The sequence below is a fragment of the Astatotilapia calliptera genome, chromosome 6 (assembly GCF_964374335.1).
Source record: "Astatotilapia calliptera chromosome 6, fAstCal68.1, whole genome shotgun sequence".
NCBI classification, from domain to species: domain Eukaryota; kingdom Metazoa; phylum Chordata; class Actinopteri; order Cichliformes; family Cichlidae; genus Astatotilapia; species Astatotilapia calliptera.
The window spans coordinates 4,154,363-4,296,311 of NC_137427.1; the positions used below are offsets into that span (position 1 = coordinate 4,154,363).

Here is a 141,949-nt window from a genome sequence, read left to right on the forward strand (position 1 = left end):
ATTAAGTCCCCGTCTCTGTGTTATACTTCCTGTTTTACTTTGACGGTCCCTTGTCTTATGTCAGTGTTTCTACTTTTGCTTTACCCATCCCATGTCTCATCATGTTTGATTACTCCCAGCTCTGCTCTTCTCCTGTGTCTCATTCACTCGGTGTCCCTCAGTGTGTTTAAGACCTGTGTTTTCCTTGCTCTGTGTCACGTCGTACCCTCGTCATGCTGTGTGTGGTTCCCTCCGTGCTCCCTGTGATCCGCGTCCCTAGTCTCTCGTTCCAGGTTTCCTAGTGTTTAGTATCAGTTTCCAGTTTGTAGTTTGGGTTTGTTTTTTGTGTGTTTGTTTTTATGGAGTTTTTTGCACTGCAATAAAGCAGCCTCTTTGAGTGTTTTTTCCTATGTCTGAGTGTCTTGCGTTTGGGTCCTACATCCTGCCTGCCACACAGCCGTATGACATCTTCCATGTGTTGTAGGATTTTTTTTCTGCCTTTTTTGCTTTATAGTACCTACCCACCACATAATAGCAGAATGGCAAAGTTAATGACAAGTGCAATGGCTGCTCGAACATGCTCCTGAAAAGTGTCTTCAAACATACATTAATTACTAAATAATAATCAGTGAAGAGCATTTTAAAAACGCAGCTTTACATAAAAAGTATTCTGTTACGTTTGATCATCAGGTCTGGTGGACGGTCTCTTGCTGTAGAGTAATTAAGTGTCTTATCCTATATGTAATGCTAAAACAGATGCAGTGTGCGAATACTGATACTGTTTACTTTAATTTCATATTTTGCCATGATCTTTGGTCAGGATGCTGGTCCTGTGGGAGTTTTGATTATCATTGAGAATGAAAAAGGTATTGCTTTAAAAATCAAAGTAAATATTTTAAAGAAAATGTTTGCCTTTGTATTATGTTGGGCAGTAGTACCTGTTTGCAGCAGTTGTTACAGAGACGTGGAAAGAACATTCAATCGTCGTGTTTTTGTGCGAAGAAATGACAAAGACGTTGTACCTGATTCATAGATGAGAATTTCTACACAGCAGACGCCGGTTGCTAAAACTAAAGTTTCAGTTTTGCGTTTGTGAAACTTGATTTTGTCTGTTAGGAGGGCATCTGCTTGCAGTATGACTCACAGAGGATCTGCTGCCATAAACAGGAAGGCTCAAACCACACACGGTTGTGTTGAATACTCCTTCCAGAGCATTGCAGATGCGAGGTGTCGCTCTCAAAGACTGTTTTAAGAAAAAAGAAAAAGCTGGTATGAGCTGAGACTCTAGAATAAAAGTTTTTTCAGTCACTGTGACAGTTACTACATTGAGACACAGAAAGTGTGGTACATATATCACAGTTATGTAGTAGTTGTGAACATCAGTGCAGGTTCATCTGTGGAGGTTTTGGCCAGTAATTTTTAAAAATCCAGACTTTGAATCAGTTTTATAAATGTTCAGCACATTTTAGTGGCTTGAAATAATAGTGGCCTTGAATTCAGTGGCACATGCAGAACTGTTTCTGTTATTTTCTCTAGTGAAAAGATTTTGAATGTAAAAAAGTGGACAAAAAAGATCTACTGGTAAGTTTCTCCTGTTGTTGCAGGGCAACTTGCTCAAAAGGGAAAATGCATGTGCAAGGTTTTGCTCTTTCTGTTTAACCCTCTCAGGATCAAATTAAACTTTTTGTTGCTAATGCACAACCAAGTCCTGTAGTGATACTTCTGAGTAAAGAAAAAAACTATAAAATATGTATGTGGGGTAATCAGGTTGTTAGTTTTTAACTGTTGCAAATCGGCAACGCCTGCCTTGAGAGGGTTAAAGGCCTTTAAGATGACAGTGTTTATTCAGATTATTAGAGTCTCTCTTCAGCACCATACACTCACATTTTCATTTGAATTAGTTTGCCCAACGAAAAAAGTAATAAAAGTATAGATGAGATTCACTCCCAATAAATAAATCTTCTTCAAGACCTTACACTTTTTCATTAAATAATCTGATTTAGTGTAACATCACTTAATCAGGTCAACAGCTATCCAGGCTAAAATATTTTGCTCTGCCTCGTGTGAGAATTCAGGCACATTAGAAAAAGCCAATAAAAGGCTCAGTCATCATTTTATAGTTTCAATACTACATTCTGATAAACGCAGTTCTTCTTTTTCTATTAATAAACTCTAACAACAAACTACAAACGAAAGCCTGAAAAAATTCAGTACTGAAAACCATTTCCCTTATTTATGAATTCTGCTTATTCGTATTAAAATGTTAATTTTTTTTAAAAATGACTCAGCTTTGATATCATTACGCCACATTAATGGAAAATTAAGCACACAAAAGGGATGAAATTAGTGACTGCACTAATATATTCTGTTTTCTATCCTCAGATCAATGCAGAATAAACAGTCAGTAGCCCAATTTGTCTGCTTCATATGTCTCATCCTCGAGTTCCCTGTTTGATGGAGATCTGACAGCAGTGTGTGAAACTCCCATTTCTTGACCTTCACATAGATATGGACAGATGACATTCTCATTTTTTTTCTCAAAGACCTTGCTGTGTCCATATATATAAGCTGAGAAATACAATTATGTTAAAAAAAAAAAGACATCATTAACTAATGCCTGGAAAACAGCAAGGGCATTGGTGAATCCAAAAGGCAAATAAAAAACAAGTATTACAAGTAAACAAGTATAAAAAAAAACAACAAGAAACTTCATACAAGTTATTTCCAGTGAGGTGTATATGAACCTGCACAGCCACTATTTTTTCGAGAGTTTTGGCTCGGAAGGGCAAATTTGAAATTAGCCTGAAATTATTTAAAACGGTACGGTCTGAACCATTCTTTTTCAAAACTGGAGTTATTATTGCAGTTTTAAGAGAGGATAGAACAGAACCAGAGATAAGAGAGGAGTGTGCGATATTAACTATCAACGAGCCAAGAGAGGGGAGGGAAAGTTCAACAAGATTAGTGGGTCAAGTTTACACGATGACAGCTGAATTATTGTAGGAAGTTCAAAACTGTTAGAGAGGAAGACAGCTGAGTAGGAGAAAAAACAATTGACCATATCATGAGTTGGCCAAGTTCAGAAGAATACCAGGGGACAGAGCGAGAGAAGGAAACAGTTTGAGTTTTCTATATCTGTATCCAAAAATATCCAGATATTTTACCAAAATCATGTGGTTTAAGGATTTAGTCGGTCTTACACCCGAGATAACACCCTCAGTTCACATGTCAGTGCATATATGACATGGGAAATTGTCTTTATTCATTTGCAGATACAAAGGTGGTTTGTGCATCTGTTTATCTTACAAACATTATTTCACTTTTACTAAGATACAGAATTTCTTTTAAAAAGAAAAAAAAAGTCATAATTCATGTTCACATGGATACAGATCTTAGGATATATTCCAATGGAAATTAACAGTGTAAAGGCAAGACATTTAAAACACGGAAAAGCAAACTAAAAGTACAAATATGCAAACAACAGTAGACTAAAAATATTAGGGAAATTAAAGGAACATGTTGTTTTCCACCCTTTAATATCTACATTTCATTTACATTTTCTACATTTAAAATTGGTGTCTTACTTTGCCAACATCATCCACAATTTCTAAATATCTGATGTAATCTCAGATTTAAACTCCCAAATTTATGAAGTTTATTGTCAATCCAGCTGCAAACTTTTTATTATCAACACTTTTGTCTACCTAACTTTCATGTCTGTAACGAACTAAAGATCTTCTCACTCACATTAACTCATTTAGTGAGATCAGAATCAATTATTCAAAATTTTAATTACTCTACAAAAATCAACATATTAAACACAGTCAGATATAATACAAGGTGAAGTGCTTTTTGAATAAATACCTGTGCAGAAGGCAGCAGAGCCTTTTCATATAGGTGGTAACTATTAAAAATATTACAGTGTATCAAAATGTAAATAATGTGCATTAATGGGGAATACATGGTAGGCTATTGACATTAGCAGAGAAGGAATTATTAAGCGTGTTAAATAAGTTGTGTTAAACAGTCACATGAACAACAATTATTAAACCTTGGGTTTCTGCATGAACTATGGATTGCTACAGGTATGACTCTTTAGTCACATCTCAACAGAATATTAAACAGAAGTGCTTGCCTCTTGTGTCTGGCATGAACAGCCTCCTTCATGGAGGTGTCTACAAACTCGCTGATGTTTTCCTGTGCTGTGACCATTGAACATTTGTAGAAAGCCAATCCATCTGATGCTTATTCAGCTTCATGTCTGGTGTCATTGATTTTTCCCTGATGTAGCTGAACCCACAATTATTGCATGAGATGTAAAAACCTAATTCAGAAACAGTAAGAGTACTGTAAAAAGTAGAAATAGAATGCACTGATTTGTAAATCTCATAAACCTATATGCTGCATGGCATGATTCTGGCATCAGTGTATGAGCTCAGGAACCCTAACAGAAATCACTGTGAAATGCAGGTTAAAGCTCTCTCATCCAAAGATTAAACCATACGTGAACATAATCCATAAATGCCACCGAGTTAAGGCAATGCACTGAGGCAAAGTGCGAAATTCTTCTGTAGCCAGGCAAATCAAAATTTGAACTGTTTTACACTGTGGTTTATGTGTTGCAACTCATGAAGAATAATAAGAGAATTAAAAAATATGGGGGGGTCATCTGGGACACAGACCCAGATCATACCCCTAAATCACGTTTTCTACTTGTGTCCAGTCTGAACTATGCTAAACTGTCACTAAGACTAACAAATGTTCCATATATTCCAAATCCTCCTTGACTTTATGCGTTAATGGTAACAGTAGCTTCATCCTTTTTCTCCTCAGCAGCACCATCATCATGAACCTTATTTTCCTCAGAAGGTTGATCAGATTTGTTATCAGTGCCTGACTGCTTGATCTGTTCATCATCGGGGGGAGAGGAGATGAGAGGTGATTTTTCCTGCGTTTGATTATCATTGGAAGATTTCTCAGATTTCTTATCAGTCCCTACAGTTGAAGCAGGGATTGGTATTACAACAGTGTCATCCTCAAGATCATCTTCTCCAAACTTTTTCCTCTTGAAGCAACCGAGCTTGTGACAGACACAAAGAGAATCATTAGACCAAATAGCAATTTGGTGATCTCAGTGCAGTTATGGAGATTCAGACAACTTGATATAAAGATAACAGTCTTCAGGCTGAGTATAAACTCTCACCTTAAACAGGATGATTGTGATTATGATCAGAAGTAAGAGTCCCAAACCGGCTCCAGTTAAAATGATCAGCATTTTATTTGGGAGGATAAAGAAATCAACCCGAACTTCAGTCTGTTGGCAGAGAAAACACAAGATTTCAAAGTAGTGCCTTACCATTTTTAACATCACTCTAGTAAATAGTTTGAATAATTATAATAATTATTCATGTAAAGACTGAAGGTACCTTTTTTGTTGGAAATTTGAATGGTGTCAAATGGTCTTTATTCTGTGGGTAATAGATATAATAAATTAGGTTTACTGGAAAAGCAATGACAGAAATATGCTGTGGTCAAAATCAAACATACCTCTGGATCGTTCAGCACATACCGAGCGTCGTCATAGCCAACATGTACAGAACTTACAAAGTTAATCTTTCTGCTGTCTCCAGTGTATTTTTTCAGAAAAGCAACATTCTGTAAAGTAAGAGCAGATTAATTAATCTTAAGTAATTTATTATTTTTATATATGTGTAATGTGTATTCTGTGTGTATTTAGTACATACGGCTGCCTGTTGTGCGGCTTCTTTAAAGTGGACTTTTCCCGATAGTGTAAACTCAGCAGATGCATAGTTCTTCAAATTGAAAGTGTTGCAGACGATGGCCACGCACTTATTTTTTGGTAAGCAGTTCTGTTCCACAACCCCAAGAAAATGTTTTAAATGAGACGTATTATTCTTTTCATTACTTCTTCATCTGTCATAAATACACTGCAGTAATTGTGGATACTAATATGATGTTTTAAATTACATCAGTACAGTTGGAAGTATTCTCTAAACACTCAGTTTGATGTCCCTGATAGTTGCTTTATCGAATATTGTCAATACAGAAGAACCAGCTGTTCAAACCTTCTGTTTTTGAGGGGCAGCCAATCCGAAGAAAGTTGGGTTAAGGGAAAGAAAATTAGATAAAGCTTCTTGTTTTAAATGGAGGATGAATTGAGAGGTTGTTGCAAAGTCATTTATAAGATAAGGATTACTTTGAACTGTGCGTCATGTAAAGTTAGTCTAATAGAGTCCAAGCACGAATAAATAAAAGCATTAGCACAACAGCTTCCTTTTAAGGTATTAATAATTTTACAAGACCTCAATATTTTATTAAATCTCTTGTACTTACCTTAAATTTGTGGTTAGTAGCGGCTGTGCACTGTGTTTTGTTCTTAAAGAGAAAAAGTATGGTAAGCTTTAAGGTTCTATATTTTCATATGGAGCAGCAGTGTTCAGACACAAAATTACCTCCTTGACAAAGATTTGATAGCTTTTCATTTCAAAGCTATGCTCCAGTTGAGTTGGGAATTCCAGGGTGATGGTTGCAGGAAACTCCTTAAAACCAGTGTTATCTATCTGTAAATTGTCATAGACAAAATGGTCATTTTAAATAAATACATGTGGAAATATTCAGTTTTCTGATGAGAATCAGATGAAAATACTGATAACAGCCTTGTATCAGTCAGTTACAACCAGTTAGTTTAGTTTAGCAAGAACATGATCGATAATTTTGATTGATCAGCTGAAAACTGAAATCAATACGGGAAAGCCATCAACTCCTCTAATGGCCACTTGAGGCTTGGTCTAAACCACAGACAGTATAAAAGGTGGACGTAGGTTCTGGGTCTGAAAAGTGAAGCCAACAAAGTTCCTTAAACTTGCATTATTTTGAATGGCCTCCAGGGGGCGATACACAGGGTTATGAAAATACTTCTGGCTCTATAGAACCAGTCTATGGAAGAACGGGCCTGAACTCTGGAAACAAATTATTGATAGGCTAACATCTGATTTTGTGTCACCCTGACTAAATGAAGATCAATATGGTTTTAAAACTGCATCTTGACAATTAAAGTATTCAATGAGATCATTGATCACCAGTTGAGTTGGATAGTTTCTTGTTACAGAGTCGTCATGTGTCTTACCCCAGCGGTGCCCGACCCCGGGCCACGGACTGGTACCGGTCCATGAGTCATTTGGTACAGGGCCCCGAGAGTTGAAGCTCGGGTGTGAAATGTATGGTTTTCAGTGTTTTTATCATTAACTCTGTTTCCCTGGGTCTTTCCCCGTGTTGTAGTTGTACACACAACTACAACACGGGAAAAGTAAGATCTTATTTTGAAAGAAATATTTACGCGTTACCATGGTGACCAGAGAGCATTACGGGGCAGAGAGGAGGACGCTAAAGCTACACAATTACACAGAGTTAACGATTATTATTATATTTACGAAATACCGAGTTTTTGTCTTGGTCGTGTCAGTCTATTTTGTTGTATTTATCCGCGACACCTTAAAGACCGGTCCGTGAAAATATTGTTGGACATTAAACCGGTCCGTGGCGCAAAAAAGGTTGTGGACCGCTGTCTTACCCTGTATGTAATGTTCATTTCTTTAGGTGCAGTCTCATCTGAGGTGAAGTTCAGATAGGTAGTGCTGTCTTGGTTCCTGAAAAGATGATCGCAGCATGCCACTGAACAATTATACAACTACTGACTTGTAGAAATAGATTAAACATAAGGATACACATAATATTTTATGTGAATAGTGATACTTACACTGTTAAAATCATTTTAATTTCAAATTGCACTGGGATGCTTTCGGTGAGGGTGCTGGTCCTGTTTGAGTCTTGATTATCACTGAGCGTGAAAAAGACATTTCTAGTAAATATCAAAATAAATATTTTAGAGAAATGTTTATGCAGTAGATTGTTGTACCTTTTTGCTTCAATTATCATGGACATCTTGTCATTCCACTCATAATTATGCATGACATGGAAGGAAGATTGAAACGTTGCCTTTTTGTGGGAAGAAATGAAAAAGATGTTAGGCCTGATTCACAGATGAAGAGAAAAGATGTAAGGAGGAGAAGCTGGAAGCTAAGACTGAAGTTTCAGAGACTTGGTCATTTGTGAAACTTCACTTCTGTCTGTTAGGATGGTATCTGGATGTTTTATGACTCACGTAGGATCTACTGCGATACACAGGCTGGCTCACACCACATATGGTTTTGTTGCGTTCTTCTTGATCCCGGCAGTCGTGCGTTGTTGGTCTTGATGACTGTTTTAAGAAAAGAAAATGGTTGGTATGAGCTGAGACTCTAAAATAAAAGTTTTTACACCTACTGTGACATTTCCTTTGATACACTGCAGGTAACACTAAGTTTAAACTTTTGAAGGTTAAGCTATACTGCATAGTGTAGTGGAGGTCACCGAGGCATTGTATAACCTGACCATCATCACACACACACATATATATATATATACACATATATATATCCTAACCCTAACCCCGTCATGCATATATATGATGTTTAGTCCATCTTAGTAGTTTGAGACAGTTCAGTTAAATGTGCAGAGCTGTCAGCTTTCAGGAAGTTTCTATAATTACATATGAAAATTAATATTTTAATATGAATATTTGTGATATTTTGTCAGCATTTTTCAAAGAACTGTCTAGAGGAAAGATTTTAAGGATGTGGGTATGAAGGGACATTTTAAGATTCTGCCTTTCTCTGTGATAAGCTGACTAGGCTTAACGAAAGGTTGCATAATGTCATCTTTGTCTTTATGGCAGGGCAAATAATTATTTGATTACCTGCTGCATTTATGTTTGAAGAACCATAAAATAACCATGGATTAGCCCAAACCTACACCGGAGCAGCTTGTTAATGATCTGAAGAACAGCATGTGTAAAACACTGTGCCGTAATGAACTAAAATCTTAAAATTTTGAAACACTTGCTTTGATGTTGTCCTAAATTCACACACAGGGGAAGGATGCAACTGAACATCACTTTAACCTGACAAGAGCAGGTGAGAAGAAATATCGTGCTATGCTTCACGGTGGACTGACTTTGCATTTCTAAGAACTAAATGAGTATAATATGCTTAAAAAATACTTATAAAAAAGACATTATATTCAACCTGTCGCAATCTGTTCATGTCTGTAAGCGATATCAAATACTGCCAATCTCAAAATGTTCTAGAAGTCCGTGATGACAAAAATAACGTATTCATCAGTAAAACACAGTAAACTTGCCAACATGTCTCCAAAAACCGTCTGCTCATAACCTTGTTGATGCTGAGCTCTGTTTTGATGTGCAAATGAAAATAGATTGCATGCATTTAGTTTCTCCTGCATTTTATTACACAGTGGTCACTATACGAGGATCAGTCAGTGATCACTTCACTGAGCTGAACATGCACCATCAATGAAGGGAACAACTGATCCTCTTAAAATGGGTTTGTATAGATGTATGCATTGAGTGGCTCCAGTAAGGTTATCTGCTTTTTTCATTTTAAAAAAAAGCAGTTTTCCACCAAAGTATTATTTTATTCTTATGGTTTTCATTCATTTGTAATTAGACCCAACAGATATGAGTAACCTTTCATTTAATTTCCCTTTTCCCAGCAAAAACATTGGTTAAGATTGTGAGTTTTAGGATTTTAAGACATAAGCAGAAAGAAGAGGAAATGCATTACTGGACAACCACAGGAAGGAAGTTAAGGCAACTTATCAGATTTTGTGCAACACAGCACAGAAATGCACATAAAATCGAGTTCCCTGCAACCTGTAAACTCTATTGTGTATAACCAGGTTGTCCTATAAGCTTTGTGAAAAGCCTTCAGTTAATCCAAAATACTGCAGTGAGATTACTGAAAGGACTAGAAAGACAGCGCCTATTTCTCCCATACGGCTCTCTGTTAAATGTAGAATTTAAACTCCTCTTCATCATATGCAAGGTCTTGTATGCGATGAGTGTTAATCCATTTTGAGACATAATTTTACAGTTTAATATTCATTTCCACCGCTTGTATCCTCAATCTCGTTCTATCACTCACTACCCACAGCTCGTGACCATAGGTTTTTCTGAAAAGTGGCATTTCAGAAATACTGTGTTTCTGAAAAATACAGTAGTTCTCATCATTGCTACACTAACAACATTCAAATTTATTGTCAACTGACTGATGATCTGTCATTGTCACTGCACTCCTTGTTGGCTTGCCTGAGAGAGGTCAAAGATTGGCTGTCGGATAATTCTCTCATTTTAAATGAGAAAACAAAATGAAATTATGGTGTTCAATAGCCATGTTCCTCGAGACCAGCTTGTTGCCTCTTGCTAACTCTCACTCTCTCCCGGGTGTCTATTTGGATATCTCCTCCATCTGTAGTTAAATCTGGCTTCTTTCAATTTCGCTAGATTTCTAAAGCTAAGCATTATATACCACACAGGAACCTCGAAAAAGGTATCCATGCTTTTGTGACCTCTGGGTTAGACTGTTGCAATTCTCTTTACTGTGGTCTCCAATAGGGATGGGTATCGAAAACCGGTTCTTGTTGAGAGCCGGTTCCCACTGTTTCAATTCCTTGGAATTGTTTGCCATTTTTGCAAACGATTCCCTTATCGATTCCAGTCGCCCCGAATGAGGTCACCACGTCGCGGAACGTCATTTATCTGGCAGGAAACACGGCGCCTAAGCGGCTTAAACGCTCAAAAGTTTGGTTATACTTTACGAGAACGGATGACAACAGGGCAACTTGCAATACTTGCAAAGTAGATGTTTCATTTAACGGAGGAAACACTACGAATATGCAAAAGCATTTGCTCACAAAACACACGATGACCTTAAATGAATGTCGTGTTTTTAATTCGCTCCGGACTCGTGAATCTCAACCCAGCAGCAGCGGTAACGTTTGCACGTCCTCTCCCGTTAATGCGGCAGGTAAATAATCAACTAACAGTGCATATTATGTTAGCGCGATCTGCCTTATTACAAACCTGCCATTACTGTGCATTGAGGTGACCATGATGAGACAGAGTCTGGCTCAGATGCTGGCAGTTCTCACTGCAGTCTACCGGTAGCGTCTCCTTTCAGGCCAGGATAGACGAATGTCACCGAGCAGTGACTGAGTTTGTGGTCAAAGGCTTGCACCCGTTTGCCACAGCAGATGATTTTCGGTAAGTGAATGTGTTTAATTGTAGGCAGGGACATTACTGAATATTCTTGTGTAATTGCTACAGAATAATTTATGTTATACTTTGTTATTGCTACAGAAGAATATTTATTTTATTATTTTACATTTTTTTTCCTGGGGACCCTGTGACGCCCCATTGAAGAGCTGTAGGCTGGATCTCTTAAGATCTCACTGTTGGGTTTGTAAGGCCATGTTACTCCTAAGTTTCTATCTTGTTCAAAGAGAAGATATAAAACAAAGTTCTAAGCTAATCGACCTTAGTGTTCTCCTTTTTAAAAAAGAATCGATAAAGAATCGAATCGTTAAACAGAATCGAAAATGGAATCGGAATCGTGAAAATCTTATCAATACCCATCCCTAGTCTCCAATCTGTCTCTCTTCATAGGCTACAGCTTGTTCAGAATGCTGTGGCTCGCCTTCTTACTGGAGCTAAAAAAATTTGATCCTATCACTCCCGTTCTTGTTGATTTACATTGGTTACTTATCAAATATCATTAAAAATTTTGCTACTCACTTTAAAACTCTGAATAATTTTGCACCCAGTTGTCTCACTGAACTTCTCAATCTGTACACTCCTTGTCGTGCGTGATGGCCCAAACTAAGTTTAGGCTGAAAACTAGAGATGGCACGATACCACTTTTTTATGTCCGATACCGATACCGATATCATAAATTTGGATATCTGCCGATACCGATATGAATCCGATATAGTGTTTTTTAATCAACAAAACTGTTTTTTAAAATATCTTGCTGCATTTTGCAAGTCTGCAAGTTCATACTCAAGTTTAAAACAACAACTACACTAAAGCTATTCTGTTATACCTGTATACAAAAAAAATATTTCATAGTTCAGCAATACTGATCAATCTAATAAACTTAGACCTACACCATCCTCCCTATTCTGGTATTTTAAAGAGTACTTAGCGTAAATATTAAGCAACCTAACTAATAGGGTTCCAACTCCCAGCAACAACAAAAATAAATTAAAGCTGCAAGCAGCGTTATGAGGGCCCTCGCACCCCCGGCACGTCGAGCCACTGCCAACACCTCAAACTGGCACGTCCGATGTGATGTCACATTGATGGATTTCATGCTTTTAATCACCAGCTAACATTTCATCTTATTCAACCAGGATTATAGTCATGCCACTAGGTGGCGCTCTAACCATTATTGACAAATAGCATAACAAACATTTCCAAGCTCGAGTCTCATCACACCTGCGACCTTTGGGAGAGATTGGACATTGTGTTTTTTAGTGACAGCAGATTACTGCTTTTTGCGAGTGATTGAAACTCTACGTGCCGCCATGACCACCCCGTTTCCCTGAACGGAAAAAGCTTCGCAATTTAACATCACAAAGGTCTTTAGATTCCACACACTGAAGAATGCTTCAAGATGATGAAATCCCTTGGAGGAGTTCGTCAAAGTATGAGGCCTGAAAAGGGGGGAAAATGTCATCAAAATTACACATTAATTTTAAAATGGCTGACTTCCTGTTGGATTTGGGATATTGCTCCAAGAGACTTTTTTGTACACCTTGATATCTTACACAAGCTTACCAAGTGTCAGACTCATAGATGAAACACAGAGCAGGGGCTGATGTTTTGAAATATTGTAGGGGGCGCTGTGGAGCCATTTTGCGCTATTCAAGGAAAATGGTTACATAACAACAATGCCTTCATCCATTTGGAGGTGTGTGCCAAATTTCAAGCCTCTATAAACTTTCCAAGCCCCTCAAAAGCCACTTCATCTTTCATGATGAACCGCGTTGCCACCAGGGTGCGCCGTTCAGTTTAAAGTCACAATTTTTGCACTGAAGCATCACGAGGGACTGATGGTGATATTCACCGCTTTTGAGGTGGCCACGATCAACCTGTGAAAATCAGTACAACAAAGTTAAAGCCATGACATTTCCTGTTGCCACTAGGTGGCGCTGTCCGTATTTCCGACAATGGGCATATCAATCTGTTCAGGGCGGGTCTGACATTGTGCCTGTAAAGTCTGGTACTGATCAGACTGGATTTCATTGAGTTATACTAATTTGTTTCTTCATGGCGTGACATCAAAGTTCGCCATGCTGCTGGGGTCACACCCTTTCGTGAAAAGTCACAGTTTTCACTGTAACCCAAGACCAACTCCTTAAGGCTTTCCTGGAGAAATTTGAGGCTGCAGATGTCACCCATCACAATACTGTACCCCAAAGTGTAAAACATGACATTTCCTGTTCCCACTAGGTGGCGCTATCCTTGATGTCAAATATGGCAGTTGAAATATGTTCAGGGGTGGAGCCTTATCATATGTGTGCTCTTTGGTCCAGATCGGAACATGTATGACAGAATGAGAGGCAATAAGATTTTCATGGCGAGTCATCAAAATTCGCCATGGCGCCACGGCCTCATAGTATTGTGAAAACTCAAAAGCTCCGCAATTTAACATGGCACAAGGGTGTAGTTGACACTGTCCAAATTTGAAGCTTATAGGACCAAATCCCAAGGAGGAGTTCGTTAAAGTTCGAGGCATGGAAATGGCAAAATTAGAGCCAAAATGTCACCTTCTCTTCCAAATGGCGGACTTCCTGTTGGGTTTGCGTCAATGGGCCCACAGACTTTTTTGTTCGTCTTGGCATGATACACATGTGTGCCAAATTTCATACATGTAGCTCAAACGATGTGGTCGTAGGGCTGCATTATACAAGGCATAGGTGGCGCTGTAGAGCCATTTCCCAGTGCTCATATGTAAAACCATTAAAATACAAAATTTTTCACCAGACCTGGCATGAGTGCAAAATTTCATGAGTTTTTGAGCATATTTAGGCCCTCAAAAAGGCCCTTGTTTGGGGTGAATAATAATAATAATAATAATTAAAGCTGCAAGCAGCGTTATGAGGGCCCTCGCACCCCCGGCGCGTCGAGCCACGCCCAACACCTGAAACCAGCACGTCCAATGTGATGTCACATTGATGGAATTCATGCATTTAACCACCAGCTAACATTTCATCTCATTGAACCATGATTATAGTCGTCCCACTAGGTGGCGCTCTAACTATTACTGACAAATGGCATAACAAACATTTCCGAGCTCGAGTCTCATCACACCTGCGACGTTTGGGAGAGATTGGATATTGTGTTTTTGAGTGACAGCAGATTACTGCTTTTTGGTGAGTGATTGAAACTCTAAGTGCCGCCATGACCACCCCGTTTCCCTGAACGTAAAAAGCTTCGCAATTTAACATCACAAAGGTCTTTAGATTCCACAAACTTCAGATCGGTCCAATCTGATGAAATCCCTTGGAGGAGTTCGTCAAAGTATGAAGCCTGAAAAGAGGGGAAAATGTCGCCAAAATTACACATGAATTTTAAAATGGCTGACTTCCTGTTGGATTTGGGATATTGCTCCAAGAGACTTTTTTGTACATCTTAATATCTTCCATGAGCTTTCCAAGTTTCAGACTCATAGATAAAACACAGAGCAGGGGCTGATATTTTGAAACTTTGTAGGGGGCGCTGTGGAGCAATTTCGCGCTATTCAATGAAAATGATCATATGACAACAAAGCCTTCATCAATTTGGGGGTGTGTGCCAAATTTAAAGCCTCTATAAACTTTCCAAGCCCCTCAAAAGCCACTTCATCTTTCATGTTGAACCGCGTTGCCACCAGGGTGCGCCGTTCAGTGTAAAGTCACAATTTTTGCACTGAAGCATCACGAGGGACTGATGGTGATATTCACCGCTTTTGAGGTGGCCACGATGAACCTGTGAAAATCAGTACAACAAAATTAAAGCCATGACATTTCCTGTGGCCACTAGGTGGCGCTGTCCGTATTTCCGACAATGGGCACGTCAATCTGTTCAGGGCGGGTCTGACATCATGCCTGTAAAGTCTGGTACTGATCAGACTGGATTTCATTGAGTTATACTAATTTGTTTCTTCATGGCGTGACATCAAAGTTCGCCATGCTGCTGGGGTCACACCCTTTTGCGAAAAGTCACAGTTTTCACTGTAACCCAAGACCAACTCCTTAAGGCTTTCCTGGAGAAATTTGAGGCTGCAGGTGTCACCCATCACTATACTGTACCCCAAAGTGTAAAACATGACATTTCCTGTTCCCACTAGGTGGCGCTGTCCCTGGTGTCAAATATGGCAGTTGAAATATGTTTAGGGGTGGAGCCTTATCATATGTGTTCACTTTGGTCAAGGTCAGAAAATGTATGACAAAATGAGAGGCAATAAGATTTTCATGGCGAGTCATCGAAATTCGCCATGGCGCCACGGCCTCATAGTATTGTGAAAACTCAAAAGCTCCGCAATTTAACATGGCACAAGGGTGTAGTTGACACTGTCCAAATTTGAAGGTTATGAAATGAAACCCCAAGGAGGAGTTCGCAAAAGTTCGAGGCATGGAAATGGCAAAATTAGAGCCAAAATGTCACCTTCTCTTCCAAATGGCGGACTTCCTGTTGGGTTTGCGTCAATGGGCCCACTGACTTTTTTGTTCGTCTTGGCATGATACACATGTGTGCCAAATTTCATACATGTAGCTCAAACCATGTGGTCGTAGGGCTGCATTTAACAAGGCATAGGTGGCGCTCTAGAGCCATTTCCCAGTGCTCATATGTAAAACCATTAAAATACAAAATTTTTCACCAGACCTGGCATGTGTGCGAAATTTCATGAGTTTTTGAGCATGTTTAGGCCCTCAAAAAGGACCTTGTTTCGCCTGAATAATAATAATAATAATAATAATAATAATAATTAAAGCTGCAAGCAGCGTTATGAGGGCCCTCGCACCCCCGGCACGTCGAGCCACTGCCAACACCTAAAACCAGCACGTCCGATCTGATGTCACATTGATGGAATTCATGCATTTAACCACCAGCTAACATTTCAACTCATTCATTCATGATTAGCTAGTCGTTCCACTAGGTGGCACTCTAACCATTATGTACAAATGGCATAACAAACATTTCCGAACTCGAGTCTCATTATGCCTGCGACCTTTGGGTAAGATTGGACATTGTGTTTTTGAGTAACAGCAGATTACTGCGTTTTGGCGAGTGATTGAGAGTCTACGTGCCGCCATAACCACCCCGTTTCCCTGAACGTAAAAAGCTTCGCAATTTAACAACACAAAGGTCTTTGGATTCCACACACTGAAGAATAGTGCAATCTGATGAAATCCCTTGGAGGAGTTCGTCAAAGAACGATGCCTGAAAAGAGGGGAAAATGTTGCCAAAATTGCACATTAATTTTAAAATGGCTGACTTCCTGTTGGATTTGGGATATTGCTCCAAGAGACTTTTTTGTACATCTTGATATCTCCTATAAGCTTACCAGGTTTCAGACTCATAGATGAAACACAGAGCTGGGGCTGTGGTTTTGAAATTTCGTAGGGGGCGCTGTGGAGCCATTTCGCGCTATTCAATGAAAATGATCACATGACAACAAAGCCTTCATCCATTTGGAGGTGTGTGCCAAATTTCAAGCCTCTATATACTTTCCAAGCCCCTCAAAAGCCACTTCATCTTTCATGATGAACCGCGTTGCCACCAGGGTGCGCCGTTCAGTTTAAAGTCACAATTTTTGCACTGAAGCATCACGAGGGACTGATGGGGATATTCACCGCTTTTGAGGTGGCCACGATGAACCTGTGAAAATCAGTACAACAAAATTAAAGCCATGACATTTCCTGTTGCCACTAGGTGGCGCTGTCCGTATTTCCGACAATGGGCACATCAATCTGTTCAGGGCGGGTCTGACATCATGCCTGTAAAGTCTGGTACTGATCAGACTGGATTTCATTGAGTTATACTAATTTGTTTCTTCATGGCGTGACATCAAAGTTCGCCATGCTGCTGGGGTCACACCCTTTCGCGAAAACTCACAGTTTTCACTGTAACCCAAGACCAACTCCTTAAGGCTTTCCTGGAGAAATTTGAGGCTGCAGATGTCACCCATCACTATACTGTACCCCAAAGTGTAAAACATGACATTTCCTGTTCCCACCAGGTGGCGCTGTCCTTGATGTCAAATATGGCAGTTGAAATATGTTCAGGGGTGGAGCCTTATCATATGTGTTCACTTTGGTCAAGGTCAGAAAATGTATGACAAAATGAGAGGCAATAAGATTTTGATGGCGAGTCATCGAAATTCGCCATGGCGCCACGGCCTCATAGTATTGTGAAAACTCAAAAGCTCCGCAATTTAACATGGCACAAGGGTGTAGTTGACACTGTCCAAATTTGAAGGTTATGAAATGAAACCCCAAGGAGGAGTTCGCAAAAGTTCGAGGCATGGAAATGGCAAAATTAGAGCCAAAATGTCACCTTCTCTTCCAAATGGCGGACTTCCTGTTGGGTTTGCGTCAATGGGCCCACAGACATTTTTGTTCGTCTTGGCATGATACACATGTGTGCCAAATTTCATACATGTAGCTCAAACGATGTGGTCGTAGGGCTGCATTTAACAAGGCATAGGTGGCGCTGTAGAGCCATTTCCCAGTGCTCATATGTAAAACCATTAAAATACAAAATTTTTCACCAGACCTGGGATGTGTGCAAAATTTCATGAGTTTTTGAGCATGTTTAGGCCCTCAAAAAGGCCCTTGTTTCGCCTGAATAATAATAATAATAATAATAATTAAAGCTGCAAGCAGCGTTATGAGGGCCCTCGCACCCCCGGCACGTCGAGCCACTGCCAACACCTCAAACCGGCACGTCCGATGTGATGTCACATTGATGGATTTCATGCTTTTAATCACCAGCTAACATTTCATCTTATTCAACCAGGATTATAGTCATGCCACTAGGTGGCGCTCTAACCATTATTGACAAATAGCATAACAAACATTTCCAAGCTCGAGTCTCATCACACCTGCGACCTTTGGGAGAGATTGGACATTGTGTTTTTTAGTGACAGCAGATTACTGCTTTTTGCGAGTGATTGAAACTCTACGTGCCGCCATGACCACCCCGTTTCCCTGAACGGAAAAAGCTTCGCAATTTAACATCACAAAGGTCTTTAGATTCTACACACTGAAGAATGCTTCAATATGATGAAATCCCTTGGAGGAGTTCGTCAAAGTATGAGGCCTGAAAAGGGGGGAAAATGTCATCAAATTTACACATTAATTTTAAAATGGCTGACTTCCTGTTGGATTTGGGATATTGCTCCAAGAGACTTTTTTGTACATCTTGATATCTTACACAAGCTTACCAAGTGTCAGACTCATAGATGAAACACAGAGCAGGGGCTGATGTTTTGAAATATTGTAGGGGGCGCTGTGGAGCCATTTTGCGCTATTCAAGGAAAATGGTTACATAACAACAATGCCTTCATCCATTTGGAGGTGTGTGCCAAATTTCAAGCCTCTATAAACTTTCCAAGCCCCTCAAAAGCCACTTCATCTTTCATGATGAACCGCGTTGCCACCAGGGTGCGCCGTTCAGTTTAAAGTCACAATTTTTGCACTGAAGCATCACGAGGGACTGATGGTGATATTCACCGCTTTTGAGGTGGCCACGATCAACCTGTGAAAATTAGTACAACAAAGTTAAAGCCATGACATTTCCTGTTGCCACTAGGTGGCGCTGTCCGTATTTCCGACAATGGGCATATCAATCTGTTCAGGGCGGGTCTGACATCATGCCTGTAAAGTCTGGTACTGATCAGACTGGATTTCATTGAGTTATACTAATTTGTTTCTTCATGGCGTGACATCAAAGTTCGCCATGCTGCTGGGGTCACACCCTTTCACGAAAAGTCACAGTTTTCACTGGAACCCAAGACCAACTCCTTAAGACTTTCCTGGAGAAATTTGAGGCTGCAGATGTCACCCATCACTATACTGTACCCCAAAGTGTAAAACATGACATTTCCTGTTCCCACTAGGTGGCGCTGTCCTTGATGTCAAATATGGCAGTTGAAATATGTTCAGGGCTGGAGCCTTATCATATGTGTGCTCTTTGGTCCAGATCGGAACATGTATGACAGAATGAGAGGCAATAAGATTTTCATGGCGAGTCATCAAAATTCGCCATGGCGCCACGGCCTCATACTATTGTGAAAACTCAAAAGCTCCGCAATTTAACATGGCACAAGGGTGTAGTTGACACTGTCCAAATTTGAAGCTTATAGGACCAAATCCCAAGGAGGAGTTCGTTAAAGTTCGAGGCATGGAAATGGCAAAATTAGAGCCAAAATGTCACCTTCTCTTCCAAATGGCGGACTTCCTGTTGGGTTTGCGTCAATGGGCCCACAGACTTTTTTGTTCGTCTTGGCATGATACACATGTGTACCAAATTTCATACATGTAGCTCAAACGATGTGGTCGTAGGGCTGCATTTAACAAGGCATAGGTGGCGCTGTCGAGCCATTTCCCAGTGCTCATATGTAAAACCATTAAAATACAAAATTTTTCACCAAACCTGGCATGTGTGCAAAATTTCATGAGTTTTTGAGCATGTTTAGGCCCTCAAAAAGGCCCTTGTTTGGGGTGAATAATAATAATAATAATAATAATAATAATTAAAGCTGCAAGCAGCGTTATGAGGGCCCTCGCACCCCATCGCGTCGAGCCACGCCCAACACCTACAACCAGCACCTCCGATCTGATGTCACATTGATGGAATTCATGCATTTAACCACCAGCTAACATTTCATCTCATTCAACCATCATTATAGTCGTCCCACTAGGTGGCGCTCTAACCATTACTGACAAATGGCATAACAAACACTTCCAAGCTCGAGTCTCATCACACCTGAGACGTTTGGGAGAGATTGGACATTGTGTTTTTGAGTGACAGCAGATTACTGCTTTTTGGCGAGTGATTCAAACTCTAAGTGCCGCCATAACCACCCCGTTTCCCTGGACGTAAAAAGCTTCGCAATTTAACATCACAAAGGTCTTTAGATTCCACACACTGGAGAATGGTTCAATATGATGAAATCCCTTGGAGGAGTTCGTCAAAGTATGAAGCCTGAAAAGAGGAGAAAATGTCGCCAAAATTGCACATTAATTTTAAAATGGCTGACTTCCTGTTGGATTTTGGATATTGCTCCAAGAGACTTTTTTGTACATCTTGATATCTCCTATAAGCCTACCAGGTTTCAGATTCATACATAAAACACAGAGCTGGGGCTGTGGTTTTGAAATTTTGTAGGGGGCGCTGTGGAGCCATTTTGGGATATTCAATGAAAATGATCACATAACAACAAAGCCTTCGTCACATTGGAGGTGTGTGCCAAATTTCAAGCCTCTATAAACTTGCCAAGACCCTCAAAAGCCACTTCATCTTTCATCGTGAACAGCGTTGCCACCAGGGTGCGGCGTTCAGTTTAAAGTCACAATTTTTGCACTGAAGCATCACAAGGGACTGATGGTGATATTCACCGCTTTTGAGGTGGCCACGATGAACCTGTGAAAATCAGTACAACAAAATTAAAGCCATGACATTTCCTGTTCCCACTAGGTGGCGCTGTCCGTATTCCCGACAATGGGCACATCAATCTGTTCAGGGCGGGTCTGACATCATGCCTGTAAAGTCTGGTACTGATCAGACTGGATTTCATTGAGTTATACTAATTTGTTTCTTCATGGTGTGACATCAAAGTTCGCCATGCCGCTGGGGTCACACCCTTTTGCGAAAAGTCACAGTTTTCACTGTAACCCAAGACCAACTCCTTAAGGCTTTCCTGGAGAAATTTGAGGCTGCAGATGTCACCCATCACAATACTGTACCCCAAAGTGTAAAACATGACATTTCCTGTTCCCACTAGGTGGCGCTGTCCTTGATGTCAAATATGGCAGTTGAAATATGTTCAGGGGTGGAGCCTTATCATATGTGTGCTCTTTGGTCCAGATCGGAACATGTATGACAGAATGAGAGGCAATAAGATTTTCATGGCGAGTCATCGAAATTCGCCATGGCGCCACGGCCTCATAGTATTGTGAAAACTCAAAAGCTCCGCAATTTAATATGGCACAAGGGTGTAGTTGACACTGTCCAAATTTGAAGTTTATAGGACCAAATCCCAAGGAGGAGTTCGTTAAAGTACAAGGCATGGAAACGGTAAAATCAGACCCAAAATGTCACCTTCTCTTCCAAATGGCGGACTTCCTGTTGGGTTTGCGTCAATGGGCCCACAGACTTTTTTGTACGTCTTGGCATGATACACATGTGTGCCAAATTTCATACGTGTAGCTCAAACGATGTGGTCGTAGGGCTGCATTTAACAAGGCATAGGTGGCGCTGTAGAGCCATTTCCCAGTGCTCATAAGTAAAACCATTAAAATACAAAATTTTTCACCAGACCTGGCATGTGTGCAAAATTTCATGAGTTTTTGAGCATGTTTAGGCCCTCAAAAAGGCCCTTGTTTGGGGTGAATAATAATAATAATAATAATAATAATAATAATAATAATAATAATAATTAAAGCTGCAAGCAGCGTTATGAGGGCCCTCGCACCCCCGGCGTGTTGAGCCATGCCCAACACCTGAAACCAGCACGTCCGATCTGATGTCACATTGATGGAATTCATGCATTTAACCACCAGCTAACATTTCAACTCATTCATTCATGATTAGTTAGTCGTTCCACTAGGTGGCGCTCTAACCATTATGTACAAATGGCATAACAAACACTTCCGAGCTCGAGTCTAATCACACCTGAGACGTTTGGGAGAGATTGGACATTGTGTTTTTGAGTGACAGCAGATTACTGCTTTTTGGTGAGTGATTGAAACTCTAAGTGCCGCCATGACCACCCCGTTTCCCTGGACGTAAAAAGCTTCGCAATTTAACAACACAAAGGTCTTTGGATTCGACACACTGAAGAATAGTTCAATCTGATGAAATCCCTTGGAGGAGTTCGTGAAAGTATGAGGCCTGAAAAGAGGAGAAAATGTCGCCAAAATTACACATTAATTTTAAAACGACTGACTTCCTGTTGGATTTGGGATATTGCTCCAAGAGACTTTTTTGTAGATCTTGATATCTCCTATAAGCTTACCAAGTTTCAGACTCATAGATAAAACACAGAGCAGGGGCTGATATTTTGGAATATTGTAGGGGGCGCCGTGGAGCCATTTTGCGCTATTCAAGGAAAATGGTCACATGACAACAAAGCCTTGATCCCTTTGGAGGTGTGTGCTAAATTTAAAGCCTCTATAAACTTTCCAAGCCCCTCAAAAGCCACTTCATCTTTCATGGTGGACGGCGTTGCCACCAGGGTGCGCCGTTCAGTTTAAAGTCACAATTTTGGCACTGAAGCATCACGAGGGACTGATGGTGATATTCACCGCTTTTGAGGTGGCCAAGATGAACCTGTGAAAATCAGTACAACAAAATTAAAGCCATGACATTTCCTGTTGCCACTAGGTGGCGCTGTCCGTATTCCCGACAATGGGCACATCAATCTGTTCAGGGCGGGTCTGACATCATGCCTGTAAAGTCTGGTACTGATCAGACTGGATTTCATTGAGTTATACTAATTTGTTTCTTCATGGCGTGACATCAAAGTTCGCCATGCCGCTGGGGTCACACCCTTTTGCGAAAAGTCACAGTTTTCACTGTAACCCAAGACCAACTCCTTAAGGCTTTCCTGGAGAAATTTGAGGCTGCAGATGTCACCCATCACTATACTGTACCCCAAAGTGTAAAACATGACATTTCCTGTTCCCACTAGGTGGCGCTGTCCCTGATGTAAAATATGGCAGTTGTAATATGTTCAGGGGTGGAGCCTTATCATATGTGTTCACTTTGGTCAAGGTCAGAAAATGTATGACAGAATGAGAGGCAATAAGATTTTCATGGCGAGTCATCGAAATTCGCCGTGGCGCCACGGCCTCATAGTATTGTGAAAACTCAAAAGCTCCGCAATTTAACATGGCATAAGGGTGTAGTTGGCACTGACCAAATATGAAGGTTATGAAATCAAACCCCAAGGAGGAGTTCGTTAAAGTTCGAGGCATGGAAACGGTAAAATCAGAGCCAAAATGTCACATTCAATCCAAAATGGCGGACTTCCTGTTGGGTTTAGGACATTGCCATAATAGACTTTTTTGTTCGACTCTGAACGTTATATAGGTGTACCGACTTTCAAACATGTAGGTGATACCCATACTGGGGGCTCGCGTTTTTCATTTTTCTAGGTGGCGCTACTGAGCTAATTTTCCCTGGCCATGTTTGAGAACATTAAAATACGTAAATTTTCACCAGACCTGACGCGTGTGCAAAATTTCATGAGTTTTCGAGCATGTTTAGGTCCTCAAAAGGCCGATTCATTTGCCGAAATAATAATAATAATAATAATAATAATAATAATAATAATAATAAACAGAGCAATTACAATAGGGCCTTCGCACTGTCAGTGCTCGGGCCCTAATAATAATAATAATAATAATAATAATAATAATAATAATAATAATAATAAGAAACGGAGCAGATACAATAGGGCCTTCGCACTCTCGGTGCTCGGGCCCTAATAATAATAATAATAATTAAAGCTGCAAGCAGCGTTATGAGGGCCCTCGCACCCCCGGCACGTCGAGCCACTGCCAACACCTCAAACCGGCACGTCCGATGTGATGTCACATTGATGGATTTCATGCTTTTAATCACCAGCTAACATTTCATCTTATTCAACCAGGATTATAGTCATGCCACTAGGTGGCGCTCTAACCATTATTGACAAATAGCATAACAAACATTTCCAAGCTCGAGTCTCATCACACCTGCGACCTTTGGGAGAGATTGGACATTGTGTTTTTTAGTGACAGCAGATTACTGCTTTTTGCGAGTGATTGAAACTCTACGTGCCGCCATGACCACCCCGTTTCCCTGAACGGAAAAAGCTTCGCAATTTAACATCACAAAGGTCTTTAGATTCTACACACTGAAGAATGCTTCAATATGATGAAATCCCTTGGAGGAGTTCGTCAAAGTATGAAGCCTGAAAAGAGGGGAAAATGTCATCAAAATTACACATTAATTTTAAAATGGCTGACTTCCTGTTGGATTTGGGATATTGCTCCAAGAGACTTTTTTGTACATCTTGATATCTTACACAAGCTTACCAAGTGTCAGACTCATAGATGAAACACAGAGCAGGGGCTGATGTTTTGAAATATTGTAGGGGGCGCTGTGGAGCCATTTTGCGCTATTCAAGGAAAATGGTTACATAACAACAATGCTTTCATCCATTTGGAGGTGTGTGCCAAATTTCAAGCCTCTATAAACTTTCCAAGCCCCTCAAAAGCCACTTCATCTTTCATGATGAACTGCGTTGCCACCAGGGTGCGCCGTTCAGTTTAAAGTCACAATTTTTGCACTGAAGCATCACGAGGGACTGATGGTGATATTCACCGCTTTTGAGGTGGCCACGATGAACCTGTGAAAATCAGTACAACAAAATTAAAGCCATGACATTTCCTGTGGCCACTAGGTGGCGCTGTCCGTATTTCCGACAATGGGCACATCAATCTGTTCAGGGCGGGTCTGACATCATGCCTGTAAAGTCTGGTACTGATCAGACTGGATTTCATTGAGTTATACTAATTTGTTTCTTCATGGCGTGACATCAAAGTTCGCCATGCTGCTGGGGTCACACCCTTTCGTGAAAAGTCACAGTTTTCACTGTAACCCAAGACCAACTCCTTAAGGCTTTCCTGGAGAAATTTGAGGCTGCAGATGTCACCCATCACAATACTGTACCCCAAAGTGTAAAACATGACATTTCCTGTTCCCACTAGGTGGCGCTGTCCCTGGTGTCAAATATGGCAGTTGAAATATGTTCAGGGGTGGAGCCTTATCATATGTGTTCACTTTGGTCAAGGTCAGAAAATGTATGACAAAATGAGAGGCAATAAGATTTTCATGGCGAGTCATCGAAATTCGCCATGGCGCCACGGCCTCACCGTATTGTGAAAACTCAAAAGCTCCGCAATTTAACATGGCACAAGGGTGTAGTTGACACTGACCAAATATGAAGGTTATGAAATCAAACCCCAAGGAGGAGTTCGCAAAAGTTCGAGGCATGGAAATGGCAAAATTAGAGCCAAAATGTCACCTTCTCTTCCAAATGGCGGACTTCCTGTTGGGTTTGCGTCAATGGGCCCACTGACTTTTTTGTTCGTCTTGGCATGATACACATGTGTGCCAAATTTCATACATGTAGTTCAAACGATGTGGTCGTAGGGCTGCATTTAACAAGGCATAGGTGGCGCTGTAGAGCCATTTCCCAGTGCTCATATGTAAAACCATTAAAATACAAAATTTTTCACCAGACCTGGCATGTGTGCAAAATTTCATGAGTTTTTGAGCATGTTTAGGCCCTCAAAAAGGCCCTTGTTTGGGGTGAATAATAATAATAATAATAATAATAATAATAATAATAATAATAATAAACAGAGCAATTACAATAGGGCCTTCGCACTATCAGTGCTCGGGCCCTAATTAAAGCTGCAAGCAGCGTTATGAGGGCCCTCGCACCCCCGGCACGTCGAGCCACTGCCAACACCTCAAACCGGCACGTCCGATGTGATGTCACATTGATGGATTTCATGCTTTTAATCACCAGCTAACATTTTATCTTATTCAACCAGGATTATAGTCATGCCACTAGGTGGCGCTCTAACCATTATTGACAAATAGCATAACAAACATTTCCAAGCTCGAGTCTCATCACACCTGCGACCTTTGGGAGAGATTGGACATTGTGTTTTTTAGTGACAGCAGATTACTGCTTTTTGCGAGTGATTGAAACTCTACGTGCCGCCATGACCACCCCGTTTCCCTGAACGGAAAAAGCTTCGCAATTTAACATCACAAAGGTCTTTAGATTCTACACCCTGAAGAATGCTTCAATATGATGAAATCCCTTGGAGGAGTTCGTCAAAGTATGAGGCCTGAAAAGGGGGGAAAATGTCATCAAAATTACACATTAATTTTAAAATGGCTGACTTCCTGTTGGATTTGGGATATTGCTCCAAGAGACTTTTTTGTACATCTTGATATCTTACACAAGCTTACCAAGTGTCAGACTCATAGATGAAACACAGAGCAGGGGCTGATGTTTTGAAATATTGTAGGGGGCGCTGTGGAGCCATTTCGCGCTATTCAATGAAAATGATCACATGCCAACAAAGCGTTCATCCATTTGGAGGTGTGTGCCAAATTTCAAGCCTCTATAAACTTTCCAAGCCCCTCAAAAGCCACTTCATCTTTCATGGTGAACCGCGTTACCACCAGGGTGCGCCGTTCAGTTTAAAGTCACAATGTTTGCACTGAAGCATCACGAGGGACTGATGTTGATATTCACCGCTTTTGAGGTGGCCACGATGAACCTGTGAAAATCAGTACAACAAAATTAAAGCCATGACATTTCCTGTTGCCACTAGGTGGCGCTGTCCGTATTTCCGACAATGGGCACATCAATCTGTTCAGGGCGGGTCTGACATCATGCCTGTAAAGTCTGGTACTGATCAGACTGGATTTCATTGAGTTATACTAATTTGTTTCTTCATGGCGTGACATCAAAGTTCGCCATGGTGCTGGGGTCACACCCTTTCGTGAAAAGTCACAGTTTTCACTGTAACCCAAGACCAACTCCTTAAGGCTTTCCTGGAGAAATTTGAGGCTGCAGATGTCACCCATCACAATACTGTACCCCAAAGTGTAAAACATGACATTTCCTGTTCCCACTAGGTGGCGCTGTACCTGGTGTCAAATATGGCAGTTGAAATATGTTCAGGGGTGGAGCCTTATCATATGTGTTCACTTTGGTCAAGGTCAGAAAATGTATGACAAAATGAGAGGCAATAAGATTTTCATGGCGAGTCATCGAAATTCGCCATGGCGCCACGGCCTCATAGTATTGTGAAAACTCAAAAGCTCCGCAATTTAACATGGCACAAGGGTGTAGTTGACACTGACCAAATATGAAGGTTATGAAATCAAACCCCAAGGAGGAGTTCGCAAAAGTTCGAGGCATGGAAATGGCAAAATTAGAGCCAAAATGTCACCTTCTCTTCCAAATGGCGGACTTCCTGTTGGGTTTGCGTCAATGGGCCCACAGACTTTTTTGTTCGTCTTGGCATGATACATATGTGTGCCAAATTTCATACATGTAGCTCAAACGATGTGGTCGTAGGGCTGCATTTAACAAGGCATAGGTGGCGCTCTAGAGCCATTTCCCAGTGCTCATATGTAAAACCATTAAAATACAAAATTTTTCACCAGACCTGGCATGTGTGCAAAATTTCATGAGTTTTTGAGCATGTTTAGGCCCTCAAAAAGGCCCTTGTTTCGCCTGAATAATAATAATAATAATAATTAAAGCTGCAAGCAGCGTTATGAGGGCCCTCGCACCCCCGGCACGTCGAGCCACTGCCAACACCTCAAACAGGAACGTCCGATGTGATGTCACATTGATGGATTTCATGCTTTTAATCACCAGCTAACATTTCATCTTATTCAACCAGGATTATAGTCATGCCACTAGGTGGCGCTCTAACCATTATTGACAAATAGCATAACAAACATTTCCAAGCTCGAGTCTCATCACACCTGCGACCTTTGGGAGAGATTGGACATTGTGTTTTTTAGTGACAGCAGATTACTGCTTTTTGCGAGTGATTGAAACTCTACGTGCCGCCATGACCACCCCGTTTCCCTGAACGGAAAAAGCTTCGCAATTTAACATCACAAAGGTCTTTGGATTCTACACACTGAAGAATGCTTCAATATGATGAAATCCCTTGGAGGAGTTCGTCAAAGTATGAGGCCTGAAAAGGGGGGAAAATGTCATCAAAATTACACATTAATTTTAAAATGGCTGACTTCCTGTTGGATTTGGGATATTGCTCCAAGAGACTTTTTTGTACATCTTGAGATCTTACACAAGCTTACCAAGTGTCAGACTCATAGATGAAACACAGAGCAGGGGCTGATGTTTTGAAATATTGTAGGGGGCGCTGTGGAGCCATTTTGCGCTATTCAAGGAAAATGGTTACATAACAACAATGCCTTCATCCATTTGGAGGTGTGTGCCAAATTTAAAGCCTCTATAAACTTTCCAAGCCCCTCAAAAGCCACTTCATCTTTCATGATGAACCGCGTTGCCACCAGGGTGCGCCGTTCAGTTTAAAGTCACAATTTTTGCACTGAAGCATCACGAGGGACTGATGGTGATATTCACCGCTTTTGAGGTGGCCACGATCAACCTGTGAAAATCAGTACAACAAAGTTAAAGCCATGACATTTCCTGTTGCCACTAGGTGGCGCTGTCCGTATTCCCGACAATGGGCACATCAATCTGTTCAGGGCGGGTCTGACATCATGCCTGTAAAGTCTGGTACTGATCAGACTGGATTTCATTGAGTTATACTAATTTCTTTCTTCATGGCGTGACATCAAAGTTCGCCATGCTGCTGGGGTCACACCCTTTCGCGAAAACTCACAGTTTTCACTGTAACCCAAGACCAACTCCTTAAGGCTTTCCTGGAGAAATTTGAGGCTGCAGATGTCACCCATCACTATACTGTACCCCAAAGTGTAAAACATGACATTTCCTGTTCCCACTAGGTGGCGCTGTCCTTGAGGTCAAATATGGCAGTTGAAATATGTTCAGGGGTGGAGCCTTATCATATGTGTTCACTTTGGTCAAGGTCAGAAAATGTATGACAAAATGAGAGGCAATAAGATTTTCATGGCGAGTCATCGAAATTCGCCATGGCGCCACGGCCTCATAGTATTGTGAAAACTCAAAAGCTCCGCAATTTAACATGGCACAAGGGTGTAGTTGACACTGTCCAAATTTGAAGGTTATGAAATGAAACCCCAAGGAGGAGTTCGCAAAAGTTCGAGGCATGGAAATGGCAAAATTAGAGCCAAAATGTCACCTTCTCTTCCAAATGGCGGACTTCCTGTTGGGTTTGCGTCAATGGGCCCACAGACTTTTTTGTTCGTCTTGGCATGATACACATGTGTGCCAAATTTCATACATGTAGCTCAAACCATGTGGTCGTAGGGCTGCATTTAACAAGGCATAGGTGGCGCTCTAGAGCCATTTCCCAGTGCTAATATGTAAAACCATTAAAATACAAAATTTTTCACCAGACCTGGCATGTGTGCAAAATTTCATGAGTTTTTGAGCATGTTTAGGCCCTCAAAAAGGCCCTTGTTTGGGGTGAATAATAATAATAATAATAATAATAATAATAATAAGAAACGGAGCAGATACAATAGGGCCTTCGCACTCTCGGTGCTCGGGCCCTAATTAAAGCTGCAAGCAGCGTTATGAGGGCCCTCGCACCCCCGGCGTGTCGAGCCACGCCCAACACCTAAAACCAGCACGTCCGATCTGATGTCACATTGATGGAATTCATGCATTTAACCACCAGCTAACATTTCAACTCATTCATTCATGATTAGTTAGTCGTTCCACTAGGTGGCGCTCTAACCATTATGTACAAATGGCATAACAAACACTTCCGAGCTCGAGTCTAATCACACCTGAGACGTTTGGGAGAGATTGGACATTGTGTTTTTGAGTGACAGCAGATTACTGCTTTTTGGCGAGTGATTCAAACTCTAAGTGCCGCCATAACCACCCCGTTTCCCTGGACGTAAAAAGCTTCGCAATTTAACATCACAAAGGTCTTTAGATTCCACACACTGGAGAATGGTTCAATATGATGAAATCCCTTGGAGGAGTTCGTCAAAGTATGAAGCCTGAAAAGAGGGGAAAATGTCGCCAAAATTGCACATTAATTTTAAAATGGCTGACTTCCTGTTGGATTTGGGATATTGCTCCAAGAGACTTTTTTGTACATCTTGATATCTCCTATAAGCCTACCAGGTTTCAGATTCATACATAAACCACAGAGCAGGGGCTGATATTTTGAAATATTGTAGGGGGCGCTGTGGAGCCATTTTGCGCTATTCAATGAAAATGATGACATGACAACAAAGTCTTCATCACATTGGAGGTGTGTGCCAAATTTCAAGCCTCTATAAACTTTCCAAGCCCCTCAAAAGCCACTTCATCTTTCATGGTGGACCGCGTTGCCACCAGGGTGCGCCGTTCAGTTTAAAGTCACAATTTCTGCACTGAAGCATCATGAGGGACTGATGGTGATATTCACCGCTTTTGAGGTGGCCACGATGAACCTGTGAAAATCAGTACAACAAAATTAAAGCCATGACATTTCCTGTTGCCACTAGGTGGCGCTGTCCGTATTTCCGACAATGGGCACATCAATCTGTTCAGGGCGGGTCTGACATCATGCCTGTAAAGTCTGGTACTGATCAGACTGGATTTCATTGAGTTATACTAATTTGTTTCTTCATGGCGTGACATCAAAGTTCGCCATGCTGCTGGGGTCACACCCTTTGGCGAAAAGTCACAGTTTTCACTGTAACCCAAGACCAACTCCTTAAGGCTTTCCTGGAGAAATTTGAGGCTGCAGATGTCACCCTTCACTATACTGTACCCCAAAGTGTAAAACATGACATGTCCTGTTCCCACTCGGTGGCGCTGTCCTTGATGTCAAATATGGCAGTTGAAATATGTTCAGGGGTGGAGCCTTATCATATGTGTGCTCTTTGGTCCAGATCGGAACATGTATGACAGAATGAGAGGCAATAAGATTTTCATGGCGAGTCATCGAAATTCGCCATGGCGCCACGGCCTCATAGTATTGTGAAAACTCAAAAGCTCCGCAATTTAACATGGCACAAGGGTGTAGTTGACACTGTCCAAATTTGAAGCTTATACGACCAAATCCCAAGGAGGAGTTCGTTAAAGTACAAGGCATGGAAACGGTAAAATCAGAGCCAAAATGTCACCTTCACGTCCAAATGGCGGACTTCCTGTTGGGTTTGCGTCAATGGGCCCACTGACTTTTTTGTTCGTCTTGGCATGATACATATGTGTGCCAAATTTCATACATGTAGCTCAAACGATGTGGTCGTAGGGCTGCATTTAACAAGGCACAGGTGGCGCTGTAGAGCCATTTCGCAGTGCTCATATGTAAAACCATTAAAATACAAAATTTTTCACCAAACCTGGCATGTGTGCAAAATTTCATGAGTTTTTGAGCATGTTTAGGCCCTCAAAAAGGCCCTTGTTTCGCCTGAATAATAATAATAATAATAATAATAATAATAATAATAATAATAATAAGAAACGGAGCAGATACAATAGGGCCTTCGCACTCTCGGTGCTCGGGCCCTAATAATAATAATAATAAGAAACGGAGCAGATACAATAGGGCCTTCGCACTCTCGGTGCTCGGGCCCTAATAATAATAATAATAATAATAATAAGAAACGGAGCAGATACAATAGGGCCTTCGCACTCTCAGTGCTCGGGCCCTAATAAGAAACGGAGCAGATACAATAGGGCCTTCGCACTCTCGGTGCTCGGGCCCTAATAATAATAAGAAACGGAGCAGATACAATAGGGCCTTCGCACTCTCGGTGCTCGGGCCCTAATAAATAAAAAATAGGGAACCACCCCTCACGCTCCACCTCATGATGCTTAATCAACGTAATCAACCTTAATTTGATGCAGTGTGAAAAAAAATGCACAGAAATCAATTATTTTTCAAGAAATATTAAATAGATTCAACATCTTTCTTCAACAAAATTGCAGACTGCACAGATGGTACCTTCCCAAATGAAAATGTACTATAGCTTACTAGGGTATATATATTAGACTTAATAGTCACTATATACAGTAATTGACTTCTATTCATTTTACATCAAATTAAAACTTTGGGTGTCAGATAATTATTTATTAAAAGCTAGACATTTTAAATGAGAATAAGAAAGAAAAGTATGTCTTTGTGCCCCCTTTTCCCTGTTAATGCCCTATCGGCCCCCCTGGCTAAACTTTGCTAGATCCGCCCCTGCACAGTTACCAGCCGTCAGCTACGTAGGAAAAGATCCTGGAGTAGAAAGAAATATTAAATAAATTGTAACAACAGCTGATCAAGCTTAAACGTGCTGCTGTTGTCCAGCCGCTGGTTAGCTCTTTCTGGCGCAAAGTGGACCAAAAACAAACAAGAGAGACTCACGACAGAAAAGCCGATCAGCTGATCATTAGCAGTTTCACGATTGAAGTAGCAGCCGGAGAGCGAGAGGCAGTCGCTCGTTAAGCTTAACGTGGGAATGCTTTACAAACATTAAGAGATGGACTTACACACGTGCTTTACTTTTCTCGGGGATAACTTTGTCGGAGATGAAATGCCGGGTTGCTAGCGAAGCTCCACATGCTATCCAGACCACTGACAGGTCCTGCATGCCACAGCTGCTCTATCACGTGATGCATACTGCTCCGACGTTTTTAAACGTGCTATTTAAATAAAACTGTATTGTCTTGTAATGTATCTTTATAGTTACCTTTATAAGAGTCATCCTAGAGAAGGAGAGGCCTGGAGGATAGAACATTATAAGGCTGGTGTTGTATGAGTCATCACCATCATTTTTCAAATGTATAGTCACATTGAAGTAGTTATTTTCTGTCACCAATAATGTCGGAGTCCTGAGAGAGACAAACAACACCTAATATTAAACATATGACATTAATCGTATTATATCTGAGTCGTGTTTGTAGATATACATACTTGAATTTGAATTTGACATCCAGTTCAGCGATACAAGTGTCATTTTTTCTACATTGTTTCTCAAAAGGAACCTGCGAAAAATAAAACTTGTGTTTAATTGATGCCAGAAAAAAGATTTCCTTCCTAACACACTAAACTGAGGTGGTGAATGTGGTAAACATTGTACAGTGTTAAATTGACACTAGAGAGTTTCTATATAGGTTCACTCTTTCCGGTATTAAATGAACACTGACAGTGTTATATTTTAACAGGAGCCTAACACTAAGCAGTACTGATTTTCTAACACTGGAATATCCCTAACATTTTAGGTTATTTTCCAGTGTTTGAAAATGCTCAGTGTTAGTCGTTGTTAATCTTTAAACCTGACTAGGCTACTGATAACACTGTCAAAGTGTTCATTTAACACTCAAAATAGTGGATGTGTAGATGCAGCTTTGTCAATTTTGTGAATATTGATGTTGTATGTAGAACGTACCTCAACAGCAGACTGCTTTTTGCTGTCCATGTTCAGGGTGATGTTAGCAGTCTCACTGTCAGCTTGAGAAAAGTTTAATTTGATGCTGATCGGTGACAACGTGTCGATCACACATTTCTGTAAAGCAAAAGCAACAAGAGAGGAGCAATAAACACGAGGTTTGCTTTTGATCAGATTGAGAATATGTGCAAATATTATGAATTCAGCTTCATACGTGCATGTAGATGGAGAAGTTTAAGCAAGTCATTTCATCTTTCAGCTCATAGGTGGAGGTAAGACTCCTGGTTTTCGTATCAGTTTGAGTGAAGAAACCTCGATGTTTTTGTCTCATTGGGTCCACGGCGAACATGTATGTGATGTTCAGTCCAGAGCTCACATTCCCTGTAAACCCGCAGAGCAGGATTACAATAATGCATTCACAGGGTGCAGTCAGCAGCTGTTAAATGGTTTACTGAATGAGGCTCCTACCTTGTTTGCTCTTTGTTGCTTCTACCATTTCAAAACAGGCTGTTAAGGTAAGCATAAGTAAATTTCCTTCTGCACCCTGACAGTCAAGTTTCTCTGTGCTTATCTCCTTAGGGTGGAAAGATAGGTGAGCCATCACATTAAAGACGGGCTTGGAGCTGAAAGACATTTAAGAACAGTAATAAGAAAGTAGTAATGATGCCCTCTTTCAATACTAAGGTTTTATATATCAGGACATAATACAGTATAGCAACATTAGTTCTTTATTTTATATACAAAACCAAATCTGAAAAATTTGGGACACTTTATAAAATGTAACAACAGAATGCATCCAGAAATCCATATTTTATTCACAACAGAACATAAAAAATATCAAATGTTTAAAATGAGAAAGTGGTCGAGTTTCTCACAGGTAATGATGGGCAGAAATTCACCAATTTGCAAAAAACTGCATCTACACATTATGGAGCAATTTGCGGCAACAACAACAACTTAAACTTTGTGTTTTCCCCCCAAATTAAAACTCAAAGCACAAGAGTTGTGCAAAGGGAGCTGTAACCCTAACACTAAGCACACTAACCCTACCTTAAGACAACAGCAGCGCCCTGTGATCCGATCACAATATCTGGGAGGCCATCCTCTTTGATGCCGACGCCCCCATCGATGGCCTGTCCAAAGAATCTTATCCCAGGTGTTATTTTGTCTCCTGTGATTCTCTGAAATAAGAGATTTCAATACTGAAAAAGTGTTTTCGCACATATTTGTATGGCAGAGAAAAACGGTGTATTTACATTAAAATTTAACAAAGGTCTTATAAGAAATGCTACTCTTTGTGATGTAGATTTCACATGACATTTTGCCCATTCTCCTCCATCCTCTCTATTCTAATTTAATTGTATTTATACAGCACCAAATGACAACAACAGTCGCCTCGATGCTCTTTATCTAAGCCTTTTCCACTCACAGACAGTTGGCTGTTTTTGTGTTTTGCTTGTTTTGTTTTTTTAAATTCCAGAGATCAACAGTTTCACAAATATCAGCAATCATTCCAAAGTCAAAATCTATGAGCTCAAGTTGTTTGTTTCCTATTCTGATGTTTCATGTGAAGGTTAATTGAAGCCCTTGGCTTGTATTTTCAGGATTTTATCAGCTGGAATATGTTCACATGATTAGTTAGTATCATTAATAGTAGGATTGGTAGAAACTCTTGTCAAAGGAAAGAGACTGAGCTGCCTCATTCTCTTTCCTGAAACAGCCTTGCTCAATGATCTCCTTCTGATTGCTGACTCTGGACGCTCTTCAGTCCTGGTCCTACTGGATCCATCCTCGGCCTTTGATATGGTAGATCATAACACCCTCTTAGCGAGGCTTGAACACACAGTTGGCATTAGAGGTGCCGCCCCAGATTGGTTTAAGTCATATCTTTCTAATAGCTCTTTCTCGATCAATTTTGGCCCTTATCTCTCCTCTGCTGCACCTCTCTCGTGTGGCATGCCTCAAGGATCTGTCCTCGGCCCCCTGCTCTTCTCACTGTATATGCTCCCCTTAGGCATCTTTGTGAAGTACAACATTGCACATAATTGTCACGCTGACGACATACAGATCTATTTCGAATTAACTGATGATCCTGCTATGTCTTTGCACGGTTTTCGTGAGTGCTTGCGCAAAGTCAAAGATTGGCTCGCTTATCTCTCGTGTTTGACAGTAGTATTCCCTGTGGCCAACTCCGTGATGCCTTCGGTTCCTTTGATAGTTTCCTCACCGACACTGTTAATGGCCTGGGTGTGTTTTTGGATAGCTCTTTAAAATTTGACAAACAAGCGTCTGCTGTTGTCAAATCTTGCTTCTATCAATTGTGTCTTATTAGCAAAGTCAGGCATTATGTCCCGCATAGGGACCTGGAAAAGCTTATCCACACCTTCGTGACATCTAGGTTGGATTATTGCAGCTCCCTTCACTTTGGTCTTAACTCGACTCTTCTCCATAGACTGCAAATTCAGAATGCGGCTCGTCTCCTTACTGGTAGTGGGCGGCGTGTCTCTATCACCCCTGTCCTTGCTGACCTGCATTGGCTTCCCGTTAAGTATCGCATTCGATTCAAAATCCTGCTGCTTACCTTCCGAATTATTAACAATATAGCTCCAAGCTACCTCATTGAGCTACTTAGATTATACACGCCTACTAGAGTACTAAGATCATCTTCCCAGGAACTCTTGGTACAGCTGAGACCCTGGCTGAAGACTAGAGGTGACCAAGCATTTGCCTTGGCTGCACCTGGTCTACGGTATAACCTCCCCATTGCTATCCGCGAGTCTGATTCCATTCAATCCTTCAAACTGCGGTTAAAAACCCACTTATTTAGCCTCACCTTTTCTACCAGTTAATGACTGGTTGTTAGTTAGTTTAATGCTTATTTCTATCTTCAGTCCATTCTTAACTACTTTTAATCATTTTTAAAATTTTTGACTGTTTTATCCTTTACACATATTGTTCTTTTATGCTTTTATATGGATTTCTTTTGCTTCTGTGTTTTAAATGCCATCTAACATGCTAGCATGTTGGTACTTTGCCACAGCCTTGATCCTCCCCTGTTACTTCATCTCCCCCTCTTGTATGTTAAGCATTTTTTGTACACCACTGGTTTTAAATGTGCTATATAAATAAAGTTTGTTGTTGTTGTTGTTGTTAGTTAGTAAACAATGAAATGAATGCTACACGTGTACTATATTCAAATGAAGAAAACAATTACAGTAATACAAAATTATGTAATGTGTACTAAATTATACAATAAAATACTATTCCATTAAAAGTAAACACTGCTCAGAGATTGAGCTGACTTGCTGGAGATTTGTGCTGGTAAAGTTTTTTTTTTGTTACTTGAAATGATACTTAAAATCATGGGATTCATGGCCAGCTGTACCTTAAAAGATTTTAATCTCAGTTGACTCAGCAGATTAAAGCACTACGATGGCTTTTAGCTTGAATTAACACCCTGTTTTTCTGTTTTATTGTAGTTTACATTATTTTATTTTAGCGTAGAGGCGATCGTGGCTCAAGAGTTGGGAGTTCGCCTTGTAATCAGAAGGTTGCCAGTTTGAGCCCCGGCTTGGACAGTCTCGGTCATTGCGTCCTTGGGCAAGACGCTTCACCCGTTGCCTACTGGTGGTGGTGGTTTTTTTGTAGCCTATTTCTATTTTCCCCGTTGTTTTCACTGGCTGACCTGTAAAGCACTTTGACAGCAGTATCCCCAACTGCTACTACTGCACATTCACCCAATGTGTGTGTGTGTGTGTGTGTGTATATATATATATATATATATATATACATACCCCCCCCCCCCTCATTTTTGCACATGTCGAGCGTGTCAGGCTACATTTCACTGTGTGTTATACTTGTTTAACTATGCATGTGACAAATAAAGAACCTTGAACAACCTTTGACTATTATTGAGTTCACTGAGGTTTACTTCCAGACACTTGAATATTTTTCTTGACCTAATTACTAGGGGTGCAACAATACACAAAATTCACGGTTCGGTTCGATACTTTGGTGTCACGGTTCGATATTTTTTCGATAAAAAAAAATGTTCATGCCTTTTTAATTTGTCATTTATTACATTTTCACGGCACATTCTGCACCACATCTCTGTGCGTTCATCATTTGTTTGAAGCCAGCTCACCTCCTGCAACTACTCTTCCGAGAATACGTGCTTCTTTTGTGGTTCGGACTCCTTCTGACATTTCTTTGGAGGTGGCGTAACATCACAGTAATTGCTTAAAGGAGCTTCTTCGACATCTTTAAGAGTTCTAAACAAATGTCTGTCCTCCTCCTGAAAATCTTATGTATGCAAACACGCGTTGAAACTTCTTATCTTGTGCCCGTTTTTTTTTTTATTTTGACAGCGAATGCGCACCTGCGGACCACTTATGTGCAGCCCTGGTTATTTCGCTTGTCGTATTGCAGCCACAGAAATTCTTTTGTCCATGAAACCATAAAGCTGCACTTTCTTTTTGCCTTATAGTCTGATTTGTCATAACTTTTTCGTTTTGTGGTAAGCTTTTCTTTGGCTGTCACTTCTTCACCCTGACCTGTCTTATTTGGCTCAGCAGAACTAAAATATTGTGGCGAGCTCAGACAAGGAGGAGACGGAGGTATCGTTTGGTCTTGCTTCCCGTGAGCTAGCCAGGGAGCACAGGCCGCCCTCTGACCCCGGAAGGACACACCGTCGCAGCGAGAGGGCATCACCCGTCACTATGGCAACATAAATAAAACATAACTGTACAAACAGAACCCCGAACAGCCCTGACCCGCTACATAGCCCCCACCTAAGGGGTCAGTCGTCCCCGACGACCCCATTACCCCACACAAAGTCCTGCAAATGTCCAGGTGCCTTCTTTTGGCGCACCGGATGGTCACGACCGGCGGGGGAAAAGTCACTGGGGTCAGAACATGGGGTGCCACCATCATCCCACTTCTGACACCAATGTGGCGAGCTCAGACAAGGAGGAGACGGAGGTGTCGTTTGGTCTTGCTTCCCGTGAGCTAGCCAGGGAGCACAGCCGTTTATTGACATCTGCAGAAGAACACTGTCGCTAGCTAACTGCTCAGCATGGCAACAGCACAGCAACAACAACAACAACAACACCACACAGGGCGCCCTCTGACCCCGGAAGGACACACCGTAGCAGCGAGAGGGCGTCACCCGTCACTATGGCAACATAAACAAAACATAACTGTACAAACAGAACCCCGAACAGCCCTGACCCGCTACAATATATATCCTGCTGCTTTTACACACGCACTCACATAACGCTCAGCGATTCTCTGCTCGATCAACCTCTCACATGTTTAAGCTGCGGGAGATTTCACTTGTCATGTTTGCGTAGTAAGCTAACGATTGATAAGACAATGTCAGAGGAATTGGTGCGCAAATTATCATCACTCACCAATCAGTGCTATCGCTCTCTATACACAGTTCACGTGATTGCAAAGTGAAAGCAAAAGACAAGGGCAAATTCAAACGCGATTTCAATATGTCACATATTGACAGTGGCTCACCGATGCCAATGACATAATTACCCAGCTACATTTCCGAAAGAATGCAAAAGCATTGACATATATTTTTCCTTCCTATGATAGCCCGACAGGCAGGGCAGAGATAGATTTTGGTAGCCCGACTGGAAAAATCGCTAGCCCCTGGACGTTGGGCAGGCGATTTTGCGAGCCCTGTATCTGATTAAGGAATCACTCATCTTTGGAAAAGAGAGTTTATTACAGAGAAATGGCTCTTTCCAAAATAACAGCTATACTATACGCTTCTTCTGGGCTATATTCTCAGCAGCATATTAAACATATCAGGTCCCGTAAGGAGAATCATGTGCTAACGGCTGTCTAAATGACTCGGGTAAAGTTTGTAGCATGCGTGCTTGTTGTTTTTGTCTGCTTCCACTTGTCTTTGCACTAGGATGATGTCAGCGTAAATGTGCAGTCATATTTGTTGTGTTCCCACTAGTGCTTTCAGGTTAATCTCGTTGAAATGACGTTAACGCCACAACACGGCAAATCTCCGTTAACGAGCTACCGCAGATCGCCCGTGCATGGGGCTGGACGGCCAACATGTTAACGAGCTAACTGCGCTAACACACTAGCTCCCACCCATGTAATTGAGCATTGTGGAACATCCAACATACTGTTTTACTTTAGTCCATGACGCGCTTACCTTCAGGGTCATACATCACATGAAAACCAAAATAGTTCCAAACGCCAGATCTGAATGAGGGTGGGGGAGGTTCAATTTGCCATGTTGCAAGGAGAGCTTAACTTCTGTCTCGCTAGCTTGCCTGCTCAGTGAATCTGCGTTCGACTACTCCGCCTAGGCTGCACTGTCGAGCGCAGATCCACTGAGCGCTCAACACAGACAGCATCATCAGAAGGAAAGTTGATAAAATAAATTAAAAATGTATTTGGTATTGTTCATACATATGCGTACTGAACCGAAAGCACTGTATCGAACGGTTCAATATCGATAAGAGTATCGTTGCACCCCTACTAATTACAACATTCCTGTCAGGTTAGCAAGAACATTTCTGATCTGATCCTCTGTTTTCCCCCTTTTTAAAAAAAAATGTAAACAGCAGACATCTTTCTTTAAGTGATGCTCCCATTTTTCCAATCTTGTGGCCAAAAAAAAAAAAAAAAAGACAAACAGGAAATAAGTAAGCTGTCAAACATTGTTAATAGCAAAAACAAGAATTTCACTTTCTTTTAGTTTAACATTTATTTTTAAGTTCAGAGGAATATTGTTATTGGATGAACAAGAAAAGTCAGCTAAATATGTTGATTTAGTAAAGTCAAAGATTGAGAAACTTAAAAAGTTTCTCATGTTACTTTGATATTTTGACTTTTCTCAGCTTAAATTATAGTGATGTCACAGTGGCTATGTCCTTCTGTGTCCATTTATACACGCATGAGGTTTTATAAGTTGTATAAGTTCCTACGATGCTGTTGCTGAATGTAACTTATGTAAGTGTTAAGACTGAGACAGAAAAATGTTTTTAAAAGTAAATTCAAAATTACTGAAAAATATTTCACTTGTTCCAAACCCATTGCTGTTTATGGTTACTGTGGTTTCCATGTCCGTCTCTCACCTGGCTGAAAGTGCTGCGTATCCCTCTATGTCTGTCTCCAAGGTAGATATACACAGCACCTCTGTTATCATCCTCAAGCGGAGCTCCGACAGCAACGTCTCGGAGTTCATCTCCATTCAGGTCTGCGAGGCTGGATATGGTGGTGCCAAATCTACCCATGGATGGTCCCATCACAATCAGTTCACTTTTCAGTTGCAGCTATGAGAAAAGAGGAGATTAGTTCATTGAGTTTGATCATGAAAGCATTGAATGTCACACTGTAATATCACAAAGTGGTGGCTCACCTCATCAGTCAGAGTGTAGATGTAGATCTGACCTTCTTTCTTCTCCTGAAGCTGGTAAAACGTTGGCGCTCCCACCAGCAGGAAATCAGTGTCACCGTCTGAGTTAATATCCACCGAACACAGCTCGGCGCCGAAGTAGGAACCGATCTGACAAGTTAGTTATATCATTAGTTCAGTGTTGTTTTAATTATAGATTTATATCATTTAGGGATATAGAAAAATGTGCCTCAAAAATCATCAATGCAGGGAAAATGCTTCATGTACAGAAAACACAATATTACTGCCAGAAAATATGATTTCACAAAACAAAATAAACATGCTGACAAAAACAAGAATCCCTAAAAACAGTTACAGAAACCGACATGTATGCCTGCAAAGTAAGTTTAATGCTTTACGGTGCTTTGAACAAGTTTTATTTTTGAACTGTTTTTATTAAATCAAACAAGGTGCCAGTGTAAAGAAGTTCTTTGGTTTCCTCTGTGTAGCCACAGAGTTTATTTGCCTTTGCACAAGTCTGGAAAGTTGCAAACATTGAACGCTATCATCATTTTAGACTCAGACTACTAGTGATGCATTTCATATTTCTTTCACTCCCATCTTTTCAATCCCTGTACGACATCATTACTGCAACTTGGTGACTTCTGTCTTCTCTCTCCTTTAAATTGTGTTTTGTCATGTTTGACATTTGTGGTTTATCTCCATGCTCTTATTTTCTGTCTTATTTTATCTCAACCAGTCTGCTAGATGTCTGTTCCTGTTACTAGAGTTCAATCAAGTGTTTGATCATGCTGATCGTCTGCTTGTTGTGGTTCTCTAATATTTCACTGTCTTTACTTTATAATATAGAGCACCTTTCTATAATTGTTAATGTGAATCACTGATCTACACATAGAAGTGATTTAAAATAGAAATAACAGTAGATTTGATTAAGAAAATTTGCATTTATTTCAAGGCAACACTACAATCAGGTATCAACAATGACATGGTGACACACAATGACTTCCAAAAACAAACTGAGCCATATGAAGAGTAAAATTACCATATAAGTAACCGACCTGGTCTCCAGTTATTCTTTGTGCTGTGGTCCAGTTGTTGCTGTTTTGTTTGAAAAGTACAACCTGTCCTGTGTGCTGAAACCGGGGTGCACCCGTGAAATACAAAGAAACCCCACCTCTCTCTCCAACAGAGACAGAATATCCTGCAAGAGGCAAATATAACACACAACATGTTTTTATTTGAAAAACTAATGTGTGTATTTGTTGTACTTGGAAGATATTAAAACTGATTTAGACTGGAACCTTCCAAAGTTCATTTGTTCAAGTGTTGAGCCAAATAACGAAATCTTATTTTTAAAAAAGAAACATCAGATAATGTGTAAATAAAGTTTACCCATGTAGGAGTCCATCTCCATTTCTTGATCCTCAATTGTTTCTGTTTTATCTCGACGTTCTTGGAGAGAACCACGCCAGCTGTTTGTTCCCACTGAACCCAGAATCAGTGTATCCTATAAACAGGAATGTGCAGGTGTAATGAAACAGGAATCCCAGGTATGGTTAGAAAAGGAAGCGGAAGATCAACTGTGTCATCTGACCTGCTGCAGCTGGACTCATTTTCCAGTTAGTCAGCAGCAGAAAAGTTTTAAGGATGCTGAAGTGCTAAATTTAGCATGGATAAAGTCCTTCACTCAAACTCCGTATATTGATATGAAGAAATATAATGCAATTTGGCCCTTCACTGTACATTTATGTCTGCACTTGTGTCTGGCCAGAAAGAGAGTACCAATTCGCTTATTTGGTAGGTCAATGAAAGGCTTAAGTTAGTTAAGTGTGAGAAAAAATGTGCATTCATGTTTGCAGTTTTGTCTTGTTATACAATATTTGAAATTTAAAAAACAAACAAACAAAACACTACATTTTGGGAAATATTTGTGGGTGTTTTCTTGTTTGTACTACTGAACACTAAAAGTGGCCCTCACATGAGATGACAGTGCAGGCAGTGACCCACAGCTCATTTAAGTTTGAGACCCCTGCTTTAGTCTGATTTCCAGATGATTCTTTAGGGTGCTCAGATAGATTTTGCTCACCTTGTTGAAAATAGCGCTGAATCCACTCTGAGACATTTCATCAGTCAGGTTTCTTGCTTGAGCCCCTTTGGAACCTAAATATGGACCATCAGGGAGTACACGTTACAGCTGCACATGTGGAAGATGAGATGACATGAATTCTTGATTCTTGATTGAAAGAAATTAGACCCCACCTTCCATAACAAAGACATCTTTCTGAAAATTCTCCAGTACTCCTGTGAGTCCATCATAATTCTCAATTTTGAAGGCATTTTTGTCTTTTGGTTCTGAAGCGATGGCCCTAAATTTATCCAGCTTTGCATCCTTGATCTGAAACCAGAACACAGCTTTAAAACATGAAGGAGTTCCAAGTCTGACATCAGCATAAGAAAAAAAAACACAATATTAGAATAAAAATTGGAATTTACTTGTTCTGACCCACAACAATAAACTCATATTCATCACATATATTAAAAAGAGCACTGATTGTTATACAGAAGTGAACAGAAGAAACCAAACGTGACAAAAAAGGAGACATGATATATGGCATTACCCCAATAACAAGACGAATTATATTTTTCTCATCATATTTTTTAATTATCCCTTTTCTGTCTGTATCAGAGGGATCTAAGTCTGTGATTAGAATCAGAGCTTTAGTTGCATCAGGAGAGGCGCCTGCAGCTTTGTTGTCAAAGATTTCATCACTGAAACAAAAGTAAAAACAGCTTTTGTAACACAATAAACCAAGCTGTGAACATGAACACATTAACAGTAAATCAACAAACTTAAGATGCAAATAATGTCACAGTTGTGTTGAGCCTTTCTTCTTTTATTATAACTGAACTTACAGAACAAATTCGATGGCTCTGTGTGTGTTGGTGAGACCTTTTAAATGATTTTCTTTCATGAGTTTATCAAGAGCACGTCCGGCTTTATAGTCATTGAAGTCAAACACTTTGTGGACTCTTGTGGCAAACTGAACTGCTGCAAACTGAAAAACCAACATAAATTATTTAGATACGACACTAAACGGTAAATATATCTTAACAAATAAAAGCTGTGAATGCTTAAATGTTGCAGTAGTGAACTGACCTTGATCGACATGTTCTTCAGGCTGTCCATTATCTCCACAATAACATCTTTATTTCTGTTGAATTCATTTTGAGTCAAACTCCCTGATCCATCAAACAGAAAGACGAGGTCCACTGTCTTTTTGGTGCATTCTGGAAAAATAAAACATATTTAATCATAACTCTTCCAGGCAGTTACAGGTCAAAATTACCATTTGTATTAAATATTGTTGAAAAAGACTTCCGGTTTATGTGACTATGGCGTAGGTCGCACCGAGCGTAGCTCCTTCAGAGTCTAGTTATTATCTAGCATTTCCAGGCACTTTTTGACGGGTTTTTTCTTTTTGTATAGTTCCGAGACAAGACTGTTTTTGCCTTTTGTGTTTACAATGTCGCGTAAGGTTAATAAGAGCGCAAGCACCTCTCAGCCGAACTTGCGGCCTGCTGCTAACACTGCATCCCCGCCTCGTGGTAAAACTTCGCCACGGCCTGGGTCACCCGACACGCCGCTCGTCGATACGGAAAAATTCACGAAGGCTGAACTCCTCTCTGAACTTCGTGAAGAAATTTCATCACTGTTTAAAAAGGAACTGACGACAGCGTTTGCGGAGAATCTCACGTCTATCAGGTCCGACATACAGCAACTAAAAACGGATCTTTCCTCAGATATAACTACCATGCGGCAGGAATTCGCTGGCCTCAGGAGCACGGTTACGGGGATGGAGCAGTCTCTCTCCACATGTACAGATGATATTGTCCACCTCCAAGCCAAAGTTGATGCGATGTCAAAGGAGTTGGCCAAATTGGAGAATAAATGCGAGGATTTGGAGTCCAGGTCTCGCCGCAATAATATACGCATTGTTGGTGTGCCAGAGGAGAACGTCCTGTCCGCTACAGATGTGTCCGTGCTGTTGATGGAGGCATTTCAGCTTGGGAAGGAGCCGCTTGTAGACAGAGCCCACCGAACTTTGGCCCCCAAACCTAACACCGGTGAACGTCCCCGTGCTGTGGTTGTGAAGCTGCACTATTACGCGGACTGTGCTAGGATTCTCCAGAAGGCCAGGGAGCTGCAGAGAGTGCAGATAAATAATATGACCATTTCTGTGTTCCCCGACCACACCGCTAAGACAGCGCGGGCCCGTGCGGCTTTCAATGAGGTCCGTCGCCAGCTTCGCGGCATCCAGGGAGTCCGATTTGGGATCCTCTATCCGGCAAGACTGCGGATCACTTATCAAGGAATGCAGCGCGACTTCGTCTCGCCAGATGAGGCCAAGGAATATATTAAGACAATAACCACGCGATAAAAAATATAGCGGGACAATGTTTGTTTGTTTGAAATAGCGCATGATCCAAATCCAAACATCATTGTGGTAAGCTAAGTTTGTTACTCTGCCAAACACTTGTTTTGTTTTACCTGTCTAATAGTAAAATATAATTGGGTTATTTTTATTTTATCTGTGCCTTTTAATCTATTGAGAAAAGACTCTGTTGGAGCTTTGGTTTGACACGGTTCGTTTCGTAGTCGGGAGCGTTTTTGTTCAGATTGCTCCGGGTGGGAGCGTGCACTGCCGTCTCCGTCGTTTGGGGATGGGGGCTTTTGCTGTGCAGGGGGGAGGCGGGTGGGTGTGTTTGACGTGTTATTATTATTTTTATTCTGAAGCTGTACTTTTGTTGTTGTGGGTTTGCGTTGTGTGTTTGTGTGAGTGTGTTTTTCCCACTTGTTCTTTCTTTGGGGGTGAAGAAATAAGTATTTTCTCTTTTGTCTTTCTGCAATGATCAGCACTTCAGGTCAGTCCTTAGGCAATAGTGGTATTAGATTTTTAACTTGGAATGTCAAAGGTATGAATAGCCCAATTAAACGATCTAAAATATTTACGCATCTTAAACGTTTAAAGAGTGATGTAATGTTTTTGCAAGAGACCCATTTGCGAGATCGGGATCATCTTAGGCTCAGGTGCCCATGGGTGGGTCATACTTTCCATTCAATGTTTAATTCAAAAGCCAGGGGGGTGGCGATCTTAATAAACAGAAGGGTACAGTTTACAGCCTCTGAGATTAAAGCTGACAAAAACGGGAGGTATTTGGTTGTTGTAGGCACCATGTACAATGTACCCGTCCTCTTAGTCAATGTGTATGCGCCAAATTTTGATAATCCAGGTTTTACAGATGCACTTTTGAGTAGTCTCCCTTCCCTTGATACTCATCTTTTGATATTGGGTGGTGACCTAAACTGTGTTATTGATCCTGCCTTAGATCGTTCGAATCCTCGGACCCTGACCCAATCCTCTATGTCCAAGTCTATTTCTGAGTTTATGTCTCAGAATGGTTTTGTAGATCCCTGGAGGTTTTCTAACCCTACTGCCAGAGCGTACTCTTTCTTTTCTCAGGTACATCAGTCCTTTTCGCGGATTGATTATTTTTTTGTGGACGGTTCCCTTATTCCAAAAGTACTGTCATCTACATATCATCCTATTGTCATTTCCGATCACGCACCACTTAGCGTTGACATCAAGCTCATAGCCCAGTCCTCTTTTTCCTCACCCTGGAGATTTAACTCTTTGTTGCTTTCGGATGAGGGGTTTGTTACCTTTATCAAATCCGCAATTGATGAATTTATGGTGTTTAACGACAGCAATACTGTTACGAGGTCATTGCTTTGGGAATCTCTTAAGGCATATGTGCGTGGGCAAATAATTTCTTTCTCTGCCCATTCCACTAAAAGCCACAAAGCCAAACTTCAAACTTTGACTACACAAATTTGTGACATAGATAGACAGGTTGTTGACAGTCCCACTCCCGATTTGCATAAAAGACGACTTGACTTGCAGACTGAATTTGATTTACTTTCTACGGCAGATGCTGAACGTCTTTTACTTCGTGCGCGTGCGACTTATTATGAATATGGTGATAAGCCCAGAAGGCTTTTGGCCCATCAGTTAAAACGTCAGGCCTCGTCTCGATTAATTTCCCAGATTAAAGATGCGGCAGGCAACTCGGTCTCTGATTCAAAGGAAGTAAACGAGGTGTTTAAGACGTACTATTCCTCCCTATATGAATCTGAATCTGCTGCTGACGCCTCAGAGATGGATTCTTTTTTTAACGGTCTTACAATGCCCACTGTCGATCCTGTTATAGCTGAACAATTAGATGCCCCTCTTAGGCTGGATGAAATTGTGCATGCAATCAAGACCATGCACAATGGTAAGGCACCAGGACCTGACGGGTTTTCAGTTGAATTTTTAAAAACTTTTATAGACAAGTTAGCCCCACTACTTCTTTCAGTGTATAATGAATCTTTTGAACGTGGTCTATTGCCCCCTACATTGTCTCAAGCACTAATTACTGTTCTCTTAAAGAAGGGTAAGGATCCTACGTCTTGCACCTCGTATAGGCCTATTTCACTGCTGAATGTTGATGTTAAAGTCTTGGCTAAAATTTTAGCAATTCGCCTTGAAAAGGTTCTTCCTACTATTATTTCAGATGAACAGAATGGCTTTATTAAAGGCCGCCAGCTGTTCTTTAATGTCCGCACGCTTTTGAATGTCATTCTTTCCCAACACTCAACCACTACTCCAGAAGTAGTTATCTCACTTGATGCTGAGAAAGCTTTCGATCGTGTAGAGTGGAGCTTTCTCTTTGCGGTCTTGCAAAGATTTGGTTTCAAGGACAGATTCATTTCATGGATTCGACTGTTGTACAGGGCACCCCAAGCCAGTGTCTATACAAATGGTGTTTCCTCTGGCTACTTCTCATTGTCACGCGGGACGAGACAGGGTTGCCCCCTGTCCCCCCTACTTTTTGCTATTGTAATTGAACCCCTATCTGTAGCTTTGAAGGCCCTTCCTCATTTTCGTGGTATTTCCCGGTCAGGCCTTGACGTAAAATTGTCTTTATATGCAGATGACCTGCTTCTATATGTTTCTGATCCCTTATCTAGCATACCATCGATTGTGTCTCTACTAAATAAGTTCGGCTCTCTGTCAGGTTACAAAATAAATCTTCTTAAAAGTGAATGTTTCCCCATAAATTCTTTAAGTCTTACACTTAAACAATCTGACATTCCTTTTAGACTTAGCCCTGCTGGCTTTAAATATTTGGGAGTTAACATGACTCGTACTTTGTCTTCTCTATACTCTTCCAATTTCTCCCCTTTAATGACTCAAATTCAATCAGATTTTCAGAGATGGAAATCGCTACCTTTGTCCCTAATTGGTCGGATCAATGCTGTAAAGATGAACATTTTGCCTCGATTGTTATTTCTGTTTCAGAGTATTCCTATATTTTTACCTAAAGCTTTTTTCAAAAAGTTAGACCAGCTAGTTACATCGTTTTTGTGGGGAGGGAAACACCCCAGGGTGAGGAAATCATTATTACAGAGACTGACATTTGATGGTGGTCTTGCCTTGCCTAACTTTTTATTTTACTATTGGTCCTCTCATGTTCACAAATTGACCCATTGGCTTGAATCTCAAGACCTGCTGTGGTGCAAACTGGAACGCCTGTCGTGCACTTCCTCATCCTTAGAAGCTTTATTATTCTCTCCACTACCACTTAAGCCTTCTCATTTCACCCAAAATCCCGTGGTACAGTCTAGCCTAAGGGTCTGGTCACAATTCAGGAGTCATTTTAAGTACATCTCTGCATCAGTACACATGCCCATCACGCAGAACCATCTGTTTACTCCTGGCCTCATTGATGGTACCTATGTACAGTGGAAGCGTCATGGTATTAATACATTTAAGGATCTCTATAAAGATGGCACTTTCTTAACTTTTTTAGACCTGTGTTCAGAAACAAATCTTCCGGCTACCAATCTATTCCGTTATTTTCAGGCACGGCATTGCACTTCTGCTCTCTTCCCCTCCTACCCTCTTCTCCCAAATGTCCAACCATGGGAGGAATTCTTATCCCTTAAACCCAATAAGAAGTCAATTATATCTTTAATATATAAACAACTTATGGATTTAAATGTCCATTCCGTTGCTAAAATTAGGAGGGCTTGGGAGCAGGAGTTAGGAATAATTTTTTCGGATCAGCAATGGGAGAAAGCAGTATCCAATGTCCGTTATAGTACGTCCTGTGCCAGGTTACAACTCATCCAGTTCAAGGTGTTGTACAGGGTTTACTATTCAAAGTCTCGTCTGTCTGAGATTTACCCACAAGTGATGGATCAGTGTGAGAGATGTCATGCCACCCCATGTGACCTAGGCCATATGTTCTTTCTGTGCCCAAGACTCCATGGCTTCTGGAGTCAGTATTCAGTTATTCTTTCCAAAGCTCTTGGGACCCAAATCTGCATGGACCCTTTTCTAGCTGTTTTTGGGCTTCCAGTCAACACTGGTCTAACCGACCCTACACACTTCAAAATATTAGCCTTTACATCACTTTTGGCTAGACGTTGCATCTTACTCCTTTGGAAATCTTCAAAGCCACCTTCAGTTTCTTTTTGGTTTAGAGATGTGATGTCATCTCTTAAATTGCAAAAGATAGGCCTTGTGGCGAAGGGCAAATACAAAGAATTTTATTCTATCTGGGGCCCCTTCGTGGACTATTGCAAGTCATTAAACGCTCTACCAGCTGATTAATATCATGTCTCTTCCCCCCCCCCCTTTTTTTTTTTTTTTTTTTTTTTTCCCCCCCTTTTGGGGTTTGTGTTTGTTTTGGGTTTCTTATTAGGTTTTGTTTTGTTTGTTTACTTAAGCGTGTGTGTAGGTGTGCCTGTGTGTGTGTTATTGTGTCTGTTCATGTAAGAAAAACTAAAAAATATGTGAGGGGAACAGATTGTGTTGTCATTGTAAACTACTGTACACTTGTCTCTCAATAAAAATATTAAGAAAAAAAAAAAAATATTGTTGAAAAAAACAGTAGCAGAATAACTTAACTACTTTTTGAAGAAAACAACGTAATGGACCTTTTCCAGTCTGGTTTGAGCAAATTGCATTCCACTGAAACCACTTTACTTACAGTGGGGCAAAAAAGTATTTAGTCAGCCACCGATTGTGCAAGTTCCCCCACCTAAAATGATGACAGAGGTCAGTAATTTGCACCAGAGGTACACTTCAACTGTGAGAGACAGAATGTGAAAGAAAAATCCATGAATCCACATGGTAGGATTTGTAAAGAATTTATTGGTAAATCAGGGTGGAAAATAAGTATTTGGTCAATAACAAAAATACAACTCAATACTTTGTAACATAACCTTTATTGGCAATAACAGAGGTCAAAGGTTTACTATAGGTCTTTACCAGGTTTGCACACACAGTAGCTGGTATTTTGGCCCATTCCTCCATGCAGATCTTCTCGAGAGCAGTGATGTTTTGGGGCTGTCGCCGAGCAACACGGACTTTCAACTCCCGCCACAGATTTTCTATGGGGTTGAGGTCTGGAGACTGGCTAGGCCACTCCAGGACTTTCAAATGCTTCTTACGGAGCCACTCCTTTGTTGCCCGGGCGGTGTGTTTTGGATCATTGTCATGTTGGAAGACCCAGCCTCGTTTCATCTTCAAAGTTCTCACTGATGGAAGGAGGTTTTGGCTCAAAATCTCACGATACATGGCCCCATTCATTCTGTCCTTAACACGGATCAGTCGTCCTGTCCCCTTGGCAGAAAAACAGCCCCATAGCATGATGTTTCCACCCCCATGCTTCACAGTAGGTATGGTGTTCTTGGGATGCAACTCAGTATTCTTCTTCCTCCAAACACGACGAGTTGAGTTTATACCAAAACGTTCTACTTTGGTTTCATCTGACCACATGACATTCTCCCAATCCTCTGCTGTATCATCCATGTGCTCTCTGGCAAACTTCAGACGGGCCTGGACATGCACTGGCTTCAGCAGCGGAACACGTCTGGCACTGCGGGATTTGATTCCCTGCCGTTGTAGTGTGTTACTGATGGTGACCTTTGTTACTTTGGTCCCAGCTCTCTGCAGGTCATTCACCAGGTCCCCCCGTGTGGTTCTGGGATCTTTGCTCACCGTTCTCATGATCATTTTGACCCCACGGGATGAGATCTTGCGTGGAGCCCCAGATCGAGGGAGATTATCAGTGGTCTTGTATGTCTTCCATTTTCTGATGATTGCTCCCACAGTTGATTTTTTCACACCAAGCTGCTTGCCTATTGTAGATTCACTCTTCCCAGTCTGGTGCAGGTCTACAATACTTTTCCTGGTGTCCTTCGAAAGCTCTTTGGTCTTGGCCATGGCGGAGTTCGGAGTCTGACTGTTTGAGGCTGTGGACAGGTGTCTTTTATACAGATGATGAGTTCAAACAGGTGCCATTCATACAGGTAACGAGTGGGGGACAGAAAAGCTTCTCACAGAAGACGTTACAGGTCTGTGAGAGCCAGAGATTTTCCTTGTTTGAGGTGACCAAATACTTATTTTCCACCCTGATTTACGAATAAATTCTTTACAAATCCTACCATGTGGATTCATGGATTTTTTTTTCACATTCTGTCTCTCACAGTTGAAGTGTACCTCTGGTGCAAATTACTGACCTCTGTCATCATTTTAAGTGGGGGAACTTGCACAATCGGTGGCTGACTAAATACTTTTTTGCCCCACTGTAACATGCCTAGTGACATTTTGATCACAGCAGACTTTGGAAAGTAAACAATTCTGGTTCTACTGGATCTCACCTCTGCTTTAATACCATTGATCATGATAAATAGGCTTAAGGGCTTGTTTAGGATTACTGGTGTTGTTTTGAAATGGTTCATGTTGCATCTATGTGAAAGATCTTTTACTGTCTGTATGTATCAAATTTTGTCTGAAACATCAGTTCTGCCCTGTGGGGTCCCTCAATGATTTGTTTCGGGTTTGATTCTCTTTTTGCTTTATATAATCCCTCTAGGCCAAATTATCAGACGTTGCAGTAATAGTTCTTATCACCTCTGTGCAGATGACATTCAGTTATATTGTTCTTTCAAAGCTTCTAAGTTTTATAAATGGTCTTGTTTAAATAATTGTCTGTCAGAAATCAAACAATGGTTAATGGCAACTTCCTCCAGTTAAATATAGACAAAATCAAAATAATAATAATATTAATACATTTTTATTTAAGAAAGTGCCTTTAAAAAACACTCGAGGACACTGTACACAAGCTATAACAACAACAAACGTAACAATTTACAAAATAATAAGGATAAAATGTTGAGCAAATATTTAAAATAAATTAAAGTAGCAGGATGGAAAGATTTATGTGGAATAGGCTAATGTGAATAGCTGAGTTTTGCGTCTGAACTTAAAAAGAGGGAGGGAAGTGATGTTTCTTATCTCAGGTGGAAGGAGTTCCAAAGACGGGGGGTAGAGCAACAGAAAGCCCTGCGCCCCATGGTGGCTAGCCGGTGGGAAGGGATGGAAAGAGAAAGAGAAGAGGAGGATCTGAGACACCGAGAAGGGATGGTGATTTGAACCAGGTCAGAGAGGTATGAAGGCGAGAGATGATGTATAGCCTTGAATATGTACAAAATTATATTGAAATTGATGTGGTATTTAACCAGAAGCCAGTGAAGCTACTGCAGAGCAGGGGTGATGTGGTGCATAGAAGGGGTCCTGGTGATAATACGAGCAGTAGAGTTCTGGACCCGTTGAAGCTTATGGATAGATTTGTGACTAAGACCAAAAAGAAGAGAGTTGCAGTAATCGATCCGGGAAGTGACCAGGCTATAAACAAGAATGGCAGTGGCATGTGGGGAGAGAAAAGGATTATTCTACTTTCATCTCTCTTCAGATTACTGTAACGCTCTGATTACTTGTTTCAGCGAATCATCATTGGATCGCCTTCAGACTGTACAGAATGTACAACATGATGAAACTCCCCAGTATATCTCTGAGCTTTGAGCACCTCTTCCTTCTTCCCGAACTCTTAAGTCTTCAGGTCAGAGGTTACTGTTGGTCCCACATACTAGGTTCAAAGCATGTGGGCTTTTCAGGCAGCGGCACAAAGGTTATATTTATATTTCTGGTTTTATTGTGAAGCACTTTGTCATTTTATCTGTAAAAAGGGCTATATAAATACATTTTACTTACTTACTTTTACTAAAATAAACATGGAGGAACACTTTACCTTGATACGCAGGTTTGAAAGAGGAGATTTTCTGGAGTTGATCAGAGAGCTCATAACAAATACTGTTCAGATAGGAGTTCTCATTGCATTCATGCACCAAACTTGGACTGCAAACCTAAATCAGAGCATAAAAGTTAAATAAAGCTCTGCATATTAATTTGTTTTGCTCACAGTGATGAGGAGAGAGAGTGATTTACTCACAGTGAATCTGGAGCCGGAGGAATCAGCAGCGATCGACAAGCCAAGATGTTTGACTGCTGTTGTGTTTGACTGCAGGTCCTCTGCAACTGAAGCATTTTATTATAAAATACACAAACTTTTACAGTAATGTATTTAGTTGTAAGTTGTAAATTGTGTAATATTCTGTTGATACCAGTAGGTTTGAACCACTTGTTTTGGTGAGGTTGGTAAATTCCTCCAGATCCATTTAGCCTGAGAGGTGCAGTGACGACTATCCTGTGGAAAATGATGACACTAATTAGTTAATGAAGTTTATGCATAAGTTCTATGGGGAGGGTCTGTAATCATCTGCCTGCTTTCCTAGGTCTTCAGCTCCTAGTCTATTCTCTACATTGCTTACATTTTCCCACGCTGTCAAATTCATCCATCCATCCATCCATTCGCTTCTCCTTTTCAGGGTCGCGGGGGGCGCTGGAGCCTATCCCAGCTGTCATAGGGCGAGAGGCAGGGTACATCCTGGACAGTTCGCCAGTCTGTCGCAGGGCCAACACACAAGTGACAGACAACCATTCACACTCACATTCATTCACACCTAGTGGCAATTTGGATTATCCAATTAACCTATCCCCACAAGCTGCATGTCTTTGGACGGTGGGAGGAAGCCGGAGTACCCGGAGGGAACCCACGCAAACACGGGGAGAACATGCAAACTCCACACAGAAAGACCCCGGCCTGATGGTGGAATTGAACTCAGGACCTTCTTGCTGTGCAGCAACAGTGCTAACCACCGTGCCGTGTCAAATTCATACCAACCTCATTATTCTAGTCCAGTCATTTTCTTGCCTGCTGTTAATCACCAAATACTCGGTTACTCTTTTCACTCGCGCCCTCTCACTCCCTTCTTCCTCATACAGCATACACGCTCGCTCCCGCGGACCCGCTCGGCCCCGCGGGCTCACTCGGCCCCCACCTTTTTTCTCTCACAGAGACAGAGAGAGGGACCCTTTTCCTTTTTTTTTTATTTCTCCAGCACACATACACACACAGAATCTCAACTGAGAGAAAGAGGGAGAGAAGAGAAAAGAGTTGTAGAGAGGAAGTTTTTTAGCAGGAGTTTCAGATCTAACAGATTTATACAACTTATTTACACACACCGGTAATTTATAATCTATATACACACGGGCCCGCATAGACGTCATACCAGAAGAGGTTACTCCTATCTTTTTTGACTAATTTAAAAGCACCTATAGCCCAGGCCTCGCCTTGCTGGTCAATACACGCCTCGGGAACGCCCTCCCGATAGCGCTCGAATTCCTAAGAAAACACCATATGCCAGAACAACTTTATCTCACTTCTCTATTTCTCTGCTGGTGTTGCTAAATTTTTGACTAATTTAAAAGCATCTTTCAGCCCAGAGCCCGGCTCTTGCTGATCAATTACCGTTTCAAGTACGCCGCCTTGAAAACGGCCTCATTACTAAGTTCTAGTACTTTAAAACTGCTTCCCCGCCCGGACACCCGGAACTCCACCAGCTGCGTGAAAGGCAATGAAATCCTGGCTCACGCTTTTGGCTATACTTAAAGTTCACAAGCTCCTGACGTTTAAATAGGAGGCAGCCAGGTCTAACCTTCCTAATCAATCAATGCAGTAGAAGGCAATCACTCATAGATTACCTGGCCAATTAACCGGGAGTCCCAAGTCCCCAGCGGGAGGCCAAAACCGGGCTAGAACCTAACCACGCGTCCGGGGTCAGGGGTCAGCGCCACCTGCTGAACAAACTGCATTCTTAGAGAGCCTAGCTTCTCAGTCCTAAACGAATTTACTTGTTTAAAAGCCTCACGGTGAGCTCTGAGCCCCCCCGTTTAATTATCTGAAGCCCGAGACCGTCTCTGCTACCCTATTAAAACCAAATTAACCCTACACTACCGATTGACTGGCTGGCATTCCCAGTCAACCCACATTTAACCTCTTAAACCGTATTTATTTATTTCCACACACCTTAAACCGTATTAACTTAAACACATAACTTCTTAACTCAAAATTCACCCCCAAAATGAACAACAATGAATTTAGTCAGACTACTATGCCCTATTTTACAACTAATTAGTCAAGATCACTATGGACCAACGCCAGAAGCCCAGACTGAGTGAATATTATTTAATTAAATTTAGTTTTAACTTCCAATATAGCGCCTTTGGATAAAAATCAACAGGTGGCACTCACCTTTTCTTATGACGCCTGGCGTCACTCAGACAGGCTGCTGGCCTCCGCCCCTGTTTGTCACCCACACGATAGCTGCAAGCTCCCCTCTCCCCCAACCGGAGTTTCGGCACCAAGTTGTTACGTCTGGTTCGGCTTGGGTAAGACGGAAAAACAGCCGAGTCCGTGTAGGTGACAAACATAGTGATTTTATTGCACACTTCTAAGACAGAAGCATGGGAAGACAAGCGTACAGCCACAGATCTCCAAAGAGTGGACAGCTCCCCCTCCTTATATAAGCTATGATGACGTCACACAGTCAGACCTTACTGGAAATGATAACAGTTTGGGCCTGTTCAGAGAGTTTACCTAATATGGACATCAACTGCTAGTTGTTAGAGAAAAACAAGTGTGTATTACATTGTGCATTTTGTGAAAGTGTATCTATCAGAAAACTGTCCTCAGATGACCCTCCTATTATTACTAAGTGTGTAGGTGAACGTGCGTGTGTGTTACATAAGTGCGTGCATGTGATTAAAGGCCGTGTACGTGCAGAACTACACGCAGGCGGGCCGGGCCCAACAGGACTGGTGGGTCTGAATGGTGTGACTGCACTAACGTGCAACAACTTTATATAAACAGTCAGTGTGCATTAATGTTTGCTCAAAGTAACACAGATGTAATTAAAAGATTATACTGTCAACAGATTCAACAATGGTAAATGATTAATGATTGCTACTTCTGATTATAACTGTGATCATAAGAATACAAAATAAAATATCTCCTGGTCACACTGCCTTCTGTGAGCCAATCACTCTCCACTCTGACTGCTTTAAGTTTCAGTACTCATTCACTTGTTTGTAAAACCTGTCTCACCCCCATCCAAGCCTCTGCATCTTCAACACCACCACCAGTGTCTAAACTCCAGGGGGTCCTCTCCTATCCCCTATCACTGCTGGAATTCTGTTCTGCTATGATGGGTCATCAGTGTTTAAGTGCTAAACAGCTAAAGAACCAGTCCATTTACCATCTCTCCTCCCCCTTTATTTAGATATTCAGGCTTTGAAGAATAGATGGTTCATTAAATATGAAAGTTTTTAGGATATATTTGTACTCCTTTATATTAATATCCAAACTTACAATAGGAAGAAAACTGAAAAAGGAGATGAGATTAACTTGACATAAGCGGGGGAACAAAACAGACAAACAAACACAGAGAGAAGATTGGAGGAACAGAGTCAGAACACCAAAGGTGATTACACACTTTGTAAAAGGATCAGAATGGTTTAAATTCATCCGAAATATATTTTTTCTTTAATAAGGAAAGCATCACACTGCACACTCCAACATGTGATACCAGTCACAGTAAATAACTAGCTACTCACTCACTGCGCCTCGTGCCTGCTTATGCCTGCTCATTACAGTATTAAAGGACATTTGACTTCAGTTCCTTGAAATTACTGTTAAATGTGGTTCCCTTCATCCATGCAGTATTTCAAATTAGTCAAAAACAATTAGTTTCATGCACTTAAAAAGGAAGAAATGTTACAGAAACTTAAATATTTATTTTTAAAAATAGATTTTTACTAAATTATTACTAAATTTTCTACTAAATCTATGTAATTACGTTGAACGTTGGGTTTGAAGTGCAGCAGAAGAGTTTTAATTAGTGCTTTCAACAGTGTTAGATCACTCACAGGATACAGTATTATACGATGTCTTGAGTCAAACTTACCCTTTGTTATTACTAGACTTGTTCAAGTACTGTAGCACTCGGTATCCAAAGAAATCACCTGGTTCACCCAGAAAGACTTCAGGATTTCTTGTGTCAATATTAAAAGCCAAACAGGCAGGGATGGTTGAAGCTGAGAAAGTGAAAAGCATGAAATTGATACTAACTAAGACTTTAATACCCTAAATGAAACCTGCATCACCAATAAACAAAAAGCACAGCTTATACGGGAAATGGTTTTTGCACTGCTGCAGATGGGAAAGGTGTGCCTGAATCATTTGGGGGCAGTGAGTCGGGTAAGACTGATCACTTTGCATCAGTCAGTCTCTTCCTATTTCAGTATCATGCTGGGGCCTGAAGAAGAGGCAGTACAAAGAGCACATGGTGGAACGGGGTGAGAAGCTAGTGTGAAAAAAGGAATATGAAAAGAGCACGCCCAGAACTGGACTTGATAACAGGGCAGGTCCACTGAATATGATGTACAAAGGTGTAAAAAAATGTTAGCTCCCTTCCTGATTTCGTTTTTTTTGCATGTTTGTCACACTTTCAGATCATCAAACAAATTTAAATATTAGACAAAGATAACACAGGTAAAAACAAAATGCATATTCTAAATGATTGTATTTATGGAGTGAGAAATAATCTAACCCTATATGGCTATGTGCGAAATATAAATTTTTGCCAGAAAACATCTTTTTGATCCCCAAGACTTTCGGGAAAATACTCTGTGGACTGGAGAGACAAAAGTTGACTTTTTGGAAGCTGTGTGTCCCATTATATCTGGCATAAAACTAACTCAGCAACCCTCTGATATGGCTGAATTACAATACTGCAAAGATGAGTGGGCCAAAATTCTTCCACAGAGCTGTAAAGGACTCAATGTCAAACATATAAAATTAGGAAATCAGGAAGGGGGCAAAGCCTTTTCCACAACACTGTATATGTGAGCTGAGATAATGTGTTTGTGAGAGCTGAATGAACTGTTGGTATTCTGTGCTTGGAGGGAATCCATGAGTGAGCCTTGTCACACTCATTATCTATGAACACGTTTTTCTATATATGGTGTTTCTCACACACCGTTTACTTGGGTGGGCTTTCCTGATACATTTCCAGTGACCGATATATTTTACTGTTCAATCGAGATAACAACACAGTCAATAAACTACTGGAAACCCCTGCGCTCTGACTGGGTAGCTGACAACAACTGCAGAAGCTACAGGACCAGGCAGAGCGCCAGACCCAGGCCCTGGAAAATCTGTTTGCTGGGTTCTCTCGAGCTGCGCTGTCGCTCCCCCCAGGCAACTCATTGTTTTCTGAGTGATCAAATAAATATTTCCTCCACTGTATGTGAGCTCTGTGTACTTCATCAGTTAAAAAACCATTCCCTCCATAGTAAAACAATTCCCTCTCTGGTTAGGAGGAGGCCACTTTTTGTTAACTATAATAACACATGTGCAGGAACACATAACACATTCAGGAATTCCAGCTCCTGAATGTGATTACGTATAGTTAGCTAGCTTATCCTAGAGGATCAGAGGAACATTGGATATATTTATTACTCTTTACACATTTGAAATGAGAGTGTCTAAAAATAATACAATAAATTTCGATCTATAACACAGATACTCATACAATCTGCTCTTTTAACGTAACACAAACAATTCCACAAAGGTTTAAGGGAAGATTTCATCAGTTTCAGAGGCGTCCTTTTTGCCACATTACTGTATGGTCTTTACCTTATAATATAATGATTGTTGTTTTAATTTAGTACTATGTAAATAGAACTGAATTGGCTTTGTTTCTAAAAGTGGGAGCATGTGGAAGAAATCACTTGCCTGTTTTTGAAGTGCATACACAAAGTCCATATTCAGAAAAACTCCCACAACTCTTTCCCCAGACAAACAAAGGATCTCTGTCTATTTCAAATGGAGGAAACCTGTTTCAAATCTTACCAACAGCCACTGTACAGATGAGCCAGACTATGTGGTCCTTCATCGTCCTGTGTTGCTCTAGTCCGATCTCTTAGTCTGAAATAGGATTAAGACACAAGCCAGCATTTTAGTGAGCACCAAACAGGATGCCCGGTTCAAGAACTTGGAGGAAACACAAACAATGGGAGGGTCACTGAAGGAAATTGCCTTCCCGGGTTTCCTCCGTGGCGTGAGCGATAAGCAGAGTTTTGTCCTTTCCTTCTAAGATTCCTAATTATTTAAAGTAACACTCAGGTATGCCGTTCAGCTGGGTTAGTTACAGCGCCGGGAGCAGCTTGGGAGAACAAGGAAACACAGACTGCTTCAGGTTGCCTTCCCAAATCAACTCAAAGGTTTATTTGATACACAGCAGTTTATATAGATGAAAAAAAAAGGTTCGTGTGTCAGCTTTCCCAGTTCAAACCGGTACAGACCAAATAAGGAAACGTCTTCCTGCCTTGTGAGCAAAGAAGTATCCTGTGTGTAGTTTATCAGTTCAGCTATAATTTATGATCATCCCAGCAAAATACACTCCTAGACATAAAATACAGAGTTCTTTCATTAGTGAATTCTGAAACAAACCACCTAGCCTTTAACGAGCCTTTTCCAGGAGATAAAGAAAAAGGGAGGATGGGAGTAAGGAAGTGGTCTCATCTCTGTGGTGTTTTCGACCTTGGGGTACCAGCCTGTGAGTCTTACACATCAATTCTTGGGTCAGAGAGAAAAATAACTAAAACAAAGGGGCCTTATTGAATGACAGAGTTTTCCTGCATAATGTCACTATAAAACAATATCCAGTAAATGCTACCATGGTACTAAAATACCTAACAGTCACACCTCTCATTTATCTGGACACAGGGCCGTGCAGAGATCTTTGAAGGGGCGGGTTCTCAAAGTAAAATCGGCATTTGGTCATATTTGAAATATTAATCGAATATAATCTGTTTTTAATGTATTTTCTTTAAACTACAGTGATTTTATAGCGTAATTATAATAATCCATAATTACGTGGCTATGCATATTAGATAGTTTTCAGTGAAAAATAAGCACCCCAGAAAGGCAGGGGAAAGCCCTGTAACTTACTTTAAAACTAAATATGTCCCTAAAACGGTGGACAGAGCTACAGACCCATGACAGCCTTGCTCGGTTAGCTAGCGGCTAATGACCAGCACTACTTGTGGGGTTATAAAAGGACAGTTGTTGTGTGTCGCAAACACAGCACGCTCATGTGTTTCAATTCGTCAGTTGCCACAAGACAACTTGCCAACGTGTACATAATAAGCTAATACTCCCGTGTGCTGAAGACTGAAGTGTACGTTGTACACCCTGCTTACTGTTTTTTGCGGCATCAGTCTGGTTTAGTGATGGGTCGTTCGCGAACGAAATGGCTCTTAGAGCCGGCTCTTTGACGTGAACGACGAGAGCCGGCTCCTTATCGCGAGCCGTGACGGCTCATGGGGTTTTTTTTTTTTTTCTTTCTCTCACCCTCTCTCTCTCTCGCACTTTTTTTCCGCTTCACTCTGCACGCGAGCCTTGTGCTTTACGCTGGGCAGAGGGGGGAGGGGCGGTAGTTACACTCAGTAGCACAGGAACAGAGCCAGAGGGAGAGAGAGAGAAAGAGAGCCAGGGACAACAACTTCACATTAGAAAGGTATAGTAATCATCCACAACTATTTTCGGTTGCAGATGATAAAGGATTCAGAAAGTGCGGATTCATGCAGGCCCATATGACAGAGAATGTGCATGTTCTTTTTGTTTTCATATTATAATTTATATTTAATTGTGTTTTGCAGTGTTTTGTGTTGTTTTCACTTTAAATTTGTAAAAGGAAACAGCTGAAAATTTAAATAGTTAAAAGTTGAAATGTGAATAGTGTCATGGTCTCCGTGCCTGCCCGGTCGGCCCCACAAGGCTACAATTGCTGTTGCTGTTTTCTCCCTCTCTGCCTGGGCGGAGCTCACTGTGGGCTCCCGCCCTTGGCCCACACACACACCTGACAACACTCACCCATCATCACCGGGAGCACTATTTGAGGCTGGAACACAGATCCTCTCGTCGCTGGATGATTGTACCCCTAACGTTAGTGTTCTCACAGCTCTTGTGCTTCATATCCGTGACTTGTGATTAGTTGGTGACCTGCTTTCTCGTCTGCTTCAGATCTCCCCCCCCCCCCGGACCTGCAACCTCCCTGCTGCGGGAAAGTGTGTGAGTGTGAGCGAAGAAGACGTGAGCGAGTTACCCTGTGATTTCCCCCGGAGTTTTGGATCCCTTCACTGTATATATATTGCACTGCACTGTAAATAAACCACACCTTGGAGATACCTTACCGCTCTGCGTTGAATCCCTGTACCAGATCGTGACAAATAGTTGATTTTTGTATTATATGATTTATTTATTACATTTTATGTGGCGTGAATAAATAAAAATATATTTACAGTGGTCCCTAGAGACAAAGCACATACAAACTTCAAATCACGTACGAACTCTGAAGCATGTACAAACTCCAAAACACGTAAAAACACGTACAAACTCCGAAGCATGTAAAAACTCAGAAGCACATAAAAACTCAAAACACTTACAAAAGACAACAGAAGTGCTCCAGGATGCTGGGCGCAGTGTTGAGCTTTTGTTATCTTGTGGCTACACAATCCAGCAAGTACCAATGACCGGATTTGGTGTGTGATAGTAACAGGTAGATGAACTTTTTTTTAAATTATTTAAATATATTTGAGTGCCTGTGTATAAATACACAAACAATACACACATGCTTTCAATTGTGTAATTTAAGTGATCTAGTAGCTCTGCTTTGGAAGTTCAGTTCATGCTAGAAATGTGTTTTGGAGTTTGTACGTGTTTTGTCTCTAGGGGCCACCGCATATATTTATATATAAACATATATAAATAAAACCACTTTTTTACGTTAGTAATTCCTTTTGTGCATAATTTTATATTATTGTGAATAATAAATTAATTAAAGCAACAAAACAACCTGAAGAGCCGGTTCGGAGCCGAAAGAGCCGGCTCTTTTTAGTGAGTCGAGCCGAAAGAGCCGGCTCTCTAAAAAGAGCCGGAAATCCCATCACTAGTCTGGTTTCCCAGTTCATTTGTGTTTCTCTTACAGCTCCGCACAGTCCAGGAGGAAAACAATGCGCGTGCTCTTTGCGTGCTCGTTCCCGGCTCCTCTGTTGTCAATGGCGAGGATTGGTTAATGGTCATCATGTGACTGATGCGTGCCCGTTCCTTTTATTTACCAAAATTGTGATTAATAGCTAAATGTTATTGCTGAGGGGCACAGGCAGGACTCCACACGCACACACACATTAGAAAAAAGGCTGCACTTGAGTCCTGTCAGTCCGTTTCAGAGGTGTTGTTTTGACTAAAGGCTTAACTTAAAACATGTGCAGTTCAAAAGGTGAGCTTGTACTTGTTGGAGTTCATCCTCATTGGTTACTGCTTCTGACAAACATGACGTTTGTACACAGAAAACGACTTAATGTGACTTTTTCTCTTTCTGCATATACACAGATCTGCCAGGAGGGAGCACTAAAAGATCTTTTTACACTGCACATGACTTCAGCCCACACAAATATTGCCCTTTTTGTGCATTTAAGTCCAAAATAATATTGTTAAAGTTGCTTTTACAAGTTTGTTTATTCAAAGTGAATAAAGCACAGTCTATGTGGGCAGTTTTGTTTTTCTCAGCATTAAGATCTCTCTATCTCTATCTCTCACTCTCTCTATATATATATATATATTCACTCCTGTGAAATAAGCTGTAAAAGCCAGTAGTACAAATATTTTATTATATTTGTTCATCCAGTTGAAAATGTCACTGAGATCTAAAATTACCTTTTAAAGACCGAAGTAAACAAAAAGGCAGCCGACTTTGTAACTGTTAAACTCACAGACTCAGATGGGGCTAATTTACATCAGAGTGAACACAACATCAAGATTATATGTGAACTTACATGTAAGCTTTCTTTCTTTTCTCTCCCTCTGAAATAAGCAGCTGAACCTTTAGCTAGCAACACACCGTGTGACAAACTACACACAAACAGGTTGTGTGTTCACAGATGTTTGTTGAGATGATAGAAATGTATTTGAAAATACCTGACAATAAAAAAACATTGCTCTTTTTGTGCTCAACTTTTGTTTGGGCTTATTTTCAAAACACAAGAAGTAGAAAGTACCAATATTTGTTTAAAAATGTAGGGAGTAAAAAATGCTAGAAAAATAACTACTCAAGTAAAGTACAGATACCTGAAAGTTCTTAAATACATTAACAAAGTATTGATACTTTGTTACTTCCCACCTCTGGGTATAATATAAGTGACAGTTTAAGTGCTATAACTACATGTGCAGAAGGCAGGATAACCTGCGCAACTCGTGCTCCCATTCAGACAACATCTTTTTTCAAGGAAGGACTTTCATATTTCAGCAGAACAATGAAAAATCCCATGATGCATCTATTACAACAGCGTGGCTTCAATCCACACCATTCATCAACTGGGGGGGACCTGACCCAGCTACCATAATGTGGGAGTTGGGGTACAGATCACCAGTCTGTCGCGGGAGTAACACAGACAAACAACCATTTGTGCTCACATTCACAACTACAGGCATATTAGAATCACCAGTTAACCTAATCCTGCTAACTAGCTACTAGCTACAGAGCAGGTCACCTACTAACCGGAAGTTGGTGGTTCGTTCCTAGTCTGCTCCAATCTGCATGCTAAATATCCTTTGGCAATATACTAACTCCATCAGAGTATGAATGTTAGTTAGTTAGATAGCACTACAAACTTAGAAAAGTGCTTGTGTGAATGGGTGTGATTGGGTGAATGAACGAGTTGTGTAAAGCGCTTTGAGTGCTCAGAGTAGAAAAGCGCTATATAAGAACCAGTCCATTTACCATTTCCTTGTCTTTGGACTGTGAGAAGAAGCCACACTACCTGGACAGAACCCATGCAGACACAATGAGAACATGCAAACTGCGCATAGACAGGCCTCAGCCAGATGGTGTCACTCACAAGCTGGCAACACTCGGCCTACACCCAACCCTATCCACCCACCACAGGACTTTATGACTGGCAGGCAGCATTAGTACTAACACTGGCGTTCCACAGGGTTGCGTCCTCAGTCCCATCCTCTACACCCTGTACACCCACGACTGTGTTGCATCCAATAGGGATAACACCATACTAAAGTTCGCGGAGGATACTGCAGTGATCGGTTGCATCACTGGAGGGGACGAAGCTGCTTACAGGAGAGAGGTGGCCGGTCTGGTGTCATGGTGTGAGGAGAACAATCTCACCCTCAACACTGATAAGACAAAATAGATGATTGTGGACATGAGGAAGAAGAAGAGGCCTCACCAGCTGCTGTTCATCCTGGGGCTTGAAGTGGAGAGGGTGAGCAGCTTTAGGTACCTGGCCGTCTACATGTCTGAGGACCTCACCTGCACACTGAACACCACACAGCTGGTCAAGAAGGCTCAGCAGCAGCTGTATTTCCTGAGGAGGCTGGGGAAATTTGGGGTGTTGGCCAAGATCCTCAGCAGTTTCTACAGCTGGATTGTGGAGAGCACCCTGACCAGCTGCATCACTGCATGGTATGGCAGCACTACTGTTATGGACCACAAATGCCTGCAGAGAGTGATAACAAACGCTGTGAGGATCACCAAGACCCCGCTGCCCTCTCTGCAGAACATCTGCCATCGCAGAGTCCATAGGAGAGCTGCCTCCATCCTCAAAGACCCCACACACCCAACACGGACTGTTCACACTTCTGCCCTCGGAACGAAGGTTTAGAAGTGTGAAATCCAGACTCGACTTGATTTTGTATCTCGACTCAGCAACTCCTTCTTCCCCACTGCTATCAGACTCTTAAACAGCTGACCTATTTTAACAGTATCAATAATTTTTGCACTTCAGGTCATCTCACATATCAACCAGCATATTAAGCTCATAGCTCTTTTGCACATAAATCTATCTATTCAATACTTCAATTTTTCTTTTTTGTCTCCATTTATTTATTCATACTATTTGTATTCTATCTATTGTACATATTAACCAGCATCTGTGTGTGGACAGCAGAGAAAGAATTTCATTGTACAGAGAAATGCTTTTTATTGGTACACATGACAATGAATGCTTTGAATCTTTGAATATCTTGAGGCGTTATTATTCTTCCTCGTTTCATTAAGAGCATGATAAAACAATCAAATCTTCAACCCCTTCTCTTCCCAAATGGTTTTGGGGTCAACACTGAACTGCATAGAAAATTCAGCTGCCAACCTGTTAACTTGTTGGAGACTAAACAAGCATCAAGTCATCTTTTCCTCCCAGAGGGGATGATACATGAGGTTATAAAGACTTCCGATATTGTAGAAGTCTATGGAAGAACACATCTGATCAGGATCAACCTCTGGTTGTGATTGTACATAAATAAATAAATAAATAAATAAATAAAGACATTTTTATTTCTATAGCACCTTTCTAGACAGAATCACAAAGTGCTGCACATAAGATAACAAATAATAAAAGGGTAAAACAGACAATATAAAACAGGCAGAAATTTAACCAAACACAGTTTTAAAAAGGTGAGTTTTGAGTTGTTCTTTTAAAAACAACTACTGAGTCCACAGTTCTTAATGTTTGGGGGAGAGAGTTCCACAGTCTAGGGGCCACGGTGGCAAAAGCTCTGCCACCATTAGTTCTCATTTTAGCCTGTTTTATAGCAAGTAAGCCCTGATCAGATGACCTCAGGGACCTGCTAGGGACATAGGGCTGTAGCAGATCGGAGATGTAGGGAGGTGCCAGTCCATGCAAGGCTCTAAATGTCAAGACCAGGATCTTAAAATGTACTCTAAGTTCAACAGGAAGCCAGTGTAGCTGAAATAGCAATGGTGTCACATGAGAATACTTGGAGGATTTTGTCAAAAGTCTAGCTGCAGCGTTTTGCACAACCTGCAGACGATCCAGAGAACCTTTGCTTAGACACATAAACAAAGAGTTACAATAGTCCAAGCGTGAGGAAATAAATGCATGTATAGCTATCTCCAGTTCAGGGCGAGATAAAATAGGGCTTAACTTAGCCACATTTCTTAAATGATAAAAACAAGACTGAACCAGAGATTTCACATGCCCATCCAATGTAAGAGTCGAGTCAAAAGTGACACCTAAATTCCTGATAGAGGATTTAACATACACAGAAAGAAGACCAAGGGCTTTCACTATCTGGGATACAAATCTGTCCGGAGCACATATGAGGACTTCAGTTTTCCCCTCGTTGAGTTGGAGGAAATTTACAGCCATCAAACGTTTGATAGAATTTAAGCAGTCATTTAAAAGCTGAAGCTTAGATAAATCCTGGGGCTTAAAGAGATGTACAAACGAATATCATCAGCATAACAGTGATAAGAAATCTCCTCAAAAGAGCCCATTATGTGCTGGAGGGGGAGAAGATATATTAAGAACAATGGTGTGAGTGGTGAGTGGCTCTACTACCACAGAGAAGTTGTGGCAAAAACACCTGTAATAGTCAGCTAGACCTAGAAACCGCCCAAAACAAGAGAGTTCATCTCTTGTCTTGGGTGTAGGGTGGGACAGAATTGCATCCATTTATGCAGTTATGAGACGAATTTGCCCCTGTCCAACCTGCTTACCTAGATATGTCGACAGCTTTCCCAAACTCGCACTTTGCCAGGTTAAGGGTTAAAGAGGCTTGAGCTAAACAAGTAAACGCAGATCACACTTCACTGTTAACAGCATGATTTTACAACTACAGTCTCTTCAAAGAGCCATTATAAAAGCTATAGTTGGAACCAACTGATGAATACATAGCACTAAATCTGACATTCACACACTTTGGTGATGAGTTTATGGGCTCTGTCACTCATTTCATACCACAATGAATAAAACATTGAGCCCACTTTTGGGTAATTTTTGGTCATTCTTAGAGTCAGAAAGAAACATTATCCAGAGTATACTCACTGGTAACGCTCGTGATTTAAATAATAATAATAATATGATGTGGCTTGTTTTGTGTGTCCAACAAGTTTGCAATTTAGTTTTGGCGAAGAAAATTCTAATGATTTATTCATCTTCTCGTCTTTTAGCGCTAAGTAGCAGAAAGACATAAAGGTCATCTCTTATGTGGTATCTTTTTCCTGGAGTTGTAGAGCTAAAAATGAGATTGGTCTGTTCCAGTTTCTGTTACCTGTCCAAAGGTAATAAAAGTCACCTCCAGACCCCTCTCACAAAATATAGTGTTAAGTTTCACTTTAGTGGATCACATAAACATCATATTAAAACCCTTCTGTCACGGTCCTGGGTCAGTGACCCAGTGTTTTGATTTTGTATTATCATTAAGTCCCCGTCTCTGTGTTATACTTCCTGTTTTACTTTGACGGTCCCTTGTCTTATGTCAGTGTTTCTACTTTTGCTTTACCCATCCCATGTCTCATCATGTTTGATTACTCCCAGCTCTGCTCTTCTCCTGTGTCTCATTCACTCGGTGTCCCTCAGTGTGTTTAAGACCTGTGTTTTCCTTGCTCTGTGTCACGTCGTACCCTCGTCATGCTGTGTGTGGTTCCCTCCGTGCTCCCTGTGATCCGCGTCCCTAGTCTCTCGTTCCAGGTTTCCTAGTGTTTAGTATCAGTTTCCAGTTTGTAGTTTGGGTTTGTTTTTTGTGTGTTTGTTTTTATGGAGTTTTTTGCACTGCAATAAAGCAGCCTCTTTGAGTGTTTTTTCCTATGTCTGAGTGTCTTGCGTTTGGGTCCTACATCCTGCCTGCCACACAGCCGTATGACATCTTCCATGTGTTGTAGGATTTTTTTTCTGCCTTTTTTGCTTTATAGTACCTACCCACCACATAATAGCAGAATGGCAAAGTTAATGACAAGTGCAATGGCTGCTCGAACATGCTCCTGAAAAGTGTCTTCAAACATACATTAATTACTAAATAATAATCAGTGAAGAGCATTTTAAAAACGCAGCTTTACATAAAAAGTATTCTGTTACGTTTGATCATCAGGTCTGGTGGACGGTCTCTTGCTGTAGAGTAATTAAGTGTCTTATCCTATATGTAATGCTAAAACAGATGCAGTGTGCGAATACTGATACTGTTTACTTTAATTTCATATTTTGCCATGATCTTTGGTCAGGATGCTGGTCCTGTGGGAGTTTTGATTATCATTGAGAATGAAAAAGGTATTGCTTTAAAAATCAAAGTAAATATTTTAAAGAAAATGTTTGCCTTTGTATTATGTTGGGCAGTAGTACCTGTTTGCAGCAGTTGTTACAGAGACGTGGAAAGAACATTCAATCGTCGTGTTTTTGTGCGAAGAAATGACAAAGACGTTGTACCTGATTCATAGATGAGAATTTCTACACAGCAGACGCCGGTTGCTAAAACGAAAGTTTCAGTTTTGCGTTTGTGAAACTTGATTTTGTCTGTTAGGATTGCATCTGCTTGCAGTATGACTCACAGAGGATCTGCTGCCATAAACAGGAAGGCTCAAACCACACACGGTTGTGTTGAATACTCCTTCCAGAGCATTGCAGATGCGAGGTGTCGCTCTCAAAGACTGTTTTAAGAAAAAAGAAAAAGCTGGTATGAGCTGAGACTCTAGAATAAAAGTTTTTTCAGTCACTGTGACAGTTACTACATTGAGACACAGAAAGTGTGGTACATATATCACAGTTATGTAGTAGTTGTGAACATCAGTGCAGGTTCATCTGTGGAGGTTTTGGCCAGTAATTTTTAAAAATCCAGACTTTGAATCAGTTTTATAAATGTTCAGCACATTTTAGTGGCTTGAAATAATAGTGGCCTTGAATTCAGTGGCACATGCAGAACTGTTTCTGTTATTTTCTCTAGTGAAAAGATTTTGAATGTAAAAAAGTGGACAAAAAAGATCTACTGGTAAGTTTCTCCTGTTGTTGCAGGGCAACTTGCTCAAAAGGGAAAATGCATGTGCAAGGTTTTGCTCTTTCTGTTTAACCCTCTCAGGATCAAATTAAACTTTTTGTTGCTAATGCACAACCAAGTCCTGTAGTGATACTTCTGAGTAAAGAAAAAAACTATAAAATATGTATGTGGGGTAATCAGGTTGTTAGTTTTTAACTGTTGCAAATCGGCAACGCCTGCCTTGAGAGGGTTAAAGGCCTTTAAGATGACAGTGTTTATTCAGATTATTAGAGTCTCTCTTCAGCACCATACACTCACATTTTCATTTGAATTAGTTTGCCCAACGAAAAAAGTAATAAAAGTATAGATGAGATTCACTCCCAATAAATAAATCTTCTTCAAGACCTTACACTTTTTCATTAAATAATCTGATTTAGTGTAACATCACTTAATCAGGTCAACAGCTATCCAGGCTAAAATATTTTGCTCTGCCTCGTGTGAGAATTCAGGCACATTAGAAAAAGCCAATAAAAGGCTCAGTCATCATTTTATAGTTTCAATACTACATTCTGATAAACGCAGTTCTTCTTTTTCTATTAATAAACTCTAACAACAAACTACAAACGAAAGCCTGAAAAAATTCAGTACTGAAAACCATTTCCCTTATTTATGAATTCTGCTTATTCGTATTAAAATGTTTTTTTTTTTAAAAAATGACTCAGCTTTGATATTATTGTTACGGGAGGTCTGTTAAGAGAGCCTCCATGCAAAAAGAATAGGAATTCTAGTGAGGACCAGCAACAAACCACCACGCACACACTGCAATGGGTTACACAAAATTTATTCGTTCTTCCTCTAGGCAAACTACCGGCTGAAGACAACCCCGGCCAGGGATCCAAAGCCCAAAGACCACCGCGGTCCGAGTTCTTCGCCTAGTTACAAACAGGGGAGAGAGGGTCACTGCACGAACACGCAACCAACCGTATCAATCCTGCAGCTCCATAAAACAGGTTTGCCACCCACCTTTTCAGGCTTTAACTTTGTTCGAGGCTGGGGCTCCACATTACCTCCCGGCAGTTAAACTTCCCCGAGCTGGTCCAGTTCTTCTTATCGGGGCGCAGGAGGTCTCCAGTCTAGTGCTCGTTTTCCTCTTTTCCAACACGTCCTTTTTTTCCAGCACGTCCTCTCCTTTCCAGCACGTCCTCTCTTTTCCAGCACGTCCTCTCTTTTCCAGCACGTCCTCTCACAGCTCCATAGGAATACGTCCTCCTTTCCACGTCCTCCGTTTCGTTAAAAGCAAAAACCAGGCCAGGCTAAAAAAATCCTTTCTATTAAAAATGCGCACACTTTGTCCTGGATCTCCGGGGCTCTCCTGCTTCACCGAGGTCCTACTAAAAACAACAACAACACTTCCTGCTTCCTCTCCCCTTTATAAAGAGGAACTCCAATCAGCCGCTCCCTGTATTCAACTCCGCCTCACTGGCAGCTAGGCTAGAGTAAAATCTCCCCTCCCACACAGGTGCAACAACCGTAAATAAACACAAAAACATGCAATTAATCCAAAACAAACTCAAAAACAAAACCAACAAAACTTAAGGGGGGGGGGGGGGGGTTTCTCTCCGTCCTTTCCCACCATGCTATACTCCGTAACACCCACCCCAACTTTTTCCTAGCCCGTCCTCGGGCACTCTACTAAGTATATCGAGGTGGGGGCTTCCCGAGATTTTCACGGGCAGATCTCCTTAAACCCTCCTGAGTTGCAGGGGCGGACTTGTTGGAGGACGGATAGTGACCTGGCCCTGGCATCTGCTGTGCCATACTCCATAGAAGTAACCACTGGTCTGAGGCTGTCGCTATATCATGCGCAGCTGCCGTTCCTGGTTCTAAGGCGCCACCTCCTGTTTTATCATTGACGGAAGGCAAGAAAGTACATATGCGCAGGCGATTACGATGGACCACTCTAACAGGCCCATCTTTACCTTCTGGCCGAACTCTGTAGACTGGGTTCATAGGGTTTGGCTGGCCAACTACAATTTGGATCTCTTCCTCCCAGTGTGCTGCCAGTTTACCCTGTCCGTCCCTTCTTGTCGTATGGACTAAAACCCTTTCCCCCGGGAGCAATGGTGCTGCCCTAGCCCCAACATCATACCTGTCCTTCATCCGGCCTGCAGCCTTCTGGCTGCTCTTTTCCACCATCTGGTATGCCAGCCTCAAGCGCTCATGATGTCTCCTCACCCACTCCTGCGTCGTGGTTGACTCCATGGGTCTCTTCGTCCCCATAAACAGCTCGCCTGGCAGACGAGCATTCCATCCAAACATCAGGTAATGGGGGGTGTAACCTGTAGACGCATGGACAGAGTTATTATAAGCCTGGAGCAGTTCGGGCAAACATTGTACCCACCGAGTCCGCCTCTCTTCCTCTAGGGTGGACAGCATATTTATTAATGTCTGATTGAAACGCTCACAGGCCCCATTTCCCTGAGGATGATAGGCAGTAGTTCGACTTTTCTGACAATTATAATACTGACAGAGCTCCTTTATGAGGGCGGACTCGAAATTAGCCCCTTGATCCGAGTGCAGTTGTTCTGGGCATCCAATTGGCTGAATAATATGTCTCAACAACATCTTCGCTGTAGTTGCAGCGGTCTGGTCCCTGGTAGGTATTGCCCAAGCATACTTTGTAAACAAATCAGTGGCGACCAAAATGTACTGGTATGAGTCTGCCGGTCTACCTAATGTCAGGAAATCAACTGCCACGGTTTGGAGAGGTGCGTGTGTAAGAACAGGGCTAAGTGGGGCCCGACCGTCACCACGACCTTTATGACGTACACACCGTTCACAGGATGTTGTCCAGTCCCGCACTCTCTTCTCCATTTGAAGCCAATAAAAACTACGGCGCAGCATCGAAAGTGTCTTTTCCACCCCCAAATGACCATTCCTTTCATGGAAAGCCTTCCATGTTGGTTGCTGTTCCTCCAAAGGAACAAGGATTTGGTAGTACGCCTCACAGGTGTTGGAATCCACCCCCCTGCGGACCAGAACACCCTCCAACAACTCCAGCCGTGACCATTGTTTCATGTAGTTTAAGACTGCAGTAGGCTCCTGGCGTCTTTCCTCCCCAGATGGCATCTTTCCTCGGGCCATGTAGTATCTCACTCTATGCAACGTGGGGTCCTGCTCTTGTAAGCCTTGCCAGCATCCTGGATCCCAATCGATGTTCACAGCCTGAACCCATGCTTTTTCGTCCACACTCTGTGGAGGCACCAAATCCTGGGGTTGCACCTGCAATGGCATTCTAGACAGAACATCAGCATTCACATTTTCCTGGCCAGGCCGATACTTAATATCAAATTGATAATTTGCGAGCTGGGCTACCCACCGTTGTTCCACTGCGCCCACTTTTGCAGTCGATAAATGGACCAATGGATTATTATCAGTATAAACTGTGAACAGAGACCCCCATAGATAATCTTTAAATTTCTCAGTCACCGCCCACTTCAAAGCGAGCAGCTCCAGTTTAAAGGAGCTATAGTTTGCATCATCCCTTTCGGCGGGTGCTAAGCTTCTGCTAGCATAGGCTATCACACATTCCTTCCCATCTTGTACTTGAGACAGTACTGCACCAAGGCCCACTTTACTGGCATCCGTATAAAGCCGGAAGGGTAATCTGAAATCAGCAAAAGCTAAAATAGGAGCCTCGAGCAATTTCTGCTTCAGAAGATCAAAGGACTGCTGACAATCCTCATCCCAATTTATGGGGATATTCTGTTTTTTATTCTTCGGTACTCCCACTAGCAGCGAGTTAAGAGGCCTAGCAACACCCGCAAACCCTGCAATGAACCGCCGATAATAACCGGCAAAGCCCAAGAAGGAACGCACCTGATGAATAGTCTGCGGGGCCGGCCACTTCTGTACAGCGGCAATCTTATCAGGGTCCGGAGCCACACCCTCACTGTTCACCAGGTGACCCAGGAACTTCACCTGTTGCTGGAAAAGAACACATTTATCAGGTCGCAACTTCAGCCCATAGCTCTTCAATCTTGCAAACACTGCCTGCAGATGTTCTAGGTGGCTGTCAAAATCCGGTGAATATACTATCACATCATCCAGATAGACAAAAGCGGACTCTGTGATTTGACTTCCCAAACAACTCTGCATCAACCTTTGAAATGTTGCTGGAGCATTACACAATCCAAAAGGCATTCTTTCAAACTCATACAAGCCAAAAGGAGTACAAAATGCAGTTTTTTCCCTGTCAGCTTCAGAAACTTTCACTTGCCAATACCCACTTGCTAGATCAAGGGTGGAGTAGTATTTTGATTTAGTCAGCATCGTCAAGGTCTCTTCAATTCTAGGTAATGGATGGGCGTCTTTATGTGTCACTGCATTCAACTTGCGGTAATCCACACAAAATCTCAATTCCCCATTCTTTTTCCTTACCAGGACAATGGGTGCTGCCCAGGGACTTGTACTCTCTCGCACCACCCCTGATCGAATCATATTATTCAGCAATTCTCGCACTTCCTGATACATTTTAGGGGGGATTGGCCTATACCGCTCTCTAATAGGAGGTGCCATACCTGTCGGAATAGAGTGCGTAATTACATCTGTGTGGCCATAATCCTCTTCATCGGCAGCAAACACATCGCCCCACTTCCTCAAGAGACCATTTAACTTTTCCTGCTCCTCCATAGATAGATTCGACCGCCCTTGTGTCATAACTTCAATGTGAGGAGCTTTACCAGATGGTTCCGAGCTCACCTGGGATACGCCCACTTCAACGATGCCTGGCCTGGTTTGCTCAAACGTGACTTCAAAAGGTTCCTGAATGTCGACATTTTCCGTGGAGAATGTAGCCAGGGCCTCATAACGTCGTAACGTAATAGGAAAAGGATTGAGATTCCTTACTTTGATAGGGACCCGGCCTCTATAGACAGTTCCTAGCGATCGAGCAACGGCAACTGTACTAGGCCCTTCCAATGGCTCCACCAAGATACATTGTCCTTTCCTCAGTGTCTGTGGGGCCCTAGCCCAAATCACCTGCTCACTGTGTTCAGGGATCTTCACCGGGTGGCGGTAAGCGGGTCGCAGGGTCCCTACTTGTGGTACGGGGACAGCTGCCTGAATTCTTTGACAGTCCTGAAAAGCAGATGCCCACGCTTGTTGAGCGTCTACAGTCGAGCCAACAGGCCAGGTCTGGGTCTGCGTCTGAGGTTTCAAAAAAAACACATCCCAACATGGAACGATGATGTTCATACCTAATATAGGTAATGCATTAGAATTATTGGGGTCGTCCTTTGAAATCACAATTCCCATATCTTTTAGGGTAATGTCTCCCACCTGTACTTCAGCTAACACATAGCCCACGTAAGGAATAGCCAATCCATTCGCGGCCTTCAGCTTTAGCCAATTAAGATCACTCTCTTTCCCCGGCTCCTGTTCACCAAACAATCTCCTAAAACAGGCTTGTGGCATTAATGTTACATTAGACCCAGTATCCAGCAAAAATGTCACTTCTTTACCATCAATGAATACTTCTACTTGACGGCATGCCCCTAAAAATTGAGGGTGGTTTAACTGAGTTGGACCACTATCATCCTTTCCAATCACCTGGCCCATAGCGACTGGATTTACTCGTTTAAAGCCATCTGAGATGAAGTGCCCCGACACTCTCTTGCCATGTGTCCACTAACTCCACACCTACTACAAATAGGCTGCCCATGCTCATCCCACTTGTGCCGTGGTCGCTCCACTAACCGTGGGGTTTGCCTTGTCACCGGGGGTGGCTCGGACACTTCAACACCTCCCCTATATTGAGGGGAACTAAGGTTCCACCTTTCTCGCTCACCTCTAGGAGCTGAGAACGTCCGTGGCATTGGTGCTGGTCGGACAAATTCCCTCAGCTCCTCCTGAAGAGTATTTTTGAGATCCATAATTTGCTCCTTCATTTCTGCAAGGATCTCCACTTTAAACTTATCTCTCCAATTCAGAGTATCCTGCCACTTTAAATCCCCTCTTACTACAGCACAAGCGGAGTCCTCATGTACACCATACAGCGCATCCGCTTCCAATTGCAGAGCCTCTTTACGCACCTGTTCAAATGAGAGGTCAGGATCGTGCCTTAATAAACGCCGCAGATCACGCTGTATCTCACCCTCCCTAAGACCCAAGACAAACTGATCACGCAGGTGCAGGTCAGCCCGCCGAAACCCTTGTGGCTCTTTTGTCTGCAGGCGATGGCCCAACTCCCTTAAGCGTAACGTGAACTTTCTAATAGGCTCTTCTGTCCTTTGTCTACATTCATAAAACATGGCACGCAGGGTACCCACGGCTGTTTTGTCCCCATACAGTTCTTTAAGCTGAAGAAAGATTTTATCTGGCGTATCCCGCTCCGCTTGTTCCAGAATAAGAATTTCACGTCGTGATTCTCCTCCTAATGCACTCAAGACAAAATCACATTGCTGTTCTATCGACCACTTTTGAGCACGGAGCATTGCGCTAATTTGACTCTCCCAATCTTCATAATTCGTATTAAGCCCACAAAATTTTGGTACCCAGGGCGCACCGATAAAAAATGTTGACGCCATATTCCTGGTTTCAGATAACTCATCCGCCATATTAATCAGTCTAAGGCAGGTAGGTTTGTATACTGGTCACAAATCCTGTCGACAAACGCCAAATGTTACGGGAGGTCTGTTAAGAGAGCCTCCATGCAAAAAGAATAGGAATTCTAGTGAGGACCAGCAACAAACCACCACGCACACACTGCAATGGGTTACACAAAATTTATTCGTTCTTCCTCTAGGCAAACTACCGGCTGAAGACAACCCCGGCCAGGGATCCAAAGCCCAAAGACCACCGCGGTCCGAGTTCTTCGCCTAGTTACAAACAGGGGAGAGAGGGTCACTGCACGAACACGCAACCAACCGTATCAATCCTGCAGCTCCATAAAACAGGTTTGCCACCCACCTTTTCAGGCTTTAACTTTGTTCGAGGCTGGGTCTCCACATTACCTCCCGGCAGTTAAACTTCCCCGAGCTGGTCCAGTTCTTCTTATCGGGGCGCAGGAGGTCTCCAGTCTAGTGCTCGTTTTCCTCTTTTCCAACACGTCCTTTTTTTCCAGCACGTCCTCTCCTTTCCAGCACGTCCTCTCTTTTCCAGCACGTCCTCTCTTTTCCAGCACGTCCTCTCACAGCTCCATAGGAATACGTCCTCCTTTCCACGTCCTCCGTTTCGTTAAAAGCAAAAACCAGGCCAGGCTAAAAAAATCCTTTCTATTAAAAATGCGCACACTTTGTCCTGGATCTCCGGGGCTCTCCTGCTTCACCGAGGTCCTACTAAAAACAACAACAACACTTCCTGCTTCCTCTCCCCTTTATAAAGAGGAACTCCAATCAGCCGCTCCCTGTATTCAACTCCGCCTCACTGGCAGCTAGGCTAGAGTAAAATCTCCCCTCCCACACAGGTGCAACAACCGTAAATAAACACAAAAACATGCAATTAATCCAAAACAAACTCAAAAACAAAACCAACAAAACTTAAGGGGGGGGGGGGGGGGGGTGTTTCTCTCCGTCCTTTCCCACCATGCTATACTCCGTAACATTATTACGCCACATTAATGGAAAATTAAGCACACAAAAGGGATGAAATTAGTGACTGCACTAATATATTCTGTTTTCTATCCTCAGATCAATGCAGAATAAACAGTCAGTAGCCCAATTTGTCTGCTTCATATGTCTCATCCTCGAGTTCCCTGTTTGATGGAGATCTGACAGCAGTGTGTGAAACTCCCATTTCTTGACCTTCACATAGATATGGACAGATGACATTCTCATTTTTTTTCTCAAAGACCTTGCTGTGTCCATATATATAAGCTGAGAAATACAATTATGTTAAAAAAAAAAAAGACATCATTAACTAATGCCTGGAAAACAGCAAGGGCATTGGTGAATCCAAAAGGCAAATAAAAAACAAGTATTACAAGTAAACAAGTATAAAAAAACAACAAGAAACTTCATACAAGTTATTTCCAGTGAGGTGTATATGAACCTGCACAGCCACTATTTTTTCGAGAGTTTTGGCTCGGAAGGGCAAATTTGAAATTAGCCTGAAATTATTTAAAACGGTACGGTCTGAACCATTCTTTTTCAAAACTGGAGTTATTATTGCAGTTTTAAGAGAGGATAGAACAGAACCAGAGATAAGAGAGGAGTGTGCGATATTAACTATCAACGAGCCAAGAGAGGGGAGGGAAAGTTCAACAAGATTAGTGGGTCAAGTTTACACGATGACAGCTGAATTATTGTAGGAAGTTCAAAACTGTTAGAGAGGAAGACAGCTGAGTAGGAGAAAAAACAATTGACCATATCATGAGTTGGCCAAGTTCAGAAGAATACCAGGGGACAGAGCGAGAGAAGGAAACAGTTTGAGTTTTCTATATCTGTATCCAAAAATATCCAGATATTTTACCAAAATCATGTGGTTTAAGGATTTAGTCGGTCTTACACCCGAGATAACACCCTCAGTTCACATGTCAGTGCATATATGACATGGGAAATTGTCTTTATTCATTTGCAGATACAAAGGTGGTTTGTGCATCTGTTTATCTTACAAACATTATTTCACTTTTACTAAGATACAGAATTTCTTTTAAAAAGAAAAAAAAAGTCATAATTCATGTTCACATGGATACAGATCTTAGGATATATTCCAATGGAAATTAACAGTGTAAAGGCAAGACATTTAAAACACGGAAAAGCAAACTAAAAGTACAAATATGCAAACAACAGTAGACTAAAAATATTAGGGAAATTAAAGGAACATGTTGTTTTCCACCCTTTAATATCTACATTTCATTTACATTTTCTACATTTAAAATTGGTGTCTTACTTTGCCAACATCATCCACAATTTCTAAATATCTGATGTAATCTCAGATTTAAACTCCCAAATTTATGAAGTTTATTGTCAATCCAGCTGCAAACTTTTTATTATCAACACTTTTGTCTACCTAACTTTCATGTCTGTAACGAACTAAAGATCTTCTCACTCACATTAACTCATTTAGTGAGATCAGAATCAATTATTCAAAATTTTAATTACTCTACAAAAATCAACATATTAAACACAGTCAGATATAATACAAGGTGAAGTGCTTTTTGAATAAATACCTGTGCAGAAGGCAGCAGAGCCTTTTCATATAGGTGGTAACTATTAAAAATATTACAGTGTATCAAAATGTAAATAATGTGCATTAATGGGGAATACATGGTAGGCTATTGACATTAGCAGAGAAGGAATTATTAAGCGTGTTAAATAAGTTGTGTTAAACAGTCACATGAACAACAATTATTAAACCTTGGGTTTCTGCATGAACTATGGATTGCTACAGGTATGACTCTTTAGTCACATCTCAACAGAATATTAAACAGAAGTGCTTGCCTCTTGTGTCTGGCATGAACAGCCTCCTTCATGGAGGTGTCTACAAACTCGCTGATGTTTTCCTGTGCTGTGACCATTGAACATTTGTAGAAAGCCAATCCATCTGATGCTTATTCAGCTTCATGTCTGGTGTCATTGATTTTTCCCTGATGTAGCTGAACCCACAATTATTGCATGAGATGTAAAAACCTAATTCAGAAACAGTAAGAGTACTGTAAAAAGTAGAAATAGAATGCACTGATTTGTAAATCTCATAAACCTATATGCTGCATGGCATGATTCTGGCATCAGTGTATGAGCTCAGGAACCCTAACAGAAATCACTGTGAAATGCAGGTTAAAGCTCTCTCATCCAAAGATTAAACCATACGTGAACATAATCCATAAATGCCACCGAGTTAAGGCAATGCACTGAGGCAAAGTGCGAAATTCTTCTGTAGCCAGGCAAATCAAAATTTGAACTGTTTTACACTGTGGTTTATGTGTTGCAACTCATGAAGAATAATAAGAGAATTAAAAAATATGGGGGGGTCATCTGGGACACAGACCCAGATCATACCCCTAAATCACGTTTTCTACTTGTGTCCAGTCTGAACTATGCTAAACTGTCACTAAGACTAACAAATGTTCCATATATTCCAAATCCTCCTTGACTTTATGCGTTAATGGTAACAGTAGCTTCATCCTTTTTCTCCTCAGCAGCACCATCATCATGAACCTTATTTTCCTCAGAAGGTTGATCAGATTTGTTATCAGTGCCTGACTGCTTGATCTGTTCATCATCGGGGGGAGAGGAGATGAGAGGTGATTTTTCCTGCGTTTGATTATCATTGGAAGATTTCTCAGATTTCTTATCAGTCCCTACAGTTGAAGCAGGGATTGGTATTACAACAGTGTCATCCTCAAGATCATCTTCTCCAAACTTTTTCCTCTTGAAGCAACCGAGCTTGTGACAGACACAAAGAGAATCATTAGACCAAATAGCAATTTGGTGATCTCAGTGCAGTTATGGAGATTCAGACAACTTGATATAAAGATAACAGTCTTCAGGCTGAGTATAAACTCTCACCTTAAACAGGATGATTGTGATTATGATCAGAAGTAAGAGTCCCAAACCGGCTCCAGTTAAAATGATCAGCATTTTATTTGGGAGGATAAAGAAATCAACCCGAACTTCAGTCTGTTGGCAGAGAAAACACAAGATTTCAAAGTAGTGCCTTACCATTTTTAACATCACTCTAGTAAATAGTTTGAATAATTATAATAATTATTCATGTAAAGACTGAAGGTACCTTTTTTGTTGGAAATTTGAATGGTGTCAAATGGTCTTTATTCTGTGGGTAATAGATATAATAAATTAGGTTTACTGGAAAAGCAATGACAGAAATATGCTGTGGTCAAAATCAAACATACCTCTGGATCGTTCAGCACATACCGAGCGTCGTCATAGCCAACATGTACAGAACTTACAAAGTTAATCTTTCTGCTGTCTCCAGTGTATTTTTTCAGAAAAGCAACATTCTGTAAAGTAAGAGCAGATTAATTAATCTTAAGTAATTTATTATTTTTATATATGTGTAATGTGTATTCTGTGTGTATTTAGTACATACGGCTGCCTGTTGTGCGGCTTCTTTAAAGTGGACTTTTCCCGATAGTGTAAACTCAGCAGATGCATAGTTCTTCAAATTGAAAGTGTTGCAGACGATGGCCACGCACTTATTTTTTGGTAAGCAGTTCTGTTCCACAACCCCAAGAAAATGTTTTAAATGAGACGTATTATTCTTTTCATTACTTCTTCATCTGTCATAAATACACTGCAGTAATTGTGGATACTAATATGATGTTTTAAATTACATCAGTACAGTTGGAAGTATTCTCTAAACACTCAGTTTGATGTCCCTGATAGTTGCTTTATCGAATATTGTCAATACAGAAGAACCAGCTGTTCAAACCTTCTGTTTTTGAGGGGCAGCCAATCCGAAGAAAGTTGGGTTAAGGGAAAGAAAATTAGATAAAGCTTCTTGTTTTAAATGGAGGATGAATTGAGAGGTTGTTGCAAAGTCATTTATAAGATAAGGATTACTTTGAACTGTGCGTCATGTAAAGTTAGTCTAATAGAGTCCAAGCACGAATAAATAAAAGCATTAGCACAACAGCTTCCTTTTAAGGTATTAATAATTTTACAAGACCTCAATATTTTATTAAATCTCTTGTACTTACCTTAAATTTGTGGTTAGTAGCGGCTGTGCACTGTGTTTTGTTCTTAAAGAGAAAAAGTATGGTAAGCTTTAAGGTTCTATATTTTCATATGGAGCAGCAGTGTTCAGACACAAAATTACCTCCTTGACAAAGATTTGATAGCTTTTCATTTCAAAGCTATGCTCCAGTTGAGTTGGGAATTCCAGGGTGATGGTTGCAGGAAACTCCTTAAAACCAGTGTTATCTATCTGTAAATTGTCATAGACAAAATGGTCATTTTAAATAAATACATGTGGAAATATTCAGTTTTCTGATGAGAATCAGATGAAAATACTGATAACAGCCTTGTATCAGTCAGTTACAACCAGTTAGTTTAGTTTAGCAAGAACATGATCGATAATTTTGATTGATCAGCTGAAAACTGAAATCAATACGGGAAAGCCATCAACTCCTCTAATGGCCACTTGAGGCTTGGTCTAAACCACAGACAGTATAAAAGGTGGACGTAGGTTCTGGGTCTGAAAAGTGAAGCCAACAAAGTTCCTTAAACTTGCATTATTTTGAATGGCCTCCAGGGGGCGATACACAGGGTTATGAAAATACTTCTGGCTCTATAGAACCAGTCTATGGAAGAACGGGCCTGAACTCTGGAAACAAATTATTGATAGGCTAACATCTGATTTTGTGTCACCCTGACTAAATGAAGATCAATATGGTTTTAAAACTGCATCTTGACAATTAAAGTATTCAATGAGATCATTGATCACCAGTTGAGTTGGATAGTTTCTTGTTACAGAGTCGTCATGTGTCTTACCCCAGCGGTGCCCGACCCCGGGCCACGGACTGGTACCGGTCCATGAGTCATTTGGTACAGGGCCCCGAGAGTTGAAGCTCGGGTGTGAAATGTATGGTTTTCAGTGTTTTTATCATTAACTCTGTTTCCCTGGGTCTTTCCCCGTGTTGTAGTTGTACACACAACTACAACACGGGAAAAGTAAGATCTTATTTTGAAAGAAATATTTACGCGTTACCATGGTGACCAGAGAGCATTACGGGGCAGAGAGGAGGACGCTAAAGCTACACAATTACACAGAGTTAACGATTATTATTATATTTACGAAATACCGAGTTTTTGTCTTGGTCGTGTCAGTCTATTTTGTTGTATTTATCCGCGACACCTTAAAGACCGGTCCGTGAAAATATTGTTGGACATTAAACCGGTCCGTGGCGCAAAAAAGGTTGTGGACCGCTGTCTTACCCTGTATGTAATGTTCATTTCTTTAGGTGCAGTCTCATCTGAGGTGAAGTTCAGATAGGTAGTGCTGTCTTGGTTCCTGAAAAGATGATCGCAGCATGCCACTGAACAATTATACAACTACTGACTTGTAGAAATAGATTAAACATAAGGATACACATAATATTTTATGTGAATAGTGATACTTACACTGTTAAAATCATTTTAATTTCAAATTGCACTGGGATGCTTTCGGTGAGGGTGCTGGTCCTGTTTGAGTCTTGATTATCACTGAGCGTGAAAAAGACATTTCTTGTAAATATCAAAATAAATATTTTAGAGAAATGTTTATGCAGTAGATTGTTGTACCTTTTTGCTTCAATTATCATGGACATCTTGTCATTCCACTCATAATTATGCATGACATGGAAGGAAGATTGAAACGTTGCCTTTTTGTGGGAAGAAATGAAAAAGATGTTAGGCCTGATTCACAGATGAAGAGAAAAGATGTAAGGAGGAGAAGCTGGAAGCTAAGACTGAAGTTTCAGAGACTTGGTCATTTGTGAAACTTCACTTCTGTCTGTTAGGATGGTATCTGGATGTTTTATGACTCACGTAGGATCTACTGCGATACACAGGCTGGCTCACACCACATATGGTTTTGTTGCGTTCTTCTTGATCCCGGCAGTCGTGCGTTGTTAGTCTTGATGACTGTTTTAAGAAAAGAAAATGGTTGGTATGAGCTGAGACTCTAAAATAAAAGTTTTTACACCTACTGTGACATTTCCTTTGATACACTGCAGGTAACACTAAGTTTAAACTTTTGAAGGTTAAGCTATACTGCATAGTGTAGTGGAGGTCACCGAGGCATTGTATAACCTGACCATCATCACACACACACATATATATATATACACACATATATATATCCTAACCCTAACCCCGTCATGCATATATATGATGTTTAGTCCATCTTAGTAGTTTGAGACAGTTCAGTTAAATGTGCAGAGCTGTCAGCTTTCAGGAAGTTTCTATAATTACATATGAAAATTAATATTTTAATATGAATATTTGTGATATTTTGTCAGCATTTTTCAAAGAACTGTCTAGAGGAAAGATTTTAAGGATGTGGGTATGAAGGGACATTTTAAGATTCTGCCTTTCTCTGTGATAAGCTGACTAGGCTTAACGAAAGGTTGCATAATGTCATCTTTGTCTTTATGGCAGGGCAAATAATTATTTGATTACCTGCTGCATTTATGTTTGAAGAACCATAAAATAACCATGGATTAGCCCAAACCTACACCGGAGCAGCTTGTTAATGATCTGAAGAACAGCATGTGTAAAACACTGTGCCGTAATGAACTAAAATCTTAAAATTTTGAAACACTTGCTTTGATGTTGTCCTAAATTCACACACAGGGGAAGGATGCAACTGAACATCACTTTAACCTGACAAGAGCAGGTGAGAAGAAATATCGTGCTATGCTTCACGGTGGACTGACTTTGCATTTCTAAGAACTAAATGAGTATAATATGCTTAAAAAATACTTATAAAAAAGACATTATATTCAACCTGTCGCAATCTGTTCATGTCTGTAAGCGATATCAAATACTGCCAATCTCAAAATGTTCTAGAAGTCCGTGATGACAAAAATAACGTATTCATCAGTAAAACACAGTAAACTTGCCAACATGTCTCCAAAAACCGTCTGCTCATAACCTTGTTGATGCTGAGCTCTGTTTTGATGTGCAAATGAAAATAGATTGCATGCATTTAGTTTCTCCTGCATTTTATTACACAGTGGTCACTATACGAGGATCAGTCAGTGATCACTTCACTGAGCTGAACATGCACCATCAATGAAGGGAACAACTGATCCTCTTAAAATGGGTTTGTATAGATGTATGCATTGAGTGGCTCCAGTAAGGTTATCTGCTTTTTTCATTTAAAAAAAAAGCAGTTTTCCGCCAAAGTATTATTTTATTCTTATGGTTTTCATTCATTTGTAATTAGACCCAACAGATATGAGTAACCTTTCATTTAATTTCCCTTTTCCCAGCAAAAACATTGGTTAAGATTGTGAGTTTTAGGATTTTAAGACATAAGCAGAAAGAAGAGGAAATGCATTACTGGACAACCACAGGAAGGAAGTTAAGGCAACTTATCAGATTTTGTGCAACACAGCACAGAAATGCACATAAAATCGAGTTCCCTGCAACCTGTAAACTCTATTGTGTATAACCAGGTTGTCCTATAAGCTTTGTGAAAAGCCTTCAGTTAATCCAAAATACTGCAGTGAGATTACTGAAAGGACTAGAAAGACAGCGCCTATTTCTCCCATACGGCTCTCTGTTAAATGTAGAATTTAAACTCCTCTTCATCATATGCAAGGTCTTGTATGCGATGAGTGTTAATCCATTTTGAGACATAATTTTACAGTTTAATATTCATTTCCACCGCTTGTATCCTCAATCTCGTTCTATCACTCACTACCCACAGCTCGTGACCATAGGTTTTTCTGAAAAGTGGCATTTCAGAAATACTGTGTTTCTGAAAAATACAGTAGTTCTCATCATTGCTACACTAACAACATTCAAATTTATTGTCAACTGACTGATGATCTGTCATTGTCACTGCACTCCTTGTTGGCTTGCCTGAGAGAGGTCAAAGATTGGCTGTCGGATAATTCTCTCATTTTAAATGAGAAAACAAAATGAAATTATGGTGTTCAATAGCCATGTTCCTCGAGACCAGCTTGTTGCCTCTTGCTAACTCTCACTCTCTCCCGGGTGTCTATTTGGATATCTCCTCCATCTGTAGTTAAATCTGGCTTCTTTCAATTTCGCTAGATTTCTAAAGCTAAGCATTATATACCACACAGGAACCTCGAAAAAGGTATCCATGCTTTTGTGACCTCTGGGTTAGACTGTTGCAATTCTCTTTACTGTGGTCTCCAATAGGGATGGGTATCGAAAACCGGTTCTTGTTGAGAGCCGGTTCCCACTGTTTCAATTCCTTGGAATTGTTTGCCATTTTTGCAAACGATTCCCTTATCGATTCCAGTCGCCCCGAATGAGGTCACCACGTCGCGGAACGTCATTTATCTGGCAGGAAACACGGCGCCTAAGCGGCTTAAACGCTCAAAAGTTTGGTTATACTTTACGAGAACGGATGACAACAGGGCAACTTGCAATACTTGCAAAGTAGATGTTTCATTTAACGGAGGAAACACTACGAATATGCAAAAGCATTTGCTCACAAAACACACGATGACCTTAAATGAATGTCGTGTTTTTAATTCGCTCCGGACTCGTGAATCTCAACCCAGCAGCAGCGGTAACGTTTGCACGTCCTCTCCCGTTAATGCGGCAGGTAAATAATCAACTAACAGTGCATATTATGTTAGCGCGATCTGCCTTATTACAAACCTGCCATTACTGTGCATTGAGGTGACCATGATGAGACAGAGTCTGGCTCAGATGCTGGCAGTTCTCACTGCAGTCTACCGGTAGCGTCTCCTTTCAGGCCAGGATAGACGAATGTCACCGAGCAGTGACTGAGTTTGTGGTCAAAGGCTTGCACCCGTTTGCCACAGCAGATGATTTTCGGTAAGTGAATGTGTTTAATTGTAGGCAGGGACATTACTGAATATTCTTGTGTAATTGCTACAGAATAATTTATGTTATACTTTGTTATTGCTACAGAAGAATATTTATTTTATTATTTTACATTTTTTTTCCTGGGGACCCTGTGACGCCCCATTGAAGAGCTGTAGGCTGGATCTCTTAAGATCTCACTGTTGGGTTTGTAAGGCCATGTTACTCCTAAGTTTCTATCTTGTTCAAAGAGAAGATATAAAACAAAGTTCTAAGCTAATCGACCTTAGTGTTCTCCTTTTTAAAAAAGAATCGATAAAGAATCGAATCGTTAAACAGAATCGAAAATGGAATCGGAATCGTGAAAATCTTATCAATACCCATCCCTAGTCTCCAATCTGTCTCTCTTCATAGGCTACAGCTTGTTCAGAATGCTGTGGCTCGCCTTCTTACTGGAGCTAAAAAAATTTGATCCTATCACTCCCGTTCTTGTTGATTTACATTGGTTACTTATCAAATATCATTAAAAATTTTGCTACTCACTTTAAAACTCTGAATAATTTTGCACCCAGTTGTCTCACTGAACTTCTCAATCTGTACACTCCTTGTCGTGCGTGATGGCCCAAACTAAGTTTAGGCTGAAAACTAGAGATGGCACGATACCACTTTTTTATGTCCGATACCGATACCGATATCATAAATTTGGATATCTGCCGATACCGATATGAATCCGATATAGTGTTTTTTAATCAACAAAACTGTTTTTTAAAATATCTTGCTGCATTTTGCAAGTCTGCAAGTTCATACTCAAGTTTAAAACAACAACTACACTAAAGCTATTCTGTTATACCTGTATACAAAAAAAATATTTCATAGTTCAGCAATACTGATCAATCTAATAAACTTAGACCTACACCATCCTCCCTATTCTGGTATTTTAAAGAGTACTTAGCGTAAATATTAAGCAACCTAACTAATAGGGTTCCAACTCCCAGCAACAACAAAAATAAATAAATAAAAAATAGGGAACCACCCCTCACGCTCCACCTCATGATGCTTAATCAACGTAATCAACCTTAATTTGATGCAGTGTGAAAAAAAATGCACAGAAATCAATTATTTTTCAAGAAATATTAAATAGATTCAACATCTTTCTTCAACAAAATTGCAGACTGCACAGATGGTACCTTCCCAAATGAAAATGTACTATAGCTTACTAGGGTATATATATTAGACTTAATAGTCACTATATACAGTAATTGACTTCTATTCATTTTACATCAAATTAAAACTTTGGGTGTCAGATAATTATTTATTAAAAGCTAGACATTTTAAATGAGAATAAGAAAGAAAAGTATGTCTTTGTGCCCCCTTTTCCCTGTTAATGCCCTATCGGCCCCCCTGGCTAAACTTTGCTAGATCCGCCCCTGCACAGTTACCAGCCGTCAGCTACGTAGGAAAAGATCCTGGAGTAGAAAGAAATATTAAATAAATTGTAACAACAGCTGATCAAGCTTAAACGTGCTGCTGTTGTCCAGCCGCTGGTTAGCTCTTTCTGGCGCAAAGTGGACCAAAAACAAACAAGAGAGACTCACGACAGAAAAGCCGATCAGCTGATCATTAGCAGTTTCACGATTGAAGTAGCAGCCGGAGAGCGAGAGGCAGTCGCTCGTTAAGCTTAACGTGGGAATGCTTTACAAACATTAAGAGATGGACTTACACACGTGCTTTACTTTTCTCGGGGATAACTTTGTCGGAGATGAAATGCCGGGTTGCTAGCGAAGCTCCACATGCTATCCAGACCACTGACAGGTCCTGCATGCCACAGCTGCTCTATCACGTGATGCATACTGCTCCGACGTTTTTAAACGTGCTATTTAAATAAAACTGTATTGTCTTGTAATGTATCTTTATAGTTACCTTTATAAGAGTCATCCTAGAGAAGGAGAGGCCTGGAGGATAGAACATTATAAGGCTGGTGTTGTATGAGTCATCACCATCATTTTTCAAATGTATAGTCACATTGAAGTAGTTATTTTCTGTCACCAATAATGTCGGAGTCCTGAGAGAGACAAACAACACCTAATATTAAACATATGACATTAATCGTATTATATCTGAGTCGTGTTTGTAGATATACATACTCGAATTTGAATTTGACATCCAGTTCAGCGATACAAGTGTCATTTTTTCTACATTGTTTCTCAAAAGGAACCTGCGAAAAATAAAACTTGTGTTTAATTGATGCCAGAAAAAAGATTTCCTTCCTAACACACTAAACTGAGGTGGTGAATGTGGTAAAATTGTACAGTGTTAAATTGACACTAGAGAGTTTCTATATAGGTTCACTCTTTCCGGTATTAAATGAACACTGACAGTGTTATATTTTAACAGGAGCCTAACACTAAGCAGTACTGATTTTCTAACACTGGAATATCCCTAACATTTTAGGTTATTTTTCAGTGTTTGAAAATGCTCAGTGTTAGTCGTTGTTAATCTTTAAACCTGACTAGGCTACTGATAACACTGTCAAAGTGTTCATTTAACACTCAAAATAGTGGATGTGTAGATGCAGCTTTGTCAATTTTGTGAATATTGATGTTGTATGTAGAACGTACCTCAACAGCAGACTGCTTTTTGCTGTCCATGTTCAGGGTGATGTTAGCAGTCTCACTGTCAGCTTGAGAAAAGTTTAATTTGATGCTGATCGGTGACAACGTGTCGATCACACATTTCTGTAAAGCAAAAGCAACAAGAGAGGAGCAATAAACACGAGGTTTGCTTTTGATCAGATTGAGAATATGTGCAAATATTATGAATTCAGCTTCATACGTGCATGTAGATGGAGAAGTTTAAGCAAGTCATTTCATCTTTCAGCTCATAGGTGGAGGTAAGACTCCTGGTTTTCGTATCAGTTTGAGTGAAGAAACCTCGATGTTTTTGTCTCATTGGGTCCACGGCGAACATGTATGTGATGTTCAGTCCAGAGCTCACATTCCCTGTAAACCCGCAGAGCAGGATTACAATAATGCATTCACAGGGTGCAGTCAGCAGCTGTTAAATGGTTTACTGAATGAGGCTCCTACCTTGTTTGCTCTTTGTTGCTTCTACCATTTCAAAACAGGCTGTTATGGTAAGCATAAGTAAATTTCCTTCTGCACCCTGACAGTCAAGTTTCTCTGTGCTTATCTCCTTAGGGTGGAAAGATAGGTGAGCCATCACATTAAAGACGGGCTTGGAGCTGAAAGACATTTAAGAACAGTAATAAGAAAGTAGTAATGATGCCCTCTTTCAATACTAAGGTTTTATATATCAGGACATAATACAGTATAGCAACATTAGTTCATTATTTTATATACAAAACCAAATCTGAAAAATTTGGGACACTTTATAAAATGTAACAACAGAATGCATCCATAAATCCATATTTTATTCACAACAGAACATAAAAAATATCAAATGTTTAAAATGAGAAAGTGGTCGAGTTTCTCACAGGTAATGATGGGCAGAAATTCACCAATTTGCAAAAAACTGCATCTACACATTATGGAGCAATTTGCGGCAACAACAACAACTTAAACTTTGTGTTTTCCCCCCAAATTAAAACTCAAAGCACAAGAGTTGTGCAAAGGGAGCTGTAACCCTAACACTAAGCACACTAACCCTACCTTAAGACAACAGCAGCGCCCTGTGATCCGATCACAATATCTGGGAGGCCATCCTCTTTGATGCCGACGCCCCCATCGATGGCCTGTCCAAAGAATCTTATCCCAGGTGTTATTTTGTCTCCTGTGATTCTCTGAAATAAGAGATTTCAATACTGAAAAAGTGTTTTCGCACATATTTGTATGGCAGAGAAAAACGGTGTATTTACATTAAAATTTAACAAAGGTCTTATAAGAAATGCTACTCTTTGTGATGTAGATTTCACATGACATTTTGCCCATTCTCCTCCATCCTCTCTATTCTAATTTAATTGTATTTATACAGCACCAAATGACAAAAACAGTCGCCTCGATGCTCTTTATCTAAGCCTTTTCCACTCACAGACAGTTGGCTGTTTTTGTGTTTTGCTTGTTTTGTTTTTTTAAATTCCAGAGATCAACAGTTTCACAAATATCAGCAATCATTCCAAAGTCAAAATCTATGAGCTCAAGTTGTTTGTTTCCTATTCTGATGTTTCATGTGAAGGTTAATTGAAGCCCTTGGCTTGTATTTTCAGGATTTTATCAGCTGGAATATGTTCACATGATTAGTTAGTATCATTAATAGTAGGATTGGTAGAAACTCTTGTCAAAGGAAAGAGACTGAGCTGCCTCATTCTCTTTCCTGAAACAGCCTTGCTCAATGATCTCCTTCTGATTGCTGACTCTGGACGCTCTTCAGTCCTGGTCCTACTGGATCCATCCTCGGCCTTTGATATGGTAGATCATAACACCCTATTAGCGAGGCTTGAACACACAGTTGGCATTAGAGGTGCCGCCCCAGATTGGTTTAAGTCATATCTTTCTAATAGCTCTTTCTCGATCAATTTTGGCCCTTATCTCTCCTCTGCTGCACCTCTCTCGTGTGGCATGCCTCAAGGATCTGTCCTCGGCCCCCTGCTCTTCTCACTGTATATGCTCCCCTTAGGCATCTTTGTGAAGTACAACATTGCACATAATTGTCACGCTGACGACATACAGATCTATTTCGAATTAACTGATGATCCTGCTATGTCTTTGCATGGTTTTCGTGAGTGCTTGCGCAAAGTCAAAGATTGGCTCGCTTATCTCTCGTGTTTGACAGTAGTATTCCCTGTGGCCAACTCCGTGATGCCTTCGGTTCCTTTGATAGTTTCCTCACCGACACTGTTAATGGCCTGGGTGTGTTTTTGGATAGCTCTTTAAAATTTGACAAACAAGCGTCTGCTGTTGTCAAATCTTGCTTCTATCAATTGTGTCTTATTAGCAAAGTCAGGCATTATGTCCCGCATAGGGACCTGGAAAAGCTTATCCACACCTTCGTGACATCTAGGTTGGATTATTGCAGCTCCCTTCACTTTGGTCTTAACTCGACTCTTCTCCATAGACTGCAAATTCAGAATGCGGCTCGTCTCCTTACTGGTAGTGGGCGGCGTGTCTCTATCACCCCTGTCCTTGCTGACCTGCATTGGCTTCCCGTTAAGTATCGCATTCGATTCAAAATCCTGCTGCTTACCTTCCGAATTATTAACAATATAGCTCCAAGCTACCTCATTGAGCTACTTAGATTATACACGCCTACTAGAGTACTAAGATCATCTTCCCAGGAACTCTTGGTACAGCTGAGACCCTGGCTGAAGACTAGAGGTGACCAAGCATTTGCCTTGGCTGCACCCGGTCTACGGTATAACCTCCCCATTGCTATCCGCGAGTCTGATTCCATTCAATCCTTCAAACTGCGGTTAAAAACCCACTTATTTAGCCTCACCTTTTCTACCAGTTAATGACTGGTTGTTAGTTAGTTTAATGCTTATTTCTATCTTCAGTCCATTCTTAACTACTTTTAATCATTTTTAAAATTTTTGACTGTTTTATCCTTTACACATATTGTTCTTTTATGCTTTTATATGGATTTCTTTTGCTTCTGTGTTTTAAATGCCATCTAACATGCTAGCATGTTGGTACTTTGCCACAGCCTTGATCCTCCCCTGTTACTTCATCTCCCCCTCTTGTATGTTAAGCATTTTTTGTACACCACTGGTTTTAAATGTGCTATATAAATAAAGTTTGTTGTTGTTGTTGTTGTTAGTTAGTAAACAATGAAATGAATGCTACACGTGTACTATATTCAAATGAAGAAAACAATTACAGTAATACAAAATTATGTAATGTGTACTAAATTATACAATAAAATACTATTCCATTAAAAGTAAACACTGCTCAGAGATTGAGCTGACTTGCTGGAGATTTGTGCTGGTAAAGTTTTTTTTTTGTTACTTGAAATGATACTTAAAATCATGGGATTCATGGCCAGCTGTACCTTAAAAGATTTTAATCTCAGTTGACTCAGCAGATTAAAGCACTACGATGGCTTTTAGCTTGAATTAACACCCTGTTTTTCTGTTTTATTGTAGTTTACATTATTTTATTTTAGCGTAGAGGCGATCGTGGCTCAAGAGTTGGGAGTTCGCCTTGTAATCAGAAGGTTGCCAGTTTGAGCCCCGGCTTGGACAGTCTCGGTCATTGCGTCCTTGGGCAAGACGCTTCACCCGTTGCCTACTGGTGGTGGTGGTTTTTTTGTAGCCTATTTCTATTTTCCCCGTTGTTTTCACTGGCTGACCTGTAAAGCACTTTGACAGTAGTATCCCCAACTGCTACTACTGCACATTCACCCAATGTGTGTGTGTGTGTGTGTGTGTGTGTGTGTGTGTGTGTGTGTATATATATTTATATATTTATATATAATATATATATATATATATAAAAAATGTTCTTCCTCTACCCCCCCCCCCCCCTCATTTTTGCACATGTCGAGCGTGTCAGGCTACATTTCACTGTGTGTTATACTTGTTTAACTATGCATGTGACAAATAAAGAACCTTGAACAACCTTTGACTATTATTGAGTTCACTGAGGTTTACTTCCAGACACTTGAATATTTTTCTTGACCTAATTACTAGGGGTGCAACAATACACAAAATTCACGGTTCGGTTCGATACTTTGGTGTCACGGTTCGATATTTTTTCGATAAAAAAAAATGTTCATGCCTTTTTAATTTGTCATTTATTACATTTTCACGGCACATTCTGCACCACATCTCTGTGCGTTCATCATTTGTTTGAAGCCAGCTCACCTCCTGCAACTACTCTTCCGAGAATACGTGCTTCTTTTGTGGTTCGGACTCCTTCTGACATTTCTTTGGAGGTGGCGTAACATCACAGTAATTGCTTAAAGGAGCTTCTTCGACATCTTTAAGAGTTCTAAACAAATGTCTGTCCTCCTCCTGAAAATCTTATGTATGCAAACACGCGTTGAAACTTCTTATCTTGTGCCCGTTTTTTTTTTTATTTTGACAGCGAATGCGCACCTGCGGACCACTTATGTGCAGCCCTGGTTATTTCGCTTGTCGTATTGCAGCCACAGAAATTCTTTTGTCCATGAAACCATAAAGCTGCACTTTCTTTTTGCCTTATAGTCTGATTTGTCATAACTTTTTCGTTTTGTGGTAAGCTTTTCTTTGGCTGTCACTTCTTCACCCTGACCTGTCTTATTTGGCTCAGCAGAACTAAAATATTGTGGCGAGCTCAGACAAGGAGGAGACGGAGGTATCGTTTGGTCTTGCTTCCCGTGAGCTAGCCAGGGAGCACAGGCCGCCCTCTGACCCCGGAAGGACACACCGTCGCAGCGAGAGGGCATCACCCGTCACTATGGCAACATAAATAAAACATAACTGTACAAACAGAACCCCGAACAGCCCTGACCCGCTACATAGCCCCCACCTAAGGGGTCAGTCGTCCCCGACGACCCCATTACCCCACACAAAGTCCTGCAAATGTCCAGGTGCCTTCTTTTGGCGCACCGGATGGTCACGACCGGCGGGGGAAAAGTCACTGGGGTCAGAACATGGGGTGCCACCATCATCCCACTTCTGACACCAATGTGGCGAGCTCAGACAAGGAGGAGACGGAGGTGTCGTTTGGTCTTGCTTCCCGTGAGCTAGCCAGGGAGCACAGCCGTTTATTGACATCTGCAGAAGAACACTGTCGCTAGCTAACTGCTCAGCATGGCAACAGCACAGCAACAACAACAACAACAACACCACACAGGGCGCCCTCTGACCCCGGAAGGACACACCGTAGCAGCGAGAGGGCGTCACCCGTCACTATGGCAACATAAACAAAACATAACTGTACAAACAGCCCTGACCCGCTACAATATATATCCTGCTGCTTTTACACACGCACTCACATAACGCTCAGCGATTCTCTGCTCGATCAACCTCTCACATGTTTAAGCTGCGGGAGATTTCACTTGTCATGTTTGCGTAGTAAGCTAACGATTGATAAGACGATGTCAGAGGAATTGGTGCGCAAATTATCATCACTCACCAATCAGTGCTATCGCTCTCTATACACAGTTCACGTGATTGCAAAGTGAAAGCAAAAGACAAGGGCAAATTCAAACGCGATTTCAATATGTCACATATTGACAGTGGCTCACCGATGCCAATGACATAATTACCCAGCTACATTTCCGAAAGAATGCAAAAGCATTGACATATATTTTTCCTTCCTATGATAGCCCGACAGGCAGGGCAGAGATAGATTTTGGTAGCCCGACTGGAAAAATCGCTAGCCCCTGGACGTTGGGCAGGCGATTTTGCGAGCCCTGTATCTGATTAAGGAATCACTCATCTTTGGAAAAGAGAGTTTATTACAGAGAAATGGCTCTTTCCAAAATAAAAGCTATACTATACGCTTCTTCTGGGCTATATTCTCAGCAGCATATTAAACATATCAGGTCCCGTAAGGAGAATCATGTGCTAACGGCTGTCTAAATGACTCGGGTAAAGTTTGTAGCATGCGTGCTTGTTGTTTTTGTCTGCTTCCACTTGTCTTTGCACTAGGATGATGTCAGCGTAAATGTGCAGTCATATTTGTTGTGTTCCCACTAGTGCTTTCAGGTTAATCTCGTTGAAATGACGTTAACGCCACAACACGGCAAATCTCCGTTAACGAGCTACCGCAGATCGCCCGTGCATGGGGCTGGACGGCCAACATGTTAACGAGCTAACTGCGCTAACACACTAGCTCCCACCCATGTAATTGAGCATTGTGGAACATCCAACATACTGTTTTACTTTAGTCCATGACGCGCTTACCTTCAGGGTCATACATCACATGAAAACCAAAATAGTTCCAAACGCCAGATCTGAATGAGGGTGGGGGAGGTTCAATTTGCCATGTTGCAAGGAGAGCTTAACTTCTGTCTCGCTAGCTTGCCTGCTCAGTGAATCTGCGTTCGACTACTCCGCCTAGGCTGCACTGTCGAGCAGATCCACTGAGCGCTCAACACAGACAGCATCATCAGAAGGAAAGTTGATAAAATAAATTAAAAATGTATTTGGTATTGTTCATACATATGCGTACTGAACCGAAAGCACTGTATCGAACGGTTCAATATCGATAAGAGTATCGTTGCACCCCTACTAATTACAACATTCCTGTCAGGTTAGCAAGAACATTTCTGATCTGATCCTCTGTTTTCCCCCTTTTTAAAAAAAAATGTAAACAGCAGACATCTTTCTTTAAGTGATGCTCCCATTTTTCCAATCTTGTGGCCAAAAAAAAAAAAAAAAGACAAACAGGAAATAAGTAAGCTGTCAAACATTGTTAATAGCAAAAACAAGAATTTCACTTTCTTTTAGTTTAACATTTATTTTTAAGTTCAGAGGAATATTGTTATTGGATGAACAAGAAAAGTCAGCTAAATATGTTGATTTAGTAAAGTCAAAGATTGAGAAACTTAAAAAGTTTCTCATGTTACTTTGATATTTTGACTTTTCTCAGCTTAAATTATAGTGATGTCACAGTGGCTATGTCCTTCTGTGTCCATTTATACACGCATGAGGTTTTATAAGTTGTATAAGTTCCTACGATGCTGTTGCTGAATGTAACTTATGTAAGTGTTAAGACTGAGACAGAAAAATGTTTTTAAAAGTAAATTCAAAATTACTGAAAAATATTTCACTTGTTCCAAACCCATTGCTGTTTATGGTTACTGTGGTTTCCATGTCCGTCTCTCACCTGGCTGAAAGTGCTGCGTATCCCTCTATGTCTGTCTCCAAGGTAGATATACACAGCACCTCTGTTATCATCCTCAAGCGGAGCTCCGACAGCAACGTCTCGGAGTTCATCTCCATTCAGGTCTGCGAGGCTGGATATGGTGGTGCCAAATCTACCCATGGATGGTCCCATCACAATCAGTTCACTTTTCAGTTGCAGCTATGAGAAAAGAGGAGATTAGTTCATTGAGTTTGATCATGAAAGCATTGAATGTCACACTGTAATATCACAAAGTGGTGGCTCACCTCATCAGTCAGAGTGTAGATGTAGATCTGACCTTCTTTCTTCTCCTGAAGCTGGTAAAACGTTGGCGCTCCCACCAGCAGGAAATCAGTGTCACCGTCTGAGTTAATATCCACCGAACACAGCTCGGCGCCGAAGTAGGAACCGATCTGACAAGTTAGTTATATCATTAGTTCAGTGTTGTTTTAATTATAGATTTATATCATTTAGGGATATAGAAAAATGTGCCTCAAAAATCATCAATGCAGGGAAAATGCTTCATGTACAGAAAACACAATATTACTGCCAGAAAATATGATTTCACAAAACAAAATAAACATGCTGACAAAAACAAGAATCCCTAAAAACAGTTACAGAAACCGACATGTATGCCTGCAAAGTAAGTTTAATGCTTTACGGTGCTTTGAACAAGTTTTATTTTTGAACTGTTTTTATTAAATCAAACAAGGTGCCAGTGTAAAGAAGTTCTTTGGTTTCCTCTGTGTAGCCACAGAGTTTATTTGCCTTTGCACAAGTCTGGAAAGTTGCAAACATTGAACGCTATCATCATTTTAGACTCAGACTACTAGTGATGCATTTCATATTTCTTTCACTCCCATCTTTTCAATCCCTGTACGACATCATTACTGCAACTTGGTGACTTCTGTCTTCTCTCTCCTTTAAATTGTGTTTTGTCATGTTTGACATTGGTGGTTTATCTCCATGCTCTTATTTTCTGTCTTATTTTATCTCAACCAGTCTGCTAGATGTCTGTTCCTGTTACTAGAGTTCAATCAAGTGTTTGATCATGCTGATCGTCTGCTTGTTGTGGTTCTCTAATATTTCACTGTCTTTACTTTATAATATAGAGCACCTTTCTATAATTGTTAATGTGAATTGCTGATCTACACATAGAAGTGATTTAAAATAGAAATAACAGTAGATTTGATCAAGAAAATTTGCATTTATTTCAAGGCAACACTACAATCAGGTATCAACAATGACATGGAGACATAGAATTACTTCCAAAGTCAAACGGAGCCATATGAAGAAAAACAATTAAAAGGTACTGACCTGGTCTCCAGTTATTCTTTGTGCTGGGATCCAGTTGTTGCTGTTTTGTTTGAAAAGTACAACCTGTCCTGTGTGCTGAAACCGGGGTGCACCCGTGAAATACAAAGAAACCCCACCTCTCTCTCCAACAGAGACAGAATATCCTGCAAGAGGCAAATATAACACACAACATGTTTTTATTTGAAAAACGAATGTGTGTATTTGTTGTACTTGGAAGATATTAAAACTGATCTAGACTGGAACCTTCCAGAGTTCATTTGTTCTAGTGTTGAGCCAAATAACGAAATCTTATTTTAAAAAAAGAAACATCAGATAATGTGTAAATAAAGTTTACCCATGTAGGAGTCCATCTCCATTTCTTGATCCTCAATTGTTTTTGTTTTATCTCGACGTTCTTGGAGAGAACCACGCCAGCTGTTTGTTCCCACTGAACCCAGAATCAGTGTATCCTAAAAACAGGAACGCACAAGTGGAAATGTGGTGAGTTTTTGTATGATATGTATAACTATGTAACTATATATATATATCTATGTGCACTGAACATCCATATTTTAACTTTCATGTAGAGTCTTAAGCACAAGGCATTTTGTTTCACCATGGTTTATTAAAGTTTTACAGTAACAGGGCAGTTAATGCTGTTGAGAGTTTGCCTGAATAACTCACTCTCCAGCTCCGGTAACTAACCTTCCCCAATACACACTCAACATCTTTCATGCAGCACAACCAAAACAGTAACATTGTAACAGAGATCCTGAACACATCACGATAATATACCATATGATATAAACACACACACACACACACACACACACACACACACACACACACACACACACACACACACACACACACACACACACACACACACACACACACACACTTTGAACCTACACTGAAGCATGTAACCTATGTAGTTATGTGCCACTTGCTGTGTAAGATTTAATAATTAGGATTAATGTGTGATGTTTGACCGTGTCATGACCTGTTGTGATGAGCCAAAGCCAAAGGGTAGCCGGAGTCCTGACTGGCCTCTGGCCAAGACCTTGGCCGCTACCTGACCCCTGCAGCTGTGTTTGGACGGGTTAGAAAGTTACCCAGCAGCAGGGTGCGGGGATACTGGTCCCTATATACTAGGGGACCAGAGGACACCCCCAGCACTTTCTTCCCCTCTGCTGTTTCTCTCTGTCCGTCTCTGTGTTGCTCTGCTGTCTGTGCATAAGGCTGTACACCCCGGGGTTTTGCTTTGCTTGCTTTCTGCTTTGTAATTTTCTTGCTAAATGTCTGTATGTATTTTTCCTGCTGTTCATATGATTCAGTGTATTAAACTCTGTTCCAAGAATTCTACTCTTTTCCAGAGCATCTTTTTGAGTGTCTTGATTTTAATTGTATCTAAAGAGGTTGGATCTCCACATCGTTGGTGGGAGAAGGTTATCAGGATGGCTTCAAAATTTGCGACCACAGAAAGAGGACAGAAATCTCAGGTATGATTAGAAAAGAATGTATAAGATCAACTGTGTCATCTGACCTGATGCAGCTGGACTCATTTTTTCAGTTATTCAGCAGCAGAAATTAAGTTTTAAGCCTTTAAACAATTCAGCTTCAGCTCATGTTGTGTGGTTTCTAAGCCTTTACTCTGATCTTCAGATGAGTTTAAGGTGCTCAGATAAATTTTGCTCACCTTGTTGAAAACAGCGCTGAATCCACTCTGAGACATTTCATCAGTCAGGTTTCCTGCTCGAGCCCCTTTGGAACCTAAATATGGATCATCAGGGAGTACACGTTACAGCTGCACATGTGGAAGATAACATATACTTTTTAATTGGGGAAAGAAATTAGACGCCACCTTCCACAGCAAAGATCTTTTTCTGAAAATTCTCCAATACTCCTTTGAGTCCATCATAATTCTCAATTTTGAAGGCATTTTTGTCTTTTGGTTCTGAAGCGATGGCCCTAAATTTATCCAGCTTTGCATCCTTGATCTGAAACCAGAACACAGCTTTAAAACATGAAGGAGTTCCAAGTCTGACATCAGCATAAGAAAAAGATCAGTTCTACACATTAGACTTGTTCTGACCCACAACAGTAAAAACTAAATACATTAAAAGGAGCCACTAAACAGAAGAAAGAGGAGACATGATATATGACATTACCCCAATAACAAGACGAATTATATTTTTCTCATCATATTTTTTAATTATCCCTTTTCTGTCTGTATCAGAGGGATCTCCGTCTGTGATTAGAATCAGAGCTTTAGTTGCATCAGGAGAGGCGCCTGCAGCTGGGTTGTCAAAGATTTGATCACTGAAACAAAAGTAGAAAACAGATTTTGTCACACTCAAAATAAACGAAGCTGTAAACATGAACACATTAACACTAAATAAAACTTACAAAATGAATTCGAGGGCTCTGTGTGTGTTGGTGAGAGTTTTTAAATGTTTGTCATCCTTAAGTTTATCGAAAGCACGTTTAGCTGCATAGTCGTTGAAGTCAAACACTTTGTGGACTGTTGTGGAGAACTGAACTGCTGCAAACTGAAAAACCAACATAAATTATTTAGATACGACACCAAACAGTATATCTTATATATACAGTATCGTAAAAAATAAAAGCTGTGAATGCTTAAATGTTGCAGTAGTGCAGTGACCTTGATCGATGTGTTCTTCAGGCTGTTCATTATATCCACAATAAAATCTTTATTCTTGTTGAATTCATCTTCAGTCATACTCGCTGATCCATCGAACAGAAAGACGAGGTCCACTGTCTTTTTGGTGCAATCTGGGAAAATAATAAAATAAAAATATGTCTGTATCCCAATACCATAAAATTTATGAAAAAATAAAATAATTTAGTCATCATTTGAACATTAAGGAATGCCTTTTCAAAACACACTTTACCTTGATACGCAGGTTTGAAAGAGGAAATTTTCTGGAGTTGATCCGAGAGCTCATAACAAATACTGTTCAGATAGGAGTTCTCATAGCATTCATGCACCAAACTTGGACTGCAAACCTAAATCAGAGCATAAAAGTTAAATAAAGCTCCGCATATTAATTTGTTTTGCTCACAGTGATGAGGAGAGAGAGTGATTTACTCACAGTGAATCTGGAGCCGGAGGAATCAGCAGCGATCGACAAGCCAAGATGTTTGACTGCTGTTGTGTTTGACTGCAGGTCCTCTGCAACTGAAGCATTTTATTATAAAATACAAACTTTTACAGTAATGTATTTAGTTGTAAGTTATAAATTGTGTAATATTCTGTTGATACCAGAAGGGTTGAACCACTTGTTTTGGTGAGGTTGGTAAATTCCTCCAGATCCATTTAGCCTGAGAGGTGCAGTGACGACTATCCTGTGGAAAATGATGACACTAATTAAACAGGAAAAGTTCAAAGTCCTGGCAGATCTATACAAATTTTTTGAAACATAGAAAAAAAATGTTGTAGCTCTGTTGTGCATTTACTTTTCCAGATCACTTGGATCAAACTGGGTTCTGTGTGTCCCTTGAATTAAATGAGTGCGACACCCCAGCTTTGATTTTGAGTTAACAACATCAACTTTAATATTTTGATGGCATGCTATGTGTGTTGCTGTGCTCCTTAAGCCACCTTAAACATTTTCGGTTAATTTGACTGTTTTCAGTAAAATGAAAGCAGCTACAAGTGCTCCTATTTAAAAAAAAATAAATTTAAATTTAACTCTGCAGCTGCTGATTTTTAAATGCAATAATTAGTCGATAATCTTGTCTTGCATGAAGCTTCTGGTGAGTGAATACACACTTTGAAAGTGCATCAGCATGACTGAAATTCACCTGAAAGATTTTTGTTAGCAAGCAGAGAATCACTCTGAACACTTCTAGCAGCGTTACCACAGCCATAGTAAATAACCGGCTGCTCTTTATGTCGCGGCTTAGCTTTTCTAAAATGACGGTACATAAAATACTGAAAGAAATGTCCCAGAAATTGAAACTTTTCATTTCTCTAATTACTCTGAACATTTGGGTTTGAAATACAGCAACAGAGTTTTAACTAGAAAAAGACGCATTTGCTGTTTTAAGCAGCGCGTTAGATTAGTCACAGCAGTATTCAATGCTCAAGTCAAAACCACAACCCATCACAAGAGGCTTTCGAATGCTAAACTGGAATCATCTCACATATTCATTTTAATTTCAGCGAACATACCTTTTGTTACCATCACCAGACTTGTACTGTAGCACTTTGTATCCATAGAAATCACCTGGTTCGCCCTCGTGTTTCTTAGGCTCTGTCATTTTGATGTTAAAAGCCAAACAGGCGGGGATGGTTGAAGCTGAGAAAAGGAGAAAAATATGATCAAAAGTTCTACCAACTTTAAAATATAAAATATCTGCATTTAAGAAGAATACAAATAACTGAAGTTTTAATAATATATTGTAACGACCGTGGGTTAGTGGAGCTAAACTGGCTAAACTGCTCACTAGCTAAAACGGCTAGCGGGGCGCTAGCGGCTATCGCTACACTTCACAGCGAGTGGAGAGCACTCGTGCCTCATACACCGCACGACCCCGAGCGTCTCAGCAGCAGACTGATAATCCCCAAATGATCCAGCAGGAGGCAGTAGTGGTTCACACCAGTCATTTATTTGCCGTATTTTTCACCCACGTAACACTGCTGACACCGAACCCCTATCACGCTCCCACCACATAGAGTCGCGGTGTCAGCCAACTATGCCAATTCACCCCCCTCCACAGAACACACATCAACTTCACTGTGGCTTACATTAACATAACACTAACACAACATGCAAATCAACACATATGAACTAGCAGAACGATAGAAACACAGAGACAACACAATACCCAGAATGCACCTGGCTAACAACCCCAGCCAGGTCATTACACAGCCCCCTCCCAAAAAGGTTTAGTGTCCCCACAACCTTAACTGTCCACAATGTAGTCCAGCAAATGTCCGGGCCGGCGTCGAGTACGCTTCGGCCTCGACTGGGAATCCATGGCGACCCCCTCCGGGCCGGGCGTAGGGGGCGAGGAGTCCCCAGGCTGCACACCAGCCTGCGGGTTGGGGGCAAGCGGATGGTATGGCGCCAGCCGGTCCTTGTGTAGCACCACCCGCCTTCCCCGCCCCGGCATCCGGACTCTGAAGACCACCTCCGACAGCTGCTCCAGGATTTCGCCCGGGCCTTGCCAGTGGCTCATGAGCTTGGGGGTCAGCCCCCGCTTCCTCTGGGGGCAGAACACCCAGACCCGATCTCCGGCCCCCAGCATAGGACCGTGCGCACGGGTATCATACGCCCGTTTCTGGCGGGCCCCGGCTCCCTCCAATGTCCGTCTTGCCAGTTGATGCACCGTGTGCAACCGCTCCCTGAGCCGCCGGAAGTAGTCCATCTCTGGTCCACCAGCAATCTCCGGCTCAGGGGGCGCTCCGAACACCAAGTCCACCGGGGTCCGGAGCTCCCTTCCGAACATCAACGCCGCAGGAGTACACTGACTTGACTCCTGCACTGCTGTTCGATATGCCCACAAAACAAGGGGCAGGTGTTGGTCCCAGTCCCTCTGATGTTGGCTGGTCAGGATGGCCAGCTGGGTGGCCAACGTGCGGTTGAACCGCTCAACCAGACCATCGCTCTGAGGATGAAGGGGGGTGGTCCTCGTTTTTCTCACCCCCAGCCTCCGACACACTTCTCCCAGCACCTGGCTCTCAAAGTTCCTCCCTTGGTCGCTATGGAGCTCCTCCGGTACACCAAACCGCGTGAACATCTCACCCACCAGAGTCCGCGCCGTCGTCACCGCACTCTGGTCCGGCACCGCGTACGCCTCTGGCCACTTTGAGAAATAATCCATCGCGACCAGGACATACCGGTTGCCGGCATCAGTCACAGGGAATGGACCCAGGATATCCACTCCAATCCGCTCCATTGGCGCCCCAACTAGGTATTGCTGCAATGGGGCATGGGAGCGCTGGCTGGGACCTTTCTGCGCCGTGCAGTCGTCACAGCAGTGGACGTGGATCTCCACGTCCTGACGACACCCCGGCCAGTAGAACCGCCGTCTCAGCCGTCGCAACGTCTTGCCATTCCCAAAATGGCCAGTACCTGCAGCCCCATGGACCCAGCGGAGGACCTCAGGCCGCAAGGCCCGGGGAACCAGGAGCTGGAGTATGTCGCCTCCCCCGTCTGGCGCTCGCCACCGCCGGTAGATTACACCGCCATGGAGCTCCAGGCTGTTCCACTGGGAGTACAGCGACTTTGTCTCGGGCCCTTGGGAAGACACGGCGGACCAGTCTGGCCGTGTCCCTGCCTCCATCCAGTCCCTCACCATCTCCAGCGCTGGATCGCTCACCTGGTGCTGCTGTAGCTCCGCCGCGGTGAAAGGTTCCTGCCCTTCACCCACACCCTCAGGTTCTGCTGCTGCCGATGTCGGACCCCGGTCCAGCTCCTCCATGCGCCTGCAGTACCGGCACTCATCCGCAGAACAGGGGCGCCTGGACAGGGCGTCAGCGTTGGCGTGTTGCCGCCCTGGTCGGTGCTGGGCCTCAAAGTCGTACTCTTGTAGTATTTCCAGCCACCGGGCCACCTGACCCTCTGGCTGGCGAAAGTTCAGCATCCAGGTTAGGCTGGCGTGGTCTGTCCTGAGCAGGAACTTAGTGCCCAGGAGGTAAGGTCGGAAGTGACGAACCGCCAGGACCACAGCCAACAGCTCACGCCGGGTAACACAGTAATTCCTCTCGGCCCGGCTGAGGCTGCAGCTGTAGTATGCCACCACTCGCTCCTCAGCCTCTCCCCTCTGGGAGAGCACCGCTCCGACCCCCACGTTGCTGGCGTCGGTGTCCAAAATGAAAGGCTGGCTGGGGTCAGGATACGCCAAGACCAGGGCACTCACAAGGGCAGTTTTCAGCTGCTCGAAAGCCGTTGCACAGCCCTCCGTCCAACCAAACCGCTGACCCTTGTTTGTCAACTGATGCAAGGGGCTAGCGACGGTGGCAAAGTCTTTTACAAACCTCCTGTAATAGGAGGCCAGCCCCAGGAAGCTTCGTAGCTCGGCGACGTTCGATGGGGTAGGCCAGTCCCCCACAGCAACCACCTTCTCGGGGTCAGTAGCCACCCCCTGTTCGCTCACCACATGTCCCAGGAACTTCACCTGGCGAGCAAGAAGGTTGCACTTGGCCGGGTTCAGCTTTAGTCCGGCCCCGCGGATGGCAGTCAGAACCTCTCGTAGGTTGGCCACGGCCTGTTCAAAGTCCTTAGCATGAGTCAGCAAGTCATCCAAATAGACCACGCAGCGGGCACGGGGAATGTCTTTGAGGACCCTTTCCATTAACCTTTCGAACGTGGCTGGTGCATTGCATAGTCCAAAAGGCATCACCTTAAACTGCCACAGTCCTTGCCCTATGGTGAATGCAGTCTTGGGCCGCGCCTCGGCAGCGAGCTCCACCTGCCAGTACCCACTGCGGAGGTCTAGCGAGCTGAACCAACTGGACCCAGCGATGTAATCCAGTGCGTCATCGATGCGAGGTAACGGGTAAGAGTCCTTGCGGGTGACCGCGTTCAGACGCCTGTAGTCCACACAAGGGCGCCACCCCCCTGTTTTCTTCCGCACCATAACCATAGGTGCGGCCCATGGACTATCCGAGGGTTCAATGACGCCATTAGCTGCCATCTCTTTTATCAGTCCCTCGGCAGCTTGGCGTTTGGCGAGGGGCAGGCGGTGGGGCCGCAGCCGGATTGGAGCAGCTGCTCCAGTGCCTATAGTGTGTTGCACCAGGCCCGTCCTTGTGCAGTCCTCTTCCCTGGCGGCGAAAGTGTCCATAAACTCTGCCAAGAGGCTCTGCAACTGCTGCTGCTGTGTCGCACTGAGGTGCACCCCACTTCGCCGCCCAAGCTCCTCTACTGCCGCGACAGTCTCAGGTGACGGGGAGACTGCCGAGCTAGGCGGCGACTCTGGCTGCGGGATGTTGGCCCTGCTTACGTCCACCCCCTGGGTCCTCTTCCGCACCCTTGCCGCCCTCGGCCCCTGGCTGTGGCATGGAGCTGCGGGGCGTAAGGGCTTTGGGGGTGCTGGTGGGGTGGGGGTCTGTCCCTGGCTACCGCGGCCCACTTGAAGCTGCACGGTCTCAGCACCAAGGTGGATGGCAACTCCCGGTACATCGACCCGTGCCCCCCAGTGGGCCAGCAAGTCCAGTCCAACAATGCACTCGTCTGTTATGTCGGCAAGCCAGAACTCATGGTTCACACTGTTCGTTCCCACCACCACCTGCAGAGTCTTTTTCCCCGGCATCACGGTCTTTTCTCCTGTGACAGTGTACAACGCTGTGTGAGTAGGGGTCCAGTCTTTTGGCAATGAGCCACCCGTCTCCGGGAGCACCCCCCTTCGCAGCAAGCAGATGGTGGACCCCGTGTCTACCAGGGCCCGGCAAGACCGTCCATCAACTATACAGTCCAGGTACAGTCCACGGGTGGACCCACAGCGGCCCACCACGGGATGAGTGTCATGGAGAGGGTTTAACGATTGGGGTGGGGGTTCCCTCACTGTCCCACCCCGTGGCCGTTTCCCGTCGGTGATGTCACTCGGCTCCGAGGACTAGGTGCGGGACAGTTCCGGGCGAGGTGACCAGGTTCCCCGCACCGATAACAGCAGTCCGTCCGGCGCCTCCGACGTGGAACTGCCTCTGATTGGGCTCGTCTGGCCTCCTCCTCCTCATCCGACTGGGACGCGTTCATCTCTCGCTCGACCATCCTGGCCGATCGTCGGGTCCCTGGCTCGCCCCGCAGCACCTCCTCAGCCCGCTCAGCCTCCCTCAGTGCCTCCTCCAGGTCTCGGGGGGATGACAGCCGGACATGCTGTCGCAGCCTCTCCGGTGTGAGGCCCCTCAGGAAGGCGTGGAGACCCAGCTCCTCTCGTGCCGCTCCTGGGAATGTCGGGTAGCCCCGTCGGGCATAGAGGCGGACATCCGCAGCAAAGGACCCCAGGCTCTCTCCTTCGCGTCGGCGTCGGCAAGCCAGCTCCTCCCTGCTCTGTTCGGCTGGTGGTCTCTGTCCAAACCGTCTGCCGAGCGCCGTGGTCAAGGCCCGGAGGTCGCGCTGCTCCTCTGGGGGCAGGTCCAGCAGAACCTGGAGCGCTGGGCCCTCCAGTGCAAGCGCTAGGTGGGTGGCAGTCTCTTCTTGACCCCACCCGTTGTGAGTGGCAGCCAGCGTGACTTGGGCCAGATACGGCTCCAGCTGCGTCGCCCCAGTGTAGTGCTGTAGCTTAGCAGCCGTCCTGCCAGGAAGCTGTGGTGCGGCCCCAGGAATCCCCTCCCGTCGCAGGGAGAGCAGGGGGTGGCTGTTCCGGGGCGTGCTGTGGCCCTCTGGCCGCCCCAGCTCGGGTCTTCTCCGCTGGGTCTCGGCAGCCATGCTTTCCAGAAGCGAGCTGTTGTCTCGGATTACGCGCTCTAATTCGCCTATGGTCGGCTCCATAGTGTCTGCTAGACACTCATGAATCCCACTTCTGACACCAATTGTAACGACCGTGGGTTAGTGGAGCTAAACTGGCTAAACTGCTCACTAGCTAAAACGGCTAGCGGGGCGCTAGCGGCTATCGCTACACTTCACAGCGAGTGGAGAGCACTCGTGCCTCATACACCGCACGACCCCGAGCGTCTCAGCAGCAGACTGATAATCCCCAAATGATCCAGCAGGAGGCAGTAGTGGTTCACACCAGTCATTTATTTGCCGTATTTTTCACCCACGTAACACTGCTGACACCGAACCCCTATCACGCTCCCACCACATAGAGTCGCGGTGTCAGCCAACTATGCCAATTCACCCCCCTCCACAGAACACACATCAACTTCACTGTGGCTTACATTAACATAACACTAACACAACATGCAAATCAACACATATGAACTAGCAGAACGATAGAAACACAGAGACAACACAATACCCAGAATGCACCTGGCTAACAACCCCAGCCAGGTCATTACAATATATTAAACATCAGAGATAAATCCTGAAGTTGCACTAAGTATAGTTGGTAGGGATATGCCCCAAAAACTACCCAACAGCATGTGTTCATTAGTAGGTTAGAGATCAGAGAGTCAGCTTTTTGTCCTTTTTGTCCATTTAAGTTGTTTTGTTTTTTTTACTTTAGTGACAATTGAGGGAGAGATACCAGGATAACATCACATAGTATGGATCTAGCTGGAAAAGAAGTGAATGCATGAGTATTATTGTGTACTTCACTTTCTGAATGTGTTTCTGGACCCTAATTGGGAACACAAGTTTCACAAAATGATTGAAGAATAACGACTCATCAGGAAAGTATTAAAGTTGGTATCAAGAAAGATGAGGACTGTTAGAAGCAGACTCATGGGTGCAGTTTAGAGGAGTCACTTCCTGCTGGCCATTTAAACAGTTTCAGTCAGAGAGAGAAGCATAAAAATATAAAAGGACAGAAATTCTAGGTCTGAAAGTGAAGCCAAGGTGACACCACCTGAAGCTCACATTCTTTTTAATAACAGCCACAGGTGAGATGACAGTAAACACTGTCCTAATAGGTTTACACGCTCATTAGTTCCTTTTGGGTTATATAGAATAAAACATGTGGTCAATTCTAAAAGTCCAAAAGAAGAAGAATGAGGGTGAGTTCACTGCTGCACTTTCACAGTCACACCCACTCAGTCTCTCCCTTTCTGGTATCATCCAGTTTTAAAACATGAACAATTTGAAAAACGCCCTGCTCGAGGCTTCATCGTCAACATCACAGCTGACACGCAGAGAAAATCTCAGCCAAGCACTGGTGAATTAAGTGCAGTCGCCCTTCTTCTCCTGCTTCTTATCTTATCCGCAAAATAGTTACTTCTATTTTTGGAGAAGAGTTAGTACTTATAAGACACAGTTCAGAAGGAGGACGAGAGATACCATCTGTGTCATTTCACAGAAGCTCCTCCCTTGTCAAAACCTGGCATTTACCCACAATGCAACTCAAACCACAAGAACTTTGACAGGAAACTGATGTGGTGAAATAGAGATGAAATTAAGATGTCTGATGAGCTCACTTCTTAATTGTATTAGAAGTCTGCAGATGTAAGAGATGATAGTGACACACTTCAGGCAATTTATACTTTGCACAGCTCACCATGGCAACATTAAAGACTTTATACACCTCGTGGGCTTCCCCCTTTGAGATCACAGCAGAAAAAAACCTCATTCAGCTTTCTGCCACCGTTGTTAACCTTATTTCAAATCTTGGAGTGAAACCGTCATTCAGGTGCTCGACTGTGCAGATGTGTGTCAGTGCAAGTAAAGACAGGATGTGCTGCTTAGCAAATACAAGCAGAGGCAAATGTAAAAGAAATAATAGGCACTTTGACCAGCTGCAAAAATACGCCCAATCAACTGGGAAACCCATTCATAACTTGACCACATTCAGCAACACAAGATAAAAATAGTTGTATAACTGAGGCAAAATTAGAAGCGTAGCACATCAGTGTCACAAGTCAGGGTAGGCTTTTGCAGAAAACTGGTTCCCAGTAGTCCCATTTCTTGGAATTGTCCAAGGAATGGGACTACCGGGAAGGAATGGGACTAGTCTGCCTGCCTGTGGTCCCACTTATCAGCAGCTGATTTCACTTCAGCTGTCAGAGGAAGAAAATAGTGACGCTGTCTAGAATGTGGAAATGAGCATCTATATTATTTTTATTGCACAATTGGACGAGATAAACGGTAATGTGGAAAACTGTGTCGAGGACAGAACCAACCGTATTATGCTGCTCCAAATACAAGAAAAAACAGCATGCTAACGCTATGCTACCCATGATCCCAGAGTGAAAGCTGGGGTCTTTCACTCTGGGATCAGACAACCAGACCCTGAACTTCAACAGGTAACAAGCAGTCAGGCCGCAGCCTCCCTTTCTACCTGTTCATGTTTCTAAAGCAGAATCACCATGGCGATTCTTTTGTGCTGGTTTTCATGTTTTCTTTCTGTGGTTAGTTTTGTTCTACTAAGAGAAAGATCTTAGAAATGTGTGTCGTCATTAGGGATTTTGTGTTGGTGTGTGTGGCTGTAGCCTCAAGTTTATACTGTTAAATAGTGATTATGAGACAGTGTTTCAGGTATTTTACAGAGTAACATTAACGTAATGTAACGAGTAGTATAGCAAATTACTTTTTCCTGGGAGTAATTAAGTAACATGTTGCATTACTTTGAAAAAAAAAAGTATTCTGTGTAATAATTCATTTTATGAGTAATAAGTCCAACACTGATCACAACAAAGACAGGAACTACCTCACAAACATGCACAAACATTTGAACCGCAGCATGGATGCATGACTGTAACTTCTTTATTGCTGCTTAGCAACTCTCAAAACTGAGCCAATGACAACCCAGGGACAATGGATGAGTCATATCATATTGATAATGGAATCCAGATCACAAATTTCTTATCAATTCCCATTCCTAGTCACAAGTTTTCTTTTCTTTAGTCTATTTTTTCATTTCTGTAGATGAGTAGCAAATTAATTAACCACGAAGCATGAAAATTATTTACATGAACAAAAAGATGCAGAAAGGTTAGTATAGTAAATAAAACCAAATGTTGAGCTGAAATAGATATTGAAATTATAGAAAGTAGAAAAACAAGATAACTGAAGCAACATTGTGTAACTACTTAAAAATAAGATTAAAAAAAAGTGCACAGGAAATGTATCTAGTTTTGTTTTGGTAAGTTTTCAAACGTGTCAAAGATAACAGTGTCAGAAAACTGATGGGGGGAAGGGGGTTAAACTGAGTGTGAGTCCGTGCACTTTGCGAGGTAGGGCCTACAGCAGGGGTGGGCAATCTCAGTCCACGAGGGCCGGTGTCCCTGCAGGTTTTAGGTCTCACCTTGGGTCAACACACCTGAATCACATGATTAGTTCGTTACCAGGCCTCTGGAGAACTTCAGGACATGTTGAGGAGCTAATTTAGCCATCTAAAACCTGCAGGGACACCGGCCCTCGTGGACTGAGATTGCCCACCCCTGGCCTACACAGTGCTGCTTTTTTTTTATTTATTTATTTTATTTTTTGCTCCATCGCTTTAATTTTGTGATTTCATGTCACTGTATTATTACGGGTAAATAAAATCATATTAATTCACTACATTTTTGGCTAATTTTCACTTGGTTTTCTCTCGTATTTATTTCCTATTTATTCCTATTAAATGTCTCAAAACAAAAAGCATGAGAAAGCATTTCAGGTTTACAGGTTGCCGTGCTGACGCCTGTCTCAGCTACACCCAGATCTGTCGCAGGGTCAAACTAAACATTTTTAAACCATACTAACTAAAATGAAATGAGGAAACACATTTGGAAACTAGCGAAACTGAAGTGAAATTAAAAAAAAAAAAACAATATAAAAAAGGAAAGAGGAATTAATCAAATTCTCAAACTGTGATGACTCATTTAAAAAATATATACATCTCTTTGCACCTTTCAGCTCCTTGTTTTGGCTTTAAAGACACAGAACCTTGAACAGCTGTACACACCTGGATCTGCTCAGCACCAAACAGCAGTAAAACGGTGAACATAATGCAGCTGAAGGGTCTTTGACCAGTCCGTCAATGTAACATTAAAACACGTGCAGCCCCCAGCCCTCATGCACTGAATCTACTGTATTCAGCCCTCTGGCTGGGCGGATGGTTTGGATGAGCTTTTCTACAGCTCAACACAACTGAAGCAAACATAACTCAACCAATGAAACCGGATACTCAATTAAATCTTTATTGTTAAGTTGTAAATCCACATGAAGCTGCATAAATAATTCAAAGTGTGTCTAGCATGCTCCTGTTCTAAACACTCTTCCTGTGAGGATTTCCTGATTAGTTTCAGTTTTTTTCAACACCAAAACATTTTTCTTTCATCAAAATAAAAATTTAGACTTCTAAAAATAATATAATGAAAATATACAAAGCAGCCATGCCTGTCCGCAGATGAACTCTATCTCAGAAATGACAATAAATTCAATCATTTTGAAACTTACCAACAATCACCACGAAGGTGAGGAAATAGATGTGCTGTCGCCAGTGCATCTTTCAGGTCTAACACTGCTGCTGAAGTTTCTTCAAGCATGTGCCTGTGCAATACTTCCTGTGAAGGGCGTTTCCGTAACAGGTGGTAGAGACAAATTTCTCACGACAGTGCGCTCGACAAAGTGTTTATCTTCGCTTCCTGCTTCCTCTTTTTTCGGCAATTCCTTAAATCCTTCACTTTTCACTTCTTTAAAAAGAAATGTGAGAATTTTATTGAAGGGAAAAAAGATGGAAAAAAGTAGAAATAGCTCTTGATTGATGAGCTAGGACCCTGGACCCCTCATAAATTAGATCTAAATGTTTTCAGAAGAGCTCCAGCCGAGTCTTTTGAACAAAACAGCTACAACCGGTTTGCGGTTATTCAGTCTACTGAGTCAACAAAAGAAACTAAACAGAATAGGAGTCAGCACAGTGATTTCCTTCAAGGACTTCTTAACATTTTTATTTTATTGGATTTCTGCTTTTTGTTTTTCAGGTTTAAAATATATATTTTTTAAATATAGTAAATGAAGTGTGTGAAAGCTTTCCACGTCCACACAGTGATTGCTGTTTACAGCTACAGCACCATAAATGCATAAGAAGGTTTTAAAATCGTGGTGGGTGGTGTTTAGATAAAAATGAGGAACTTGTGGAAAAACTTGTAAGAACAGCCTGCTGTTCTCTTTGAAACTTGAAAGTAAAAGCTGCATAAACTGTTCCATAGTATAAAATATTTGTTTACAAGTAAGCTTTCAGGTTGTTTTTAAATATATATAAAACTAGTAAACACAAATTGTTCTCATCACATGGAGTTTGAGTCATGAGGGGCGATCTGGCTGAGAAACAGGGACACGACACGCTCGTGTGGTGCAGGCTGACCCGCCCATAGAGCTCACTTTGAATTACCGCTGTTTTGACACAGCAGAGACTTTGAATAAAAACAAATAACTCCATCCTGTATAAAATACAATTTTAAACACTTTAAACTGATCAGCAAAGACTTTAAAGGGGTCACAGATTATAAATAAAGAGGGTTCATTTTCCAACATGCATCTATATAATAGAGGAGTCGCCACCAGCTACAAGCTTGAAATTTAACTGGTCCTTCTGAGTGCATCTTTGTAAATATAATCATATGATATTAAGTATCATAATAGCATCCAAACGCTCTTGTGCTAACGACGAGATGCAAAACAAACTTCTTCTTCACTTCTTCACTTCCTGCCACCATCGACCCACTTCAGTTTGCTTACCGGACTAATCGTTCCACAGACGATGCCATATCTCACCTGCTCCACACATCCCTGAGTCACCTGGACACTGGCAGAGGGAATTATGTTAGGATGCTGTTCGTGGACTACAGTTCAGCATTCAACACAATAATTCCCTCTAAGCTTTTCACCAAGTTGACGGATCTAGGACTCAGCTCATCACTGTGTCAGTGGATCCTCAACTTCCTCACAGACAGACCCCAATCAGTGAGGGTGGGAAAACAAGTCTCCCCCTCCATCTCACTCAGCACTGGAGCACCTCAGGGCTGTGTTTTAAGCCCCCTGCTGTACTCACTGTACACTTATGACTGTGTAGCCACATCAGACACCACCTCCATTGTCAAGTTAGCTGACGACACTGCTGTTGTGGGCCTGATCTCCGACAACATCGAGACGGCCTACCTGGAGGAGATTAGGAACCTGGAGACCTGGTGCCAGGAGAATAACCTCCTCCTAAACGTCAGCAATCTAAGGAGCTGATCGTGGACTTCACTACAAAGCAGGCGAGGAATTACAAGCCCCTCATCATCAGTGGCACGCCAGTGCAGAGAGTGGACAGTTTCCGATACCTGGGTGTCCACATCACTCAGGACCTGTCATGGTGCTGTCACATCAACACCCTGGTTAAGAAAGCCCGTCAGCGTCTCTTCTTCCTCAGAAGACTTAGAGACTTCCATCTGCCACTGAAGGTGCTCAAGAACTTTTACTTTTACTCCTGCACCATCGAGAGCGTCCTGACGGGAAACATCTCCACCTGGTTTGGGAACAGCAGGCTATTCGGGCCCTGAACCAGGTGTAGGACTGGACTCTCCCACACACATCACATCACCACACGCACTCTGGTTTTTCTTCATGCACACTTCCTATAATTTATAATCTCTTTCTGCTATTTGCACATTTTTTTTACTGTAAATTTCTAAGTTAAATCTGTAAATTTTGTATAACCTGTAAATTGTAAATACTGTAAAACCACTGTCATTTAATGGTCGGGCATTGCATTGCACAGGTACAAGCATTTCACCTCATGTCATACTGTGTAAGGTTGTGTGTGTGACAAATAAAATTTGAATGTGAATTTGAAACTTGTCTCTCGGTGGTCTGGTCTACTGCCTGGCATTTAGGAGACTTTTGTCTTTACTTCTACCACTCAGCACTATTAAGCGTGCAAGGAGAATCCATCTTACTGCTTCTTAACTTCAAACAGTTTCATTCATCTTTATCCTGCATTCACGGCGCAGTTCCTTCGGCTTCTACTGTTTCTACTGTTTCTACTGTTAGGGATATAATATTCTGGACTTTAACAAAGTTCTTTTGCTCTTTGGTTCTCTGAGAAATTTGGGGTAATGAATGTAACAGTTGGGCTGTAATATTTCCTGTATTGCATTAATGCAATACAGGAAATATTAAAAAAAAAAAAAAATCAGACATATTGTATTTGAGATCTGAAAGACTTTTCCTTTGGCCTACAACACTGTGCAGAGTGCAACATAATTTTAGGCTCATCGCTGATCCTTACCACAGAGAAATAAAGAGTAAGCAAACAAGATGCCTCAAACGCAGACGACTTTAAATGCAGTCTTTCTTGGAAAGTATTAATGTGTTAACACAACAATCACATTTTCCACAGTCTGGCATATTATTAGAAATGTTTTATTGGTGATTTTTTTATCAATCAATTTGCGGTTGATTAAACATCCTGTTTAATCGAGCATCAGGCTTTTGAACCTTGAGTGAAAAGTCCACCACTGGGCAGCCCTGCGTTATGCAGCCCAGAGAAACGATGTCCACATGTGAGGAGAGATACAGAGCTACGTTTTCTGGCGTGACTCCTCCACTGGCTTCTATCAGAAGAGCAGAGAACTCCTCCTTCAGTGCCTGAGCTGTGACTCGGAGCTCCTGCAGGTGAAAGAGGAGAAGTGTAACCATGGAACAAAAACAACAATCACCCTGGGTCTGTGTTTCTATAATATTCGCCACCTGAGGTTGAAAGTTGTCCAGCATGATGACGTCTGCTCCCGCTCTGGCTGCCTCCCTGCCCTCCTCTGCTGAGCGACACTCCACCTCAATCTTACTGCTGAAGCCGCACACCGAGCGGGCAGCTTTCACCGCCTGGGGAGCAAACGGGGTTGTGCGTTTGTGTTTGTCTGCTTTTTAGTGAGCACAGCTGACCTGATGAGAGCTGTGAGGCCTGAGCTACAGAATCTAGATAAAGGAAAGTAAAACAGACAAGCTTCCTCTTTGCTTTCCTGTGCAAAGAGGATGACTGCTTTCGGTAATCTCATGACCTCTTGTGAATCCCAGTGTTTTAAAATAAAATAATTTCACAACTTTTGTAAAACTATGTTAAAAAATTATGTTAAGGCTTAAAATCCCATAAAAACTGAACAGAGTTTTACATAGATTAATCTAAAAATTCAACTCAGGAATATTTCTTTTGCCTAGACGTAGCATCCTCTCAAATATCACCTTAGAAACAAAATGCAAACACAGGTATGCAGACTGATACTGCCAGTCGCTGCTTTCGTCATTTTTCCTCAGTCTTCTGCTTCTGTTATTACTCACACTTCTTGTGATGTATTCTTGTTTTGCTTCCTCTTTCAGGGCTTATTTATTGTTGAATTTCGGTAACAGCAAAAAAAAAAAAAACCCAAACCCTTCCTTCTCATGTATTTTTGCCTGCTTCAGTCTCCTGCATTGAGTCCCCTCTCTGCCAACACATGACAGAAAAAACAAATCAAAAACAAAAGAAAACATGTCTACATGTAATCCTGCTTCTGTTTGGATGTTGCAAACAGAAACATGCCCCTTTGACAGTCAAAACCGTTACCTCAAGCTTTTGGTTTTGAATGTGCAGGCTGTCTGAGGTTTGTTGTTGATATAAAGTTCCCTGAGGTAACTGTAAATTTACAAAACAAATCTATGGGGTGTTTTTGCCTTCATTGTATACTTACAGTGAAGACAGGCAAAGAATGTGAGGAAGGGGAGCAAGGAGGGCACAGAAAATCAAAATATTTCATTAGAAACAGTGCAGCAGTATTGAAAATATTGATTCTCAAAACCTTTTCAAAACTATAGGAGTAGCTTTTGGATGGATGCATTCTTTCTAAAGCTGGCGGGGGCAGGAACTCTGGTTGCAAAAATAAATCAGACGGTATAGAAGTCTATTAAGAAATAATCATTTTATCACCTCAGATAACACTTTCCTGGTTTTATGGTCTGAAACTGAAAACATGATTATTATTTTTTACATTTTCTTATTTTTGTCAATTTTATAAACAAATAGAGTAAAATAAAGATAACCCCAAACAAACCTGAATCTTCAGGTCCCAGAAACCACTGGGTGATATCATGGTGGCTCTTTTATATGCAGCCTATAGACGTTTCATGAAGCCCTGCTGTCTCTTGTTGATAGTTTTTGAGGCTTTTGAATCAGGTCTTCAAAATTCAGGATCCAACGTTATCAAAGACATTACTTTCAGTCTGCTGAACTTTATGCTGGAGTTTAGATTACTTACATTTTATGTACTGATCTTTGATGCCCACCTCTGTGATACTTCCCGATGCCCACACATGATTGTCCTTTAACATCACCATCCCACTCAAATCTTGTCTGTGCATGGACACGCCGCCAACCAACATGGCATATTTCTCCACCAGACGAAAGCCCGGAGTAGTCTTACGCGTGCCAGCCACCTCCCCGTGCCAGCCGTGTGCCTTTGCAATAGCCTGGAGCTGAGAGCAGCGGGTGGCAATGCCCGATGCCCGTGCCAGGCAGTTAAGAGCCGGTCGTTCCCCGAGGAGGAGGGAGTTTGCCGGGCCCCTCACCACAGCCGTCAGGGTGACAGCATCTTCACCTGTGGATAAAAGCAGGTAATATAAAAACGGATCTGAATAAAAGTCTGTAATTTACTTTGAGAGTAATTTACAAGAAGAAAACTGAATTTTCACTTTATGGAAAAAAAACTTTTATTCGTTCCCTGTTGAGTGGTTGATGTCATTTCCTGTTCCTATACTTTCAGCAGATATGTCGTTATGCTATTAATCTTCTTTTAGTGTTGTGTTTTGCCTTTTGGCTCCATTGTTGTTTTCCTACCAAAGATAGTTCTCTAGTTACTTGGAAATATTTTGGGATTTTGCTTCAGGTATACTGTATGCCCACATTTTAGTGTGTATGTGATACAGCTCTCTGTTTGCACTCTACAACCTGGGTTTGCCATTTATCTGTACTCCAATTATAAAAACTGTACAGAACTCTGTTTTGGTAACTATTCTCCATGATGTAAATATGTAAAAATTGTGTGTGTTTCTGTTCTGTGTCCTGTTCTGTTTGTATATGTGTTACAACCAAATTTCCTCTTGTGGGACAATTAAACTATTATTCTATTCAGTTAAATTATTTTCTGTTATATATTTACTGTTGTTCATATTAAACATGGCCAAACTTTCAGATGATGATTATGTCAGAGTATGAACAATTAATCTGTGTGAGCTGAAGGCTGGTGACTCAACCTTAGCTATCTTTTTTAACTCTTTGTTCTTTTGAAGTCAAAGAGAGTAACGATCTAATATCAGTGTTTCAATCAAACGGCTGGAGATGAGCACAGAAACATCACCCACCTGCTGTTCAAACTTTCTGTTTAAACATCAGCCAATCAGAGAAAAGTTGTCTTAAGCGGGGATGGGTTAAATAGCTTGTTTCAGACTGGATGAGCTGAGAGGTCACACCAAGACCCAGTGTAGAACAAATAAGGATTATTTTGAACTGTGAATCATGCAAAGCTACTCTGGTGCCCAGTAAAAAAAAAAATATGGAGCTGGGAATGAGCAGAAAAAGAACCCTCCAAAAAACTCAAACACACTCGATAGTGCTGAATGTTTCACACCCACCCATGACAGTAAATAGTCATGTCTTCTACACCTACGTCAACTTTATACTTTTTAACTGATAATGGGACTTTCTCATTATCAGGGTTTTTTTCTCCCTCAGACCTTCAACCATTGAATCATCAGAGCTTCAGAGGCCAGAAAGTCTCTAAAAGTAACAAGTGGAGCAATATAGGCAGCAGCAAGTTAGCTTTATGTGGTTTCACACCTTTTCTGTTAGATGTTAAACTGGCTTCTGAAGGCCCATAGAATACATGATACATTTCCATTCATTATCTGCTATCTGACTCATGTGAAGTTCTTTGCTACTGCAAAGGTCACAAACACAAATTCACAGAACTTTTCTTGTATTTTACTGCTATGGAAGGAACTATGCAATGCCTACCGATCTCAGTTCCTTCCTGGTAAATCCAGTCCACTGTGCAGCCCACTTCAGTGAACACTGCTGTGAAGAAGGGACACCCAGCTAGGATGCTGTGTGGAGTTTTACACAACAACCTTGCTTCCACTTCCCGTGAGCCCACACACACTCCTGCAGGATCAAAGTTTGGCGTGTCCTCTGCCAGCCACTCCCGTGCCAGCCGGGTCAGGGTGTGGTGTGGGACTGAGTGCACAGCCGGGTGTTGGCATGGTGGAGACATACTACAAATGAGAGAAAAGAAAGTGATGAGAAACTTCAGTTGCTGGGAATGTTGACATGAAAATGAGAAATGAAAGCTGATCATAAGTCAAAAAGTCAAAGTGCTTTCTTGTCCTTTAATGACAACATGAATGAATGATTTGAGTCAATTCTGAGCATGTAGACAATCTAAATCTTGTTCCTTTTTCTTTCTAGTAAAGAATGGTAGTGAAGGAATTATAGAAAATCACAAATAGTGGATATTAATCTTTATATTGCTATCAAAAACACTTAGAAAGAGAATAGTGCCTGTGAAAACCTCAAGGAACAGAAATCTGGCACATACAAAAGTGAAGATCAACGACTGACACTGTGTGTATATACACAGGCGTACATTTTCATAAACATCATTTACATCTTATTTGTAAAGCTGTGTGAGTTTTTATCTCAGCCATTGTGGAATTCTGCCTTCTTTAATTTGCACACACAAAAAAATAATCAGGAAACAGGTGATGCTTAAAAAAACAAGCAAATATTATTTGTTATTTCTGCTCTAACCCTAAAACTTTAACTCAACCCTGAAAGTCCACAGTGAGTTTCACTGTGGAGAGATTGTATTTGTCTGATAGTAGCTTCTTTTCACTGGATGTCTATTAAATTCAGAACTTAGTTAAAATGCTTCATCTTTCACACAAAGTTCTACAATCAGGCCACATCATAGCTTAAATACTTCATATGACAGTAGAGTGCTTCACTCTCACACTGTGGTTCTTCCTCGGGCCCTCCTCCTGTGGAACCAGCTCTCAGTTTTGATTCAGGACAGGATTTAAATCGGCCTTAAATCTTCACTTTTTGACAGAGGTCGAGTTTGGGCTCAGCGTTATTATCCTGATATAGGCTCAGACTACTGTAAGACTTCCCATGGTGCAGTGCGCATTTTCCTCTATTACCCTCTTTATACTCGTCATGGATTTGTACACTTTCACTAAATGTCATTAACTTTTGCGTTCACGCTCCTGAAGTTTGCGTCCTTCTCTCTTTGTATGCAGCACATGGCTGCCCCTCCCTGGTGTTGGCCTCTTCCTGTTATATGGGAGTTCTTTCTCTCTACCATCGTCACATTTTTGCTTTCAGGTGGACATAGGTATATAATTAAAGTAACAACTTTATTTAAGTGCTATTTATGATGTGAAATTGAGACACTAATTCTAGAAGTGGAGAAGAGGAAATGTGTTTTTCTCGGGGGAGGCGGGACGATCTTAGTCTTCAGCTCAGTGAGGTAATTTGCTCTGAAAAGGTTCAGAACAAAGGGCAGAGGAGGGGGAAGGAGTGAGGGGAAGAGAGATATGGTGAAATCTACAGCAAAAGATCCCTGTGTGATACACTGTATTACTCATGCTGTTAGTTTAATCCACTTCTACACGTTCAATCTGATTTTCTACAGATGAAAAACGGGTGGTTTTTCTGACAGTTTTGTCCTGTTAAATAGTGGGCCGTTCTTCCTCCCCACTATCACTGAGTAGTGTTCGCAGCCTTTCAAAATAAAGCATCTGGAATCTGGAGATTGGCACTATATAAACACAAGTAAATTGATTCAGGACATGTGCATTTGCCTGATTCCTGTGCACGTGAACAATTTTGTCATTCAAAAGACACTCAGACATTCATATGATTTTAACATATATCTCTGGCTGAGGCATGGCAGTGAAAAACAAGAAGTGCTGTTTCATCACTGGGTGTTGTGTAATCTTGTAATCTTGGTTCAGGATTCAAAACTAAAACTAAAAAAAAGACAAAGAAAAAGTCAGGTCAAAGTTCAGAACCAATGAGTCTCACGGACGTTTGAAACAAGATGAAAGCTGCACCCACGATTACAAAAAAAGTTTTATCAAGTTGATTTGAAGCCAGCGGACACATTAATCAAACAAATATTAGTTTAAGGAAGGCATGGATTCAAGTTTAAACTGAATTCTGGGAGATCAGATGATCTTACTGCCACATCCTAAACTTACATCAGATGATAGCATTAATGATTTAGGTCCCTGAACAGAGCTGAACTGCTAAATATGAATTACTGCAGGTGAGAATATCCTCTTATTGTGACTGTAGTGGCTCTCACTAACAGATGGGTTTACAAGTAAACAGAAAATATATACAAAGAGAAGAAATAAAACTTCTATGGAAATGTTTTTGTTAATTTTGTCACGGTTCTGGGTCGCTGACGCAGCGTTTTGAGTTTATTGTTATTATTTTCTAGTTTCTCCTGATTTTGTATTAGTTCTTAGCGTTTAGTTCTTGTATTTTTAGTGTTTTATTATTCCTAAATGTGTTCTCCCCCCCCTGTGCTCTGTTTGTGTCCCCGAGTTTGTGTTGAACAGTTTGTGAATTTCCTGTTTTACTTTGAAGGTCTGTGTCTCGTTGTGTCTAATTAGGTTCAGCTGTGTTCCCCTTTGGCGTGTCATTCCCTCGTTACCTTGTGTGTATTTATAGTGTGTGCCTGTCTATTTGTTTGTTGTCAGCTCGTCTGTGTAATTTGGTAAACCTCCGCGGCTCTCTGCTCGCTATTCTCCATGTCCTTATGTTTTCAGGTTTGTTCATTAGTATTTCCCAGTCTAGGTTTTAGTTGCTCCCTGTCCATGACAAATTTTGTCATATAAAAAATTATATAAAGAGTTTTTCAAGTAAACAAATTTAAACAGGAACATCTCCAGAAAGAACCAAAACAGGGATACAATAAGACAACATTAAAATAAGAAATGATAAATAATAAAACAGTACAAGTACTAAAATGAATTCTAAAGTGTAACTAAATCCAATAAAACAGTAAAATGTTAATTTAAAACATTAATTAAAACAGTAATGATCAAAAGTAAAACATCCTTATTAACCATATTTTATTAAAACACTAAATGTACAGTTTTAATTCACATTTAAATGCTTTAAAACATGTTTTTTTTAACATTATCATTCCTTCAATCCAACTTTCACAAAAACATGTTGAGCAGAAGGATAATTACAATCACTGCGTATTCAAAGTCTGTTTTATGATTGGAACAGTGCGATAAAAGTAAATAAAATATTTACTTACGTCTCCTTCTCTATTAGCCAAAGTAGAAGTGCTGAGCACAGAGAGCCACTGGAAAAATGTTAACGTGGAATTTGACCCCAAGTCCATGTTGGAATGTTTACAAGAGTTAACACTGCAGGCTTTCACAATGATCCTTTTGACCACGTCTGATTTAAAGGTTGCTGAGGTCAGGCTGCTTATTTGTAAAAACGACCTGCAATAAATTCAAAGTTTTCAGCCAATACATCCGAAAAACACGCCGAGACTTTTTAGTGTGTTAATAAAATATTACAGGTTACAGATTCAGTGAATGAGTCACCTGGTCCTATTGTGATTAAAATAGATTAAGCATTATTCGACTTCTAGTAATTCTAGCATTTCAATAACATTGAACAGAACATGTTTTTGGTTTTTTTGGTTTTTAAGAGCCAAAGAAAAGTGAGTTTGAGCCCCTTTCCAGTGATACGGTTCAACAGTTTCTTTAGCTCAAGGAAAACAAGCACAGGAGGGGATGTCAGCGAGGACAGCTGGGAGATTGGACAGGATGGAGGGAGATCTCACCGGGAGAGAGCAGAGTTTGGTTAGACCAGGTGAGACTATTAAAGAATCCACAAGGCGAGTCATGCAAGGTGAGCGAGGTTCCTCACCTGGAGATGTGTGGGAAGGATGATTATACAGAGTCACTGGTTTGCTTTGGGGTGGTAGATGAGGGTAATAGGAGGATGGGCAGGCACGCGAGTCACCCACTGGAGGGTTCAACAGGAAATGACTAGCTCAACAGGGACAGATAAAAGATTCTGAGGCCTGAACTGCTTTTCAGAAACTCATGAAACACCAGAAACCAGAGAGACAAGAACACTCAAATAGAGCGCTTAGAACAGCACAGGAAACCCACTAGGGACTGATTACCACTCTGAAGAGACACAGGGCCAAGGAGTGGGAACCCCGGGGCTCCTTCCTAGACTCAGAGACCGTAAGAAAATGAGGCCAACCAGTGCGGGAACATGACACACGCTGTATTAATCAGAATTTGTCATTCACACATTAAAGAACTGGTTTCCAAGGTAAAACTTGGAATATGTTTTATCTCTGCTTGGACTGGTTCCTTTAAATCTGCATGCTTCCAGCCAAAATTGACTAAAAAAGAGAAAAAGTTTAACTATACCACACCTTGTTTTCTTGGAAAAACAAGGAAGTGAAATTGTCAGAGCTGGATACTAATGCAGAGTTTCAACAGAATGAACATTTTTAAAATGCTGTGAGAGCAAAAACCTCATTATGCTCTTTGGACATGCAGGTGTGTGTCTGCAGGAACCGGCCCAAACAGAGATGTATAAAAATAAAAGCAATCGGTGGAAAGAGCCACTTAGCAACGTGGACCACTTGTAAAGGGTAAAGGTTATTCATGGAGTCATTGCTAGTTAAGGTTAAATGAGTGCTTGCCTCAACAAGGCTCTGACTCTATGCCAGCCTGGCTAAACAATTGCATTTTTTCTATTTAGATTTATCACGTCCACATTATACAACTTTTTTGGAATTGGGTTTGTATTCCTTTTGGTCTTGTGACTGCTCTTAAAGTTATGTTTGCATGTTTGTCATCTGTGAAGCTACATTTGTGATGGTTTATGATTAGAAGTGGTCTGTTTTAAAAAGACATTTTAAATCTCAAGAAGACTTTAACAAGATGAAGAATTTATATAATAATTAAAAACATATTCAGATTTTGACCCCTCGGGTGCATAAGATCCTCCTTAAAGCTTGATGACCTTGGCCAGAGATGTTTTATGTATTTCTGAGGGAGCTGTAAACTAAAAGGGAAAGATTTGGTTTATTTTACTAATCTGCTTTATTTCTTTTTACGCTTTTTAAAAAAAATTGTTTCCAAGCTTGCATGTTAAACTGTATTGTTTGTTCTTATTCCTAATTTTATGATCTTTCTATTCCGTGCCTTGGAAAGAACTTTGTAACTTAACAGATTTTTATTATCATCAACACCAGAGAGTGGTTCTTACAAGGCTCTTATTCACTCTCAGATTTGCAGTTTTGATTAGATGGAGGTAAAAAATAATAATTTTTTTGCTGAAGTGTTTGTAAAGACCGGGACAAGGAGACCTGCTGTTTTCCCAGAAATCTCCCAAGTGTCTTCTAATCATAGAGCCATTTTTAACCTCACAATTGTGTAGCTGTTATTCCCTAGAAGTGCAGTTGTTAGACAAAGCATTGAACTGTTTCTGAATTTCCTCTTACAGGGCTTGCACAATTCTGTGGTCCCTGACTGGATTGAGAATCTACAACGTCTTTTATCATTGTAAAGATTTGTGTATGTTATTTACAAAAAAAAGAAGAAGAAGAAAGAAAATTTGACCCCACATCTTTGTCTTTTGTCATTTTCACATCCATGGCTGTGAACTTTCTGCATAAACTCGTGAATAGTGGTTAACAACACTGGTGTGTGTATATGTGACCATGGTACATACATTCAGTTTAAATGTCTTTTCTGACGTGAGAGTTTACAAAATGGACTTTATCTTTATTCAATATGGCCTAAAACTAGTGACTTACTCCGTGAAAGGCTCTTAGAAACACTTAGAAAAGTGTTTATTAAGGCCACAGATCAAAAAAGCTGAAGGTTGTTCTCTCATAAAGAGGCTGATCTCTTATTGGAAACAGGTATGAGAGACAACACAGGTGGGGTTACTCAGTGTAAGTGATTAATCCAAAAGGAAGGTGAAGGTTACCACAGTGTAATTTCATTAAGAATTACAAAAATAAAACAGGAAGTTGCAAAACTGAAACCCAGCATCATGAGTTTCCTTGTTAAAGACTATTACTCACATTCTTACGCAAATACATTGCATGTGTCTTTCACATTGAAAAAACCAAATCTTTCAGAATATATTCAGAATATATATTTGTCTATCTTTCAGACAGACAAATGACAAATGGCTAATCTCCTGTAACCGGATATTGTAACTACTATGTTTAAATGTAACAGAAACTGAGCATTTTTTGATTATTACATAAGATAATGTGATGAATTAGGAAAGAATCAGCTGTGATGAAACACAGCGCTCTGTGAAACAGTCAATGAAACAATGGACAAACTTATGTTTGATGAAAGGTATCAAAAGCAGACTGAAGATTAAAAATGGCCTCCTATCACATCTCATCCAGTTTGGTCGGGATGTGACAGGAGACGGAGACAGTTGCTCCCCTTGACTTTTCCAACTTTTCCATTCTTCAGTCTCTTTTTTTCAATACATAAGCGTCACACTTCCATACTTTTTGTTCAGTGGCAGTTTTGAGTATTTGCTCAAGTCAACGTGCTGCACTTCTGTAACCTGTACTGTTAGGAGACCTGGGTCATCAACCCAGAGTTTTGAGTTTTCATTATTATTGAACTTTGAATTTGATATTCTTTATCATTTCTAGTCTTTTGGTTTCTTTGTTAGAGTTCTCTGTCTTATTGTTTATGTCTCTGTGTTCTATAGTCCCTCTCCCCTGTCAGCCGTCGCCCCTTGTCAAGTCAGCATTTCTGTGTTATGTTTCCTGTTTTACTTTGAAAGTCCGTGTCTCATGTTAATGTATCCGGTTTTGCTTCCCTTGGTTCGTCAGCCCTTATTTGTCCCAGCTGTGTTTCCCTCACATTCGGTCCTCCTTACCACCACACCTGCCTGCACACAACACGTACACATACATGCACATATCTGCACCACTTTTATTTTATGTTTTTTTTTTCCTACATCAGTTGCAGGACCAGTGGTGGGGGGGAGCAGGGGGTATGGAGGGGTGAGAGTTATCTTATATTGCTAGTAAAGCTTTAGGAGGCTGTAGTGGCCTTGGTTTTGTTGGTTTCATTTCTCTTTACAAGAGAATCCTACCCTATTGCTTATGTTTGGGGCTCTATAGACCCTTTTCCATTAGTACCTACTCCAATCAACTCTCCATGATTTGACCTGGAACAGCTGATTCCATAACAATTTAGTACCTCCAAATGTGCATAGTCATTTTCATATCAACACGTCGGAGGTCTCGTGGCATAAGATAAAAGGCCTGGACTTGATTTGACGTGTGGTTCTTGCATTTGGAAGATTTTGCTGTGAACAGACAACATGCGGTCAAAAGAGCACTCCATGCAGGTGAAACAAGCCATCCTCAGGTGGGGTTGATTTTGGGGGATGTTGGGGGGGGACAGGATTGCACGATTTACCTCAACTATGTCACCTTAACAACAATTAAGTGTATCTTACAACCTAAGACCATGTTGTAATATACTTATTCTATTCTTTTTGGATTTTTTCATCTTTTTCCTTTCACAACCGTTGCACTGTTGTCTCTTTTATTGTGCTTGTTTTAAATGTGTGTATGACCTATTTGGTTAAAAAAAGGCCAGATCAAGGGAAGAGCTAGTGATATATGAAACCGTATCATCAGAGTTTAGGGTGGCAGTGATAAAAGTGTTTATATGGTAAATAAAAGTGAGAAGCGATACTTGTGGAACACCTGTACTGACAACAAATGATACCTTGCCTGAACACACCAGAAAGTCATGAATGATCAGACCACATCATATCTTAAAGATCTAACAGGGCTCTGTTGGTCATAACACCTCCCCCTTTTGTGCAGTAACTCCTCCCCTTTTGTGAGTGTGGACGCTTCCTCTATTTGCTCTTTAAATGCTTTGCTTCTTTTATTGAAATTTATTTATTTGTTTATTTTTATTGATTTTTATGCTGATTTTTTCCCTTTTTTCCGTATGAGCTTACCTGCGATAGCTTCTGGACACTTATAGATCATTAGGACTAAAATGTTCTTAACAGAAACAGCAACATTTTTATACACTCAACAAAAATATAAACGCAACACCTTTGTTACTGCTCCCATTCCCCATGGGATGGACGTAGAGACCTAAAATTCATTCCAGATACACAATATAACCATCCCTCCCAAACAGTGGTCACAAATCAGTCCAAATGTGTGGTAGTGGGCACATCTGCTATATTGAGATAATCCATCCCACCTCACAGGTGTGCCACATCAGGATGCTGATCTGACATCATGAGTAGTGCACAGGTGTACCTCAGACTGCCCACAACAAAAGGCCACCCTGGAATGTGCAGTTTTGTCTCACAGCAAAATGCCACAGATGCCACAAGCAATGAGGGAGCGTGCAATTGGCATGCTGACAGCAGGAATGTCAACCAGATCTGTCGCCCGTGCATTGAATGTTCATTTCTCAACCATAAGCCGTCTCCACAGGCGTTTCAGAGAGTATGGCAGCACATCCAACCGGCCTCACAACCGCAGACCTCGTGTAACCACACCAGCCCAGGACCTCCACATCCAGCAGGTTCACCTCCAAGATCGTCTGAGACCAGCCACCCAGACAGCTGCTGGAACAATTGGTTTGCACAACCAAACAATTTCTGCACAAACTGTCAGAAACCGTCTCAGGGACGCTCAACTGCATGCCCGTCGTCCTCATCGGGGTCTTGACCTGACTCCAGCTCGTCGCCGTAACAGACTTGTGTGGGCAAATGCTCACATTCGATGGCGTCTGGCACGTTGGAGAGGTGTGCGCTTCACGGATGAATCATGGTTCACATTGTTCAGGGCAGATGGCAGCTGAGAATGTCCCAGTTCTTGCATGGCCAGCATACTCACCGGACATGTCACCCATTGAGCATGTTCGGGATGTGCTTGACCGGCGTATACGACAGCGTGTACCAGTTCCCACGAATATCCAACAACCTCGCACAGCCATTGAAGTGGAGTGGACCAACATTCCACAGGCCACAATTGACAATCTGATAGACTCCATGCGACGATGTGTTGCACTGCATGAGGCAAATGGTGGTCACACCAGATACTGACCGGTTCTGGGTCCCCAGACCCCCAATAGCGCAAAAAACTGCACATTCCAGGGTGGCCTTTTGTTGTGGGCAGTCTGAGGTACACCTGTGCACTACTCATGATGTCAGATCAGCATCCTGATGTGGCACACCTGTGAGGTGGGATGGATTATCTCAATATAGCAGATGTGCCCACTACCACACATTTGGACTGATTTGCGACCACTGTTTGGGAGGGATGGTTATATTGTGTATCTGGAATGAATTTTAGGTCTCTACGTCCATCCCATGGGGAATGGGAGCAGTAACAAAGGTGTTGCGTTTATATTTTTGTTGAGTGTAGTTACCTTATCTTCAGCGCTCCGTGTGTCTGTGGCCTACACACAGCTGAAGCCTGATTACAGCGTCTGGGCACCGAACAGCCACGATAGCCTGGAAAGGTGCTAACCGCTAGGCTGTCACTTTCTTGCCTGGCTGATCCTCTCCTTGTACAAATGGGTTTCTGCTACTCTGCCACTGTGAGAGGCTCACTCCAACCCAGAGGACCCTGGGTGCGCACTGTCTCTCCAACTCCGCCTGGTGCTGCTCCTGTTTCACCGGTGGGCCCGCTTCTCGGCCCGCGCTTCCTTCAGTCGTCTGGTTCGCTCCTCACCATACCGGCGGTGGCGTCCTCCTCAGGTGAGCGACTCTCTTCCACCTCCGGCCCGCGCCTGATGCCTGCTCCTCTCCTGCGTGACTCTCCAAGTACGTCGCTGGTTGCTTCTGTTCCGGGTGTTGGGTCATCGGCTCCTCTCCAGCCACGGATCCGCAGACTTGGTATCGTTATTTCAAACCTCCGCCCACTCAGCCGCACATCAACCCCGATGACAGCTACTGATCTCACCTTATCTATGGCTTTGATCAACACTCGATCTCTCTCCAATAAGATGTTTTTTCTCTTCTCATGAACTGGATTTTATGTTCCTGACTGAGACCTGGCTACATGCTGGTGAGACTGTGGCTTTCTCTGAGCTTCTTCCTCCAGGCTGTTGTTTTTTCAACTCTCCCAGGTCTTCTGGTAAAGGTGGAGGCCTTGCCTGTGTTTTTAAATCAGTTTATGACTGTCATCAGATTTCATCTTTCTCCTTTTCCAGCTTTGAACTGCAGCTTTTTAAACTGAACTCATCTACTCCATTACTGTGTGCAGTAGTGTACCGTCCTCCCAAATTCAACAAGGACTTTATCAGTGAGTTTGGGGAATTCTTATCAGGACTTTCAGTAGATTTCGATCATTTTCTTATTGTTGGCGATCTGAACATCCATGTGTGTTGTCCATCTAAACCTCTGGTTAGAGACTTTGTATCACTGCTGGACTCTTTTAACCTGACTCAGTGTGTGTCTGGCTCCACACATGAGAAAGGTCACACACTGGACCTCGTCATGTCTCACGGCCTGAGTATCCACGTCTCTGAAATCTGTGAGAGTGCGTGTATCTCTGATCACCTTCCTGTTCTGTTTTCTGCCACTGCAGATTGTTCTGTTGCTGCAGTTAAAGCTCCTTCACGCCGCCACCGGATCATCAATACCCATGTACCATCCCAGTTCTCTGCTGCTTTCAACAACTCTGAGCTCTCCACGGTGGACTGGATTGACTCCCTGTGTGCAGAAGATTTAACTGCTCTTTTTAACTCAACATGCACTTCTATTCTGGACTCCATCGCTCCCCTAAAATCACTCCGTCCCAAAGCTCACGCTGAACCCTGGATTACAGACTCTGTTCGTGCTCTCAGGCGCTCCTGCAGGTGTGCTGAGAGAAAGTGGAAAAAGGACAAGCTGCAAATCTCCTTCAATATTGTTGTGCCTGAAAATGAATAAATTAAAAAAAAAAAAAAAAAAAATATCCTGAGAGACTCTCTTTTAACTTATCAGAAAGCTGCTAAAGAGGCTAAGTCCTCCTACATATCTAACCTGGTCAGCAGTAATGTCCATAAACCTCAGACTCTGTTTCGTGTTTTAAACTCCATTGTTAATCCTCATATGTCCACCTGCCTCACACCTTCTGCCACCCTCTGCAATGACTTTTTATATTTCTTTGTTAATAAGATTTCCTCCCTGCAGTCTGTCATTCCACCTCCACTTTTCAACCCCTGTGTTTCTCCCTCGTGCCACTCTGCCTTTAACCAGTTTGAGCTAATCTCTCTTTCTCAGCTGCATGAAACAGTCTGCAAGGTCAAGTCTACCAACTGTTCCACTGACGCTATTCCCTCTCGTCTTCTGAAGCAGGTCCTGGACTCAGTTGGACCTGTCCTTCTGGTCCTGATCAATGCCTGTCTCAGCTCTGGTTGTTTCCCAACACTTTTTAAGCATGCAGTTGTTCAACCTCTTCTCAAAAAGCCTAATCTGGATCCATCTATACTCTCCAATTATAGGCCCATTTCCAATCTGCCCTTTCTGTCCAAAGTACTGGAACGAGTTGTCCTCAGGCAGCTCCAGTCATTTTTAGACAACAACAGTCTCTATGAGACAGAGAGGACAGATGGTTTGAAAGAGGAGTGAAAGAAGCCATCTATATCCACTGTGAGCGACCATCTTTGAACAGAGGCGGGGTTTTACGACACCAACTCTCTGCCATCTATAATCCAGTTTTGAGATCCCTTCCCAGACGCCTTAACGCCCACTCACATCCTGGGCCATCTGACCTCAGGAATTCGCATGATAAGGTGGGGCCAGGTTTCACAATGAACACACCCGAAACTCTGGCTGATTGGGACCCACACCCAGTTTCACACCTTGGCTCAGGCGATTAGAGGATCATCAGGGGGTCCTTTTGTCCCTCTGTGGGGGGTCACTCCCACTAGGTTTATATCTGGGACTCTCCACCATTTGACCTTAGAACTGAAGAAGCTTCTCGGATGAGAGGTGAAACGTCTTCAAGTAACTTAAAGAAGTCCAGACGCTTTTCTTTGCAAGCTCCTTTGACTACGATGACCTGGATGACTGAGAACCTTCACAGACAGTCTCTATGAGAAGTTTCAGTCTGGCTTTAGAGCTCGTCACAGCACTGAAACCGCCTTACTGAGAGTTTTTAATGATTTGCTTTTAACTGTAGACTCTGGTTGTGCTGCTGTCCTAGTAACCTTAGACCTGACAGCAGCCTTCGACACTGTTGATCACAACATACTGTTATCCCGCCTAGAACACTGTGTCGGTTTGAAAGGTACTGTTTTAAAGTTTTTCCAGTCCTATCTGGATAACAGGAGTTTTTCTGTTCACCTCGGTGAACTGTCATCTCCCAGAGCTCCTTTAACTTGTGGTGTACCTCAGGGGTCCATTCTAGGCCCCCTGCTGTTTACTCTGTATTTGCTCCCTCTGGGCGATGTGCTGCGCAAACATAATGTGTCCTTCCACACCTTTGCTGATGACATTCAGATCTACCTCCCTCTGAGGTTAGACTGTAAGGACTCTCTGCAGCCGTTATTCTCCTGTTTGTCTGACATTAAGACTTGGATGGCTCTTAACTTTCTACATCTAAATGAAAGTAAAACTGAAGTCATTGTGTTTGGGCTTCCTAAAGACCCCGACCTTTCCTTTGACTTTATGGGACCCCTAACTTCCGAATGTACTTCCTCCATTAAGAGCCTCGGTGTTACTTTTGACAGTGCTTTTAAATTTGATAAACAAATCAGCTCCGTAGTCAAGGGATCTTTTTATCATCTACGGATTTTAGCTAAAGTCAAGTCCTACCTGTCCAGGAACGATCTAGAAAGGGTGGTCCATGCTTTTATTACTTCACGACTGGACTACTGTAACTCCCTTTATGCTGGTTTAGATCGTTCCTGTCTGCATCGCCTCCAACTGGTGCAGAACGCTGCTGCTCGCATGCTGACTGGTTCCAAAAAGAGAGACCACATCACTCCGGTCCTCTGCTCTCTCCACTGGCTCCCAGTTGCTTTTGGGATTGATTTTAAAATTTTACTGCTGGTTTTTAAGGTTCTTAACGGTACTGCACCTCCTTACCTGGCAGAGCTTCTTAGCATTTACCGCCCCAGGAGATCTTTGAGGTCAGCAGACCTGATGCTTTTAGATGTTCCCAGGTACAGACTAAAGACTAGGGGAGAGAGGGCTTTTGCTGTGGCTGCACCCAGACTGTGGAACAGTTTACCTCCTCACATCAGATTCTCCACAAGCCTTGGAACTTTTAAAACTGCTCTTAAACTCACCTCTTCTCATTGGCTTTTAGCAAGGTTTAACTTATTGTTTTAATTTATTGTTTTATCAGTGAGGTGTTTTATGTACTTGTGTTTTATTGTATTTTATATTTGTATTTTATTGTACAGCACTTTGGTCAGCCTCGGTTGTTTTTAAATGTGCTTTATAAATAAACTTGACTTGACTTGACTTGACTAACTAGCAACAAGATGCCTTCCCTCTCCACAGATGACTACCACAGCCTCCTGCAGAAGATTGCAGTACTGGAGACAAAAATTCATCGCTTAGAAATAAACGTGGAGGTAAATGGACTGTGTGGAAATGAAACAACCTTGCCTTTGATTCAAAACAATGGCGATGAGCAAGCTAGTACACAGCTAAGGAGCACATATAACATGACCAAGAAAGTAGACTCTGTGCATTATAATAAGTCCTCAAGCGATAATCCCCCCTTGGACTGTCTTGGTGCAAAACCAAGACATAAATCATGTCTCCTGGTAGGGGGAGGACGTATCACAGGCAGGGCACAGCGAGCTGAAATCTCTGAAACCGGCTGGCCTTCACTTCCTACGAGACAGAGAAGCTCTTCTACCCTGTATACAGGAGGAAACAGGACTGGACAACCGTGAATAGGAAGGTTAACAACAAACCTCCAAAACAACTGAATGTCAAACTGCAGAACAAATTTGCTCCACTATCAAAGGACCCTGGATCTATATCGGACAACCATCCATCTAAATGAATCAGAATCAGAATCAGAAAGGGTTTTATTGCCAAATGTTGAGCAGGTTTACAACATTAGGAAATTGCTGCGGTGCTTCAGTGCAAACATACTGTCATATAACGCTTAAATACACATGAAAATAAAAATAAGAATAAGAATTAAAAGTGCTAAGTAGATAGATATATACATGAGTGCAGGTGGTGATCAGTGCCAAACATGGAATGATGGTGGGCTCCCACTTCAGGTCCTGGGTGATGGTGGTACCCAGGAAGCGGAATGAGTCCACAGAGGTGATGGGGGTGTCAGTCAGGATGATGGGGGGGAGTGGGGCTGTGTGCTTCCTGAAGTCCACAATAATCTCCACTGTCTTCTGGGCATTCAGCACCAGGTTGTTGTGGCTGCACCAGGACACCAGACGTTCAACCTCCCTCCTGTAGGCAGACTCATCCCCGTCCGAGATGAGTCCAATAACGGTGGTGTCATCTGCAAACTTGATTAGCTTGACAGACTGGTGGGTGGAGGTGCAGCAGTTGGTATACAGGGAGAATAGAATAGAATTCAACTTTATTGTCATTGCACATGCACAGGTACAGGGCAACGAAATGCAGTTTGCATCCATCCAGAAGTGCTTTAGTGATATAGATATATTACAATAAATATTAGCAATAATATAGATATGTAAATATATTACAGAAGAGCAGAGGAGAAAGAACACAGCCCTGAGGGGAGCCGGTGCTGATGGTCCGGGAGTCCGAGACATTCTTTCCCAGCCTCACGTGCTGCTTCCTGTCCGTCAGGAAGTCAGTGATCCACCGGCAGATGGGATCAGGCACATTCATCTGGGAAAGCTTGCCTCGGAGATGGTCTTGAAGGATGGTGTTGAAGGCAGAGCTGAAGTCCACAAACAGGATCCTGGTGTAGGTTCCTGGGGAGTCCAGATGCTGCAGGATGAAGTGTAGGGCCATGTTGATGGCGTCATCTACAGACCTGTTGGCTCTGTATGCAAACTGCAGGGGGTCCAGGAGGGGGGCCGTGAGGGTCTTGAGATAGGAGAGAACTAGGCGCTCAAATGACTTCATGACCACAGATGTCAGAGCCACGGGTCTGTAGTCATTTAGTCCAGTGATCCTAGGTTTCTTGGGGACAGGGATTATGGTAGAGGACTTGAAGCAGGCAGGCACATGACATGCCTGCAGTGAGGAGTTGAAAATGCCAGAAAACACTGGGGCCAGCTCGTTTGCACAGTGTCTGAGGGTGGCAGGAGACACACCGTCTGCTTCCTCACACCTGCTTCATGAATATGAAGAGTTGTGGTGGGAGGAGGTGGTGTGAAATCCTCTTTTGTGTGGGGTGAGGAGGGGGGTGTTGTAGGTGAAGTGTTTGACGGTGGTGATGGCTCTATGGAGGGGGGAGAGGTGGGGGAATGAGTGTCCAAAGTGTCTCTATTGTTGGGGCCGTTGGAGGTGTGAAGGCTGCCCGATGGCTCGTCAAAACGGCAGTAAAAGTCGTTAAGTAAGATCATTGAAAAAGCAGTTTCTCAACAGCTCAATTATTTCTTAAAACAGAATAACTGCTATGATGCCTTCCAGTCAGGTTTTAGACAGAATCACAGCACTGAAACTGCTCTGACCAAAGTGTTTAATGACATATGTCTGAATACAAACAGTGGAAAAATGTCAGTCCTAGTTTTACTGGATCTCAGTGCAACATTTGATACAGTTGACCACAACATATTACTCAAACGACTGGAGAACTGGACAGGTCTTTCAGGAACTGTACTAAACTGGTTCAAAACATACGTAGAAAACAGGAAATACTTTGTATCAATAGGTAACTTCACATCTGAGCAGACAAGTATCACATGTGGAGTTCCCCAAGGTTCCATCTTGGGACCCCTTCTGTTTAACATCTACATGCTCCCACTGGCACAGATTATAAAGAACAACAAAATAAACTATCACAGCTATGCAGATGACACACAAATATATATCACAATGTCACCAGGAGACCAAGGCCCTGTACAGGCTCTTGGTAAATGCATTGAGGAAATTAATGACTGGTTGTGCCACAATTTTCTCCAGCTAAACAAAAACAAAACTGAGGTAATAGTCTTTGGCGCCAAAGAAAAACAATTACAGGTCACCAGAGAACTTCAATCTATAGATCTAAAAACCACAAACCAGGCGAGAAATTTGGGTGTAGTGACGGATGCAGACCTAAACTTAGAAAAACACATTAAGACAATAACAAAGTCAGCTTACTATCACCTCAAGAATATATCAAGGATAAAAGATCTGATGTCTCAACAGGACCTGGAAAAACTAGTCCATGCATTCATCTTTAGTAGGCTTGATTACTGTAACAGCATCTTTACAGGTCTGCCTAAAAAATCAGTCAGACATCTGCTGCTCGAGTCCTCACTAAGACCAAAAAAGTCGACCACATCAGTCCAGCTCTGAGGTCTTTACACTGGCTGCCTGTCCGTCAGAGGATAGACTTTAAAGTTCTGATGCTGGTCTATAAAGCTCTGAATGGTTTAGGACCAAAATACATAATACAAAATACACAAAATACAATACTCCTGACCCAGTATGAACCTTCCAGATCCCTCAGGTCATCTGGATGCGGTTTTTTATCAGTTCCCAGAGTCAGAACCAGACACGGAGAAGCTGCATTCAGCTTTTATGCTCCATATATCTGGAACAAAATCCCAGAAAGCCTCAGATCAGCTGAAACACTCAGTTTATTTAAATCCAGGCGAAGACTCACCTGTTCTCAGCTGCATTTGAATAAAGCACCAAATCCACACTTTTAAGTTTAAATTTCAAAACTTACATTTTAACTACTGATTTTATCTACTGTTCTGGTTTTATCTACTGTTTTTTTAATCAATTTTAAATCATGCTTTTTATTTGTTTTTGTTTTTTAATGTCTCTGTAAAGCACTTTGAATCACCTTGTTGTTGAATTGTGCTATATAAATAAACTTGCCTTGCCTTCACTTTTCAAAGTGTAGGCTTACTTCTGGTTTCTAGAGTTTCTAAAAGTAGAGAGCGTAAAATGCAGAGCCTTCAGCTATCAGACCCCTCTACTGTGGTCCCGGTTTGAATTCAGGGCCTCTCTAATTTAAAATCAGGCTTAAATCTTTACATAAAGCTCATAGTTGGGGGGGCTAGCCAAGATTTCTATTTCTTCTCCACTCACCTCTTTTTACTTCCTCTGTGTTTGTATGTAATTTCTGTATTTTGTTCTTGTGTTTTTGTCTCTATGAACTCCTTTTTGAGCCTGGTTATACAAAAGGCCTCTTCCTGTTAAAAGAGACTTTTTCCTTCCGATCATCACAGAGTGCTTGCTCATAGGGGATGGCTGATTGGGTCCTAACAGTGCTGGAAAGAGTGTTTTGAGGTGGGTTTTTACAAACTGGTGCTTTTTAAATAGAACTGAGATGGTGTGAATTGTGACATGCATAGTGTTTCTAGCGCTTCTAGTATTTGTCCTCTCACTATTAAGTAAGCATTAGGCTAAAACGAACTATGAGAAACCACAATGTCAGGGAGTTCAGCAGCAGCTTTGCACAAGGCTGGACTGGGACAAAAAATCGGCCCGGGCATTTTGACTAGAGACCGGCCCACCAGGATAAAGATTGACAATGTGACGTCATTCAGGTGTAAAACCGCAAAGGATTCTGGGAACTTGTGGCAAGAGGTACTAGCGCACGCAGGCTTTCAATTGAACTCAGTTACACAGCGATAAAAATAAACCCAAAAAATGGCAAGAAGCTGTTGTATTATTAACTTCAATAGCCGGTCGCATGACAGCCACGGGAAGCCGACGGGTAAAGAGATCGTTTTTTTTTTTAATCGGATTACGTCGTTGAAGAGAAATTTTTTAAGCCATGTTTCCGAAGTAAGAGCCGACGGATGGTCTGGATATACCAAATATAACGTCCCAGAACACTCCAGCTCACAGGTTAGTCTGCTCCAAGCATTCCCACAAAGGTCAGAGTTTTGTAGTAGTTAATACGTCATTTTCATAACATAATTGGTGATATAGGTTACAAGCAAGTCTGGCGCTGAACAGAAATTGTCGCGCTATGCTTCTTTGTTTATTGTGCATAAATAGTAAATTGTCCTGACACAATATTGCGTTTCGCTTCTGTTATTACCATGGTACACTGACAAAAACATATACTTTTATTCACAGGATAAAACAGTTGTTTTGTATCACTAATTGCCCAGTACGATTACAGCATACAATATTATTGTCACTGCTACATTTCTGTAATGCTACCAGAAATTATTTCCACTACTAATTAATTGAGCTCAAAGGTCCTATTAATAAACGGTTAACGAATGTGTATTTATGACGACGATTTGTGAGACTGGTAAATTTACCTTTGTTCGTACGATGGTCTTTCGTTCTACACGGTGCATTTCAAGGTCCTGCACCCATCCGTCGGTAAACTGTACCTGGGCTTCTTGCAGTGACCTGAAGTTACTAAACTTCATGAGTGTATGCACTCACTCCAAGAACCGTATAATTATAAATATGAGCGTGGTGAAAGTTGGGCAGCACGCTGACGTCTTTTGTCCCTCTGTGTGCTCGTAAGGGTCTGACCCTTTCACTCCTTTGATTTTTTCCTCGTATCTTTTCTTTGTCTTTTCGTCGAGTCTGTCTTTGTACGGACCGTCATTCTTCCATTCTTCTCCTTTTGTTTTGTACATTCCTTTGTTGTGCGGCAAAGAAAAAACAAGAAGGTATTGGAACCGGAGAATGAACGTTTTGCGGTGCTGCAAATGCTTGCATTTGATGCGGTACTTGGATTGTTTTGCCACGAGTTCCCGGCATGCAATGTGCGAAAATCACGTGATTGCTAAACAAGGGGGAGGGTGCATCCGGCCTCCTCGGCTGTAATTGGTCCAGCCCAGAGTCGATCATGACCAATTGGCCAATCCAACACCTTTCATTATATATACCCTAAAAAAAAAACTAAAAAAAAACAACCCATCGGCCCATAAAAACAAAAAATCGCCAGCGGCCCACCGGGCAAATGCCCGGTATGCCCAATGGCCAGTCCAGCTATGGCTTTGCACAGTACCCAAGCATTAAACTATTTCTGTATTTCCTTTCCAGGGCCTGCTGCAAACGAAACCAGCGGTGGTGACGTCACGGGGGCAGGCCTGCACAGCTCTGCGCGCTCCTTGTGCCCGCGGGCACGAGCCAAGGCTCATTCTACTACGCAGAACGGAGCCCGGAGCTAGAGAACCAGGAAGTGAAAGCATACACATGGAGGGAGTGTCCGCCGCTGCTGCCTCTGTGTGTGTTTTATTTTTAAAAACACGGTCCTCCGCGGACGCATAAATGGGAGACGCGAGGACCAAGCGGCGGGAGCAGCTGAAGCGCTGGGCCGGCTCCTCCACCGACAGAGCCTCAGATGTGCCCAGGCTGAGGCGGCGGGGCGATGCCGGGAACGGAGGAGGGGAGCCCGAGGCCGAGCTCGACGACCCGCCGAAGGACCAGCCGCTATCTGGGGGAGGAGACGAGAGGCGACGGTCAGGAAACATCTCCTGTCAAACCGGCTAACAGCCTGCTAGCTTAGCTCCAACATCTGACGATAGGCTGAGGGAGGAATGCTGTGCGGGGGTTTGGGCTGTAGATGGGCTCGATAATAGAATCACACCACAGCAGAAAACACGCCCGCTCTACAGTCCTTTATTTAACATTTTAATGTTTATTTGTTGCCATGCATACTTTCAGAGGCCGGAATTTGCTGTGAGCGGTAGCTAGCTAGCCAAGTGTCTTAGGTGAAGGTTTTTATTTCCATCAGTCCCACCACTGCTGGTCTGAGATGGTCTAAAATCTCCTATTTTAAAGCGCATATATCATAATTAGTGTGAATGCTTGAAAAGCATTCACAGTATTGTTGTTGTAATCTTTATTATTATTATTATATTTTATTCTGTATTCCGTACGTTTTTTGTAATCCTACTCCTTCAAAACCGTTCAACTTAGAAAAACCATTCCAACACCGTTAGATTCCTATTCTTTTGGACAACACTGCTTCCATTTTTCATATTTTTAACATTTATATTTTTAATTTTATTCAACTTTATTCAACAAAAATTTATAATGTATTTCAATGGGGAGACCCTTCAAATCCTCATTCAACTTACTCATTTTTAAACTCTTACTACTTCCACATACATTGACATAGAGCCACCATTCAAACTTTAAAACGAAGACAAGACATTCAACTATTCAACTTGCATTTATCTTTTCAATATCTATTATACTTTTTCTTCAGTTCCAGTTTAAGTTTCATGATGTTTTTTCACCCGTTTCAGAGTTTATAATGGGTGTGTATGGGACGGAATGTTGGGGCTAGAGTGAGGCAGCTCAACTGCTAGAGTGAGAGGAGCAAAAAAAATAATCTTAAAATCTTTTTTAAAACTGCTGCTGTGTCCGCAGCGTTTGCTCTACAGGTATGATTTTACCCTCAAAACGTAGCCATGGCTGTCCTCTTTCATCCAATGTGTTTACTATTGTACTAGGTGTTATGGTTCTTTCATAAATGTCACCAATGCACAGCCTCCTCCCTCCAACTCTTCCATAGACTCTAATGTTAAAATGGCTCAGAAGGTTCGTTTGAAAATCAGAAGAGCATGGTGTCTTTCCACTGTCACCACGTCCATATAATAAACTCCACAGACATGAAAACTGAGAATTTGGTAGACTAGACATTGCTGTCGCTCACAGTGAAAGAATTTTGTCAATACGACTTTTACTTTTCATTTGGGAACGATTTGTTTCGGCCTGACTTTTCTGTTCATTTTAAGCAGCAAAAGTGAGGTGCATGTCTGTGTCCGTGTGTATGGAGCCATTGGGTGCGGTCACTATAGCAACCAGGCTCACACCTGCCTGCTTAACGAGCTCTCTCTCACTCTGCCAAGATTCATCTTAAACACTTCTCTTTCAACTGCTGCTGTGTCCACAGTGTTAAAGCCATCATTTTACCCTCAAAACGTCGCCATCGTTGTTCTTTTTCCAACATCTTGTCTTTCAAAGCTCAGAGATGTAAACTTTTTAAACTGTGTGGGTCCAAGTGGAGGGATCACATTTTAGTCATTCAGTGATTCAAAGAATATGACCTTTTAATATTCTTTCAGATGTTTTCTGACTCTAAATGTTCTTTTCTCATTTCTTAGGTTTTTCTAATTTACAATTAAAACATTTTCAGCTTTTTTCCAACTTCTTCTTCTGTGTAACCTTCAGCTTTTAGCAGTTCAGCACTTTTGTTTTCAGGTTAAATTCGGGTTTTTTTTTTTTATCTCATTCAAAATTTTTAACTTAAATTCAGTAATTATTTCATTTCAATGCATACATTCAGATTCAAGCATTCACACTGCAGTTTCTTCAGAAAATGCACTTTCTAGTTCCTTTCGTTGTTTTCCAGCCTGCTATAACTTATACGATTTGCAGTGGTTGTTTTTATCCAGACGACCTTTAATGAGCCAGTTTCAAGTTAAAGAGCCTAATGCTAATCATAGTATTTGAGTAGTTATTGCCTAGTTGTCCGTCTGAGATGATGCAACATTATGAATATTGACGATGGAAACAAAGGTCAGTATTTATGATGACAGACACAAAAAGGCCTTTGCCAGTTTATTGAAGGCACATTTGTTTAACAAATTGAGGCTGATATAATACAAATGTGTTGCCATTGTCAAAAGATCCTGGAAAAAAAGGATCAAAAATTTGGCGGGGGGGATGTTTAGTTACAATGTTTCTGATAAAACATTATTAGATCTGTGATATACCGCAATACATAACCGAGACCGTAGATTAAATAAAGTAGTAAGACAAAACACATCCCAAGTTGCAGCGTTTCCCATTAATGATTTAGCGGTGATGCAAGATCAGAAAGGATTATTTCTCTCCATCAGGTGTCACAGTTTTGACCTACAGCTGTGTGTTGTAGTACTGAAGACACTTGTCAGATGAGAGATGAAACATTCTCAAGAAACTTTAAGAAGTCCAGTCGCTTTTCTTTCCAAGCTCCTTAGATGACCCTGATCTGGATGACTAAAAGCCTATACAGACAATAACTTTATTCATACGCACCTGAAAATAGTCCCCAAGAAATCTTGTGGAAGTTTTTCAGTGGGTATTTCTCTGTTAGTCTTACAAGGATGTGAGGGATAAGTTGTAGGGTCTGTCAGAGTTTGCGTGGGTCCTGAAAGTATACAACGGACTTGTATTCAGTTGGGTTTGGTTGTAAATTTTTATAGATGCGTCACTGTGAGAATTTCACAATATTCGCCCCTTCCGCACATTTATTATGACATACCTTGTCATTCAATCAACTCTTTTAGTTCTTGTAGATCGTAAAATTGTAAAAAATCAAAAACTCCCAGCTGCATCGGCCCAACAAGCCATCAGTTTTAAGTTGCTGCGTATGGCTTATATAGCCAGTCACAAATCCATAACAGTAGCAGCACAGTTTACAGTTTATTTTGGCCTGATGAGAAAGCTCGGTACAATCAACACCCACTACATTTTGTTTCACACAGGTGGTGTCCTTCTGTTGATCAGTGCACTGCGTTTACACCACCTAGCTCAGTTGTTGAGGTCTCTTTTGTTGCAGTGTTCAGTTACATTCATTCAGTTCTACATCAAAACTTTCATTTTTCGGTTTGCACCTACACATTTCGGTTTACTTGAAACGATCATAGTTTCCCTTACAGCGTGTATTTCATTGTGAGTTTGGTCTGTATGGTGTGTATAAGAGCTGAATAGTGAATTCATGCAGCTGCCTGTCTCCTCTGTTTTCAGGAAAAAGGTGAAATTTGATATTGCTGCTGAGTTTCTCGCAGCCTGTGCCAGCGGAGACACGGAGGAGGCCAAGGTGATTTTGGAGGAGGCCAAACAGACTAAAAGAAGGAATGGCGAGGATACAGCAGCAATTATTAACTGCTCCAATGCAGACGGGATCACTGCTCTACACCAGGTGAAGCAGTTTCTCCCCCTGAGGTTTTATTGGCTCGTGAATAAAAAATTGTGCAGTTTCGTAATTTTTTTTTTCCTCTCCTCTGACACAGGCCTGCATAGACGGCAGCATAGAAATTGTGACCTTCCTTTTGGAGCTGGGTGCCAGTGTGAACCAGGTTGACAATGAGGGATGGACGGCGCTACATGTTGCTGCCTCCTGCGGCCACGCTGACATCACAGAGTGTGTACAATAGCAGAACACAGCAGCTTTGCTTCTGTGTGTGTGTAGCTTCAGTGCCAGTCTTTCTGCAGTCAACAATACAAACATTGTTATCATGTTTGGCGGATGAAGCATGAGTGGGCTGTGCCAGCACACACACAGCTCACATTTAGAGAAAGAAAACTTTTTTCCATTTTATCATTTCAGTGTCATTTCAGTGACTAAGTGTTTTGTTCCAATGTGCATGCGCCACAAACACCGATAACATGACCAGAAGTCGTCTGTTTAAAGGTCATTGTGTTGGCCTTCTGAGGTTAAATGAATCGTCTCTACCTCCATGTTTGTTTTGTCAGGTTCCTCCTGCAGGAAGGTGCTTCTCTCACTGCTGTGAACTGTGATGGTGATGTTCCTGCGGACATTGCTCTGGATGAAACCACTGAGTCCCTACTTCAGAGTTACACTCGGAGACACGGTAAGTCTTTTTCTGTGTGTAGTTGGAAGGCGTTTCTTTGTGCAATCAAAGTTCTGGAGCTGTTCCTTTTGCATCCAAACGGTGTGAGACACGGTCATGTGCATGCAGCAGGTGCCATTAGTGAGCTTTGTGATAAGGATTTTGCGTGGCATACATTTTGTGACAGTTTATGTACTGAGTAGCACCATGTTGACAACTAAGGTCATCTCCATCAACGGGCTGGAGGTGACCTCATCTTCATGTTAAGGAATGTTGCTGGTCACAGATGTTGTTTCTGCAGCTACAATCCAGTGACCAAACAGGGGTCTTCAGAAAAATAAGTCAGTGTATCAGGTCAGGAGCGCAACCAGAAGCATTTTCATCAATTAAGCTCTCCTGACATTATTAATTCATCCACTACTATCACACTTACAGCATTAGTTCTTCTGAAACTCTCAGAGGGAGAACATTTCCCACAAAAGATCTGAAGTGCAGTGCTGAGCATGATTTTCATCACGCTCCATCTTCCCCAGTCACCAAATTCGGCTCCGCAAAGTGAAGCTAAAGTTAAAATGTTTTTATTCAGCAAAGCGGAGGAGATCCAGTGATGTTTCTTTCCTGGGAGAGCTCCGCATGTAGCAGGAAGCTGAGTTTCACAGTACAAAGTGGCAGCTTTTAAAGGACAAAGTTGAATGGTTATGATTTGTGCTTTTTATTGGAGGGTGACTTGTATGTTTGTGTGTCTGAAACTTTAATCAACTTATTTCTCATCAATGGAACTTTAACAGCTGCAACTGCATTCAAACTTGACTTGGCCCAGTTATGGCCCATACATGTTTCTGTTAGTGGTGCTGGCTAAAATGTGAAAAAACTGGAAACTTTGTTTCTCGGTGGTTGCCTTTTTTGTACATGTGTGTGATGCGTGTATGCGGATGGCGTTCATCCTAGATGGTAATGGGACTTAATTTCAAAGTTATAGGCTGGACACTTGAGGATTTAGCTTTAGAGCTAAGACGCTAGGATGACAAGTCCTCCAATCTTTAGACAGAAATTCATAAAAAAAACAGGAAACACGTTAATTTGACATTGTGTGTTTATTCAGGTGTGGACGTGGAGTCAGCTAAACGTCGGGAGGAGGAGCAAATCATGGCAGACGCCCGCACGTGGCTGACTGAGGGCCTGCCTGCTGACGTGCGACACCCAAAGACTGGAGCCACCCCGCTGCACGT

The 141,949-nt window shown here is 41.8% G+C and overlaps 4 protein-coding genes and 2 long non-coding RNA genes across 7 annotated transcripts in view; 1 reads left to right on the forward strand and 5 right to left on the reverse strand.

Moving 5' to 3' along the window:
* Positions 1-3,207: 3,207 nt before the first annotated feature.
* LOC145429193 (integrin alpha-M-like) lies at positions 3,208-59,094 on the reverse strand. The gene is made up of 31 exons (XM_080302320.1): positions 58,935-59,094; positions 56,986-57,115; positions 53,245-53,327; positions 53,073-53,158; positions 52,872-52,986; positions 43,825-43,955; positions 43,581-43,723; positions 43,286-43,436; positions 42,927-43,062; positions 42,754-42,827; positions 42,060-42,174; positions 41,726-41,868; positions 40,671-40,817; positions 40,387-40,584; positions 34,325-34,455; positions 33,743-33,897; positions 33,489-33,655; positions 33,275-33,391; positions 32,800-32,870; positions 32,576-32,717; positions 8,162-8,257; positions 7,916-7,995; positions 7,757-7,837; positions 7,571-7,646; positions 6,453-6,560; positions 6,334-6,375; positions 5,724-5,849; positions 5,527-5,634; positions 5,406-5,447; positions 5,183-5,293; positions 3,208-5,059 (listed from the first exon to the last, which is right to left on the reverse strand). Exons 1-31 carry the CDS (start codon positions 58,975-58,977, stop codon positions 4,769-4,771), a joined length of 3,639 nt encoding a protein of 1,212 aa, XP_080158446.1. The 5' UTR covers positions 58,978-59,094; the 3' UTR covers positions 3,208-4,768.
* Positions 59,095-69,687: 10,593 nt separating this feature from the next.
* On the reverse strand, positions 69,688-74,696 carry LOC145429194 (uncharacterized). The gene is made up of 2 exons (XR_013909413.1): positions 72,744-74,696; positions 69,688-71,203 (listed from the first exon to the last, which is right to left on the reverse strand). It is a non-coding gene; the product is annotated as an uncharacterized LOC145429194 (long non-coding RNA).
* A 939-nt stretch (positions 74,697-75,635) lies between these two features.
* Positions 75,636-76,161, reverse strand: LOC145429279 (uncharacterized). The gene is made up of 2 exons (XR_013909521.1): positions 75,834-76,161; positions 75,636-75,742 (listed from the first exon to the last, which is right to left on the reverse strand). It is a non-coding gene; the product is annotated as an uncharacterized LOC145429279 (long non-coding RNA).
* Positions 76,162-77,397: 1,236 nt separating this feature from the next.
* Positions 77,398-110,582, reverse strand: LOC113023604 (integrin alpha-M-like). The gene is made up of 31 exons (XM_026169781.2): positions 110,430-110,582; positions 100,619-100,745; positions 99,707-99,789; positions 99,537-99,622; positions 99,336-99,450; positions 99,086-99,216; positions 98,830-98,972; positions 98,592-98,742; positions 98,285-98,420; positions 98,120-98,193; positions 96,776-96,890; positions 96,442-96,584; positions 95,391-95,537; positions 95,107-95,304; positions 89,005-89,135; positions 88,423-88,577; positions 88,169-88,335; positions 87,955-88,071; positions 87,481-87,551; positions 87,257-87,398; positions 82,352-82,447; positions 82,106-82,185; positions 81,947-82,027; positions 81,761-81,836; positions 80,643-80,750; positions 80,524-80,565; positions 79,914-80,039; positions 79,717-79,824; positions 79,596-79,637; positions 79,373-79,483; positions 77,398-79,249 (listed from the first exon to the last, which is right to left on the reverse strand). The coding sequence occupies exons 1-31, from the start codon at positions 110,476-110,478 to the stop codon at positions 78,959-78,961; spliced, it is 3,642 nt and encodes a 1,213-aa protein (XP_026025566.2). The 5' UTR covers positions 110,479-110,582; the 3' UTR covers positions 77,398-78,958.
* A 2,780-nt stretch (positions 110,583-113,362) lies between these two features.
* LOC113023605 (nicotinate-nucleotide pyrophosphorylase [carboxylating]) lies at positions 113,363-120,457 on the reverse strand. The gene is made up of 5 exons (XM_026169782.2): positions 120,320-120,457; positions 116,998-117,254; positions 115,272-115,582; positions 113,706-113,837; positions 113,363-113,624 (listed from the first exon to the last, which is right to left on the reverse strand). Exons 2-5 carry the CDS (start codon positions 117,251-117,253, stop codon positions 113,397-113,399), a joined length of 927 nt encoding a protein of 308 aa, XP_026025567.1. The 5' UTR covers position 117,254; positions 120,320-120,457; the 3' UTR covers positions 113,363-113,396.
* A 15,819-nt stretch (positions 120,458-136,276) lies between these two features.
* ppp1r12c (protein phosphatase 1, regulatory subunit 12C) overlaps positions 136,277-141,949 on the forward strand; it is a 16,482-nt gene continuing 10,809 nt past the window's right edge. For both annotated transcript variants that reach the window (XM_026169784.2, XM_026169785.2), the window contains exons 1-5: positions 136,277-136,613; positions 139,894-140,068; positions 140,160-140,290; positions 140,623-140,741; positions 141,823-141,949. The exon at positions 141,823-141,949 is cut by the window's right edge and continues 33 nt beyond it. In XM_026169784.2, the coding sequence (XP_026025569.1) occupies positions 136,423-136,613; positions 139,894-140,068; positions 140,160-140,290; positions 140,623-140,741; positions 141,823-141,949 (743 nt within the window). In that variant the 5' untranslated portion in view covers positions 136,277-136,422. The remainder of the gene's footprint in view (positions 136,614-139,893; positions 140,069-140,159; positions 140,291-140,622; positions 140,742-141,822) is intronic.

What these genes read in the sequence shown, in the direction of transcription:
- LOC145429193 (XM_080302320.1), bottom strand. Translation starts at nt 58,977, where the DNA reads ATGAAGGACCACATAGTCTGGCTCATCTGTACAGTGGCTGTTG. An exon ending in TCAGCGCTATTTTCAACAAG is followed by an intron (nt 42,175 to 42,753) that starts GTGAGCAAAATC and finishes TCCTGTTTATAG; the next exon opens with GATACACTGATTCTGGGTTC. An exon ending in ATGTGCTGAACGATCCAGAG is followed by an intron (nt 5,448 to 5,526) that starts GTATGTTTGATT and finishes TATTACCCACAG; the next exon opens with AATAAAGACCATTTGACACC.
- LOC113023605 (XM_026169782.2), bottom strand. Translation starts at nt 117,253, where the DNA reads ATGTCTCCACCATGCCAACACCCGGCTGTGCACTCAGTCCCACACCAC. An exon ending in CCAGGAAGGAACTGAGATCG is followed by an intron (nt 115,583 to 116,997) that starts GTAGGCATTGCA and finishes TTTTATCCACAG; the next exon opens with GTGAAGATGCTGTCACCCTG. An exon ending in CATCGGGAAGTATCACAGAG is followed by an intron (nt 113,838 to 115,271) that starts GTGGGCATCAAA and finishes TTTGCTCCCCAG; the next exon opens with GCGGTGAAAGCTGCCCGCTC.
- LOC113023604 (XM_026169781.2), bottom strand. Translation starts at nt 110,478, where the DNA reads ATGCACTGGCGACAGCACATCTATTTCCTCACCTTCGTGGTGATTGTT. An exon ending in TCTACACTCTGACTGATGAG is followed by an intron (nt 95,305 to 95,390) that starts GTGAGCCACCAC and finishes CTTTTCTCATAG; the next exon opens with CTGCAACTGAAAAGTGAACT. An exon ending in AAATGAACATTACATACAGG is followed by an intron (nt 80,751 to 81,760) that starts GTAAGACAGCGG and finishes GACAATTTACAG; the next exon opens with ATAGATAACACTGGTTTTAA.